Below are 115,805 nucleotides of genomic sequence, written 5' to 3' on the forward strand. Positions count from 1 at the left end.
ACATTTGAACCGGGAGTGAAATCATTTTTTGTGTTGGGTCAAGGTCAATTATTGATTTAAGTTTTTCTGAGTCGGCTATGTAATCATGAAATACTCTTGTCATAAACAGACAGAAAATTAAATTTTTACAACTTTCTTTTCAGCACCAGAGGCGCCATACACACACTGGAAACAAACCGTGTTTTACCTTAAGGATTACATCACAGCCAAACGTGGTGAAGAAATCATTGGCACATTTTCGATGAAGCCAAACAAAAGAAACAAGGTTGGTGTAAACACGATTTGAGAGTCCATTTTTTTTATTTTGTTTCTATCATGTTGTCGTTTCCGCTACGTTTGAAAGGACATTAAACTGCATCCTCGATGTCAGAAGGAGAGGTAGCACCCTACCCCAGGTCTGGGCCCGTTGGCACCGGAACACGTTGGTCCCGCTGGTAGTTTTAGCTCTCACTTCTGACATTGATGCCCGTGCCAGGCAGGTTACGGCGTAGGCGGAGGATAGCTACAATGTAGCTATGCTATTTCCCAAAAGTGTGTCGGTCACTGCAGAACTGATTTTTGACACCATCATCCAGGAGGCTTGCAGAGTTCACCTTTCCCAAGTATATTCAGTCATGGCTGATACAACTGCTCTGAATACAACACAGGAAAAAAGTCCGGAGTCAATGCTCGACTGGTCAATTATTTTAATGATAAACTTGGTCATGATATTGATATTCATACCCTTGAATGCATGTTCCGCATACAGTAAACGAAATACAGTATATCTTTCCCATGTCATTTCTTTTGTGGATGGCACCAAGAAGGGTCCCGGAGCAATACCAGATGGGGCTTTGCTTAACCAGATAGCAAGACTAGACAAGCCCAGTACTGAAACCTTAACACCAACTATTATTACGCAATAACAGCTTCCAAGATTGGAAAAATACAGAAAAACTTTTTATCTTGATCACCTGATCTCTGTTCATCAGGAGAAAATAGACCGAAAATCATATTTTCTTAAATAACTTTTTTTCTGAAGCAGATAGACCTTAATATTCTCTACATCAGGTATAGGAAACCGACCCTTCTGCGCATTTTGATACTAATTTTGTCGATCTATAATGAGTGGTTTCGGAGATACGGCCAAATTTCGAGATTTTGAAGCCCAAAAATTTCAAACCTCGTGGACCACCTCGATATGACGTCATAATTGAAAAAAAAATTGGAGTGTAAATTTTTTTCCCCAAATACCACTAGATGGGACCCCAGGCATTTTGAATTTCAAAAAATGAAACACCCTAAGCTACATGCCACAATGGCTACTACTTCGACACCGCTCCAGAGCACGCGGCTGTGTCTCGGCAAAGACACTTAATGGCAAGCCAAAAAATATGGGGAGCAGCTAACTCGAAGACTATATGTCACTTCGCTGCTTCCTGTCGTCTGTTGTATCGCATCTGTGATCGCAGTGTAGCCTACTGTATGTTATAAACACACGATTATTATCAAAAAACTGATCATTACAAACTTTCTTTTCCAGCGCGATCTTGATATTACTATCGACATTAATTTTAAAGGAGAGCTTTGCGAGCTGAGTGAAAGCAACGTCTACAACATGCGCTAAGAGGTAACTTGGTTTGTATTGCACCGTTGTTTTCCTTATTAATCGCCAGTTTATGTACTCGTATTTTTGTACGGCTGATTCGATCTTTGATGCAGCTACATAAAACGTTCAAAAATTGAGGTCCTGCAAACATCCTCAGCTTTGGAATCGATTTGATGGTCAAATTTTGAAAACTTTAACAGAAGTAAAGAAACTATAAGTTAAAGCTGCGTATAAAAGTAGCCTAAGTGGTAATAGCAGTTGCCTGATCGAAAGTTTAAAGATAAAAAACTACAACTACTGCGCTGGGGCAATTGGCCGCAAGTTCATAGCAAAATCTTTATTTTTGACACGAAATAAAAACACTTGGGAGCCCGGGAACGGTGAATTTTGTCTCTTAGTAATGTCGCTTTTTACATCATAGTCCAGGTTTTCTACTCGGTTTTTGACAGGTTTGTAGATTCCATGGACGACTGCTTTAAAATTTCAAACTTTCGTTTTCAACTGCCATCATAGGTGAACATTTGTAATTGTGTAAAGTCCAAACAGATTGATTGCATTTTTTTTTATTGCAGGCGACATCACCCAACTCCTTTAAAAGTCAAGCCGCCGCTCCAACTACCTGGAGCATTCTACGATGACGTCATTGCCTGAATGTCTCGGCAGCCTTCCTACGGTTTTTGTGAGAGTGTTATGCGCAGTAACCTACACCACTGCCGTTATTCTGTTACTGTCGCGGATACCACTTTGGAGGCTGTTTAGTGTGTGTTTAACGTCGCACTAGGCTATTTCATACCTTTCTCCACCTCTCAATGTGCGTGACACGTTTTGTCAAACTTTGTTGCTGCTTCAGACAACCCCTCCCCGACTCTTATGGCATCACGTCGGCACGTGATATTTGAACAGCTCTTCTGTCCATATTTTTCGGGCAAAGTTCTTTACTCATTGCTTAAGTTTTGTTTTACACTTACGAAAGCTAGGTCAATTTTGTATTTTTTTTACAATCTTGTATGGTGTGAATAAAGTGAAGTACGGTAACCGTGTTTGTTTAAAATGAAAGTTATAGAAATCTTCAACAAAGACGACAGATGCTAGTGGAAGTTGCTCATAGCTCGAAGCTGCAGGTGTTCGTCTGACTTTCACCAGGAGCTAACGTCAGAATAATATAAACTTAAATGTGGTGAAGTACTTATAGTAGAAGCAAAACGAAATGTAAATTTGGCTAATCAGAAGAATTCAAATTAATGAAAGAGCTCTTCAAACCTAAAAGGCCGACAAACCGTCGTGCCTAGCTACAAAGTTTTTGGTTTTGGTATTTTAGAAATTTTCCACAACCAAAAGAAAAGGCCTGAAAAACATTGTTGTAGGGCGGGAGTTCCATTTATAATACTCTGGGGCTGTGTTTTATTTAAGGTGTTTTGGGGACCGAAACGGTCCCCCAAATTTCTCCAGCGGTTTTCCAAAATTTGGACTTGCAACTACAGTAGCCTAATAAATAATTTGTTTAAGCAAATATGGCTATTTTTTGGTATTTAAATGAAACACTTGCGGTCTCTTAAAACTACTTAGCGGTCACCCAAACCTTAAAAAAACCTACTCTGGGGTGTCTCGAGCTATTTTTATGTCTTGAACTGATTAACGAAGATCATTGTTGCTGATAAAATTTTCATGCACGATTGTTTTTGTTGCATCATCGAGGGCAGTTTTGTCATACCATTGGCCTAAGGTATATGATGTTTAGTTTGGGTTTTGAATCTTTATCCTCGGGCCAGTGCCGGTCTTAGGGTATTTCGGGTCCTGTGCGGAATAGCCTATGCTTTGCGAGCCCCAATGACAATGATCCAATTCACTAGCGTAGCTAGGTATTTTGAAAGGGGAGGCGGTGGTTTGACGGTCGGCGGGCGAAGCCTGACAGCGTGATTGTCGAAGGCGACACCCAGCGGCGGGGGTCTGGGGAGCCTTCCCCAAAAAAATTTGAAAAATTACTTTGAATTTGGGACATTCTGAGAGCATGTTCAAAATTTGGGTATGAATATTACTGTAAAATCAGAGTCACTATATACAGTACATGTAGCTATATAGTCACTATATACATGTATACAGTGACTGGTAAAATGGTGCTGTCCGGTGGCATTGCAAAAGGATAAGATCATGCATTCTTTGGAATTTTTCGGAAATAAAGATGTGTTGAGTCTGGATGCAACCTATTTCGTCCCCTGAAAAATTCGCACCCCGATTTTGTACCCTGAAATCGGAGTAACAAAATCAAATTTCGACCTATTTCGTCCCCTGAAAAGATCGAGAGAAATGTGAAATGTTTGCGGCAACTCCGATCAGCAACTTCGGTTCTGTTGTTTTTTTCTCGATCTTTTCAGGGGACGAAATAGGTTGCATCCGTTGAGTCTCTATGTTTTCTTGTTGAATTCACTTCTTGAATTTTTCCATTGGAAATGACAAACTGCATTTTCTGAGTAAATTGCGGGCCCTGTGCGATCGCACGGTTTGCACACCCCAAAGACCGGCACTGCTCGGACGACTGACAAAGCCTTGATAGGTTGGTTATTCCTGGTAGTTTCGCATACTTGTAAGAGGCTCTTGACACAGGGCCGGTTACCGAGATTGGCAGAGTGAAGTTTTCCGATAGTTGAAGTGTTGTTGCCAGGGAATTATTCCATTCACTAGGTTCCACTGAATGGAGAACAGTCCTGAAATGCGTTGCTCAAGCGCATACCTTGAGAGTCGTCGAACCAGAGTGATCTTGAGCCTGGCGCGTAGGCGTAACCACTGAGCTAACGGGGCGGACATGTTTTGTTGTCACAAAAGCTTAGAGTGGCACCCTTCCATTGCAGCTTTGTGATGTCACTACCCTACCACTTCACTTGCAAACACCAGTGTCGCAGTTCCAATCTGCTACCAAGCATCTAGTACCAATCACGGGTTCTTTCACGGCCCAGGTAACTTGTTCTTCCACGGGAAGCTCAGATAATATTCCTTTTGTAGTCACGACAGTCAAAGGACTAAACTTGCTAGGTCGTGATGCAATCTCGTCTTTAGGAATTTCTATCGATAAATTCCTTCTTTCTAACTACTCTACTTTACAGAGTATCCAGTCATGCGACAAGCCTAATAAGAGTCTGGAGAAAGCATGCTCCCTCTTATGTGACGAGTTCAAAGATGTTTTTGAGCCTGAACTCGGGTGCTTACGAGATTATGAATTAGACATACATTTTAAGTCTGATGCTAAACCTGTTTTTCTCAAACCTAGGCCTGTAGGGGAGACTCGGGTAAGTTGGCCCAGCAAAATGAAAATTTGAATTTGTGAGCTGATAACAAAACATATGTTAAAGCGAATGCTATTGAAGAGTAGAGAATTCATCACTCTAAAAGTGGACATATTCTTGCATCAAACAAACATTCTTAGGTATATAATTTTTCAAGTTTTCCGAAAAAAATAAAATGGACCATCTTGCCTTCATGTGCGGGTAATTTGGCCCACCATGGAAGGTAAGTTGGCCACGTGGGAAACATGTCCATCTACGGTATATTAAACAGTGGAAAAGTTCTCTTTCTCCCCAATTTGATTTTCTTTCTAATTATTTCTTGGTTTTATAGAGGCATACATACCGTACATAAATTATTCTATGTATGCATTCATGTATGGTTTATAATAAAATCTACTATTAGGCTATAATGCTGTATTTTACCTCAGTAAACTTTTTTTACATGAGTAGCCTACACCAAATAAGCTTTCGAAAATAACAAAGGTTGTATCAAACATCATGTAGTTGGAACGGCATGCCTTTATTCCTAACGATCTGGTCACCTTAACGATACTGATAGGTGGGACCTTGTTTGCAATAGGCTACAAACCCCATTTTTGCATGGGTACCAATATCGGAACATTTTTTAATGTATCTCCGAAACGAGGTACGTTTTAGACCGTCGCTTGAGAAGTGGTTGATACACATTTCCGCGATTGGTTTTCTTGATTAGGCTACTTAGCCTACTATTATTACCATATGGGTTAGGAATAATTTGTGGCATAAAAACGATGTTAGGAAGTGTATTATTGTTATTGATCGCTTAATGCTGATGTAAAGCCGCGATTTACTTACTTTGGATACTTGATGATAGGCTACTTCAATCTTGCAAAAATAAGTCATCGTATTAATTAGTCAATTATTATCATTCTATGTAATACCTCATGAAGGCAAGTTGGCCATGGTGGCCAACGTACCCACCCACGAAATGGGCCAACTTCCCTGCATGGCAACCACATTGCAAAAACTAAAATTTATGTCAAACTATCGAGCTTCTAACAACGGTTTCACAGTCAAAGTGAGCCTTAATAACCACTCTAGCGCTGCACTCACTAAATAATAACCTTTCTTATATAGTAAGAAAAAAATCACTCGACATCTAAAAAATTCTAAAATCCAAAAATTTCAAAAATCATAATTTTTCATACAAAAATCGTGCTCACATGTTTATACTGCTTGCTAGAGCCTCCCAACCTGGTGATAAGATAGTTTCAACAGCACTTTCTCAGTATGCGTACGATACGTAACAATAACTATTTTAGTTAAAAAATTATTTAGAGTGGGCCAACTTGCCTACTGGGCCAACTTACCTGAGTCTCCCCTACCTTTCGCGCTAAAGGAGGACTTAGCGCAAGCCTATGATTCCGGCATTGCACGTGGTGTATGGACACCAGTTCAGTTTTGCGATTGGGGCACACCGGTTGTTCCAGCCCGTAAGCCTTCAAACTCTTCAGAAGCGAAGGCCAAGTTACGCATATGTGGCGATTATTCAGTCACGGTGAACCCTTCCCTGGAGACCCATCGTCACCCGTTACCTTTACCAGAAGACTTAATGCAAAAGTTGGGTGGTGGGTATGGTTTCAGCAAGATAGACTTGGCTGATGCCTACAATCAGATTCGACTTGGTCCTGACAGTCGAAAACGACTCGCATTAAGCACTCACCGTGGCGTAATTTTACAAAATGTTTTACCTTTTGGCATATCTTCTGCTCCAGGTTATTTTCAGAAGATCGTGGACGACCTTACAGCCGACCTTCCAGGGGTCGCAGTCTACCTAGACGACATTCTTGTCAGTGGCACTACTGCTGAGGAGCATCTCCAGCATCTTAGACGGCTCCTCGATCGACTTCACTCAAAAGGCCTGAGGTGTAGAAAGGACAAGTGTAAGTTTGCACAACCTCAGGTAGAGTATCTCGGACACATTTTGTCCAGGCATGGCATCTCCAAAAGGTCCTAAGGTAAACGCCATACTGGAGATGTCTGCCCCCAATGACGTATCTTCTCTTCGTTCATTTTTAGGTTCCTTACAATTTTATTCGAAGTTTCTACCGTTGAACGCTTCCACAGTAGCAGAACCACTACACCATCTCACGAAAAAGGACATTCCTTGGAGATGGGGAAAACAAGAGGAAAACTCTTTTGTTCAGCTGAAGCATTATCTTTCTACTGATGAAGTTCTTACACATTTCAATGCGTCACTTCCGGTAGGTATCGCATGTGATGCTTCTAGTGTGGGCATCGGTGCTACTTTGTTTCACCGTTACCCAGATGGCACAGAACGGCCTATAGCAAACGTTTCAAAGATATTAAAGGAAAAACCTGACTTGGCGATTTTCCACGTTCTTTGTGTTTAACTTGCTACCATAAAACGATTTTCAATAAAAATTTTGCCCCATTGCGGTCTGACCACCAGTGCGCGCGTACTTTTGTCAGAGCTTTCAAAACCAGAATGGGTCTGAGCAGCAAAGCGTGCGACTGTACAGTCTACGTAACAAAAGACGAGCAATCAGCTGATCATGCAACAGTTGTTACTGCCGGCGATTTAACTGTAGGCTATGCATATATGTACATCAAAACATCAGATTTCAACGTCAAAACATCAGACAGTTTGCTCAAAACCTCAGATCTGATGTTAAAACATCAGATGTTGTAACGTAGCTTTTGTTATTGCTGTCTTTTATGACGTATTCTCGAGCTGTGTTTGCACTTTTTGGTCATTTTGAAAAAAAATGAAAATAAATGAAACATTGGACTTTTGGGCCTTGCCAGCGCCATTGAAAACAAATTTTTTTTCGGTAATTTTTTTGAAATGTATTCTTGAATGTTCAGTTTACGCATTTTAATGCTTAATTCCCGTTTGAAAATTTCATTTAGTATGCCTTTAACAGCTTCGCAGAGAAACTATAGCCAAATACAAAAAGAGGTTTTGTCGGTAATTTTTGCGCTAAAGAAATTCTATCAATATCTTTTTGGTAGATCATTCATTTTGGTCACAGATCATAAACCATTGCTTAGTCTTTTTGGCCCGACCAAATCGACACCTTCCTTGGCAGCAAATCGTTTGGCTCGTTGGGCACTCTTTTTGTCGCAATTTACATACACTATTGAGTACAGGAAGACACTGATGCTTTGAGTCGCTTACCAGCAGGAGGTGATAAAGTCTTCGATGAAGAGGAAAGTGCGGATGACATTGATATCGTCTGCGCTATCGATGCTTTGGATTTGCAGGTCCAGACCCCAAATGCTGCCTCACTACGTAAAGAATCTTCTAAAAATCCTACCATTTCCACGGTAATGCGTTTCATTCATGAAGGATGGCGGCCAAGTCTTCCCCACAAGACCCGGTTGAACCGTTTCGTAAGTACGCAGACTCTCTTTTCTATTTGTTACGGATGTCTACTTTATGGTTCCAGAGTGGTCATCCCGTCCAAACGTCGTCCTTCCGTCCTTCAATTGCTTCATGAAGGACATTTTGGCATTGAGAGAATGAAGCAGTTGGCAAGAACATCCGTTTACTGGCCAAACATTGACCGAGACATAACGGAACTTTGTCACAAGTGCAGTACCTGTGGCGAATATCAACCGCAATCTAAAACCCAGGTCCAATCATGGACGGTTCCAGAAGCACCGTGGAGTCGCTTACACATAGATCATGCGGTAGAATTCATGGGTTACCATTGGTCACTCAGTATTGATGCTTTTTCTAAATACCCATGTATTCATGCTACTACTTCCTTATCGTCAACAGCTACTATCAACCCGCTAGAAGAAGATTTTGCTCATTTCGGCTATCCCCATACTATAGTTACCGATAATGCTACTACTTTTAAATCCACAGAATTTCAAACTTTCTGTAAGGAGAGGGGTATGGTACACATCACGGGTGCCCCTTACCATCCGGAAGCCAATGGAGCGGCGGAGCGCCTCGTACGTACGTTCAAGCAAGCACTTCGCAAATCTTCCCTACCCCCGAAGCAGGCCGTCTCGGAGTTCTTACAGCAGTATTGACGCACGCCCACTCCGAGTGGCTACTCTCCAAGCCAATTACTCAACAATCGTCAGATTCTGACCAAGATCGACACGCTTCTCCCCACACCGTTTCAAGTGGTACCCCGACAAAAACCTCACAACACAGACGCCTCCGAAGGTATAAAACGACATTTCAAACCGGGAGATCCCTGTTACGCGCTATCATTCACTCCACGACGGAGCCAGGATTCTCGTTGGGTTCCAGCCGAGGTGATTAAGCGACAGGGTAGCCGAATCTTCCTGGTACGTCTGCTGCCACATGGTCCGACGTGGAGGCGCCATATGGACCAACTGCAACCTCGCTATGCATCATCGGAGGACCAGGAGCCGGGAGAAACTCTTGCACCATAAGTCGACTCCTCCGCTGTCTCCACCTCAGCTCGGACGACACACCGACTGTACCGGAATTTGGGTCACACAACCCACGAAGGTCGAGCCGTCGCCGCAGACCTCCGGCTCGTTTCCGACTTTGAGTTTTATTGTTTAATTCGGTGTCTTGTTCATATTTTTCTTTGTGTATAAAAATTATCGAGGGAGGTGTTATAGTCGTCATTTTATTTACGTTGATTTTATGTAACATGTGACCAGCCTCACTACATATTAACATTCAGCGTTTTCTGGTACAGACGCTGGAATTGATTACCACCGCACGACGCGTGTAATCAATTAGGCGTTGTGTACCACGTTCCTTAGTTGATTGTTTTGCGTTTCTTTCTTACTATATATTGCGTTGCTTTGATACACAGAATCAGTAAGTAACAAACCAGCTCAGTGGCCGAGTGGTTTCGCCTTCGGCTCTGGTGCTGGTAGATCTGAGATCGATTCCAGGTCGGGTCAAACCGAAGACTTTAAAAGCGGTACCGATTGTGTTCTATCCTGCATAGCGCAGTGAGAATGAGTCGGGTAATAATGTGATAACATCGTAAACCTGATATAAATTAAAAATGAGCCCTGTCGCTAAAAGACCTTAGCTGTTGTAGAGCGACAATAAATAAAACCATAACATTATTATTATTATTATTATTAGTAAGTAACAAGAGGTAAATGGTTTTCTCACTTGGTTGGCTACTACTATTATTATTGCTTATTTTATACCTCTGGTCTGGAAATACAACAGGGGTAACACAAAGTATTTTTCTTTTTAGTGGGGTGCCGTAAGCCTAAAAAGGTTGGGAACTAAAATTATTTTTCATTCATCACAATTAAAGTCCAACTCTAATGAGACGGTTGGTGCAGGGCCGGATTTACCAATATGCAGGCTGAAGCCTAGGGCCTCAGGGGCCTCGAAATTCGGTTTCGAAGTTTGTAATGAAAGATTTAGTGCATAAATATCTCACTACGGTACTGAGCTTCAGCTTGATTTTAATAAATGCTGAGGGCAGTTTTATGACAATGCTGCAAACCATAGCTGGTAGGTACAACGGTATGCAGCAAAAAGTCATAGAAATAAATAAATTTGCAAAATTTATTCCATGCGCAGGTCACTCCTTAATTTTGGTAGGCCGCTCAGCTGTTGATTGCTGTCTTGATGCAGTGAACTGTTTTGGCATTATCAATGAAATTTACTCCTTTTTTCAGTTTCCACAAAGAGGTGGGCAGTTCTAAAATCATTTTTACAACCTCAATCAAAAGTGCCAAAACATTTGTCAGATACTAGGAGGGATGCACATGCAAAAGCCACGGAAGCTATTTTGGAAAGTTACAGACAGTGCCATCACCAATGCTCTCAGTCATTTGCACTCCGATGTAAGTGAAAAGAAAGGTGATACCAGACTTCACGGGGGGGGGGGGGGGGGGGCGGACCGCCCCGGGCGGCACGTCTGGGGGGAGGCATTTTCAGACAGGACGTTTTGTTTTTTTGTTAATAATGCAAAAGTACACGGAAAATAAAAGCAAACAGACTGGCAAGGTTCAAAACAGTGGCAAAGGAGAGGTTTGGAGGTTACAACCCCCCCTTTGGCACGCATGTGACGTCACGATATTGAGAGTGATGCTTTGCAGTCTCTATGTCTCTAAAACAAAGTTTGCCTAATTTTAAACGAAACTCCATTAAAAGAGCGAGTTTTGTCAATACCAAACATTCAAATATCTCAGCCAGGAATTAGCAACAAGAAAACATAAAGACTTAGCTTTATTAAGTTACCGAAAAATTCCCAAGAAAACATGTCTTATCCTTTTGCTATGCCACCGGACAGCACCATTTTACAGGAATATTTATATTAGGGGATTTATACCCACATTTTTGTTGAAAATGCTCTCAGAATGCACCAAATCCAAAGTAATTACTCAGAATTTTCCGGGGGAGGCCCCCCAGACCCCCCGTCGCTGGGTGCCGTCTTTGGCGAGGACGCCGTCGGGCTTCGCCCGCCGGCTCTTAAAACCCCCCCTTTTAAAATTACTGGCTACGCTACTGGTTCAAAACATACAACAATTCCACTTTAAGTCAATTAAAAAAACTTCATTTTCACGTGCTTTTTCTTGAAGGGGCGGCAAAATCTGAATCCGCCCCGGGCGCCACTGCAGAAGAGCAATCTAATTCCTTGTCTCATGGAGACCTTTATGAAATTATGTGCAAGAAAAAAATTAACACTACCTTTCCTAATGTGGAAGCAATATTAAGACTGTTTCTAAGCTTAATGGTCACTATAACTGCTCAAGAGAGAGATCTTTCTCAAGGCTCAAAAGCATCAAAAATAAACTGTAATCGACAATGTCTCAAGAAAGGTTATCCGCACTGAGCATTCTGTGCATTGAGAGTGACAAACTTAAACAGATAAATTTTGATAAACTTTTGCATGACTTTGCTTTGACAAAAGCTAGAAAAAAAAAGAAGGTAGCCTATAGTCTTTCTCTATTTGATGGCTGTAGGCCTAACTATTTCTTATGTCCTCGTAAATAAACTTTGCAATTATTGCAACGGTTGTTTGATCAAAGAAACTAAAATTAAAAGCAAAACTGCCTTAACTAAATTTTTATTCTTTTAATTAAAAATTTGCACTCATGAATGTGGAAAATGAAAAGAACGAATATTTTAATGCACTCATATTTTTAACATTAAGCAATGACATGTGATGTTGTTTAGAGAGAAATTCTGAGCTCAAAAATAGGGAGAGGCCTCACAAATAGAATAGCCTAGGGCCAGAAGGGCCTCATGGTCTAAATCCGGCCTTGGGTTGGTGTAATGTCATCAGCCTCTTGAATGTCGGGTTCTAGTTTGGATAGAAACAATCTTAAGTAGCCTATCCCCGTCTAACTATGCCAAGACGGTTTCTTTTGTTATCCAGAAGCGTTGTCACGGCGCTGAAAGCACGCTCCACCAAGTAGCCTATGATCTGGGAAAGGCAATGATAAAAACTTTGACCCGCTTCCACACATGAGAGTATTTCTCTTTGATTTGGTTGTGTAGCCAGAACGATTGATACGAGATATTTAACTGTTGGTTTGAGTGCAAAATCGTTTTGCTATGTTATCAGTTCCTCCTCAAGAATTCCATGTTCGGAAATATCACAGAATGCGTGGATTGTCAAGACTTCAACAATCGGAAACTTCACTCTGTCAATCTCGGTGACCGGGCCTGCGTCAGTGATTCAAAGCCTCTACAAGTATGCGAAACTGCCAGGATTAAGCTCTGCAAGAAGCTTTCCCAGTCCGAGGATAAAGATTCAATCAATCAATCAATCAATCAATCAATCCAGTCAGGGATTTCTAACTGAAATACATCCTAGAATTGAACTCCTATGTCTTTGTGTAACTTCTTAAGTTCTTAAAGATGATTGCTGTAGCCTACGTCTCTACATTAACATCAGATATGCCTCTGTCACTGGTATCAAGTAGATGCAAGCTTGAGAATTGGAAAATTCCACGACAGTTTCAAACAGCAAATAAAATCGCGCGAGGCAATTTCCCTATGAAATCCATCGTACTTCGGTGTGGGGTAGTAAGCGTTGAAAAGATCGGATTTGTGTAGGCCTAATCGCAGTGCTTCAAAGTAGGCAAGTCATGCGTTACGACCTCAACAAACTTGTAAGGCACTGTGAAGCGACGTTGCCACAATATCTGCCACAGAACTCTTATAGTCACCTTCTTTTGTATTTCTTGGAAGCGAAACATGACAAAAAATGATTTGCAATCCTCTTTTTGTAACTGCCCCAATTTACTCTCAGCGCCCCCTAATTGCCCACTTAATAGCCAGCGCCCTCTTTACGGTTGAAAACGCCCCCAGGGGGGCGCTGGCGCCCACTTTGGGAACCACTAGTGACTAGTCACTAGATTGTAGCGCTTTTGGAAATTTAAAAAGCGTCTGGCAACCCTTAATAGCAACAAACTAATTAGTAATTACTAGGGCCATTTTTATATGACCTTAAAAAATCAATAATATGACTTTATTTTTTGGAAAATATGACTTTATATGACTTTATGTGAAAATCATTTATTTTTACATGCGAACAACGTCACTCACGGAACTAAAGAGTAAAACATACGCAACATAACAGTAATACACATCCATTTTTATTTTAAACCACTGTTGTAGTACAGTTTCATGTAGTGTGGAATGTTAGAGTCTTTGAAGTTACGATTTGGACGTAAAAATGACTTTAGTAAGGTAAATGAGCGCTCCACAGACGCTGATGTGGGTTGACACTTCTGCAGTTTTGCATAAAGCGCTGGTGAAATGTCTTGTCTTTGTAGCTCCATAATTTGTTTCACATCGTTTTTGTCCAATCGCTTCTTAATGTAATTTTTGAGCTCAAGCGGATCTTTTCCGAAATCAAGGGCATTTAGATCAGCATTGGCCTCTTTGATGGTGTACGTACAACTTTCCATTTTGAGTATTAAGTTGACCTCAATGTGTGACCTCATAAAATATAGGTCTGTGACTATAAGTGTTATGTAGGCTAATCCTACAGTTTGCCTTCGTTCAATCAGAAATTGCCTTACTTTCTTAGTGCTTAATTGCTTCACCGCTTAAATTGGTATTTTTTATTTAAAGTATACAACGGTATGACTTTATATCTCAAAAATATGACTATATAACTTAAAAAGCTGATTTATGACCTAACCAGGAAAATATGACTTTATATGACTTCATAACTTTCTTAATATACCTCATAGGGATGCGGTTTTTGCATTAAAATTGATTTCACGACTTACTGATGCATAGAAAAAAATATGACTTTAATGACTTTAAATGGCCCTAGTAATTACCCTTAATCAGTGCTCTCACTTTTAGGGATTTAGTTCCACTAGGGATTTTGATAATCTAGGGATTTTTTGGGGATTTTTCGCAACTTCTTGCAAATCGTATTGTATAAGTTGCTAACCAGTAAATTCTGTTTTGTTTCATTTTATGTGATAGCCTATGAAGTTGATTTTTGAAATTACGTCATCGTCACTTGTTTCCTTGTGGCAAGTGGTCAGTGGCCTGTTTGTTTCCTTTTTCGCCACTACACCAGATACGGTAAGGTTTGCTTTTAGACTAGTGGCCCAGGGTTGACCAGCAGCACCACTATACCAGGCGTTTATTAAGTTGCCTTATCGCCAGTAAACCTTAATGCCACAAAGTGCACCAATGTTGTGAGGCAAGGAACTGGTTTATTTTTCGCTAAGAAACTGATATGTACGTTAATAAAGACAAAATTCAGCATCCTACCGGATGAAACTACCGATGTTTCATCCGTAAAACAACTGGGCATCGTTGTTGTCTTTTGTGATGTCGAAGGTATGTTGGTTTTGAATCTTTATCCTCGGACTGACAAAGCCTTGATTGGTTATTCCTGGTAGTTTCGCATACCGGTAGGCCTACTTGTAGAGGCTCTTGACGCAGGGTCGGTTATCGAGATTGGCAGAGTGAAGTTTTCCTATTGTTGAAGTGTTGTTGCCAGGGAATTATTCCATTCACTTGGTGCCGCTGAATGGAAAGCAGTCCCGAAATGCATTGCTCAAGCGCACACCCCGAGAGTCGAACAAGCACCAGGTGATCTTGAGCCCTGCGCATAACCACTGAGCTAACGGGGCGGACAATGTGTGTGTATGTGTGTTAAAACCCAGTTCTTTGACCTTGTAGAAGTTAATAACAGCACAGCAAAAGGCATATATAGTGCAGTCAAGCAGTCACTGAATGACAAAGGCATACCAATATGCAACATTGTCGGATACTCATCTGACACTACTAAGTAATTTGTTTGTTTGTCATATCCAGGCTTACACCTGGTGATTGAAGATTTAGATTAAGTGGACGGGAAGGCAAGGAAGCCAATCTTCGTGTCCACCTTTTCAGGCATGCCTTCAAGTGTCTTGCGAAAGACACAGCCGCATGCTCTTGAGCGGTGTCGAACCGGCGCTCTTTCGAAGGTTGTTCCAGGGTTCTCACCACTCGGCTATGCAGCCGACTAAGTTATGTTTGGCATCAACAGTGTAGTTGCTTTGTTAGAGAAAGACTATCCTGATGTTGTGACAGTGAAGTGTAGCTATCATATGATACATTTGTGTGCATCATATGCATGCCGAATTGAAAATAGTGTTGAAACGATTGAATAAAAGGAAATGCGGTGGGCTACATTTCATTTGAAATCCAATATAACGTGCTAATTATGTTTAGGGATTTTTCATGCCATCTAGGGATTTTTTGACATAGCTTTAGGGATTTTCTGGTTTTCATTTGTGAGAGCCCTGCCCTTAATGGCAACCCGTCTGCCAACCCTTAAACTTTTGTAACTAAACTTTGGCCAGGCCAGTGTTTTGCAACCCTTTTCGGCTCACATGCCTTATGAAAAGTATTGACAATATAAAATGCCGTATTTTCATACTACAGATAAAAAACTAACTATTCCTGCAAGCATGGTTTTTGTTGCATAACTGCATGCTTACATATGCATAAATTAGCAAAATCATATGCAGTGCATAGTTTCAAAGGTTATGGTTACCTTTCACTATAACAGTGCTTATGCACAAAACACTGTTGAAAATACTATAGAAATGCTGCATGAAATTGGTTACATTTATGTCGCTGTAAATATAGTGGCTTGCAGTATGTGTCATATGTGGGTTGCTTAAGACGTCTGACTTTTGGCACAGCATCTCTGGAGCACTCTGAATTAGACAGGCATGTACAGACTGTGACAGACATACTGTAACATCCTTATTATAGTTTTTGTAGTTGCCAGTTTAATTAAGATCTCCTTTGTGCATATTTACAAAAACATGCATTTGATTTAATAATGTATTATCATCAGCTTTAGTTTTGTTTCTTCTTTGCACTTGCTAAGCTAAGCATATAAAATATGGCAATGTTAGACAATTTAAACATCAGGAAATCTTTAGCTGCTGTCGTTCGTGGTTTAGCACTGTAAGTTGTTCACACTTGTTTAATTGTAATATTGTGCCTGTAAATAATAACTTGTGATAAATTTGGTTGTTTTGCAGTATAGCCTATAATCCCGGATGCAACCTAGTTCGTACCCTGAACAGTTCGTACCCTGAAAAGATCGAGAAAAATAATTAAAAAAAGCCGAAGTCGCTGATTGCAGTTTTCGCACATAAACAAAAACTCTTAGGATCATTACCGGAAATTTTAAAATGTTTGCGGAAACTGCGATCAGCAACTTCGGCAAACTCTTAGGATCATTAATTACTGGAAATTTTAAAATGTTTGCGGAAACTGCGGAAAAACGGTTCTATATTTTTCTCTCGATCTTTTCAGTTTGTTTGTTTGCGGAAACTCCGATCAGCGACTTCGGCTTTTTTTAATTTTTTTCTCTTGATCGTTTCCTAACCCTAACCCCTTTTAAAATGTTTGCAGAAACTGCGATCAGCGACTTCGGCAAACTCTTAGGATCATTACCAGAAATTTTAAAATGTTTGCGGAAAAATGGAAACTGCGATTAGCAACTTCGGCTTTGTTCTATTTTTTTCGCTCGATCTTTTCAGCTTGTTTGTTTGCGGAAACTCCGATCAGCGACTTCGACTATTTTTAAATTTTTCTTTTTGATCTTTTCCTAACCCTTTAGAAATGTTTGCTGAAACTGCGATCAGCGACTTCGGCAAACTCTTAGGTTCATTACCGGAAAATTTAAAATATTTACGGAAAAACGGAAACTCCGATCAACGACTTCGGCTTTGTGCTATTTTTTCTCTCGATCTTTTCAGGGGGAAATTTTTTAAATGTTTGCGGAAACTGTGATCAGCGACTTCTGTTTTTTTTAGTTTTTGTCTTGATCTTTTCAGGGTACAAACTGAGGGTACGAACTGTTCAGGGTACGAACTAGGTTGCACCCTATAATCCCATACTGTTAGTTTTAAAAGTAAAAATAATACAGAAAACTTTTTCTAGATTTATCAAAGCTTTTCCTGATTGTGCAATTAAAGCTGTACAGTGTACAGTATCAGTGAATACTATTTAAAACCTATCGAATAGTTTGTGAATCTTGGTATAGCACAGGCTTGCTCTAAATAATTGAAATTGCACCTTAGTAAATACACCATTTATAAAGGTTTAAATTACACTATTTAATGATATTGTCATTTTAAGAAGGTTTGCATCTAAAACACTGAGGTAAGATGGTGTGTTTACAGCAGGATGAAGGGAATCATGTTGATTGATTGTACATTTGTTTCTAGTATTTTGATTGGAGTCTCAAATTAACAATCAAACATACCGTATTCGATTTCCATATCAGGCCTCGAAATTCACGGCGGACATGTCCGCCGTCACAGCATGTGACGTCCGCGGGAAGTACCATCTAGATCGGTCATATTTGTCCGCCGAGAAATAACAGTCTCTACCGATACAAATCGTCATTGCATAGCACGAGCAGTAAAACAATTGTTGCGTGAATATATTTTCCCGCACATTCTAGCACGTATCTAGAAAATGTGAATATTGTATGATGCCTTAGCCTCCATTCAAGCAGGAAAACTTTTGATTTTTATGTTGCTTCAACGATTGATGACATTGAATCAGCGTAATAAAGGTGAATTCTTCGCTACGAATCGATGGGAGTACCGGTACTTCTACACCAATCACGCACAACTTAATTCAAGTCTTACGTCAGAATGTCTGGCTTTGATCTCCGAGTAATATTGATAAGGCAAGGTTGGTTACAAAATTTGTCAAGTTTTGGTATTACAGTAAGAAAGAAAAGGCCGAGTGAAATTTCACTTTCGCTGACAGTCACATGACACGCAAAAATAAACCTAAAGAAAAAAGCCTAGTGAAACTTTGCATCAGCAGAAAATAGTAGCTTTATTATTGTAGAAGTTTTCCCACTCGTGCCCAGAGCATTGTGACGCAAGAAGCCACACGCCTCGTTCCGTGGATGTTAATCAGTTATGCGGCGTATTAAGCAGCTACATGGCGCTTTGACTCTTCCAGCGCACGTCTTCGTTGGTCTGATGAAAGCCTTTTAGAGTGATTTCGCTGAAATTTTAAAAAGCCTTCTAAACCGTAGCTATAGTTCTCAAATGGCGAAGAATTATCAAAGTGATTAAGCATGACGATCGACGCTAAAACTGGTGTGTCCGCCGTGAGACTTAATTTGTCCGCCGAGATAGCTGCTCAGACCGGACACGTTTGTTCGCCGTTAACGAAAACTCTTTAAAACCTATTTTTACATTTATGCTATTGTAGATGTGGTTTTCAATGCGCTAGAGGACGAGCTAATGATTGCAGTGCCCTTGCTTGTTCGAAGAATGGAGATAAAATGGTATTTTTGTGTCCCCCAATGGGAGTTGCATGGGAAGGTAAAACCTAGCCAAATTCAGTATATATAGTTTATTTTTATAGATTTTTCTGGATGTTTTGGCGGAAAGTGGTGTACCGTATGTTATATCTCTTCCTCTTTGCATGTTGACTCTTCACACATCTCTATCTTCTTTCCTTTTTTACTGCACCAAAGCTTGCCTATTTTTCCTTTCATTGCCGTACTTATTTCCAAAATATTGTTTCTTTTTTATTCCGACAAAGAAAAATAAATTAAAGTACAGAATTATATATGGTTTTCATGCTCTTTATTTCTTACTTTGGCTTCCATATGAGCTTCTATTACAATTTTGGTGAACCCTCGTGTTGAGATGGTGCCCGATCCTTTGTACAACACCATTAAAACTTCCTCACTGTACTGTGTAACTTGTTTTCAAATTTCTTTCATCAAGCTTGCCCTCTGTTACTGTTGCCTCATCCCAAGCATTGTAATAGTGTAAAATTTACACTGTAAATGTTGATTGTGTTGCACATTTTAATTTTTGTGGATGGTTGTTTTTATTGAATGCTGTAAGAGTTCTATGCAAACATTGTAACTAACGAGTACAGTCCTTGTCTTGCAGATGTTACCCCGAGTAATTTGGTTGAGGTGGACTTTTTAACTGGAGAAGTATTGGAAGGAAGTAAAAACATAGGTCTGGTATACGACATACATTCAAAAATCTACAAGAAAAGACAAGATGTGAAGGGAATTGTGCATGTACATTCTTTATATGCATCTACTTTAAGTAAGAATGTGATACCGATTTGTATTTTAAATTGTTCCTACCAAGTTGTGATGACTTTTCTATACCTCATGGACGTTTACAACTTAAGCATTTCAGGTTGCTTGAAAGACAATAAGCTGCGTATGATCCACCAAACGAGTTTACGATTTTATAATGAAGTTTCATACACTGACTTCAAATGGTTCGACTTGGATCCACATAAAGAAGGTGAAACGATGGCAACTGAATTGGGAGGTACTGCATACAAACTTTTGTTTTTGTGTTGAAAAGCGACTGTAGGTTAATGATAAAGTTCATATACTTCGCCGACTGAACATAAAGTCGACTTTCGAAGTATTTAGTGTTACGGAAATTTATTTCGTCTTTATCAGTTCTCCACTCCGCAGCGAGTCTAGCAAACGAATTTGTAGGGACACCACAGGTTCATCGAAACAAAATTTCGAAGAAATTACTTGGGTTTTGTGTAAGATTTGAGGGGTCCACGTCTTTTTTGGATTGCACAATTGGTCACACGGCGATTTTAGCATCATGTTAACTATTTCGAGAGAAGTGTATTTTATCAACTGGTTGGTTTTGAATCTTTATCCTCGGACTGACAAAGCCTTGATAGGTTATTCCTGGTAGTTTCGCATACTTGTAGAATGTAGAGGCTCTTGACGCATGGCCGGTTACCGAGATTGGCAGAGTGAAGTTTTCCGATTGTTGAAGTGTTGTTGCCGGGGAATTATTCCATTCATTAGATGTCGCTGAATGGAGAGCAGTCCTGAAATGCGTTGCTCAAGCGCACACCCCGAGAGTCGAACCAGTGCCGAGTGATCTTGAGCCTGGCGCGTAACAAACTGAGCTAACGGGGCGGACAACAGCGTGGTGGCAGTAGCACTGGACAAGCACCGTAACTATGACTGAAGAGAAATGTTTCAGTTTGCTATCTACGTCTTTTAGTTATTGCCAGTAAGTACGTCCCACTAAATTTGCTGATTGACTAACACTCACCGTTTCATGTATCAGGCCTACGTTACTTGCGAAGAATGATGAAACCCCTTTCACTCGAAATAGTTGAGACATGACACTAAAATGGTTGTACGCCAAAAAGACGTATTCTGGGAGCTTTTCTTCTGCTTAGATCACAACATGCTTGAAACATGTTCGCTATTGCGCGGCCGATTAAGTTAATGAAATATTACTGAGCGAGCAAAGTTTTGGTCAAGTGTACCTGGATCCGTATCTGTCTCCTCTATAACATTCCAAACGGAACGTACTGTAGGCTATCTAGGCTATATCTAAATTTGACACGATAAACACGACAGTTTTTAATTTCAGATTCAAATCGGGTGCTGATGTTGGGCAATCACGGTGTTGTTTCTGTGGCGAAGTCTATTGCACTTGCCTTCGACCTAGTGTACGATTTTGAACTTGCATGCAAGATGCAGGTAAGTTGCTCGAGAATTGTCCCGCATTCTACAGAAAAAGCAGTTTACATTGCATTGAATTAAGACATGCTGGAGAATGAACTATGTAACAGATAAAGGGCCTAAGGCAGTAAGGCACTACATGATGATTTATTGTTGAGCAGGACTTCGAGCCCAATTTGACATGTAATCACGACACGTTTTGTAGATTTCCACGAAACACTTAGATTTAGGTAAAGGCAAGTTGAGGAAGAAATCAGCAAGGTGGGCTTGACAAGAGAGGATGCGTTAGACAGATCGATGTGGAGGCAGGGTGTGAAGGCGATTGCGGCACTTGGAGGTGAATCCGGCCACACTCGGTAACGGGGACACTCGGTCACCGGATTAAAACTGGACTACTACTACTCTTGCACTAAAGTATACGCTAAATTAAGGAAAATTTGTGACAAAATGTTACACACATGTGCACGAGATATAATGCTTGTTTTTATGTAGCGCTGTATTCATCGCAGAATGCGTTGCTCCTCAGCGCTTTACGGCTGCATTGACACTGTCTGCTTTGTATAGAGGCACAACTGAGTGCATTATTAATCGAATCTATTCCATTGCTCAGTGCCAAGCAGGAATTAGATTCAGTAACATTTTTAAAAAGTCTTTGGTAAGACCCGACACTCCGACAGCGAACCTATGTACCGATTCGGACGCACTAACCAACCGAGCTGGTAACAGATATAAAAGAAAGCTAACAACAGACGTAAATAGGCCTACAGTACAAGATGTCATCAGTAAAGAATCTTGAAGTTTTATCACCAATTTATTCAGATTAGTTTAGCGTCGAAATAAACAAATGCATTTTAAAAACCATATATTGATTTACCAATCGTGTTTAAACCAGGGTTGTGCAGCAGGGCGAGCCAAAATCCACAGCTCTGGTTTAAATGGTGAAACTTCCTCAAAGTCTAAAAGATTGTGTGTTACATAATACAAAATGGGCAAAGTTTGACATTTACAGTGGAGAATTACCTGCTTTATTTTATACTTCGTGTTTAGGTGATAGCCATGAGTACTGGTCAAGAGCTTAAAGAGTTGCCACCACATGATGCGATGCGAGTTAAAACAGCTTTTGATTCCGAAAATGATATTGAAGGCAAAATGCACGTGCAAGCTATAAAACGCCATTTAAAGATGGACACATGAACACTGCTCGTTGAATTGGTTTATTTATTCAGAATGTTGTTGTAAAGTTTTTTGATGCTCAGCAGGTATTTCATATGTCAATAAATTTTCCACGTCAGGTTCTCCACTTATAAGAATCTGAAATGAACAATATTGACAAAGAGCCGTAGGGAAATTCTTATTGGAATTTGGGCTTTCTCAAGCCCACAATCCAGTTTAAGTTCGCTAGCTAGTAAAATGGCGCCATATGAGATTGAGAACGTTCCTGATGTGTTTTGTTACGCGACTGTAACAAGGTGTTTCAAGAAGTTTAGACATCAAAGTATCCTTGAATACACAAAGTGACTACTTGTAGTCCTGTCAATACTTTATATATAATTAGATTTACTGCTCCGGCGGATCTATTATTTTGACTACAAGTACTGAATTTACATGATTGCAAGCAAAGTCAGCAAAAAAAAAGACATACAAAGATACTCTTACATGTGCTTATATACTTTGTATGCTTTGAATAAAATTTTTTTTGTAGGTTTTGTAAAATTGACAATCTTGTACAAAAGCCTGGAACAGTGCAATCTACAAAACATTTTTTTCAAATTTCGTTTCTTGATATTATCAGCTATGCAAATAATGTTGTGTGCGCACAATCTTTTTCGTTTTGCTGCTAAAATTAACCGTACTGCCTATTGATCTAATGCATTTTTGTTATGTATATAATTAGTTAAATAGCCTACCCAACATAGAGTACCACATTATTATATGATTATAACGATTAACGTTTCAACAAAATAAAAAGTCAATATACATGAACTGTGGTGCGTGCAGACAATAACGCTTTCCTGACCTGTAATAATTTTTCACATTCATCAACGTTGCTTTCGACATTATTGGAGGTTTCCCACGTGTGAAGTTCTCTTATTATGACGTAGCAATTTTTCGCAATTATCCTCTCTCTGCTTACCTTGTCGGCGCATAACTGTGAATAAAAATCTGCATTATTGGTATATCAGTGCGTAGCAAAGCTCGTGATAGAAGCATCGCAAAAAGAAACAAGGTATTTGCTTGAAGGTATTGGTTATGGAATAGCTTTGGCTATAATGCAGTTCCCAAATTGGCAATTATAATTTTGCAATAGAAAAGAGTGCTTGCTTACCACGTTCAACCGACGCGATTCTCAACCAACCCATATCTTATTTGCTCGTTTAAATAAAGCACTTTGAAAGTATTTTCGTTGGTTCAATGTGCACTAAAGTACAGTATGTATTCACAATCTTATGCATACAAAAACTTTGACAATGTGGTAGAATCATTGTACGTAGACTATTTGTCCTTTTCTGGCATCGGCATAAACTGAGCAAAAGTTAGACATCCATTGCAGCCTAATAGCTGTAAGATCTAAACCAGGGGTCGGCAAACTGCGGGCCAAATGCGGCCCTCGAACGATCTTACTTTTAGTGCATAAACTAAAGTTTCATCATTATCTACGCGTGAATTTATTTTATATCATAACAAAAGGCCTTTTAACATGTGTCCCGACATTACTCGGTAACTCCCATGTACGCTACAAAATCTTTTGCGAGGTTAGATGGCTAAGTCGCAGTGCTATGTTACAACGGTTTTATGATTTGCGAAACGAAATAGTGACTTTCTTGATACGGTACAAAAGAATGCAGGTTTCGGCATTGATGAACTTAGTGATCCTGATTGGTTAACAGATTTAGCCTTTCTCACTGATTTCACTTCTCATATGAACAAGCTAAACTTACAACTACATGGATAGGAGCAATTTATTAATCAGATGTATGATCATATTACTGCCTTCGTAAACAAGCTACGTCTTTGGGAAACTCAACTAATCAGTTCCAACTTTGCTCATTTTCCCAATTTGGGCCTTTCCAACCCTGATAAGTACATAGGGCATAGGCTATCACTTATCGTTTCCACTAAAACTAACTTTGAATCTCGATTTTGCGATTTCAAAATCAAAAAAACAGATTCGATTTATTTGCCATTCTATTTTCAATGGATGTCAATTCTGTGCCACATGAGATGCAAATGGAAATAATTGAACTTCAATCATCCAACATATTGAAGGCCAAATACGATTCAGTTCCAATTGCCAACATTTATAAAGAATATGTCCAGAAATCCACCTATCCTCATCTGTATGACAATGCAAAACGTGTAATGTGCATGTTTGAAAGCACATATTGCTGTGAGCAGCTTTTTTCAAAAATGAATTACGCAAAGAATAAACTTCGCACTCGCCTGTCAGATCGTCATTTGAATGACGTAGTGCAAATATCATCAACAAAGTTGCCAGTTGATTTAAACACCTTGGCCATGACACAGAAACGACATCATCCTTCACATTGATAAATGATAAGTAAATAAAAACAATGCATTGCGTTTTAATATGAGTTTGATAATAAATATGAAACGGCAACAAACACGTCTCATTGTGCAATAGACACAGGAATAGGAGTTGCAGGTGCGCCATGATTTTAAGGATAATGTGGCAATTGTTTATAAGTTGAAATTTATGCGGCCCGCACGTTACCGGAAGTTTGTAGATTTGGCCCAGTAGTACAAAAAGTTTGCCCACCCCTGATCTAAACCAAGAGTCAGTAATCCGTGGGCCGGCCAAAGAAAATTATTCGGTCTGCAGCTCCTGTACAAATTATAGTATTAGGGGAAGGCGGGGCAAAACGGACCCTCTAAGGGAGAAATCGTTTTTCTTGACTGTTGTAGCCTACAACAGTTTTTTCGTGGTCTAGTTGGCAATTAATTGGCCTGCTGATAACTTATGTTTGTGTTAAAAACTACAGCTGAAAGCAGCACCTTTACCAAAAAAATCTTTTCCCCGATTTCCTCTAAAGGCAAACACATACGAAAATTAATCATAAATAATTACGGTACCGTACTGCAAAGTATATATCGTTCAAACTTGCTCTCTACCTACAAGTCGTATGCAAAGTCCCCAAGTTCAGCGCAGTAAGACCATATTTCCAGTAAAACCCGTTTTTACGTTTGCTGCACTGGATCCAATCTTCTTTAGTGTGAGCTTGGTAGAGATCTCCACAAAGCAAGCAACACCCCTTAGTAGGAAAACTACAAACAACAGCTGCATTAGACTGCCTGAAAAACTTTACCTTCCTCCAAAATTTCTTGAGTTTTGACCCCTTTGTTAGTCTCTCAACATCAGACTTTTACTGATAAGCTTGTTGGAAGTTCCTATTGTCGAGTCTTTTACCTGGAAGTGAACTTAGCAGAAGGTTGTGTAAATATGTCTGCTATCAAAATTCTCGTTGGGCCCTTAGCCAAATCAACCGACAATGACTTTATAGTTCTGTTTTTGTCTGGTCCTTGAGAGGTCTGTTTTGCCCCAACACTATGCTTTACATAAAACACTTTTGAAAAAAACAATCGCTTACCTAAACCACTCCAACTGTTTGTGATTAATAAAGAAGTATTTCCCTACAATTGATTTAGCAAACAAGCAGCTTCATTTTCACTTCAACTTTTGCAACCAACACCACTTTCACTAACTCATTATCTTTTCTCACTCCTTTGTTGAAACTGGAATCCGTCTCGTGTTTTCATAGAAACATTTTCTTGGCGTTCGTTACGATATAGTAAAGGATTGGTGGTGCTAGCATTTTTCGTTTTTGAGAAACATTACAAGGGTTCATTTTGCACCGCCTTCCCGTATATGGCCTGCCCAGTGAGTGGTATGTTATTTTACAATCGAATGAGAGAACAAGTACTCTTTGATCACCAATCAGTTTGGTAGGCCCATGTCTGGTTTGTGGCGTTTCTGTTTTTGTACAAGGAATTCAATCTAAAGCGCCATTATGACAGAAAACGCAACCTACTAATTTTTCCAAGTTTATGGGTCAAACAAGGAAAGACAAACTTAAGCTACTCAAAAATAGCTCAAAGCAGTGAAGTTCCATGTTCTAAAGGAAAACCACTGAATCGAAAAATAATACTTTTGCTAGCTACAAGGTACCGGTAGGACAATTAATAACAAGAGACCGTTTACTGATTTGCGATAAGATGTATGATGGATGCTACTGAAATCATATTTCCAGAAAAAATTCTAAGAACTTCACCAAAAACCGTAACCCGGCGAATAGAAAATATGTCTTGATCATAGATCTACCCAAAAAGATTCTTGAAGATCTACAGTTCTTCTCAATGGCGGTAGATGAGATCATAGACAGGACAGATGCAGCTTAGCTGGCAACTTTTGTGCGTGAAGTAAACAAAGAGATTGATGTTGAAGAATTTGTTCAGCTGATTCCTATCAAGGGTACTGCTAGTGGAGCCGATATTCTGAAGGTATTACGTCAACGCCTTGAAGTCATACATCTGCGTCTGTCAAAATCTATGGCTAAAGACCTTGTAAAGTTTGGTTTTGGCCCGCAATTAGAAAAAGGTTGCCAACCCCTGATCTAAACTTACCGTACCAATAATAAGGCCTCGATCAATAGTTTTCGGATATCTTCATCTGGTTCGCGGGTTTTGTCGGACGGCAAGTATTGTAAGTCAAGTGGGAGCTTTTCTGTGTCTTCTTCATCAAACTCCTCTGGGCCAGAAAGTGGTAAAAGTAAATGTGACAAGAGATCGATGTCCTCACCCAATAGCCAATCATGATGAGCTACAAATTTTATTGTGAGAAATTGAAATTTATTTATTGTGAGAAATTGGTAGAGTTTTAAGTATGGTGTTATTGTTGTTTTACATTATTTTAGCAGCAAGTCAATTAGATCAGCTGATTTATGAAGTTTTCCATTTTCCAAACAGAAGCACAACTTAATACGTTAAGAATCGCCGCCTACAATTCACAAAGATGTTTAAAAGTTACTATATATTATTATATTAGTTACCATAATCAAAGCAGCAATTTTTTAATACAGACGCAACACCTCCCCTTCGTGTTAACGAATCTTCATACTGCAGAAAAGAAAGAATCCTTCTGAGATTGTCGTTGTGGTGATTTAAAAAGAAATTCCGACCTAAAACCAAAACAAACCTTTGATGCACACACACACCTGATGAAACTTTATCATTTGTAAAATATTGCAGAATTTCACATTTCAGCAGCTATAAAAATGTTGGTCCACGACTTTATGACGCGGTTTGAATGATTTTAACCTGAATGAGGTGTATTTGCATAATTGCCAACAAAAGGATTTCTGATTCAGTTGTGCGTCTTCATGTGTTCAGAAAAATACAACTCAAAATGTGAGGTTAAAGCATCCAAATATGGATGCATCACATCGTGCACATCACGTTCTTGTGTACGTAAAAAAAAACACAAACGCATCAGTTTTCGGGCATTTAGGCGGCACCCCTGGCAAAACCTTGCAGCACTCTAGAGCGCAGTTGTATTGCTTCAACATCAGAGAAGCAATAAAACAACTTGTGTTTCAACTTTACTTTTGCATTCATCAGATGAACACTGCAACAACTGCCAAAAAGGATAATCCTGAGGAACACCCAAACTTTTCAGTATTCCGACAGAAATGTTATAGACCAAACAACAGATTAACGATCATATTTATTTATTTATAATATAAGAGATCAATTAGTTCATGCGGAAGAACAATCATCAGAATGGCACCCCCAGACCAAGCACAGCACCCTTGTCAGGGCGAACTGCACCAGCTGTTGTAGGTCAAGGAGTGACCATTCTGCAACTAAATGTTGAAGGCATCACCAACGCTAAACTAGAGAATTAGTAGAGTTTGATGAGTAAGAGATTCTGCAGTATCATCACAAGCAATATTATATCTCTGAACAGCACAACCTCGAAGTCAGACGCAAGACATAGCCAAGAAAGACATTTGGGTTAAAGTTATGATGGCTTTGTGTCATTACAGTATAGTGACATACAGATTGCGACATTCCAATGGGAGTTATTCAACGGAATGGCCCGTTTCAGTGAGTCCGATCCCTTAACGGGGGATTTTTTTAATTTTTTTTTAAAATTATTGGGTACCGTAGCCTAATTATCATTGCCGTTTTAGGGTTTGGGGTTAGGGTTAGAGGTTAGGAACTCACCGAATCGGACTCACCGAATAGTAGCAGACCCGTTATTCAAACCTCATCATAAAGACTTGCTTCGACAAAATATATTTACTGTACAAACCTTCAGAAAGTTGTGTAAAGTTTGCAAAAAGGGGGGCTAAGTAATGTAACTTGCAATTCATTGTATTGTGCTTGACATTGCAGAAAACATTTAAAAGATCATCCAATGAAACATTTTTTGAACTAGATATTGCTTCCAAACATTTGCTGCTCCCCAACTTAGTCCTTGTCATATTGCTTAGTATCATGCATGTTGCATCGGCAAATCGTGACTTGGCATTGCAAGTAACTGAAAGAAATTCTGGAATAATATTGTACTTTTCCAAAAGAAATGTGGTGACATGTTCTTCTGTGGACAAGTTCACCAAGGACATGTAACAGTCTTGTGCTACAAGAGGATTTTCATCTTTTGTAAGGGTCAAAATTGCCTGAAAATAAGTAAAAAGCAGATACGGTAATTGCTTTTAAAAATCACCATTTGAGACAATACAAAATAACACTAGTTCAGTTGTTTTGTTAGCCATACGACTAAGAAAACAACTGAACTTCAGACATAATAATAAACATTCGCTATCTCCGCTTGCAGCAGATTGAGCATCAACATGGGTTACTTGACAGGGTTCCATGTGATTTTATGAGCCGTACTGCTTCCATGCTGGCTCAAGTCAAATTGGAAGAGGGTGATATGTCACCAGATTATTACCCTATTCATCCTCACTGCGTTATGCAAGAAAAAACACAATCGGCACCCTTTTAAAAGTCTTTGGTATGACCTGACCTGGATGTAATTTGACTTCAAACATAATGTAATTTAAACCAAATAATCTGATAGATTGGTTCAATATGAAAAATATTCACTAATCGCCAGTGATCTTGATAGTAAACATTAAAAGTGCAGCATAACCACAAAACGCATCAGAAGGTAGGGTGCTACTCGGAATGGCCCGTTTCGGTGAGTCCGATCCCTTAACGGGGGATTTTTTCAATTTTTTTTTTTAAATTATCGGGTACCGTAGCCTAATTATCATTGCCGTTTTAGGGTTAAGAGTTTGGGGTTAGGGTTAGGGGTTAGAGGATAGAAACTCACCGAATCGGACTCACCGAATAGTAGCAGACCCGGTGCCACTAGTGCCTACTGTAGTACTGTACTATAGTATTTGATCTGTACGTTCTATCTCATGATGTACATAATTGGAGCTCGTAAACAAGTCTCCGCCCTGGTCAAAAATTCCATGACATCAGAGGCGTAGCAACCGCCCTCCGAACTTGTTTGAATTTCTGTACAACGCTAGCAGCCTGAAGAAGTGTCTCAGAGAAGTCTTTATCCTCGGACTGACAAAGCCTTGATTGGTTATTCCTGGTAGTTTCGCATAGGCCTACTTGTAGAGGCTCTTGACGCAGGGCCGGTTACCGAGATTGGCAGAGTGAAGTTTTCTGATTATTGAAGTGTTGCTGACTGGAAATTATTCCATTCAGTAGGTGCCGCTGAATGGAGAGCAGTCTTAAAATGCGTTGCTCAAGCGCACACCCCGAGTGTCGAACTTGCGCCTCGTGGTCTTGAGCGGGCAAGTAACCACTGAGCTAATGGGGCGGACAATGGAACTGGACAATAACTGCAAAAAAATTAAAAGAAAAATGGGAGGCTTTGATGCCAACAAACTAATAATGGAATTGAATCATTTTATTTATGTCATGGAGAAAGAGAGAGGACTTGTCACGGCAAGCATTTTTTTAACGTACAAGAACAGCCTTCAGGAGATACGGATTTCCAATAAATTTACTTTCGCAAACAAGTCCGCTAAAATTTCTAAATATTAACGAAAATGTTAATCCGCTAACCAAGGCGTTAGCTTTGCTAATTAGTGGTTAGTGGAACTGTGCCGGTGTGCCCTCTACTGTATATACATAATATGAACCTTGCATGTTATGTAAAATAAATACCACATTCCAGTTTTTATGTTTGGAGGGGGCCACGTTCTTTGTTGCTACGGCCCTGCATGACATCATAGATTGGAATTGACCAAAAATAGGATGAAGAAAATACAGGGTGAAGTAGCTGTTTTGTGTCATGACTGCTTTACCTTAGTTTTACCATTTTTTTAACCCTATATCCAAATCTTTGCATTTGCACCAGAATTATTCTGACCGACCACACCAGTTACTGTCGCCAGTGCTGAAAGGACCATCAGCAGAATGAAACTGATCAAGAATATCCTGCGCTTAACCGTGGCAGATGACAGGCTTTCTGCTCTTGCAATTACCATCGAAACTAAGATTGCCAAATCTTTGGACTATATGACCCATTACAACTTGCGCAGAGCAAGGCTCGAAAGAAGAGCTTTGCGTAATTATGGAATATATGTCCAGTCCACACTGTCACTGTAGACCTATGTATACACAGTGGTGGGCGCAGCTAATGTAAAAGTTAGCTTTCAACAAAGAAATCAGCCAACCAAAACCCTCACCTAACTTGAAAGGGTCAGGGTTAGAAAATGGTGAAGTAAAGTAAATGTATTTGTAAACAGCTTTCGCTTGGTTAAATGCTATAAAGTGTTAATATTACTGCACAAACTTCACCCTGTGCCTATATGTCTTTGTCGATTTCAATCATTCTTTGACGTACATTCACGTTGCAGCAATTAAGACCAGGGCGGAAACTTGTACACCAGCTCCCAGAATTTAAGGTCCACCAGAAACATCAATCAGAGGAACACCAAAAAGTAAGGTATACAGATCACATACAACATTGGCATGAAAGTAAACACCTCAATAATATCTTTAAAATAAAACAACATGATGATGACAACAACATAAAGTTATGTTGGTTTCAACAAAGAGACTTGTTGCTGCTTACAATAAATACAACAAACAATAAATCTTACATACTAACCTCTAATATACCATGATAATCAGTGATCAACTTCCTTCCTTCCGGAGAACCAGTTAAATCCAAAACATTCTTCGTTGCTGTTAATTTTATTTCCAATCTAGTAGTAAGTTGCATAAACTGTACAAGTTCTTTGCACACTGTATCCATAATTTGCAGTAATATTTACAACATAAATCAATTGTGTTTGCAATAAGTCTGAAACCAGACCTGAATCTACTCTACAAGAATTGAATAGACAAGCAATTTTATTGATTGATTGAATCTTTATCCTCGGACTGGGAAAGCTTTTTACAGAGCTTAATCCTGGCAGTTTCGCACACTTGTACAGCCCTCGAAATTAGCTTCCATCTACGACAGCAAAAACATTGCCGTCGCCAAATCAACAAACCTTGGGTTGCAGCGGCAATTGCCGTATGCTTTAATCAAATGAAATTTTATGCGCTTCTTCTTCATCGTGTGTCACACGGCGGTAGCCCAGAGTATCACGCACGCTATTTTATACGCTGACAATGCTCTTGTGAACTGTAAAAAGTTTGCAACCTTATGAATACTGGCTTAATTGTTACGCAAAAGTTATTCTTTCATCGAATGCTTATTCTTGACTGGTGTCGTTGCGAATATAAAAAGTGGTACAAAATTGGATAAATGGTTCTTCGGCAGTAAAGAAAAGTAATGCTTCCGATCATATGGCATCACGCGTTCATGAACGGGCAGTTTTGCGTCTTCAAGTATTCCAGTGACGACGCGACAACCTCATCCTCCGATGATTCCGATTCTGACTAGTTCTTTTTCCAACAGACTTTGTGTTGCTCGCAGTATCCTAATTGTGCTGAAATTATGTTAGTGTATATACTGTATACGTAAATCGAGGCAATCTTCTCGCAGGGAGCTATTGATTTGTTATCGGTACCTGGTTGAGCAATTAACGTTATTTCATGATAATTTAACGTCGCTAGATGTCGAATTAATGTAAAACAAACGTAAATATCTTATTGGGCATTGTTGTTACGCGATATAACTCGCCGGAAAAATTAAATCGATTTGTGCTGACTCGAACGTTGAATCAACCCAAAATTAACTTACTTTCCCCCCCCCAATGAGTTATATTATAACGTGAATCACCGTAACAGCGTGGGTATCGCGTTGATCGCTTTATCGCTACTTTTGGTATTATTACATCACAACAAATCAAACAGTGCGGTCGTGATAGACTATTCGATTATTTTTTTCTCTTCTCGTTTTGCATGTTTTGGTACAATTTTTTCGTAATAAACGTTCACAGCAATTGCCGAGGCAATTTCAACTTTTGCCGTTTGGCCTCGTCAACGTTTTTGCGAAGTAAAAATGTGCTAATTTTGAAGACTGTGTGAGTGTTCACAGCAAGTAAAATAGTCCAAGGTGAGGTCTTGGTGCGATGTTTCTGCTGATTAAACTCACGCTGCGAGTAAATCAAACAGGAAGAAATTTTGAACAATTTTTGTCTGAATTAAATGCTCATTTTGCGACGGCATTTTTATTGCCGTAGCAGAATGGCTATTATGACGTTTGCGGCGGCATTTACCATGGCAATTGCCGTGTGCCACCGCTAATTTCGAGGACTGCTTGCAGAGGCTTGGAATCACTGACGCAGGCCTGGTCACCGAGATTGACAGAGTGAAGTTTCCGATTGTTGAAGTGTTGTTGCCGGGGAATTATTCCATCCATTAGATGCCACTGAATGGAGAGCAGTCCATGCGTTGGTCCAGCGCACACCCCGAGAGTCAAACCAGCACCGCTTGATCTTGAAGCTTCTTCATTCCTGAAGTGACGCGCTAACCAACTGAGCTATCGGGGCGGACCAACTGAGCTATTGGTGTTACTGTTAGTGTAACGCATGGCATTGTCTGTCTTCTAATCACAAATTACACATAATCACAAAGTACAGTATTTGGTAAAAGAATTTCGAAAATTGCAGGCCTAGCATAAAATTGACTGTGCTTTCAGCTTTAATTTTTGCAAATATCAACTACATACGGTAGGTTTACTCATGTTAGAAAGATGAGAAACATTTTCTTATGGTACAAAAAGGCAAGACAACCTTCACCACACAAACCAAGTTATTCTAAACCCTCTTGACTTTAAACTTTAAATGTGTTTCAAAGTTTCTACTACTGGAGTAAGTGTATCTATCACATTCATGGGCAAACAACGGTAGTTGGTTAAATCTGACCTGTTGAATCTTTTAATCTGTCTAGCCAGATGTTGATATAAATTTCAATACATTAAACCAATTCATTTTACATCCGGTATTGATTCTCGAATACTGTTGACCCTACAATAAATCCATGGGCCTATACTGTACAATCAATATGTCCTTGCAAAGTTAGTTAATTGCTTCGTCACAGGTAAGCATTATTTTTAGTTTTCAAGTGCATATGCGCAAGTTTTTGCTTCCAGGCTTATGCCTGATGGTTGAAGATTTAGATCAAGTCAAAGCACACCCTTGTTCAACCCTCAGTTCACAACTGCTGAGTGCTGACCTGACATATGACTCTGCATCATCTGCTGACTCGTCATATGACACGTACAGCAAATTATTGCATACGGTATTTTGTATTCTTTTTATGTTTGTGACAAATAAATAAACTGACTGACTGACCAGCAGCGTGATCTGGAAACTTTTTGGAACAAAGAAGCTTTAAAATCAAGCGGCGCTGGTTCGACTCTCGGGGCGAGCGCTTGAGCAACACACGTTAAGGATTGCTCTTCATTTAGGCTTTAGCGGCATCTACTGGATGTACCCCGGCAACAAGACTTCAACAATCGGAAACTTCACTCTGTCAACCTCGGTGACAATCCTCTTGCGTCCAGTGATTCAAAGCCTCTAACAAGTATGCGAAACTGCCAGGATTAAGCTCTGCAAGAAGCTTTCCCAGTCCAAGGATAAACACTCAATCAATCTATGCTCACACTCGCGGTAGACACTTTAACGTAGGACAGTTTTCCTCACGAATCAGCTGATTTCAGTCATGTGACTCACGCCATTATGATTGTTGGCGCCGAAAATGCGTTGGTATTGACTTCCCGCTAAAAACGTCAGACAACTAGTCAACTGTATCTATCTGTGTATTCTGTGAATCTAAGACATGGCAATTGGCAAGCACAATGACTCAAGCAAGAATTCTTGAAAAAGTAAGTGGGCTTGCTATTGTTAACTTAATTTGCTTGAACAAGTAAGTGGGCTTGCTGTTGTAAGTTAACTTAATTTGTAGATTTACTTGTGTCCTGGGGTAGCCTTTGTAGGTCTTTTGTCTAGTGCTTTGACTAGAGGTTTGCTTACTTTTCTTTCATTTACTCGGACCTAGTGGCACGGTGGCATACGGTAGTTTGTCATCGCGCAGTAGATCTGTTGTTTTTGTTTAATTGCTTTGCGTGGAAGCATACCACACCATTCTGTTGTACGCTCTATTGTTATAAGAGTTAAAAAGGTATTTCATTGTAAATTACAGTGTTTGACTTTTAATCTCGTATTTTGCTTCAATTAAGCTGTTGTACAAATGACTCACTATTTCCTTTGATCAAGTGTAGCCAGTGGCGAACGCATGGGGGCATTGGGCTTTGCCTCCCAGGGTCCGTTTGTGATTCTGCAAAATTCGGTTGTTACCGTACATCATTTTAATTGTTGCATTTTGCAACGTCTGCATTGCAATGTTATTTTGTGCAGTGGTTTACAAGTAAAGCGGATACTCTTGAAGCTATCAAAGAGTTTGGACGGAAAAGTGGAGGGAAATTTATGCACAAACATTTTAATGAACTTCGTAAGTAGGCTTTTTGCTCTACTTCAGTTTTGTAAGAACAACTTTCTATGATACCGGTACCTAGACTCCGGCCTTTTTCAGCAGATGTTCCTGCCCTTGAGTGTGTGCTAACTCTATTACTGGAATTGCTTACGTGATTACTGACTCACTCTTTCAGTGAACAATGGGAAAAGTCAAGAGGAGATACATTGTCTTGGTTGATTGTGTGTTGTTTGCTGTCAACTTAACTGAAGATGGATGCAACCTAGTTTGTACCCTGAAAAGATCGAGAGAAAAAATTTAAAAAAGCGGAAGTCGCTGATTGCAGTTTCCACAAACCTTTTAAATTTTTCCCCCTGAAAAAATCGAGAGAAAGATAGCACAAAGCCGAAGTCGCTGATCGCAGTTTCCGCTAACTGTAACCCTTCTACCCTAATGCTAACCTTCGCTCATCGCAGTTTCCGCGAACATGTTTCCGCTAACCCTAACCATAGACTAATCTATGCTCTAACCCTCGCTGATCGCAGTTTTCGCAAACATTTTTCCGTAGTTTCCGCTAACCCTTACCATAGAGTAATCTATGCTCTAACCCTCGCTGATCGCAGTTTCTGTAAACATTTTTCCGCAGTTTCCGCTAACCTTTACCCTAACTCTAACCATAGAGTAATGATTACTCAGTAATCTATGTTCTAACCCTAACCCTCGCTGATCGCAGTTTCCGCAAACATTTTTCCGCAGTTTCCGCTAACCTTTACCCTAACTCTAACCATCGAGTAATCTATGCTCTAACCCTCGCTGATCGCAGTTTCCGCAAACATTTTCCCGCAGTTTCTGCTTACCCTAACTCTAACCATCGAGTAATCTATGCTCTCTAACCCTCGCTGATCCCAGTTTCTGCAAATATTTTTCCGCAGTTTCCGTTAACCCTAACTCTCGAGGTTGTTTGCGGAAACTACGATCAGCGACTTCGTGCTTTGTGCTATTAAACTGCGATCAGCGACCTCGGCTTTTTTTAATTTTTTTTCTCGATCTTTTCAGGGTACGAACTAGGTTGCACCCACTGAAGATGGCCTAGCAAATGGAAGTTGATTTTTAACTGTATAGGCTAACACTAAACTGACTTGCATGAAAATGATTTATTTGTATTAGCTTTGGCAAAACGTCGAAACATTTTCTGGGATTCCACCAAAACACCATATGTCATTATCCAAAGAGCTGACTTTGTCTCATCAGCGAAAGTTGGGTCTGTAAGTAGCCTAAGTCTGTTGTTTTCTTTTGAATTTAAGTACACATGAGCACCTAATTATATATAAAATCTTCACTGTTCATGCTTTATTAAGAAAGAACATGTTTTACTTTATACAGCCTTGTATTAACATGGGAAACATTTTGATATTGTCATCATACTGTTTCTACACTGTCTGACTAGTTTTGAGATTGCTAAGCCTTCTACTTCTTTGCACCAAGAAGTTTTGGTAGTACAGAAAAGTGGGGACACTTTAGATGGCGTTGCTTTAAACAGAATGTTTGTTTGTTTGAATAGCGTCCGCCCTGTTAGCTTAGTGGTAACACGCCCAACTCAAGATCAAGCAGCGCTGGTTCGGTTCTCTTGAGCAACACATTTCAGGACTGCTATCCATTCAGCTGCACGACTAATTTTCCAGCAACAACAATCCAAAAAGTTCACTCTGCCTATGTCGGTAACTGCCCCTGCGTTAGAAGCCTCTGCAAGAATGAAAAACTACTAGAAATAACCTATCAAAGGCTTTGTCAGTCTGAGGATAAGCAATCAAAAACCAGCCAACCAAACCAAAATTGTGCAAAGGCGGCGCTTCTATTTTCTACCTTTTTTATGCAATAACTTTGGAATACAATATAAGTTTAATAAAAGTTTATTTACACTTTCTTTAATTCTTGTATGTAGCAGTTAAATTTAGAAAATGTCTTCAAAGTGTTCCCATCTTCCCCTATATTGTCATTATTGTGAAACATCAATCTAAAGTAGGCCAAATTGTACAGTATTAACTTTCTTATTCCTGTCTGCATTTCAGGAATGCACTGGAAAAATTAGCAAGTATACAACAATTCACCTATCAAAAGTGGTTAAGTTTCCTGACTTTCAAGTAAGTGCCATTGTTTGTATTTGTCGGGAATGTGAATTATTGTTTTGTTGAAAAAACATCCATACAAGACATAACGGTGAGGTTTCACTACGGATTGCTCTGCGTGAATGAAAATGAATGCAAGTTTCATACAGTTTGGTGAAATGTTGTGCTGCAGCTTTCTCTTTATTTGGCAGGTGTCAAGTGAGGTTCTTTCAGAAGATGCGAAATTGAAGATACAACCTGTTCTTCGTGCACGTTGTGCTGGCACCACTTCTTTTCAGATGACTAAGAAGATGAGTATAGAGTCAAGTTCCCTGCAGTTGACAAGGTCTTACAGTAGAAGCGTACTTACAATACGTACCAGCTCAACAATTCTTTTTTCTCTAGCCTACTATAAATGTGTTACTTACACTTATGGTTAACCTTTGCAATGACAAGTGTAACTCTAAAAGTTTCAAAGACAATTGAAATTGTATTCATAGTTACAAGATGCAAGACAAAAAGAGAACAGTGTTGGTGAAACATTTCAACACAATGAAGATGGTGAAGACATCACTCAAAATTTTGATGTAAAGGTGAGTAAATTTGTTATCGTCGAAAAGGTCCAACTTGTATTGTTCCAGATATTGTGATCATCCAATGAAGTGATTGCCACTCATGTATCCTACAACGCAGCAAACACCGGATTGCCTTTTCAGTCTTGTAAATGAAAGGTCTGCAAATAGTGGGTTGCAACCTAAACTTTGGTCACGCAACTTTCAGCTTTGGGTTGCAAACAATTTAAACTAGCAACGAATAAAACTATTGTACCTGTAAAGGTGTTTGCTATACTTTGTTGTTATTGCATTGCTATCCAAGGAGGATATACAACTAGTTTTTAGGATTGTACCAAAAGTGTTTGTAGACTCCTGTTCTATATACTATCAATACATTGTTTGCAGTGGTTTTCTTCATGGGAATGTGCGACTAAAAGTGTTGAAGAATTTAAAAAAGAAACAACAACAAAATTTATAAAGGGAAAGAAAAACAAAGCTGGTAATGTGATGCAGTAAGCTTTTGGCTTCGGCTTCAAGTTGCACAAATGTATTGCTTATATGAGATAAGTGTGCTGTATCATAATCTCTGCATATATGTCCATTGTTCATGTTATTAGGTAGTTTAAAGAGCAGACTGCAGTGGGACGAAACATCAGGAGTTCCTTTTGTCATTGCATGCACTCACTACTGGGGATGTCAGCATGGTAGAGTTGACAATAAAGCAAGAAATGAAAAGTAGAGACTCACACAACCACATGTCAGTTAGTTAAAAAAAGTGAAATTAAAGATATAGCGTACATCGATACTTTATTGCATGGGTCACCAAACTATCTTTAATCAAGAGGAGCATAAGTAGTAGGGTGGGTCACGAAACGGACTTTTTCACCAAATCGAAAAGCAGTTAAATTTTTTCTCGTATTTCTTTTGCAGATTGTTTAGTGCTTCTGTGCGATTTCCATAGAGAGTAAGCTTGGGAAAGATGGACTAGAAGAAGCGACAATGGTGTTGGTGACAACAAACCAGCTGTAATGGGTCATTTGCGCGAATTGGCTAAAGCCGCTTCTGAGCAGTCCTTCACAGATGCACGAAATGATTTCAAAACCAGCAAGTGCTGGATGAATAACCCCAAGCTTCAAAGATACATTGAAAATGCTTGGCTTCCAGAAAGGCAGGTTCGTTGAATGAGTAACTCAATGCAAGCATTCACAGCATTAATTTTGCAACGTTCACTGCTGGATACAATTGCAATGTACTGAGCTAAAAATATTTGCAGCGTTGGGTGTGGTTTTATCGAGCCAACAAGTGGAGCGTAACCTTCCACACAAACAATGGAGTGGAACGCCAAAACAGAACACTGAAGGAGTCATACATTCGAACACGGAGGGATAAATCTTTGTCAGCTCTTGTAGCGATAATTCGTAAAGAATTCCTTCCTGACAACAAGCGTCGGTGAGTGAGAATTACCATGCTGTGTTATTGTGGTACAACTGCAATTACAGTACGGTACTACCATTTATTGTAAGTCTTGAAGGGTTAGAATGCTAGATATTAAATTTCAAGAATGCCTAAACTGTCATGTCATTTTCGAATGAACGTGCACAACTGCACATACCGTCCTAAACAATAACCATAATGACATTATTAAGGCTGACCGTACTTTTGCGGGGCTACTTTTGTAGTCCGACCTATAAGCTATAAGATGTTGCTTTTGAGCACTGTTTGCTTGCTTTGCAGGTACGAACAACAAAATCTTTTCTTCGGAATTCTATCGTCAGTACAACTCCTCCATTCCAGAGTATTTGTACAATAGACCAAAAGAGGTGATCGGTAACTTACTGAGAAGAATTGCTTCATCGGATGAAATTCCATACACCTTCATTTCTCAAGTTGGAGATGCATTTCTTGTAAGAAGTGCTTCGTCGGATTTAATCTATCGCGTAACGTTTGGTGGAGAAAGTACCATCCCCAATTGTTTCTGCGATGATTTCCAGAAGCATCTTCTTCCGTGCAAGCACATGTTTGCGGTTATTCAACACGTTGCCCATGTGTCTTGCGAGACTTTTCCTACTTGGTACGCAAATTCCCTTTTCATTGTTCTCGACCCGTGCGTAGTTGACAGCTTAGCAGTTAGGCCTGGGCTTGAGCGCCCACCAGACTCTGCTGAAGTGTGTGACTCAAGTTGTTTTGCGTCTGACACTCACATGGAACAGATTCTTCAAGACGTACCCGGCCCAAGCAATATTTTAAGCAACGCAAGACTGAACACCATAAAGGAAATGCGGACTGTTGTCAATGAAATGTTCAATGTGGTGTATAATGTGGAAGAAGACGCAGACGTGACAAATGCACTTGGTCAATTGTCCACGATGAGAGATTATATTGCATCACGTTGCAATTCTGATGCAGCCTGCAGGATTAACAATTCGAAAGGATGTGAAGAAATTTCTTAAAGTTGTGCGGAAGCGCAAACCTGGCGTTGCGTTTGCACGTGATCCATTGCCTAAGCGAACAAAACCTAATGCATACGCGCATCGTCATGGGGAGAAAGCAGATATGATGAAGTCTGCGTGTGCAGTGTCTTCCTTAGATGAAATGAGGAAGCAAACCTTTTAAGTGCTTATCATTTGCATTGTCAACATTTTCCGCTGTAAGCCTTTTGGAATTTTCAATTAAGCTGTGTATAGCAGTGGAGATGCTCTGTATAGAACAGGCTTGCTTGTTCTTTCTTTCTTTCAACCCAGGCGACAATGAGCGACTGGCAACCGTGAAACCCCCCTTTTTAGGGCTAATATACGTGTTTGTTACCGCAGGGGACCTGGAGCCAAACTTATACTTATATGAACAGTGAACACAGCATGCAATGTGTCAGTGAAGGTGGATTGTGTAAATATCTACCATTATCAATCGTCATATTAAATATCCATCTACCATATATCTACTGCCATTTCAATACAGTCCTGCTATTAACTCTGCTCAAATCTCGTGAGTTAAAATCATTAGGATTAGATAGCAATAATAGTAGCTTAGGTAATATGTTTCTGGTAAGATTTTAAAAATTTTTCGACTGCTTCTAACCAACCAAATCAGTTGTTGAAAATTTAGTTGTGTGGCCGTCGACCACCACTGCATGTTGGCATAAACACGTAAAACCATTATGCGTGTCCCTCGTAAGCAGCTAAGCACAATAAAGAAAGACAAGATCTACTGATTGTGAAAATATGCTCAGACTCGCAAAACAAACAGTAGTTTTTCATAGCTTTGATGTGTTTGCCCAATCTAGGGTTTGCACGTTGTGGAGTGTAGACAACCACCAGTCTTCTGCTTTTTAAGGTTAGACTGAGCTATTCAAGATTGATTAAATCAGGGAATCACCTAGCTTGTATGCTCACATTACTTTTAAGCACTGAGAGAGTTAGATCCAGTGAAATTTCAGATAGGCTACACAACCAAGGGCGTAGTCAGCAGGGGCAATTGCTCCCCCGAAATATTTTTATACATACGACTGACCAACCGACTTTTAAGCTATTGGCCTATAGATATTGATAGACTGTCAGGTCTCGTGATGATGCAAATAAACATAACAGCAGTCCCAAGAGAACCCGAAGCCTACACCTCAGACCTAATGTGAACATTAAATAGCGTACGTAGGCTACTGTGCTGTATTTTGTGCGAAAGGTATTCATTCACAAACTGAAGTCTACCATTGCACCAACCACTAGCCTATATTTACTCTTACAAATGTGTTTTATGTAATTTAAATAAACGTTTTACCCTCTGTTGCAGCATCACTTGACAGAGTTTTGCCATTGATTTCGACCGAAAGTACTCTCAGAATGCCCAATTCTGGGATATTTTTTCAAAACTTTGTGGAAGAGCCCTCCACAAACTAAAAGGGTGTCACCTTCGGCGATAGGCTACGCCGTCGGTTCACTTACAGGTGCAATAGCTAATACTCATTTTCCCCTTTCCCAAAATTTTGTGCTGGCTGCGACCCTGCACACAACCAAATGCTGCAACTTTGTTTTTTTGAAGATTTAGTAAATTCCGAGGATTTTCGCGGGGCGTGGCAGGCCAATTCTTTAAAGCCTCTGACCTGGCTATGTTTATTGTGTTCTTTTCGCTGTGTCAATTATTTTGTACTCGTGCGTTGTTGATCAAAATAAAACAGTTTATCACCTTGTTATTTTAACCAACGAGATATAACACATATGTGTTATATCTCGTTGTTTTAACTGTGCAATAATGCCGTAAAAGCTCAGCCTGATGGTTTACACTTCAAAATTTGCTTTCGATTGTTACGCATTTTAGCACCTACAATCATAATGTGCATGAGTCACAATGACTGCGTTCACCTGGTCCACAAGGAAATTTTTCATCGGTTAAAATGTCAGCCATTTGATACATGTTAATACTCAGAAGACATTTCTTTCTTTTTTTTGCCGCTGGATACCTACTTTTTTTATGTCCCTTTTTTGTATTAACTTTAATTGCAGAAAAAATGTTGGCAACACGATTTGTGAATCAGCTGATTCGTGAGGAAAACTGTCCTACGTTAAAGTGTCTACCCACACTCGCAGCCTGGACCCTGGACCAGAGTTGCCAGATTTTGAAAAAAAAAGTAGCCAAAAAAGTAGCAAATTTGCTCCCAAAGTAGCCCAATTTATAGCAGGGGGCGCGGGAACTATGTTTTCCAACTTCTGGGGGGCTTCGCCCCCCAGACCCCCGTGAGGCGTTCTAACACTGTCACACTTTTGGATGTCTCTGTTAGGCATACTTCATAGCAGAACTGCTTAGCCTCAGTTTTGTCATGTGTTGGGTTTTTTTCACTGAAGGACAAGGTGTACAATCATCATTACACAAATTCAACAAACATACATTTTCATCAAGCCATTCATTCTTATTCCAATTATTACTACATTGATTAGTAAACTATGTAAAAACTGCATGCCAGTCAGTGGAAGAACCTGAAAAAAATGTTAATTAATAACATACAAGCCATCAAATGCTCTTGAATGTACAGCTAAAAAACACACATATGAAAAATCAGCTTAACAAACCCAGTGAAATTGCACAAATTACTCTGCTAAATAGCAACAGAGTTACCGGTACAGTAAGGCACGTTCACATCAGGCTATATCGGGTACAGATTAGATTCTCACCACTTTTTCAGCACACTACTTTTCAAGCACTTCTGCGTTCTGACTTCTACAGTAAGAGTAAACTGTAAAGACATAGAACGGAGATAACGTAACGCTAGAATGACTAGAAACTCACTCAACCATGTCCCTTGCTACGTCTTGGAAACATGAGAATGCGCTGTAAAATTTGTAAACCACAAATAAATTGCCAGTAGACTGCAAGCGAAACTTACTTTAGTAAGAAATTTCCGATGTAAAAAAGTCGCAATCTCGTTATATTGTCGCCAATCTAAATTTAAAAGTAGCCCAAAAAGTCGCAAGTCGCCAAGCTCAATTTTTTGTCGCAAATCACATATGGAAAGTAGCCCAATTTGCGATAAGTAGCCCAATCTGGCAACACAGCCCTGGACCTGGTAAGAAACTTGTTTGTCACTTGACTTCAATGCTATCAGCGTTGCCAAGCCAAAAAAGCTAAATCACTACATGTCCCTAAGCATACTTTAGCACTATGATTAGTAAGCTATTAAAAAATACCATATTTTAAACTAATTGTCTTACTTTGTTATTCATCATTATCATCAGCCATGCCTGAATAAAGCGTCGCCTACCGTGAGTCTCCACAACGATTGATTGTCCATAGTCGGCAGCCGTGGCCGAGTGGTTAGCGCGTTGGGCTCGCAGTCGAGAGCCTGCATGTTCGACTCCAGCCACCCGCACTTGCTGTTGTTTCTCTGGGCAAGAAACTTTACGATAATTGCCTCTACCTAGTGATCGATTTCGAGTAATGGGTAGTACCAAATTCACGTCATAAGTAGAGTAGACAACCGGAAACAGACATTGCAGTCGGCTGCAGCGTGGGTCAGGTGTATGTCGGAAGGCGTACACCGATGCACAGCGCTCAAGTCCGCTTTCCCGCAATGCAGGATAAAGATAAACAAACAAACAAACAAAGTTTTTATTAAGTTTACAAAATCTTGGTTTTCCATGTTGAAAGATTTTTGAAGATTTCCAAACGTGGACGTCCCCAGTGCCTCTGACCAGGAAGTCGCCCCATCATTGCCGAGTGTTCAATTCCTCGTTTGCGGTAGACATGCCCGATAAATGTTATTTGCCTTTTTATGGTAGTTGTGATGAGGACTCCAGGGGTCCACCTTGTGCAAAATGTTTTTCTCCTATAATATTTGCCAATTTAAAAATTGATGTTCTAAATTCAGGGGGCGTAGCAATTACCTTCAGAGGGGGAGAAATGAGTGTTTTTGCACATGTGAGTAAGTCCAACAACCAGTCACTGAAAGTGTCCGCCCGTGTCCGCTCCGATAGCTCAATTGGCTAGCGCGTCACTTCTGGAACGAAGAAGCTTTAAGATCAAGCGGCGCTGGTTCGACTCTCGGGGTGTGCGCTTAAGCAACGCACGTCAAGGACTGCTCTCCATTCAGCGGCATCTAATGGATGGAATAATTCCCCGGCAACAAGACTTCAAGCTTCAACAATCGGAAACTTCACTCTGTCAATCTCGGTGACCGGGCCTGCGTCAGTGATTCAAAGCCTCTACAAGTATGCGAAACTGCTAGGATTAAGCTCTGCAAGAAGCTTTCCCAGTCCGAGGATAAAGATTCAATCAATCAATCAATCAAGTGTAGCACTCACAGGTTTCAAATCCTCTCCTAGAAAAATTTGAAAAAAAACCCATAAAATTGAGCATTCTAAAAGTATTTTCAGCCTAAACTTTGTCAAATGATGCTGTAACAGACTGTGAAATTTTAAATCAAAATATTACGGGGTGTGGTGGGCTACTGCTCACCTTTCTCGTGTTCGCCGAAGGCGACACCCAGCGGCGGAGAGACTGGGGGTATCCCCTAGAAAATTTTGAAAAATTACTTTGAATTTGGTGCATTCTGAGAGCATGCTCAACAAAAATTCGGGTATGAACATTCCTGTAAAATGGTGCTGTCCGGTAACATAGCAAAAGGATAAGATCATGTTTTCTTTGGCATTTTTCGAAAATAAAGCTAAAGTCTCTGTGTTTTCTTGTTACTAATTCCTGGCTGAGATATTTGAATTAAGCTATAAAATAACAATGACATTTTAGTAGCCTACTGGAAGTAACATCACAACATGTATCTATATACAGCAGTTGCCACAAGATTGAAAATTTTGGTTTCGGTTGTCATTGAGCAAAGTTAAACATTTGGTACACGGTGTTTTGAAAAAAGCTGTGCCCCTCAATATATTAGATTTTTTTAAATTACATGTAGCCTAATGATAGTTTAATAGTGGAAGCAACATGCATTTAAATTTTCACAAGAGTGAAGTTTCCTGAATTTATAGAATATTTAGCAATTTGATACATAGCGTTTAAAAAATCCGTTTAAAAAATTTAAATGTTTAGTTTTAAAACTACAGCAGTAGCCTATATGGCATAATAGCAATGGTTTTGTATTGAAAGTAACATGTATTCTATTTAAATGCAAATGCCACAAAGCGAAATTCTGTTGTCACAGTGCAATGTTAACTATTTGGCACATGGTGAAATGTCGTGGGTGGCCTAAAAGCATGTTCAGGCCGACTGGCTTGTAAAGGTGGCCCGACGCGACAATTTCAGCACTTGTCTCACCTTAAAGTCGCAACTGTCTTCAAGGATACCGGAAGGCTAATTGCCACCCCCATTTCTAGAACTCCCCAGCCGCCACTGAGAAAGGCCACTTGCATTCCACAATGGTCAGTCAGTTAGGAATCTCCATTGCGCTTCAACACGTGTTGACGCAATTTAGTTAGTCAGCAGAATATTGAACCACGAACTTCCTATATCGCTGCCCGTGTTGCAGCTGCAGGTTATTGGAAATCACCTCAGTCCTCAACTACGTCTATTCCCATATAGGCTATCTGTTACAGTTGTAAGATTGCAACTGAAACCAACGCACTTTCCACCTGGCACTTTCCATAGTTTTCCTGGAAATCTATCTGATCTGGCTGAAAACAAACCGGATCTAACAGTTTGTTTGTATTCTGCTTACAAATTCACCTTTGTTGGTGTTTGTTTATGCAATATCGATATCGATAACAAACAAATCGAAAACATTCTCTGTTTTACAAGTAACTTAGGCCTACAGATGAAGCAGATTGTGCTGCATTATTTTAGATTAGTGTTTAAACGAGGTAGCCTCAACTTCATTCTCTGTCATTTTTTTTGCAGTAGCTTTTAATTGTTAATTTAAATGATTTTGAAAAAGCAAAACTCGTTGCAGCCCACTTTTTTTTGTTTGAAGAGCACCAGGGCCGAGTTAACCCCCCTCCCCCCCTATAACCTACTTCCCGGTCAGGGTGGAGACGAACATCGATTAGGAGTTTAGGACTCATTCAGTTTGTTTGTCGTATCCAGGCTAACACCTGGTGGTTGTAGATTTGGATTAAGTGGACGGGAAGGCAAGGAAGCCAATCTTCATGTCCACCTTCAGGCATGCCTTTAAATGTCCTGCCAAAGACACAGCCGCATGCTCTTGAGCGGTGTCGAACCGGCGCCCTTTCGATTGCCGTTCCAGGGCTCTCACCACTCGGCTATTCAGTTTAGTCTGTTTAATGATTTTTGTTATTTGAAAAGAACGAAGATAAAAACACACATGTAGAAGATCGATATTTAAAAGATCTGCTGTTGGTGCATCCAATCTTGTGCGTTTTGCAGAGATGTAATCGGGTGTTCTGATGAGGTATCGAACCGACGTCCATTTGAGCGTCGGGTAAAAGTTCTTACCACTTGCCCACGCCAGCCGACAACAGATGTCACAAACCAGCAGCAATAGTTGGTTTAGTTTTTTGCAAGCTTTTGGTATAAAGTGATCTTTCTTCATTTCTCACGCGTAATGTTCACCCATTTCATTGAATTACATGTAGCATAGCATGCAATGATAATAAAGGTCTGGAGGAAGCAGATATATCGACAAACGTTTTTCTTTTTCAGTTTTGATTGAAGATGGATTGTTTAGCTTAATTCATAGATTTATTGGGCTTGGATTGTTGTTGCAAATCTGAAGAATATATTACGATAGTTGGAAGATGTCTGATAGGAGGCTTTCAGGAACAAGTGGTGAAGAAGGAACCACAGAAATCAAGAAGTACAAGATGAGGTGGTTGTTCCTTGGAGCTCTTGCGCTGTTTGTGACGTCACAATGCTCAACAAGAGTAATTTTTGGTTTGATAAACAACATTGTTGTGGTCTACTTTGATGTCTCTCATGTCCAGGCTGACTGGCTGATCTTGGCGTATTCCATTGGAAGCATAATTTTCGTTCCAATTTTTGCATGGTTGATATATCGACAAGCAGTAAATTTTCGCCAATTGGTATTTTGCAGCATCAGCTTTTCACTCCTCAACTACAGTTTACAAGCTCTCAGTTGCGCAATTTTGTTTTATCCGCTTTCAATACTTGGAGGAATACTTGGAGGAGTTTCACTAACGATGGGGTTTACTTTCCCTGCAAAGTTAGCTGCACTCTGGTTCCCAGAGTCCCAGATTGGCATAGCAACTTCAGTTATGCTAACTGCAATATCAATCGGTACAACTTTTGGTTTGACGGTCCCCGCCAATATACTAGAAAATCCACAAAACGACCAATACATGAACGAGAGTTTGTTGAATGACTTTTTAAATAATACAAACTCAACAACTGTTTTTGAAACATATACTGATAACAACAATCTTGCCAACTCTGAATGGTTCGTGAAAGATAGAAAAGTGCTGGTTGTTCTATTTGCTAGCTTATTCTGTATCGTAGTTTTGGTTGCTATAGTGCTTTGTATTCTAATGCCTACCCAACCTAACCATCCACCATCAGCTGCAGAAGCTTTAAAGCGCAAAGCTGCTACATTTGCACCGTCACATGAAATTACTTTCAGATCATTTCTTTCTGAAACAGCACTTCTAGTTTCAGATAAACAATATATTATTTTATCAACTGCTTATGTCTCCTTGTTTGGATCTATTGTGATAGAAGAAACGTTGTTCGAACAAATGATACAATCAATGCTATTGCCCAAGCACAAATTTGAACACGCTGATCTAATAGCAAGTAGTATCATGCCTTTCAGCCCTATTGGTGGATTTTTTGGAGCTATTTTTGCAGGAAAATGTTTAGATGTTTTTAAAAAGTATCGATCTCAGTCAATTGCCGGTTCTGTTTTGGCATTTATTTCTATAATAGGAATATTGCTCTCCTGGCACTATACGTTGTTGATCATCATCAAACTGTGCATGGCTCTTTATGGGTTTTCATCAAGATTAGGTATGGTATCGTTGTTTGATGCATTAATGCAGCATACCTATCCGCGTGACCCCTTGTTCGTGACATCTTGGATTATTTTGTTCTCAGAACTTTATACGATCATTACAGTTGAAGTTGGGCGTCTACTGCTTATGGCAACTGGATCGCAAGGTGTTCTGTTGTTCCACGGTGTTTTGATTATTATTTCAATTATTTTTTCAATCATTGCAAAGCCAAAGCTACTTCGTTTGGATGCAGAAAAATCAAATGTTGAAGCAGAAGAGAAAACCGAATTCACTCAACTGATTCAAAAGTGAGTGGACGCCATACAAGCAGACAAGCACTAGAAAGATTTCCTGAAAGAGGAAGACATTGTTTGTCTATTTTAACAGAAGTGTTCCACCATTTTTCTCTGAATATATTGTTTATTGTTTGTTGTATAAGTTTAACTAAGACCAAGAAATTTAAAGGACGAGTTTATGGTATTAATTCAGTAATTTAATTTTTTACAAATAACTTTTGTTAGCGGCGATAAGCCAACAAGTACAAACTAACAAAACATATTTTGTTTACAATATAAAATATAGTCAAACTTTGCACAACAAAACCGCAACACAAAGCAGCGCTGGTTCAGCTTTCAGAGTGTGCGCTTGAACAACCTATAAGGACTGCTCTGGGAAAGTAGTGGGCTACCGTAATACGCAAGATTTTCTCAAAGGCATTCGAAAAGCTTTCCGAATCGAAAGAAAATAATTTTGTTTAAGTTTGCAGAAGCTAAGTCGCTTATTGAGATTTCGCGTTGAAAACAAACACTGTGATGTAACTCTGTCCGCTCCAATCGCTCAGTTGGTTAGCGCGTGACTTCGTGAACGAAGAAACTTCAAGATCAAGCGGCGCTGGTTCGACTATCAGGGTGTGCGCTTGAGCAACTCACGTTAAGGATTGCTCTCCATTCAGCGGCACCTAATGGATGGAATAATTCCCCGGCAACAAGAATTCAACAATCGGAACTTCACTCTGTCAATCTCGGAAACCTGCACTGAGTCAAAAGCCTCTACAAGTATGCGAAACTACCAGGAATAACCAATCAAGGCTTTCTTAACCAAGGATAAAGATTCAAAACCAACCAACCCACTTGACGTCTCATATATTGTTGTACGTAGATGCTGTAGTCGGCTTACTTAACACAATAAATTACGTGTATTGAGGAAACGTTCAGTGGCGTAGGCAGGATTTTGTTGTGGGAGGAAGGGGACATTCAATACTGGCTAATTTGACATTTTTTGATCAAGAAAAGGCTGATGCTAATTCATCTATTTTTTTTAAATAGGCTTATAAATCATTATATTGGCGTACCTGAGGTGGGTTAGATCAACGGTTCTCAACCAACGGCCATGGAAATATTTTGTGGTGGTGCTACAGACTTATTTAAACATTGCTAGATTTATTGAAAAATTTAGATTTACTTTACTTGTGAAGACATGTTTGAGACTTTATTGACTAAAGCGTATCGGTAAAGAATGCATCAAACTGTTGCTGCCTTTCAGCATTAGTCCACGTATTTATGTGAAGCAGAGTTTTCCACTTTGGTGCAGATGAAAACAAAGGCTCGAAACCGACTTAATGTGAAAGACGGTATGGGTTGTGCGCCCTCTTCTACCCCTCCAAATCAATTCTTGGTCTATAATGTTTAGGAGCAACCGAGCAAGCATCTCACTAATGCTTGGTTGAATAAATAATTTGTTTTGAAATATGTTCTGCTATTTTTGAACTTATTTTGTCGTTTTTGTTTTTTGTTTTTGCATGGGACATAGAATTTTTGTGCAACAAAAAATGGGGCCACAAAAGAAAAAATGTTAAGAACCACTGGGTTAGATAGATTGGGGACTGGATTTAGTATTTGTTTACTGCTTAGTCTGTAGCAAAATTGTTAATTGCTTTGACTGTACTTTCCAAAACATATTAAATACCGTAATCTACTTTATTAAATTACTGAAGCATTAAAAGAGTCCGAAGGCATGACTCGTGCTGTCAGGTGTAGCCAGACTGGCCTTCGGTTAAACTTGAAGCTTGGCATGGCCTGTGTACATAGGTCGGCATATTTTGAGCCTAAAGCTAGGCATATATATTTTTGAGACTTCACCAGGACTCACCTCCCCAGAAAGCCCTTGAATTTGCAATAATTGGCAGCAAAAAGTACCAAGGCCGAACTGGACGTCATCGTACCAACTTATTACAACTGCTGAGATCTGACATCAGAACAGCTGGCCTGGGATCCCTGCTCAGCAAATCACATCTCCGTCGATTGCAAAACATCGCAAAGGACAAAACAGAATGGAGATCCTATCAACCTTGTTGAAAGACTGATCGAAGCCAGCGGCTGTCAAACGATTTGGCTACACTGGCGGCGGAGACAGTTACAATAATAATATATATTTTTATAACTTATCATAGTCTTCTTCTTTTGTGAGAGACAGAATTGTTCAGATTTCAGGACCGGTGGGTCTGATCATAGTCTGAAGTCGCAAAGTAATTTATTAATAAATACATGAATAAATTATTAAACAATTATTACGTATAAATATCGAAGTTAAATATGGCTGACCATAAACAAATAAATAAGGAATTCTTATAACAAAAAGTGCAAAACTTCAGCAATAAAAGCAACCTTCTACGCAGCTGTCTGTCAACTGGAAGCGTCTTGAACGTCGAGTGTAAGTTTTTATGCTAACACTGTCTTTACTGAATTACGCGTGAGTGATCACTTTCTGTCTGGGTGCTACAGAATATCTTCTGGAAAATTTCCTTGAAAATGGCATCAATGTCACCTTCTTGTACGCATGATATGAGCCAAACTTTTCTGCTGAGCTCACCACAATGGCTTGGGGAGGGTTGGGAATGACTGGTGCATAGATTTCCACATACGGGAGTGCACAGAACACAACTGCTCTTTTGTTACGCCATCTGTAGATGTTGATAAAACGACAATAAAAAAACTACACTTAGGTAACATTTGGGATGCTATATTGCTAGAGAGGAAAGTTTGCAGCTAAAAGTAGCTGATATCAGTAGTTTGTTAGACTATCCTGACACAATTAGCTTGCATGTCACAACTCACAATCAATATGCGTAGCCTCCCGGCAGACTGCTTAATTGTTCTTAACTAGGTAAATTATTATATTGTGTAATTCTGTTGTGGTGTTTAGACGTTGACTGACCGATAGTAACCTTTGGTTACGCAATCTTTTATTGTAAAATCTGTTTCTAGAAAATTTTTTGGAAACTTCTTTGACTTGTTGACCAGAAGAATGAGTACTTGTGATGTAATATTATCCTAGTCTCTGGAAGCTTCTGGTCCAAGCAAACCTGTTATAAATAAGCGCGTGATTTGATAATCGTTCTTATAAGGGTTGTCTGAAGAGGTACTGTCTGGATTCCCTGTCTGAAGAGGTACTGACAAGACACCTCAAACCGCTTTTACTAAATGGCTAAGAAGAGCAAGAAGAATAAGAAGGCAAAACAATCTTCGTCGACCTTGAACACGCAGACTTGGAGATTCTCCACGCCGAGGACATTCGCCTCCTCAAGTTTCACGACCTTGAGTGATGGCTATGTGGCCTCGGCACCATCCGGAGGTTTTCTTGGTCTCTCCTTTGGAGACTTCGCGCAATTTGTAGCCTTGCTAGGAGTGTATGATCAGATTCGGGTGAACTCTGCTACTATTAGGCTCCGGCATCTCGTTCCTATTGTTGGTGGGACTTGCCCTCCTTCCGTTGGTTTTGCGTTTTGTCCTGATCCTGACGGTGGCATTGAAAGTACGATGGACATAGACCACGCTTAAGGTGTTGGCGTTCGTCACTATCACCTGTTCTCTTAGGGGTCAACGGTAGTAACTCATATTGTTTTTCCTCAAATTTGGTTGTTTCAAGGTTTCGCTTTCGACAGATACGCTTCCTAGTCCCTGACGACTTAGTTGGGCCGAGACCCAGTCGAGCTTAACCGCTCGTCCGAAAAGACGTTAAACTAGTGTGATACTGTTCCACTTTGATATTATTGTTTACTCAGTTTTCTCAACGTGTAGCTTTATCCGTTGGCCTTTATCTGTTGTTCGCTTAAACCGTTTCGCTATACTGTCAAATCTCCTGCCAGGTAGACAATGATGATGAAGCATTATTTTGTTTCGTCATTGTTGCCTACTAGGGTGTACCATTTTTCAAAAAGTTTTTAGAAATAATTGCGGCTATGTATTACGAGTTTCCACTTTTGTTAAAAAGTATTTTGGTAGAGTTTCAGAATTTTCCCGCCAAAACTGTGGTTCTGCCGCCATTTTGAAAAAATGGCGTCCAGATAAGATATTATGAAAGTCTACAGCCTTAAACTGGCGTAATGTGATCATATAATACGTCGATTACGGGGTTTTTGGGGTCGCAGAACTCGAATTTGGAGTTAAAAACACTCTACGGCAACAATTTTGCAAAGTGAATTTTGACATATAGATGTGACCACACTGTTTTGGACTACAGATTTACATAAAAAGAGCATCTTATTGTCATTTTAATCTTGAAATGCATGAAGGCTATGCATAAACTTTTCTAGTCGGTGTGATTATATCAATCAGTATGAGGGAAAAACTAACATGTACTTTCTCGTGTACTTTCACATCCGATGAAAATCTACTAATTTACTAATTAGTCCACAGTATAGCCTATACTTATACTTATACAAATAGCCTGTACTTATAGTTACTAACCTACCTGCTTATTAACTAATGGACGGCAACAGAGTACCCCATGGCAGACCAAAAAGTTCGAAAAGCCGAAGTGAACTCTCCCAACTGGGTAAATGCTTTACTTTTACACTACGAAGATCATCATTAGCTCAGTGACTCGAAGAGTAGCTAGTGATCGTACGCAAGTTACAAGATTCCGATCAGTAATGGCACTGAATGAGACGGCCGGTGAAGCACACCGCTCACTGGCACAAAAACCAAAAAGAAAGTTCTTCCTCATTGGGAACACTAGCGAAAGACTAGGTGTTCCAAAGCTTCCTAAAAGCTCTGACGTTCTTGCTAGGCTGTTGTTCCTCAGAGACGAAAGTCACAGAACGATCAACCAATCCATCGTGACAGCAAGGGAAGAAATTCGCCAGGTATGGAAACATCATTTTGGCGTGGGTTTGGTATTTGGTAAGAAAAACGAGAAACAATCTGGAACAGAGAAGTAATCGTGAAAGGTTAATATTGTTAAAAATGCTGATATAGACCGGCATCTGAAGAATTTGTATGAAACTTGGTATCAACTAGAACTTGATTCCAGGCGTGAGAGGAATAATAGTGATTCATTTAAAAAACGTTTGCATGATATGGAAGAAAAGCTCAAGGATTCTCTGAATATATGTAAGACTACTTCGCGATCAATTCTCATGCATTCTGGTATTATTGACTGGAGTACAGATTTGCAACATCTGAAAAATCAGCTCCAGAGAGATCAAGTAGGTTGCGCATTGGGCAGAGATGCTCTGTAGAAGAGACGGGACTGAGCTAGAGAAAAACGACAAAGTGCAGCTGGTGAAAGGAAACAGAAAGAGGATGTTGCTGACAATCTGAAAACCGTGAAGTTGGACTTAAGTACAGATGAAGAAACAGAAAGTGACAGTGACAACTGGAAAACTCCTGAATGGAAAAGAAAATGGGTATTATGTCGCCTAGCCTATACCTTTAACATCTGATCGACTTGGATGAGCTATCGGCAAAGAACAATGTTCGCTATGTGGCTCAAGCGTCCGGCATACAAGTCGAAGATATTAATATAGGTCACAACAGCTCATAGACTGGCTAATAAGACTATAGGTCCTCTCACTCCCAAATTAATTATCAGAGATGAGTTCCAGGCCCCTGATTTGGCAATAATTCACTGGGCCGGTAAGATTCTGAAAATGAGAGGAAATGTTTCATCAGAACAGTGCTGTGTATATGTATCTGGCGTTAGTTTTGATGATGAAGCTAATGCAGAAATGAAAGCTTCTGGGGGTGCATGAGATACCAGACGGCACCAGATCATCTCAGGAACAGGCCGTTATAAAATTGGTGGAAGACTGGAGAGAGAAAGGTGTCATTGATGGTAGGTATTTAATACGACTGCCGTCAATTCAGGGAAGTGGCAAGGTACTTGTAGGGTATCATTGCTGGAGGCAACAATTGGGAAAGCAATTTGGAACTTACTGATCAAGAGTGGCAACAAATACCAGTATCAAAATGGAAAAATTTCAGTGATTATAAGAAACTAAGCAAATTCGTTTTGAACTTAAGGATGGTCAACGATATTGCGGAATGCGGGATTAAGCTAATCACTGATTTTATTAACAGGTGTTCTGACGAAAGCCACCGGAAAGCTCTCTTGCTTGTCGTGCAAAGGCACAGAGAACAGTTCTCAAATTACAAAAAAAGCTACCTTAGGCAAACTCAATTGTTGAAGAAATTCGTCAAAAATTCAGTGAATTGAATGTTTGCATAACTCTGACAGGCTATTGTGTTGATGAAATACTGGGAATTGAAATCAATCAGGACTGAAGCATAAGGAATAGCATGCAGAAGAAACAGGGATGGAACGTGTTTGAGAGTGATTAACTCAATTTGTTTGTAAATGAATCGTGTTGTTATTTCAACAGTTTGACAATATTTCAGAAATGCTCATTCTGGGGTGAAGTATTCTTGGTCAGGTTGCGTCCATGTCTGCAAAATTTCACCATAAATTTCAAGTGGTAAAATTTTACTTTGCAAAATTGTTGTCGTAGAGTGTTTTTGACTTCAGATTCGTGTTCTGCGACCCCAAAAACCCCGTAATCGACATATTATATGATCACATTACGCCAGTTTAAGGCTGCAGATTTTCATAATATCTTATCTGGACGCCATTTTTTCAAAATGGCGGCAGAACCACAGTTTTGGCGGGAAAATTCTGAAACTCTAACAAAATACTTTTTAACAAAAGTGAAAACCCGTAATACATAGCCGCAATTATTTCTAAAAACTTTTTGAAAAATGGTACACCCTATTGCCTACGTGTTGTTTTCGCATTATATATACTGGTTCATTGTACTATTGTAGTGTTTATTCATTCGCTATTCAAGCTGTACTGAAGAAAGTTTAATACTCGAAATCTAGATATACAGCAATTCATGTTGTGTATAGAATGGAATTAAAAGCGGGTGTGGTGTTAGAAGTCTTGTCTCAGATTTCATAGAATTTAGACATACGACGGCGATAAGGGTTGTGTTGAGAGTTGTGCATTATGGCGATTAGAAGTTGTAATGAAAAGTATATTGAAGACGATTGTAGAGTTCTAGCCGATATTGAATAGTTTGTAAGAGGAAGTTATTGCCAATTGTAAAATAGCTGTTGCAAGTAGTAGTGTATATGTATTTTGAAACTGACGAAGACGTTTGCTGTTTAAGAAATTGATTTCTTTACGCGTTGGGTGTGGTGAACCATTCGTCAGTTCAATTTCATCTATTATCTCACAAGTAGAACTATTCGAAGATTTTTTTGACTGTTTAACGTTTGATTTCCCAATAAACTACGTCATCAATCTTTCCAAAGTCTCTTTACGTGTAAGAACTAGAAAGAATTGTGACTCTCCACATGTGGCTAACTACAAAAACTTGGAATATGCATTAGTGTTCTGCTTTCATGTAGCCTTCAATAAAAGATAAGTACGAAGAATACACTATTCTAATACATGATTAAGATTTTGCAAATCTCTCTTAATAAAATGAACTAAAAGTCAACAATATAATGTACTACGGTATATTAAAATGACCAGTTCTTTTACACAGTAGCGTTGACCAGTGGCGTAGCCAGGAAAAAAAATTGGGGGGGGGGGAGCCAAATATTTGATGAATTGAAGAGAACGACAAAGTGATTGATTTGAGCCGTCGTCACCTGATGTGCAGTGGCGTGTCCTGGTGGGTTGAGCAGTTGAGCAAGCAATAAAGGTGGTGGGGAGTTAGAGCGTGCCGAAGGCACGCGTATTCTAGGGGGGTCCGGGGGCATGCTCCCCAGGAAAATTTTTGCAAAATTACACTCAAATAATGGATTATAGCGCTTTCTGCAAACACTTATAAGGTAATATTTGTATGAGATTTATTAGCAGATAAACAGCTATTAACTTATTAAAGTTAGCTCTTACACACGAACAGGCAAAAACTGCGGCTAAAATTAGAGAACACCAAAAACTCAGCTACACAAAAACTCAATAACTACACAAAAACCCAACAGAGTAAGCCATTCTGAAACTGCTTCCACAAATTAGTTAAAAGAAACGTAAATCGCGTAAATTTTGCGTGATTTACGACTTTCAAAATTTATTGGTGTCTTTCTGTGTGTCTAAAACAAGTCCTTGAGAGTGTTAATAGCCAGATGTTTTGGAAAACGTTATAAGTTTCTACAAATTTTATTATATTTTCAACAAAGGGCTCAACTTTGGAATCTAAACTTTGAAAATTTGGGGGTGGGGGCATGGCCCCTTTCGCCCCCCCTGGCTACGCCTATGGCGTTGACAGGGGTCCAGGAGGGACTTTTGAACCTGGTACCAGAATAATTTGATGGGCCCGTACCCTTTTCAAAAGGCCCAAGAACTTAAAGATACCACCGCGCGTTATTTGGATATGGTGCATTTTTCTTAGGTTTAATATCTTGATTTGGGGCCCAAAATCTTATTAGTTCCGGCTCAAATTATCCTCTTAACGGCCTTGCCTTTACAAGTCGTATTTTTCTGTTAATGTTCACCCAGATAGATCAGTAGGTCAAGCGCTCAACTCTATACACGAGGAAACATCAAGATTGAGCAATTGGTTCGACTCTCAGGGAGCGCATTCGAGCAACGTATTTTTAGGACTGCTCTCCATTCAGCGGCACCCAGTAAATGGAGCAATTAGCAGACAACAACACGTAAACAATCGAAAATTTCACTCTGCCAAACTTGATAATCGAGCCTGCGTCTGTGATTCAAAGCCTCTACATGCATGTGAAACTGACAGGAATAACATATTGGAGGCTTTCTCAGTCCGAGGATAAAGATTCAAAATTTAACCACAATGGCTCTTTTAAGACAACTACATTTATCGCTTGCATAGTGCGTCTGTTATTTTACGGTACCTTATTTCGGTGTCCAGTGTAGTTATTCGATGACGTTTCTTTGGTTTATAATTCATTTTTCCCAAAACTCTGCTTTTAATTCCATCCATTTGAAGTCTTCTAAACGTTTTCTCCGCCTGTTAGACAATAACATTTTGAAGAGGGTGGTGGCTTAAATTACACTTACAAAGCACATATGCAATAAGTCATGTAAAAATCCTTTTCGGTTAATCAACGTAAATCTTTGTTTTAAAACCTTTTTTAACTAATCAGAGTTGACAATATATATGCAATATTTACACAGGCTTCAGCTGAGAGTTGATACTTTGCGCACAGCAGCCCTGGCCCTTGTCTACTCTTCAGCAAAGTACCATGCATCTGTTTGGTGCCGCAGTGCTCACAGTCACATCGACGCTACAATCAGCAGCGCCCTGCTCACAGTGGCTGGATGCCTGCGTCCCACACCATTGGGCAATTTCTCTATTTTCTTTGGTATCCAACTTGCTGTGCTTCGTTGTGATGAATCCACCCTGTCTTTTGGTCAACGAACGTTGGAGCCAAACCATCTTCTTCAATCCAAGGTCTCTGCTCCTTCAAACCAGCATTCTTGTCGATCGAAATCAAGACACCCATTCGTACCAGACGCTCAACTTTTGCTTAACGGAGCTAACAAACAAAAAATCTCTGCGGCTACCGGCTAATAGGGAGGACCATAAATAGAAGTTTGAATGGAAGCCAATTACCACCAAACTCTTTTCGTTCATCCCGGACACATCGACACCAGTCCCATTGGCCTGACACTCCCGATGTCGGCATGGATTCACCTCAACCATCGTACGGACATCGGATTTTTCCGCTCAACACATCAATGTGAAACAGCTATCTTCCTCTTCATGTGAAAAACCACAGACTACACGCCACATCATTAACAATTGTACAACCTTCATCCCACCCAACGGTGTGTCTTGGATGATGAAATCAAAGACTGGCCTTGTAGCAGCTTTCCAGTGAAGTACGAGAACATCTTGAACCTAGGGTAGTAAAAGGTTAGACCCGAGAGCCTCGGCCCTAGAAGCAAAAATCAAAGAAAACTTACGTTAGAAATCGGTATTGGCAAAGATATGATAGAGTGAGGCTTATCTTGTAACCATACTGTCACACTTTTTCGTCGAAACCTTGCTTGTCTGGTTGATAAGAAAGAGGCTTCCTGAAATATTATCAAAAATTACGTTACAACGAGCAACGCAGAAGCATGCTATCTGCAAATATATCAAACATTGAAATACATTACATACAATTAGTTAGGATCATTAGAAGGTTCTTATTTGATTTGAATTCTGATGATCTCAATACAAGTGAAACAGCCTGTTAAGGTTTTTAGTGAATGATGACTGTGTTTAAAGTAATTCGCTCGGCTTGGCTTTTTTGCTTGGCATTGACCACTTTTTTGTAATGCCCCTTAACTGCCACGGGCTTTTCAAAGACCTCAAACCCTAAAAAATACATAGGCTACTGTTTGCAATCACCATAATGTTCGTCTTTGTATGACAAATGCACGGATCTTACGTTTTTAGAAAGACAAAGACTTGAACTTTCTAAAACTAAAAAAAATTACTAAGTATGTATTTAAATTTTTCCTGCAATTTTCAATTACAGAGATTTTTTTTTGCAAAGTGAAGTTTATTTTTATTCCCATGACACACAAACACGACTGTCACAGCGTATGTGTGGAAAGCCTGACACTTAGCAGTTTGAAGATTTTTTTGGACCTTAGTTAGACAAAAAAGATAAAAAAATGCAAAATTTTTGTTGTTTGTCAGAAATTTTAGTCACTTAAAAATTTGAAAAAAGCTTTGAAATTGGTGTCACAGGATTCTGGTGTCACTATTGCGCATCAATTGGATGAGAAGAAAAACAAATGAATTTGTTACCCAACAAATAACGACAACTTACCTAACATTAACAACATAAACCTCAGAAAATTAAGATATTTCGGACCCATAGCAAGTCATTGGAAAATTTAGTGTTGACTGCGATGGTGCAAAGCAAGCGCATAAAAAGACGAAAAAAAATAAATATTTTGCCCATATCAAGCAAATGAAAAGCATGCCGGAAGTATTACTAAAAACAAAACACAGAACAAAATGGAGGGAGTTCATATAGGAGATCACAGCTGATCAAACATGATTAATCTGTTGAAAAAGAAGAAGGAGACCGAAAAGAGAAAATTTGATTTCAAACCTGGGCAGGTGAAACTCATCAACTTGAAAGGGAAACACTGAACTCAACTTTGTAAAAATAAATAGTTTAGATCTCTTGCAGTAGGCTACAAACCGCAATACCATGGGCAATTGTCAAAAACTAACCGGTGGCTAATGCCCAGTCAAAAATACTTTCGTCGGTCATGGACAACCCATTGAAATTTAATCACGGCAGGTACAGTCAGTAGCGTTGACAGGGGAGTCCAGAAAGTACTTTTAGACCCAGACCCGAGATAAGTTTAGGGATCCGAAATTTCCAGGAGGGGCAAGAACAAAAAATACCACATATTTTTGGAGTTTTATTGTTTTCTTTGAAAATGTTTTGTTTTGGGGGCCTGGGCTTCCTATTGGCAGCAGGCTCAAATTATTTTCTCAACAGCCCTAGGCACAGTACTGAACAAACTATTATTAGCCATTTTAGAAAAAGAGCATTTTTTCGTTTATTTCTTTAGTTTGCACAATCTAATACAGTAGTTATAAAACGATTGCATGAAAAATAAAATGAAAAAATGCTCTTTTTCAAAAACAGTTAATAGCTTGTTCACTAGCTTACTATATGATCGCAGATGAATCTAACAACTAAATCTCCGAAAGCAAATCCAAATTTTTTTTATCTATTTTTAGTTACGTGTCGAGTGTCTGATTTTCTGACCGGAACAAGTGTTTTTGAATTTTGTAACATCCAACAGTGCTAGGCTACTTGTTGTGATCGTTTAAGACTTTTAAAGCCCATGAAATGTCTTAGGTATTTCATAATATTTTTAACCGGAAAATATGGTGAATGCGACAGAGAAAGTTTGATTGAAACACATTGAATCTAAGAGCGCATACTGCATAGCGCTTTGAAGATTGTACTCAGACAAGTCAATGACGACTTGTGTTAGCAGTTTTTAAAGCGATTTAACTTAATAAATTTACCTCGATTAGATTTTTTTCCACAGTAGAAAGTTGCTCTTCGATTGAAGTTCTCGGCACCATAATTGATTTTGTCATTGACGAGGAGAGAGAGGAAAATTGTTCGCTAGCTTTTTGTCGTTCCGCTTTTGCAAGAGCAGACAAAGCTGTTTTTATTATCTTGACTTTTTCCCAACGATTTCGCACAGTTCCTTTGGCCGTGTGAAGTGTATTTGCGGAGGCAACTCTACGCACGTCATAAGGAGCTGAAGATGGAATATTTTTCACCTGAAAAAAAAATTATAAACTTAAATTTTTTATGTGTTCTAAACTACATGTATCCAGTATGGCTTTTAATTTTTGTGTTTAAAGGAAAACTTTTTTCTGTTTGTTTAACAAGTTTCACCTATGATTTCACAATGGGCAACACTGTAGCATATAAAGAGCACATCGCCTCTCGTGAAACGTGCACTGACAATGTCTCGATCGACCAATTTAAAATCATCTCTCGAGGCAGATCTGAATTTCAGACTAAGATCATGGAAGCCTTGAGAATCAAACGTAACAATCCATCTCTCAACCGGCAGTTATTCGCATGTGGCTCATAGTTCCTTTTGTGTGTGTTCTAATTGTTTTGTCCAATGCCTGTAGTCTACACCTCATGTGATCTGTTTCCTACCGTATAATTTACTCGAAATCATTCTTGTATCATTTGTTCAGTTTGTGCTTTTCAGTCAAGAGTGTCGTTATAGTTATAGCGCAAAGTCAAATTTATCTTACAACTTTTCATTTTATGTATATTGCAGATTTAATTCCTGATGAGGACACACGTACGTGTCAAAAACGTTTGAGTTATTTTGTTATATATTTTGTTTTGTGTGTAATACATTATGACTGTTAAACCCGCTAAGGTTACTTTGTTTTGCTTGTCTATGATTCAAAAAAGCAAACTCTCTACCAAAGCGTTACTGTAGCATACAACTGCTAAATTTGTTGACATCAAATAGGTTCATATCGAATGTTGCAGTTTAAAAGTTTAGATTCATTCGATATTTAAGCAAGCTGAATACTATTTTAAAAAGCATTAAGCTACATTGCATTGAAAAAATCTAAATTATTTTAAAGCTTTCTCCCAACAAACCTAGTTTCATCAGCACAGGCCGCTGGTCGTATTCTACGCAGAAACAAATATCATTTGCTTTCAGTTTCTTTATCATGTAGCAAAAACAGCCTTTTAAAATTACAACACTTACTTGCAGAGGCAAGGAAACGTCCCACTTGTCTTGTTGTCCAAATGTTCCAATGTAGCGTCCGCTATCCGTCCACATCCGTACGCTTCCATCTGTTCCTCCGGAAGCAACTAATCCGTACTGGTCAACATACGCGAGAGATGTTATTGACCGTACGTGAGCTCGAACTGATATTAAAAGCTTAGGTGGTGTCTCTCTTGGTACAATACGGGAATCTAAATATCTTTGTCCCTACACAAGAAAGAATATGATTCAAGTTAAAGTCGTCTGTGCTTGAAGAGTCCCTTGCATTTAGCAATATCTTGTAAACATCTGCTGTTTTTTCCAACTAAATAAACTCTTTGTACCTTTGCACTAATAGGCCTATAATCAATTGGTAAATCTGTAAAAAGTACCCAACTAGCAAAAAATACAAAGTAGGTTATGATAATTCACATTCTGTAGTAATGCACATGCTTAAAAGTTTAACTTTTTGAGGTCCAAATTTTTTTTTTGGATTTTGGTCAGTTGAGGTCCAATTTTTTTTTTTCAAAATTTTCAAAAGAACCCCACGGAGATGCTTGGACCTTGTTGAGCAGCAATATGTAGACATCATCCCAGGGGTGACGTTGGACCGTGTTACATAATTTTATTTTGCATCCCAGGGATCTACTTGGACCGCAATAGGTTAAAACAAACGGCGTAATATAATGCACAGGTTTTCGAGTCATGTAGAGCAGGTTATCTAGTGCAAGTAAGATCGGTGAAGCATTAAAAGATTCCTTAGTTTTTATAAAATCTTAAAATGCAAAATGGGTGGGCTACTGAATTCCAAATATAATCTTTGTCTACTTGGCTTTTAAGAATTAAATTCTTTCATTGCATATAGCCTGCATTATTTTTTGTTTTCTGCAAAAGTTGAGTTATTCCACGAAACGTTGAAGACCATCAAGCGATAATTCTTCTTTTTCTGGCTTTATTCCCATTAAGTGGGGTCGCCGATGTAGATTGCAGTTCGCCACATTACTCTGTCAATGTGGAAGACTGCAAATTATATAGTTACTGCGATACCCGACAATTAGCTATACAAAAAACTAAACAACTACACTGTCGTGACTAGTGGTGTCGTGGTTTTGTGTATTTCAGATGGATTTGAAAAATATTACATATCTTACCAAAACGCTTTCTTCAGTCTCTGTTGACGCTTTTTTCAGATCTGACTTTCCATTGCAATAGCTCGAAATGTCCCATTTTCGGATATATCCTTTGGTATCACCAGTTACTAATATTTTGTTGTCACAGTCAGTCACCATCGATGTGACAAAAGCGTCCTCATTGTCGCTGCAAGCTTTAAAACATCCCAGCATTCCTCCATTTGGACTTACAGACCAGGTGGTCAGCCAACCCCGAAACCCCGCAGCTATAAGACTGCCAACACCTTGATCGCAGTGTCTTGTCTGAAGAAACAGTACTTTGTATGTCGCTCTGTCAACGATGTTACTAAAAGGTCCTTCTTCGCTTTTTGCTGATTGTGTTGATGTAGAGCTTGATTGACTTCCATCCACAGAACTTTCTTCTAGCAGAGTTTCAGAAAAATCTGTATAACAAATTTTTATGGATCAATGGTGGGAAAACTGCGCCTATAGCGGGTCACATGTGGCAACATATTTTTGTGGCTCTTCTAACTAAATAGTGATATCTAAAATTAAGAAACTGTTGTTACCTCTTAACTTAAAAGTTCATATCAATCATAGCTCAAACGGCTTTAAGTGTCCAAAACAAAGTCAAAGTTTTTCGAAGACATAATATAAAAACCATTCTGTCATGATTTTCCCGGTGTCAGAATGAGAACAAATTATGCTTTCCTGAAGAGGCAAGTCCACAACACAAATTGAAAGAATACAAAAATAAATTGCAAGCACTGTTGAAGGATTTCCCATTCAGATATGCAGGAGCTAAAACCATGTTTTCAATGTTAATGTGGTCAGTGACATGGTTCGCCAACCGTTTGTTACAAACATGTCTGCTGTAGAAATAGAATTGATTGAAATAAAAGATGATATGACTGTAAAAAAAGGCACGACATTTCTGTATCAAGAAGGACTCCGGGTTGTGAATGTTTATTTTCTGAAATGCAGTTTGTAAAATTAAAACATCGTGCAATCGTACCAAATGAATACTTGGAAAAATTAATTGGTTTGGTTTTTGAATCTTTTTCCTCGGACTGATAAAGCCTTTGATAGGTTATTCTTAGCAGTTTCGCATACTTGTAAGAGGCTTTGAACCACTGATGCAGGGTCAATTACCGATATTGACAGAGCAAAGCTTTCAATAGTTGTTGCCGGGGAATTATTCCATCCACTGGCTGTTGCTGAATGGAGAGCGAAAAGTGACCTGACCTGAAATGCGTTGATCAAGCGCACACCCCGAGAGCCGAACCAGAGCCGCTTGATCTTGAGTTGGGCGCTTAACCACTGAGCTAACGTACTGCTTTAACAACACATCGTCCAAAGTTTCAGAGATTAGCAAATAAAACAAAAATCTATTAAGGCACCTGCAGCTAATAAGGCCCGGCCAGTAATAAGGCCCACCCACTGGATCTCCGTTGTTACAAATCTTTTAAACAAAATCGGAAGCTCTGATTGCTGCTATGGTAAATTGAGACTAACTGGTAAAGTTTCACAGCCTAAAGTTGAGAACTTTTTGAGTTACGGAAAGTTGAAGTTTGGGGGGACTGAAATTGAGTGGTTTTATTAATTTTCACATATTTTAGACTGTTCTGCAGTTAACAAACCGCTTTGACTTCCGTTTTTTTGCAGTTTATGTGAAAGATATGTGCATGCTGATGCAGTCAAACCAATAAATTTGAACTTTTTTTCTAATTAAAGCAAGACTGATAATGATGATCAGACTAGGCTAATTTTGGTAATGAGGCCCATGGGCCCCTTGGCTAACGTTGTGCACCCCTGGTTAAGAAAGTGAGGGTTAAAGACTTGAGTGACCTAAACAATTCTCTGGGCAAGAAACTTTACGATAATTGCCTCTACCCAGTGATCGATTTCGAGTAATGGGTATAGTACCAAATTTAAGTCATAAGTAGAGTAGGCTAGACAACCGGAAACAGACATTGCCGTCGGCTGCAGCGTGGGTCAGGTGTACGTCGGAAGGCGTAGGCCTACACCGATGCATAGCGCTCAAGTCCGCTTTCCCGCAATGCAGGGTAAATATATGAAAAACAAACAAACAAACACCATTAATCCAATTTGTTATTGCAATGAAAATATCATAATTTCAGAATCAAAATATTTTATCATCCCTAACATATCTAAAAACACCATGTCGCTTTTTAAAAAAATGGAGCATGGGGCGGGGGAGGGAATAGTTGTCTCTGTGTATTTAATTATTAGTTATGTGCCTGTGTTGTCGATTAGAATTAGTTTTGTGGTGTTGTTATAGTGAAAATACACCTTTTCCATCACTTTTGGTGCTAATTCAAACCAGGCCTTATTCACAACACGTGCATCTAATAAGGCCCGCTTGAGATTTTTTTTATTTTTTTAATATTTTACAACCCCTTTTACTTAGAAACTTGTTTCATAGATATGTTGTTTAGGTAGACCCAAAGTATCCTCATTCCAAGTTTCGTTCAAAATTATGCAGTATTTAGAAAAATATTGAGGTTTGAAAATTAGCGGGCCTTATTAGCTGCAGGTGCCTTATTGTGTTTTTTTTTTTGTTTTTTTATTTCTATTAAGTTATTTCATGTAAAGCTTGCATTGTTTTCTTATTTAACTGACGCTACACATTTTGCGGGGTGTTTGTTGTTTTTGGCAAGTGACTCTTTCATTGAACAAGTTTTCCCACCCCTGATATAGATTATACCTTGCTCAGAGATTAGTTACGACTGCGACAGTGATTCATGAAAGGAAGGGTTTGACTTCACATGGGGTGTATAAAATACATAAAAAACGACGTTTGTACCGACAATACAAATTCGTATTCAGACGTGAGGATGAAGCAGCTAGTGATTTAAAAACGAACAATAATTATGAGTAGCACTACAAAGTTCCGTTACAGCAAAGTCCTTTATTTTTACATTGATTCAACGTCTGCAGACATTAAGTTAACGTAAAAATGGCAGATTTTTCTGCCTGGAAACTAAAGTGACATTTTATGCAAACAACTCATTGGCGGTGGTTTAGTATTCTAGTCAATACTTCCGGTAGGTATTGGTTCGACTCCCTGTCTAGTTGTTGGTTTAAAGGCTTTACCATCGGCTCGGTGGCTTAGTGGTTAGTGCGCCCGCCTCTGAATCGGTAGGCATGGGTTCGATACCTTGTCGGGTCATACCAAAGACTTTTTAAAAATGGTACTGAATCAAATTCCTGCTTGGCACTGAGCAATGGAATGGATTTTGGTAATAATGTACTCAGTTGCGCCTCTATACGGCTGCATTGACACTGTCTGCTTTGTAAAGCGCTGAGGAGCAACGCATTCTGCGATGGATACAGCGCTATATATAAACTAACATTATTATTATTATAAAACACAACAAACACTAAAGGTTGTCTCCGCTTTTAAGTAAAACATTGATGCTTGTGATGAGTTTGAGTATGACAGAAAAACAAAAAACAAACAGTTGATAAAAAAAAGTCAGCTGTTGTAAAATGACAAAATATAAACCATGACACCATAGTTGGTTTTGTATCTGACTTTAACAGTGGTATCATTAACAAAAAAATGTACAAGTCTTATGCCTTTTTCGCCTGTTGTTGGAAGGTGACAAAATAAAAATTTATCACATTACAAAATTTAATCAATTATAGTTATTACTCTCTAAACCCTTGACAGCCTGTTTCACCCTAAAAGGAGGATCATCAGAAGGTCCTTATTCAAATTATAATCCATCACTTTCCTAACGTTTATTATTTTTCAGGGAAAACAATAATAATATTCTAAATATTTTTATTTCAACTCACCTGTAGGTATTGTTCTATCGCCTCCTTTTTTCTTCAGCCATGGCATTTCTGGAGGTAGCCAGAAATCTGTGATGATTTTAGGCCCGACAGAGGTTTTCTTATTTTGATACCGTTCATTGGAATGCTCACCGATATGAAATTTTCTTCTTATGTCTATGTCTGTTAAACATAAAAATATACCGTTAATCTAAGGCAAGCAAATAAAAACATCGTACGGATGTATAAAAATTGTATCCTAGCTAAACGACCATAACTAATTGATGTCACAGCCACTCGGGCCCGTGGTGATTTGGGGACCAGGAAATTTTTTAAAAGGCCCGCGAAGTTGACGAACACGCCACATATATTTTTGATAGAGGTGATTTTCAGTTGTGTCCAGGTTTGGGGGCCACAAAACGCAATTGATAGCAGGCCCCAATCACTCTTTCAATGTTCTTTAAAAATGGTGAAAATTTTTCTGTTGTAAAGCAATGATACACGGATAGAAAAGGCAAGTTAATAATTAGCTTCCATAATCTATGGTCAACACAAATGCAGCTTTATTTTATTACGGACATCCTCTAAAAGTTGATGCTACTATTGAGGCCTACATAGTGATAAAACAGACTTGTCCTAAATACTTTGCATAAATTTTTGCTTAGTTTAAAATTTATCACCACGCCTATCACTCTCGTTATTGCTGGCAGCATTTCTGTATAAGTATATTTTTATCTTTTTTTAAACTTAAAAAACGCGAACTTATTTGATTTTTTGTCGTATCCAGGCTTTCGCCCGGTGGTCGAAGATTTCGATTAAGTGGACGGGAAGGCAAGGAAGCCAATCTTCGTGTCCACCTTCAGGCATGTCTTTTAATGTTAGAGCTTCGGTAGAGAGTTTGTCTTGTTGAACGATAGGCATACGAAGCCGAGTAACGTGATCAAGTTTAACATCTTCAAGTTTATTACATATGGAAACACAAAACTACGCATGTGTGGCTTTATGGTAGAATGTCGGATTGTCGGCCTTTGATCAGGTAGACGTGGATTCGATACTAAAAATCTTATAAAAATGGTGCTAAACTGCTTTTTTTCTCAACACCCAGCGTATAGAAAACAGAGTTGGGAGAATTAAATGCACGACTGCGCCTCTACAGGGTTACAACTTCGCTGAAACTCTCTGTCTTGTGAAGCACTGAGAGCAACCACAAAAATTTTACGAAAATTGTTTGTCAACAACTATCAACAGGTGTTTTTGAATTAACTGCATTTTCAATAACCCCTTTTTCCAATTTTTTGTTGTTGTAAAGTTAAAAAATTTTAGAAAAACGTTTCAAAAAACGAAATGAACAACAGTCCGCCTGTGTCTAAAATTACTAATAAAATAGCTGCACATTAATGTTTTTTATGCAAGCTTGCAATCAATAGCATGCTTTTTTTTTTACTACAAAAACATTGCAAACCTTTGACGAGGTGAAGGCTGTGTTTTTTGTAAGGATAAGTTGTTTTGTGTTTACGGGATATTTCGGTTGCCTTTCGTATTGGTAGCAGGCTCTTGTGCATGTTGAACATCATCAGCATAGCGCCCGTTTCAATGGACCAAAGAAAAATATCACCATCGAATGCCGATGTTGCTAAAATAGAATCTTCTTTGTGAAAATCCAAACTTAGTATGTCATCGTTGTGTTTGGCATTAAATTTTTCAAATTCCTCATCGTCGTACGAATCCAGATACGAACATATGTCTCTGTTCCAACTTGTTGTAATAATCCGGTCCCTAAAAGAAACAAAAAAAAGTAAAAAAACATGGAACAATGACAAACTATAGCCTACTGAAGCATACTTTTTGTCGTGTTATTTGTAAAGTTTAAATGAAGCCGAGCAATCAATCTGTGCATTGCAATCTACTATAATAAATGATCGTGCTTAAAAATTTTTGGCTGAGTGCTCAACCAGTTGTTGACAGTTTATTTGTAAAAGATTAATTTACTTTACAAATGCCACGTTGACTAATTCTTTATCGTCCAATTTTTCAAAGGATTTCAACTTATCCCCGTTGTTAAAGTTCCACATGATAGCATCACCATTCTGACCCCCTGCAAAACAAGAGTACTGACTGAGTTGAGCAATGAATGAACTTTTCTGAGACAATATAAGGAGACTAAAAAGGCTATTGTATGTAAAACGACGACTTAAAGGAGAAGACGACTTTGGCGAACTTTACTGTACTGTAGGTATTAAATTAACATATCTAAAGCAGAAGACAAAGAGCGTATGATGTACTTGAAGTTGACAAAAAATTACAAAGGTTTTAAATATAATTTCATGAACTACTGTCACAATAAAGACAGTAAAATAATTTCTTTCTGCGTTGATTTAGATTTTAGAGGCAAAAGTTTATTGTAGGTAATTTTGTTACAGCTACTCGGTGGTTGTTTTCGAAGTCAAAGATCGACGTCTTTTGGGTAAAACAAATCAAAATTTTGATTGCAATGTTGGTGATTAGATCTTTCAAGCAAAAGTACTTTGACACAAAATTTCTTTTCGGCATCCAAGTAGGCTAAATGTGTTCGCTCGAAACGAAAGCAAAGAGCACACAAATTTCAAATAGAAAATCTTTTTAAATGTCTTAGGCCTACCTAAGTTATGTATCTGCCCTACGTTCTTATCATTTTTTAAAAGCTAGTATTGTTCAAAGTAAACATTCAAGTATTTTAAGACAAACACAACTTTGCTTCGAAGCAAAGTTCTTTGTTTTACTTCTTTTTTTTTTAATTAATTTTTTTAGTGAAAAATTTTGTTTTAACCGCTTTAAACTCCCTTCTAATGCCCCTATACTCCCAAATCCCTACCTGTGAGAAGTCTTCTATTAGTCGGATCAAAACTCATGCAGGTGATGGCGTTATCATCTCCGGTGAAGAACTGCATTTTTTTCGTGCCGGTGTGAATATCCCAAAGACATACGGAAGAATCCTCTCCTCCAGACACTATCTGCAGGTTAACTGCATGTTAGTCACAAAAAAACATAACATTATCGACTACCCAGGTGCTGAAATCTTCAAAGCGTTTTTATTCGAGATAAAATTTGCAGATTTCGAGCAGTTTCAATGTCGTGTTCAGCATAGTTTGAAGTTTTTCAGATCAACTTTGGAAGTTTTTGCAATTGCAAAAAATAACTTATAAAAGTGTTTTGACCTGAACTCGTTTGAATTTGCTTCTAGTTCAGACATTTATTTTGATTGTTGTGTAAGTTTGAATTTGACAAAAGAATTGGGTTTAAAGCCACAGTTTCAACCTAGACCAACTCTTCGCCGGCTTTGCAATGTTGTGTCATGTTTCTTACTACACGAGCCCTACATTGTTTCTAATATATAAATTTAGGGTGATGATGATGAGTCTTTTAAAAACTTTTGAAAGTAGACAAATTTGCAGAGATGTACGTATACGCCGCAAATTCTACACCGTAGACTTGCGGCGTAGACTTTTTGTTTGCGCTAACGCTTACGGCCACATTTGTTTGGATAGTTGTCGCTTCAGGCTCCGCCGTAAAGTTTTCGCGGTTTTTTAGCGCATAGCGTCAACGCATACTTTTTAATGTCTTTTTTTCGCTACAACACGCCAATACCTCCAGCGCTGCAGTTGAAAGTATGTTTTCAATGGGCAAAGACATACTGAAACCAAAACTCAGCAAAATGTCAGATGAACGCTTTCAGATGCTTGTGTTTCTTCGTGGAAATTCAAAATAAAACTTGTTTGTTTCGAGTGGTTTATACCGTGTAAATGCTTGGCACCTAGCAAACAATATGAGTTTACGCTGGTGTATGCGCTGACGCTGACGCCGCCAACTTTTTTTATAAGTTACGTTGACGCATACGGCGTATGGTTTTTCGAACGTTTGCGTTTACGCTGACGGCGTCAATATTTTTTGTATGCGCGTACATTACTGCAAATTTACAACTAGACCTATCACCTGTTTGAATACTGGATTGTACAGAACGCTGACGACCGGCTTCTGATGACTTCGTAAAAGTTGTTTATAAGATGCAACTGCTGGGTTGCGCGGGTGATAAACTCCAATTTTTGTTGTTCCCAGAACCAGTTCTTTGTGTCTGTTGCTAAACAAAGCTGCTGAAATTTCTGATCTTCCAAGCTCCACGTTTCGACCAGGTATGTTCTGCTTGCATGTGTAATCTCGTAAATCCCAAACTCTTATGTTTTTGTCTTTGCTGATGCTTAAAAATAAAACATTAATCATTGCTTAGAGTGGTGTGTCTTTGCTTGATAGCCCACGCTAACTCAGGTCAATTTGTCTGCAAGACTTAACCTTCCTTCTGATACGATATATGCTTTCCTTTGAAACATAGTCATTCACATTTTATTAAAAATCAAGATGAATTGTTGTGTTTTTGTGTTTTATTGCTGCTTTTTGTTTTTATTTTGATAACTTTGAGTTAAAAATTCTGTCACTTACTTTAGGCCTAACTCCAGGCAAACTCTACCTTCCAAATAATGATAAACCCATATTTGGTTACCGAGTTAAAGAAGCTGAAGATCTAAAAACCTGTAGCCTATGGTAACCGACTTAAAATCATCCCGGCTCCGGGGAGATTTTAAGAGCCCGTAATCTTTGCATAGGGGCCGAAAACTTGAAACAATCACAGCATATTAATTGGATATATTGTGGTTTTCTTAGAAATGTCTTGATGTAGTGCCAGAGAATCTCATTCGTACATTGCCCAAGTTATCCTCTTAACAGCTCTGACCACACCCACCCAGTTAATTCAACATCTTATGGAAACCCCCAGAAAAAAATTGTTTGTTTCAATCTACCTTTAAGTTAATTCTATTGATTGGCACTCACCTTATGGCTTGGTGATCCACAGAACGCATGAGAATATGAACGACCGCGTAAGCGTGACCTTTCATCACAACTATTGATTTGTTTGCAACGTACGGATTCCAAACTCGTACCACACCGTCACAACCCCCAGCCACAATAATGTTCCACTCGGGATCGTAACAATGACAGAGAATTCCTTTCCTTATGATAAAGTGAGATTTTCTGCAAAAGCCAAATCAATGTAAACCTTTAACAAGGTGACGCAGTAGCACACACAGAAGTTGTTTTTCATAATATGCCACAAGTAGTTGTCATTTTAATTGGTATGCATTCAAGTTAACCAGAAGAATGCCAAAGTACAATTATGGAATGAGATTAAAATCTCAGCTTACAAAAGCCACTTTGAGACTACCTGAGTACAAAGTTTTTCCTGGGGACAAATGTGGCCAACCACGTTCTTACTCTAATGAACATGATAGGCCACTGACGTTAACACAATGGCTTCGAACGTTGTATTCACGTTGCAAAACAACTTTGTTGCTGCGTTGGGATTTGACTAACGCAATAGCAGTGCTCCTGCGACGTTATTTTCGATTAATCTAACTGACATCTAGCTGACATTTTTTAACAGCTCAACGCGTACAAAAGTCAATAACTTGTTTAATGGAGAACAGTTTTTAGACACTTTCCTCATACGATCCGTTTTCTGCTATCAAGTCTTCTAAATTTGGTTGATACTCCAGAATCGACACATTTTATTGCGACGGAGTTGTATATTGAAAAGTCCTACTTGCTGCTCTGGGTGGTAAGCTGGGGGCACACAAGAAAATGGTCCGCTGTTTGGGGCTTGATGCCACAGATGTATGTACCTTGGCCCGTGTTGTAGCCCCACTTTACCACTAGATTTAGTTGGGCCAACACATACTCGAAGTCGATTCAAGATTTGCCTAGGGGCGTTTGCTCCCAGGGAAAGGGACTTTGATGTGGAACCTTCATTTCCACGAGTGAAGGGACATTTTCAATTTTTGTTTCTATTGCTTAAACCTAGCTTCACATTTTGTTAAAATTAGTGGCTGAACGTGTGTTGAAACCTTTTTCTTGATTTCAACCGAGTTCCATGCGTTCCTGAGTGAAGTAAACAATTATTGTGACACAAACTTACTTAACGATCTGCGGCTTTTGCTGAGAATTTACACTTCCCTTCTCGGTTATATCGGCGAAGAACACTGCTGTTTCAGGTTTGATGCAGCAAGACACCAAACTTTCTTGATCCTAAAGAACCTTGCATTAGAATGTAAAGCAACAAAACCTTCTCAGTAAAATAACATGTGAGGTTTAACAAACATTTCTTTAATTCACAATTTTGATAGAGAGGTGACTTTCTTTACCCATAGACAGATAAAACCAAGCAACCACACGGCATTTAACATCATACATGTTATTGATGATGTGTTAAATATCTGATGTTATTGTAAAATCAGTTATTTTCGTTACTTGAGAAGGGCTAACTTGACTATGGCCGAAAACGTTCGTAGTTTATAGTTTTATGTTCACTCTAATTGTATGATGTTAAATGCCGTGGGTTGCTTGGTTTTATCTGTCTATTTCTTTAATTAGGTTTAAAATACAAAACCAAAGATGATGGCAGCATAGCTTATCCTGTGATCTTAAACGACAGACTACGGCAAATGTACTTTACCTTTATCGTGACGCTACTGTACTTACCTTAGTATTTTTGTAATATCGTACAGTCCGAATCCAATCGTTGTGAACATTACGAAACCGGGATGCTCGAAGACCGTGCATTTTGCCACACAACACCCTTATCATGGATATCTTATTGTTAATACACATTGGTGCAGAAAACAAGCTCAAATTTGGATTGATGTAAAACCGAATCACTGTAAGACTGCCACTTGTATCGCCCCAAACTAAAATGGCGTTTTGTGGGTCATCGATATCGTAGCTGTAGTCCATTGTGAGGGCACAATACCTCAAGTCTGCAATAAACATGGAGGGTTATTATTATTCATTTGCATCAGACAAGAATGTCTATATTCGAATTAAAAAATAAATAAATTAAATGGCATGCAGTTTAATACAAACAGCAGTGGCGCAAAAGTAGCCAGAAGACAATTCAGCACAAACACTAGCAGATACAATAAACTGCGGTCAGCTCAGCAAAATTTGACGGATTCTTCTCTTTAAAGAATGAGAGAAATGAGTAGATCGCAAAGAACAAAAAATCAAAAAGATGGCACGTGGAGCATGTCATTGTAGTGTTCCAAAATTTTCGATTAGTACAAAGTGTCAAAGGACAGTAAAGCGTCAAGTAGAGAATTGCAAGATTTATAGCAACGTTGAAAGAAGGCATAAAGAGATTTTTGCAAGAGAGCTTTAAAAGTTGTAACATTTGCTGAAACTTGATATTCACGTGCACAAGCAAAACGAGGTCTATTGTGTAAAATTTCGAAACGAGTCGTTATAGGCAATTTTAATCCTGTTGAACGAAGATCGAAGGTAATTGTTCCATAGTTGACATGTATAAAAAGATGCGCAATAAGAGCGAAACAACATTTTTTTTACTCTATTGCTGAGTTACAAAAAAGAAACTAAGAAAATGCCACAGGGAACTGAATTTTTTTTTAATGTTAGTCACGTTCACCCGCGACTTTTTCTGAAAAGGTAAATTTACCTGCACCTGCTTTTTGGGGTAAAAACCACTATAGTTAGAGCAATATTCTGGGTTTCTTGTAAAATGAAAAAGAAACTACCTGTAAAAACCACCTGCGAGTCACATTATTCTTGGTATAAACGATTGGTCACAATTTCTGAGTTTACTGTAGTTACGTGACAGAAGTTAAAACGCTTGTTTTCGTAACCTGCGACCCTTATCAGCCTGTACCTCTACAGTCAGTATAAAATTAACTGTCCTACTTTATCAAAGATGACACCCTTGATGGAGTTAATTTATGATAAAAAAGAAGTAATTTTAACGAAATCTTAAGATGAATAAATTTGGTTGAAGACAATTCATCTACCCACCTCGTATTTGAAACCGCTTTTGTATCATGTTAGTCATCATTGTGTAGAAAGATATTTCGTAGTCAGTCGAAGCTACAGCAATTGTACTGCAATTGGGCATGCAAACCATATCAGTAACTGACAACCCGCGTTTGGGGTTTATAGCACTGCCTTTAGATCCATCCAAGGCGTAGGACTTTTGAAGATTCCAGTCAAGATACCAAACGTTCAGCATTCCATCTCTTGACAATGTCAACCACCTGCTTGCTGCGTCATCAGGGTCATTGATGCCCAGATTGTTGAATCTGGTTGTGTAAGCCTAAATATTCAGAAGATTAATTCGTTGATACAAGCATTTCACCAAACTGACTAAGCTACGACTCTTAAAGTTTATGAATTTTGAAAGTCACTTCAAACGTTTTTCGTACTTTGTCTCGGCTCCTATGCACAATCATTCCCAGATTGGATGATGGTGGAACAAAATTATTTAATCCCACCGCTATTGGTGTAGAAAGCTAGCTACAGACATGTAGCTGACTACGAACATTTTGTTATATTGCTTCACTGCACCGCACCATTTGATTTTATCCACGCTCTACTTGACTGCCTTCAGCAATGCTTATCTCGCCACCATATCAGTTGTTTTCACATTGATTCAACGTCTGATAACTAATTAAATGATATACTCACTGGGTGAAGTCTGAAATCAGGGAGAGGGTGGCATACAAATGAAATGAGATTGGCTCAGTAGCCGAGTGGTTATCGCTTTTGGCTCGTGCTGATGGATCTGATCGATTTCAGATCGGGTCAAACCGAAGACTTTCAAAACGGTACCGATTGTGTTCTTTGTTGCATAATGCAGTGAGGATGTCCGGTAATAATGTGAAGACGCTAGCAATTGTAAAGCGACAATAAATAAAGTCATTGCGTTATTATTGAAATTACCTGAAGAAGACGAATGCTACATATGGTATCACAATGCTGACAACTCGATTTGATAACCAATGGATTTGGAAAAGGACAGTCCTGTTCCAAACTGAACATATTTTTTTTCTCTTGAAATTCAAGGAGCATATATGAAAGATACTCCCCCCAGTCCAATGTTCCGTCACAATTTGTGTCGACCTATAGTAAACAAAACAAACTATAGAATCAAAAATCACTTCCATTGCAAGTTGCCAAAATAAGTTATCAGAACGGAATTAAGTCCATAGAAGCTACGTTCTCAAAAATTAAATCTTGTGAAGAATTAATTTACTTTTTTGTACCTTCCATTCATGCAAACTTAGTTAAATTTTCAATGCGACTAGCATACGCGAGTTTTGCAAAGGTATAAAGACGATATTTTTCGAAAACTTTTCACAAGTTTGAAATCTAAATTGTAATTGCGTTATGTGTAAACCATGTAGCCAAGGCCACTTTGTAAACTATTTTTCAAAAAAGCTTAAAAGATTCAGCATCGTCTTATAAAAAGCTTAATGGTTGCTGATATATATTCACCTTCATGAATAACATTTCGAGCTCTTCATCGTTCACGTCACTCCCCATCGTTTTCTTCATGGCAATCCTGAACTGTTCGAGATCAAGTCCGCTTCCTCCTTTACTGCCTAACAAAACAATTGGTTCATTGAACAACTAGACATTCTTATTGTACATAGATGACGACGTTAGGCGTACAACGTTCAACAATAAATTGTGCAATGAGAGTTGATAAAAAAAAGTATTGGTTCAAAACGTTGTCATTCGGTTTATGTCGGATTTAGACAATGCGTACGATATTATCCAAAGAATTGTTTCTTTAAATGTCTAAGTTTTAAAATTTATTATGTAATAACTAATAAGTTATTTCATCTCTTTCGATAATCTACTGCTTGGTATGGTAGTAATCATATGAATTATTGTATTTTGTCTCTATCGAGACAACATGTAAGATAGCAAACAGTCAGAAGTAGCAAAAGACTATACAATCATCGGTAGTTCAGCTTCACCCATTGTCGTGTGACATTAAACATATTGCAAAGACATAGTGCTTTAGCGGTTTCGAACAGGCGTTCTTTCGAACGTCACACAAAAGTACTCGCTACTCGATCTTTCAGCCGACGAGTGAGCAGGCAAACCGCTTAAAAAATATCAGTTTGTCTTGATACAGTTTTAAGTTTCTAGCACTAGTTGCAACGTTCATCTGATGACAGTGAAAGTAAAAGCAACAATAAAAAGTTGATTTATTGCTTCACTGACGTTTCGCGCACTATGACAATGCGCATCCTTAGAGCGAATAACATACAAAATAAAATCGCAAAACGTCAGTGAAGCAATACATCAACCTGTTTATTGTTGCTTTCACTTTCATCAGAAGGACGTTGCAACTAGTGCTAGAAACGATAATTATTCTGATGAACACCCAAGCTTTTCAGTAGGCTATTCAAATTTTTAAGTGCCAAGAGGAACTATAAGTTAGAACACTATTTTTTCGGAGTAGAATATAATGAAGGTTATTGGAGGGCCAATTTGTACCGTTCTCGGTTGCACCGCAGTTATGTCTTTACTAAGTTATGGTGTAAGTATAAAAACAATACCCTCGTTGAATATATGTTCCAGTCTCTTCAGATGACTAAAGTTCATTTGATCATCAATGCTTTGTGCACGCAAGCGCCGCCGCCCTCTCTGTAAAAGATTGGCAAATATGACGTAAGAATGAGTCAGCATATATCGTGGTCAATCTTTGAAGCATGAATCGTAATCTTCTTTGAAACAAAGGGAGAGTGAAAAAGAGAGGCCACGCAGTTTTAGAGAAAGAAGACCTTTTGTTTGTGTATAAATGGTAGCCCTTCGAAGGGTACTAACAATAGCACCACGACAATAAGATTAGGCTACATTTTATGAGCTGAGAAACACTAAACCTGTAAAACAGTCATTCAGTCAGCTAATTCTTGCATCTTTAAAATAGGCATAGGCTATAAAGGTAAAATACCGGTCAGTTTAACTTATTTAGCTGTAGCCTACTTACAAACAGACTAACAGAACTTACAATTTATTAAACCCAGTGTATAATAAATTGGGTGAGCCTAGTTGCTAAAGGAAAGGCGGCCGAGAGAAAGGAACTGGCCGCTCTATTCTCGTTAGTGCCGAAGACTTATGATGATGAGAACCCTATCTTCTCATCCCCCAAAACTCAGTAACTGAGTATGGGACCTTTACATTTACTAATAGACCTAACTGCTCAACAATTAATTATTATGTAATTAGTTGTCTCGATAAAGAGAACAAAGATTAACAGCAGCCTTATATTCTTAGTTACATACCTTATGGGGATGACGAAAAACAGCCTTTTTTGGCTTAGATTCTTCGTTTTCCAACTGGCCAGTTGCTTGGGATTTTCTATCATGCGTAGACTGCTTGGTCTCATAGTTAGCGCTGTATTGGTTAAAAGTGCTATAAGATAGTTTTTCTTGTATTAACTTGTGTCTGGTGGTTAAAGAGATAAGCTAAGTAGATACAAAAGCAAAGTGACCAATCCTAGTATCCACCACCTTCAAACAGGTCATTAATTGCCTTGCCGAGACAGAATGTCGTAATCTCGATGGGCGTTCAAACCGCGTTAGATGGAACGACGTCCTCTGGAACGACATTTTCTCCTATTTTATGCCTGCTTCAAACTCAGGGATATCTAGAGAAGGGGATATGAAGGCTCGCAGCGATTGCCTTATTCTCATATGACACTACCAGGGCGGTAGTTTGTAGCGCGTTAAACCTGTGTTTTTTTTAAATCATAGAAAGTTTTGTAGTGCAGCTGGTACAATGAGCTACAGAAGACAGCTAGCAAATGTTACGTAGAGCATATTTAAAGAATATTTGTTTACAAAGACAGTTGAAAAATTACCAGTAAGCTGTTTTTTTTTAACAAAGCCTTTGTAGTAGGCTAGATATAAAGCAAGTATATGGGTAGTTGAATTAACAAGCAACCATGAGCATGTTGTGAATATCTATTATCTAGGCTTGATGTTAATAGCGCAATGCAAGTTATCATAACAAGATTTATTAAACTACTATCGGTGCCAATTGTCATTTTACGATACACACAGATTATTTACGATAAACAAAAGCCCTTCTATTGTCAGACGTAATAAAAGCCTTCGTATCCCCTGCTTTAGATATCCCTGTCCAAACTACAGTTAAAACTGCCGGACTGAAGTTACAGTTACGAAACAAAACAATCTGGATTCAGCTCCTGAATTTTCTGGATAGCATTAAATCATCATAACTACTACGGTACCAGACTTGACAAATAAGCATGTCAACCTGTAAAAAATAAGTGGAGTAGCCTACCTGTGTGAAGAACTGTAACTTGAAGAATTGGAAGGACTCGGCGACCAATTGTCATCATCGCTGCTCGATGAACCAGTCCCAATACTGGGGAATGGTACAACTGGTTCTTTTTTTACCGATCTAGGTGGATGAGGAACTCCCACGCTGAAAGTAGGCAGACGCAGCAGTTCCATAGCGGTTTAGATTTAACCTAGAAAGCAGAATAGTTCGTCATTGACTTAAAAAAAAACAACAGAAAATAGCAAACTCTTTACTAGCCTATTCTGTATAATGCAATGTGATTATTGGAATTTTTTAGGAAAATGGAGAGTAGGCTATGTTGTTTATTGACGACGTGTTTACGTGACAACAGGAACCTGCCACTGCAAGCTCAATCTCAAACACGTCGTGTCTAGGCAACGTAAAACAATGTAGCCTAGTAGGCCTACGCAATGCTATATTGGCAATATTTTTCTCAAACACATACCGTACATCTTCTTCTGTACATTAAATTGAAAACAGTTGACACAGTGCGTTAAAATTGTTACTGTGATATGAACCCAATGATCAGTTAAGGGAGCTTTGCGTTTTATCATCCTTGAGACAGTGGCGGTTAACCCGGGTAGGTGTCGAGATCAGCAATTGGATTTTGTAAAAATCCACTTTACGCAGATCTTTAGCACGCGTTAGATGGCATTGTTAAAAGAGCTGTGGTATTCGGTTTATTCTTCCTTGCCATAATTATAAAGAATTTTATCCCCAACTTACGCATATTTAAGTAGAAAAATCCGATAAAATAAGCTAACTTCTATTTTAAAAGTTATCTAAGTTATTAAGCTTATGTACTAGTCAGGCTTAGCTAAAATGATAACTTAGTTAAATTCATGCAAGAAATTTAGGTATTTTTATAATCTCACCTTTTTTCTGTCTTTAGCTACAATGTTTTTTTCTTTTTCTGCGCACTTTACGAAATTTAACTACAACACCAATACTCCTGCGAAAAACGATACAATTCAAAAACTTTTGCCGCAATATTGTAAAAAGCATAGCTGATTCACTTCATTTAAGACCAGACAAAAAATTAACTATTCATGAAACTCTTGAAAAAAAATATGAATATGCAACTTTAAATTGCAATCATTTCGTCGCAAAATTAACAGAATATGCTAAAAATATGGAATTAATAAAAAAGCCTCATTTTATAATTATGACATCACACACGGGGTGTTTGTGATTCAATATTATGACAATTATTGCCTGACATTTAACAATTTTTTTACTGGATGAGCAGTCGTCACAGGGAAAAGTGAATGCCTGCGTTGCCCATCGTTTTTCCGCTGTGGTGGAGATTGGCCGATCTTGCTCCCAATCATGGCCCACTATCTCTAAAACTAGTGTTTAGAAAACACGTCAGGGAATTGTGCTGGATACGTAGGAGCAGCAGGCTTAGAGAGGACAGGGACCTTTTGGTTCCTGGCCTGGTTTAGGGCCCGGGATCGTTAATTGTATGTTAGGAAAATCTAATCTCTGCTAATTCTTGTAATTTTGTGTAAACGTCATCTAAAATAAAGATTTGTTTTCCCTTTGGTGTGTATTTTAAAATTATCATTTCTGTAGGGGTGACAATTGACTGGTAGACCGTATGGTCGTTTCGTTGTCTCCCTGTCGGTATGGGAACTTGTGCCACTTTTGCAGTGTATAGGCTATACAACTTGCATATTTCGACCGTGTACTGTTCGTGTTTCTGGCAAATAAACCATTGATTGATTGAATCTTTCCAGTGGGCTAGAAACTGAAGAAAACATCGTGTTTTCTTTAGAAACTCATCGCGATGTACGTAATGCGTTTGTATCATGGCTCAGGATTAATTTTTTTTAAAGTTACGGTTACAGTATGTTCCTTTCGGTGGAAAACTGTCTTTCCTTGACAAAACCAGGGGACAATAGTGAAATAGTGTCAATAGTGCCAAGCCCAAAATTATCCTTTCAACAGTCATGACTTGGAGTGATAAGGAACCGGAAGCTATTTCAATAAAATCTCTGATTTCCACCCAGGGTAGATAACACATGAACATTTAAATCTTGGTTGCAAAATCGAGGAGCAATGAATTCAAATTGCCAAAAAGAAAAGTAGACAAAAAACCTTATCGGTTGAAATTTACAACGGTTAAATTTAAATTTAACTAACGGTTAAATTTAAATCGGTTAAATTTACAACGCTACAATTTATTCTAAGTTTTAATGTTGCTGGGTCGAACAAGACACAATGTTGGAAAAGTTTAAATTTATTAACAAAAAAAAAATTCAATACTTGAATCGGGGCGCTTATATTGACAAAGATTCAAACACATCGAATCAAAACATCAAAAAGTGGTTACGACACTTTGTTGTGATAAACAAGGTTTAAAAGCAACTAAAAGGCAATGAATAGTTGGCAAATTTACAACGTAAAAAGTCACCCAAAATGAGGTAATATGCAAATTCACTCTGGTGTATCATAAGGCACGGGCCTTCAAAAGAAATCGCATATACAAGCCATGCATAATCAAGAACAAGCGTTTGTTGAAATTGATCTCAAAAATAATATTAATACACACAAACCGAATGAAACAAAAAGCAATCGGAAGCACTGCATTGAGTGAGGAAAACATATGAAACGAAATACAGAATTAGACGGATTTTTAAAGGACGGAAAATGATTTAAAGCATACTGTGGCACATGATTCTTTCAAAACTAAAAAGTTTAGTTATTTTATCATTTCAACGTCTTCAGATGTGATATTGACATCTTTACCATCAATACTTTGATTCACGATTCAGTTTAAAACACCCTCTGATGCAGTGAGATGCCACGTGGCTAAGAAGAGTCAGTAACCGGGGATGGAGGAGGGTTGTACAGAGGTGTGGAATAACTTCGCTCGGTCATTGAAGGAGAGGAGCGACGGGAAGCAGAGAGAAGAGCAGTCGCCTCATCACCTTCTTTCGAAAGAGCGTTAATCCGGTTGGTAATCTCCTCCACTTCGGGAGCGTCCTCCACCTCTGTAGTGCAGCATTCGGACATGTACTGGCTCCGGGGAGTAGGAGGAGGAGCATACGGATCAGAGTCCGAGTTCATGCCTGAAAACTGACGATTATAATGTCGTCGTCTTCCAGTGCGATGGCGGCCGCACGAACGCGACTCCGCGCATGAGTCGCCGCAGCGTCGCGATGATGTAGAGCCGCTCGACGACGTCATCCGATGCTCGCCAAACTGGTGGCAGCAATGGCGGCAGCAGGAGGGATGGCGATAATACGGAGGAGGAGGTTCGTATGGAACACTTCCAGAATATCCTGGGTGATAGCTCCTCCCTTCAATGTCCTCACAAGTGTCCGTGGTGCAAGGAGTAGGAGGTGGGGGTCCGTGACCAGCAGGAGGCTTCATGTGTGTCCTGAAGATCCAACAAATGATTTTATCCTCTTAATTTTTGGAAGCAAGAGGAACGTTTATTGAGAGTTAGACACAATACTATCATTTTACATTTACATCATCATCCACGAATGATGTCACGTTGCCATAGGTTACAAAATGACAACTTAAGCTGTACCTGTGCTTGTGGCCACTCTTGCATCTATGGTAAGAACTAGAGCGCAGAGATGGACTGTCCGATGAGCAGAAGTAGTCTCCCCCACAGGTGTCGTTTGGAGTTTCATAGGAATTCTGGAATATTATAGCGACTTTGAATGACTTTTATGAGTAGAAGATTTATTGCTAATGCTAATTCTGTAACAAAAAACTGCGGAAATTTAAATGTAGCCTAATACAAAAGAAAAATAGACAAGAATTAACGGCCTTGAAGCCGTACTATCATTATTTTATAATTATTACCACTATTTCATGACAAGACTGTTTAATCATATACAAACATCGCGACCGAGGCCTAAAGATTTTAGTGGATGAGGTAAGTAGATTACCAGTGGGATGCGTTTAACACTTGAATTGTTCGAAGCTCCAGGGATGCCAGGTCTTTCTACAATCTGTCCATTCCAGCAGGCCGGCCATCCGTTTCCGTTCGTTGCTGCTTGGGAACCGGCACGATTGGAACTGTTAGGGGGCACTATGGACAAATTAAAGTAGGATGGCTTCTTACGGCCTCCAGTGACGGTGGTACAGACCGGGGCTGAATCGTTGTGAGGTTGAAATTCTACATTCAGATTGAGCTGCCCGTTGGAGTGGGTAAACATCACCACACCTGGAGGATATCGGCTGCCGCTGTGAGTCTGGCGAGAAATGAAAAGTTGTTAGTTTCGTAATCAATAAGTTAGTTTTTCGCATCTTGCCTAACGTACATATCACACCACGTGATCTGTTTGACGCCGTTTGCAGTGACCTTTGAGATTCTCGAGTTTGTTGTTGAGCTAGTCAGAAGCATTGTGCAGTTTTTGTTTTTTTCCTGTTGATAAATTCAATATTTAACCATTGTATTTTGTTTAGATGTAAAAGTACTGTTATTCCTGAAGAGAACATCTTGTGTTGTCGAAAACGTTCGTAATTTGTTTCTATGTAGTTTTCTTTATTGACTTGTGCAAATATCATTGTAATAAACTTAAATACGTTAAATTTAATTACGTTGCTGAGCTTTGTGTGCTTATGGTTCTTAATTAACAACTTAGACAACTCTTAAATTCAGCATGAACATTCTTGCCTGCAACAACCAACCACTAAAAGGGCGACATGCGCTAGATCTCCAACAAGTTTGGCATATCAATAAACTAAATGTGCTTTGACGGTCAAATCGGTATTTACAGGGCGAAAAAGTACAAGGTTTAACTCTCTTAAGATTTGTTTTATCGACATACCAATCTTTTGGTAAAAATCATCATTCTTGAGAAATGTCTAGCAACCGTCAAGGTTTTTCTACGTTTCCAGTTGATTGCAGTGTTGGTATACTGGTTGGTTGGTTTATTCTACCTAGCCTTCCTTTTTTGTCTTGGTCACAGAAAATTAAAATAACATGATCTCAGCAAAATCCGTCATTTTTACATCTGCAGACGTTGAATCAATGCAAAAATAAAGTATTTTGCTGTCTGGGGTGTTTCTGAATCCGCAACTTCTAAGCAATCACGTCACTCAACAAAACCATGAGAGACTCACCACGCAATAGCGGAACAACACAACGAGTCCCACTAGAACAGTGCACCCGCATACGATGCCAATCACGATTACCGCCGTGTTGTCAGTCTCCTGTTCTACGTGGGCTCCGTCTAAACAGGAACAGATCCTCATTGTTATCGCTGTTTCAATCACAAGTACAACAAAAGCCAAACACGTGCAGTCATGTTCTCACTTAAGTGAAACTGATAGGTTCACAGAATCAAACTGTATGAAGAGTAATTATGGTGTTTTTCTATTTAAAAGGCAAAGTTAAGAAACAATGAAAAGCATAGATAGATGAGACAACAACTTAATTGGATTGAATAGCAATATTCAGAAAAACAACACTCAAAAGCAACACAATGCATAGTAGTGTTAAACCTGGTAACAAACCTGCACTGCAATGTTATGACCCGACAGGCCCAGCTTGAAAACATTTTGTATCATCACATGAGTGCAATTAAACGACATTAATTTAACTGACAGTTATGAAAACAAACGGGAGCAGCCGTAATGAGCATCAACAGTTCAGTTTATCGTCCTGCCGATGTGCCGACAGCGATTTGTCAGATAAACCCGACAAAAGCAAGGTTAAATTAAATTAGTTCTTCTTGTTAAATTAAATATGTTTAACTGACTACAGGAAAACAGCAACACAAACTCACGGCAGTCATCTTCGTCGTTCCCATTCAGGCAATCACTCTGTCCATCACAGACCAAGTCACGTTCTACGCACTCAGGATGGACGTCCAGCAAACTCTTCAACACGTCCGCATTCTGCATGGAGGTGGTGAGAGGGCCGCATGCAAACTTTCCTTCACATTTTTGCTGAAATGAAGACGCAAAAGTTCATGGTAAGTTCAAGTTAACGGAACTTTGCATTTCACGAAAGAAGTCTGGGAAAAAGTTAAGTGAGCGATAAAAAACTTACGAAGAAATTATAACTCCATATGACAGACGCCAAACTAAACATGCGGCAATTTATATAACACGTTCCAGTTGTATGACATGTGACTATGGACAAGAATCGATCCGCATGTTTCAAAGATAGAAATCGATGGAGCTCTGATTGCTCTGTTAACTCACAGACATTATATAAGATCTGGTCGAAAATTTCTTGAAAAGTTTTTCGTTTCTTGAAAAAACAAAACAAGGCGGTTTACAGGCGGCATGACGAAACTGAAACATTTTAAATCTAGAAATTTTCTTCAACCAGAACGAGAGTCAATTGAACACTTCTCACCGTACCGCAGTGCCGACGACCGAGAGCATGCTGTGGCACAAAACCGTAACAAAATTCCCAAAACGTCAATCGCAATCAGGTTGCGTTCGGGCAGACCTCTTTTGTGCTACAAAACTGACTTATAATTTGACGTCAGGTAAGATAGATCGACAAAGTTAATCAAGTCTATGTGTTTGTACCTCTGCAGTGTCGCAGTCTAGCTCGTCGGTTTTGTCGGTGCAATCGGCTGTGCCATCGCAACGCCATTCCAAAGGCACGCACTGTTGTTCACGCCGACAAGTGAAGTGATCAGCATCACAAGTAGACGGTTCGCCTGTTTCAAGGAAGACTCGGTCAGTAATTCGTTTTTTTTACAACAGAGAAAACTTTATGTGGTTGGCTTCGGTTTGGTTGAAATTACATCATTGCTACACGACACGGTCGCAGTCAGCAAACTAGTCATTTTTCATTGATTCGACGTCTGTAGATGGATGGTTAGAAACTGGAAAGTTTCCAAATCAGTAGAAGGATAAGAGAAACAAGACCAACATTTCAAAAGCACACTTGGCCATGGGATGAGGCGAATGAGCTTGAATGAAACAAGTAAGTTACGCAGCACTTACCACATTGAAAGTTACCGACGAGAGCTAAGTGATCGGGGCAGGAACAGCTTGTGCTGCCGTTGTCCATAGCAAGGCAAATGTGTGAGCACCCACCGTTGTCGATCGAGCAGGGGTGTTTGGCTGAAGACACAAACGAATCGTTTGGCTTGACAAGAAAAATTTACTCATCAGATCAATTAAAAACAAAGCATGCCTATGAAGTTATAACTTTCCCATTTTTCAAGTCCATTTGCTATACTGTTCCTTTCAAAGTATTCTCAAGAAAAATAATATCTGATATCAGAAGTACATTAAAATCAAATAATAAATTCAATCACATACAGTATTATTCATCAAATATAGTTATTACTTTCTAAAACCTCTACAGGCTGTTTCACCTCAAAAGGGGGGTCATCAAAAGGTCCTTATTCAAATAAAATTTATTATTGATATTATTGATTTATTATTGATGTATTCAAACAAATTCTATTTCAAGTAGATTCTATTTGAATAAGGACCTTCTGGTGATTCCCCTTTTAGGGTGAAACAGGCTGTAGAGGTTTTAGAAAGTAATAACTCTATTTGATGTAATTTGCCCTGCTTGGCTTTTTGCTTGGCATTGAGCACTTTTTGTAATATTAATAGTATTTATTGTTTGCAGTATTATATGGATATAAAAATATTTCATGCACTATTTCATTCATCTTACACAAAAAAATTCTTTAAACAGTACAATGGAGAGATCACTAAAAAGAAATGTGGATGAAAGTCTAACAAGACCAAAGTTTCTCAATCGTAGGTAAATAACGTTTCTTGGGGAATTTTTATCCGCTATCAGTGCAAATTAACTGAAGTTATGCAGACGCCCTGCATGAAAATGCATCAGTCAGGATCTCAAAATAGTTGATGGGAGAAGATACATTTTTATAAGCGATACAAGCGGTAAAACGAGTGTAAAAAAGTTAAATACCCCTGGCCCAGAACATGCATGGCACGTGAAAAATAAGAACAAGCAGTCGCGACATCTTCGATGTTCACTTCACAATGTAGATATTAACGACCTATTTTAGCCTGATGCTGCGAGTTCCCCGTGATAATACCGAATTGCACTAGCTTTCGGAACATAGTTCCCTAGTCATGTGCTATGACTAAGGAACTGTGATGTCTTCAATGTTATTTAATTCAGCAGTGGACGCAACTGGGTGATGCTACTCACCTAATGCGCTCGCATCCATCGCTCTGACGCTGACAACGTCACGAAGGTTTTTCATTCTGCTTTGTATCTTCCGACGATTCGATCCATCAAACTTGTTAGCGCACTCGATCAGACCGCTGTCCGTATGTGCGTCCAACCAGTAGATTTCCTCACCGAACACAGCCAGTCCAACTGGCTTCTTTAAACCGGTGTCAACCAGACTTGTCCGGAAGCTTCCATCCAAATTAGCCCACTCTATTTTTGTCTGATCAGCCCAATATAGTCTGAGGAAACGAGAAAAAAATCAACTTGAAACCTCGTAAAGTTTAAACTTAACCTTTGAATTACTTTCAGGTTAAACTGAGACAGCTCTTGCCTTCACTTTTTTAGATTTGGCAATAACAAACCCGTAAAGCAAATACAAGAAAGTTGACTACTTCAAAGCACGGGCTAGTATACACAACACGTAGAAAGCATACCTTTGCGTGTCATCATCTACAGCGAGTGCCGAGACATTGTGTAAGTCATGCTTGAATAAGATAACGCCATCCGATCCGTCAAGACCTGCTCCTATGATCTTAAAGCGGCAAGAATACGTGTTGCGACATGCACTGGAGAAGTAGAGTCGCCTGCAACAAACAAGTAGCAAAGAATGCTTTCAATCAGTTGGATACTATGAATCTTCTTTCGTTCGTATGGGGAGTGCTTTGGTGTGGAGGAGTGGGTGGAGTTTCATCGGGCCCAGATGTCCGGGCATTCCTCAAGCAGCCAGTTGATGGTAAAGTCGTTCAGGATTGACAGACCTAATGCCTTTGGTGAAGTCGGGCAGCCGAAAAGTATGTGACAAGGAATAATTAAAGCAGACGCTGCTATATCACACGCCAAATGAAATGGGTTAAAAATTAGTCAAAAACTGATTTTTTGCATTTTTCAGAACAATGGCATACGGTAAGAGACATACCGTGAAGAACGATCTAATAAAAAAGAGTTAAAAACTTAAAGACGCCCCAAAGACACAGAGAAATGAAGAAGTCGATGCAGACAACTGGCTGACCTTGTAGTTTCGGGATGAAGACCAGGCTTCTTTGAACCAAATTGGAGAGAGAGAGGAAAAGGAGGAAAATAGGGAGAGAGATATAAAGACACGGTTGCATCAAACAAACACCTTATGTGTAAAATGACATAAAATTGACAGAGTTTACAAAATAGATATAGCAACCACCTAGCCAGAAAATCAGTCCTTTTTAACATTGGTTCGATGTCTAAAGACGTTGAACGTCTGAATCAATACAAAAAAAGCCTGACTTGCTGACTCGGTAAGATAAACTCACCCTCTTAGTGAGTCGATCGCAATCTTTCTGGGCAGAATCTCAACAGTCCTCCTCCCGGCTACTTGCATGTGGCTGGACAGCACTGTGCCCACCGGACGACCATCGAGTCGCATCACTTTGATCTGGAATATCGTTGAGAGTTGTTACATTAGCATCGCTTCTTCAGACCTTTAGCTTATGCAGAAATGGCAATCTCCTTCCAAAACATTAATCAAAACAAATTTATTATTTTCGAATAAAATGCAGTTGGCCAGTGCCCGAACATCTATTTAGCTACGCGGCAAGGCAATCTGGTTCAACATTGCGGCTACATCCATTGCAGTGGTTCCAGCAAGGACTACATTCTGCGTTGGAGAATTATTCTTGCGTTGAAACAAGAGTCACTTGCAAAAACCGGTGATAAAATTAATTCGGACATGGGGGCCAAGCATTTCATAAAAAATATTACTTTTGATTAATTTAAAACTATCTTTTTATAGCCAGACAAATTAAATCTGAACCAAAGTGGCAAAAAAATATTGAGTGCGGCAATGTAAAACACAAATGTTGTTCACTTTATAACATCTGGCAACGTTGCATAGATGCAAAAAGGGCAACTTATGTCAGCTGAAATTTTACATAACAATGTCCGGCTAACTATTTCCAACCGCAAGTTAACGAGGTTGGTTTTTAGCATCACACACAGCTTCCATGGAACAAGGGAGCAATGCGTATGCTTTGAGAAAACGGATACTTACAGAGTTGGAGATGCTGTCCGTCCAATACAGAAGCCTGCTGTATGCGTCGACTGCAAAGTCGAATGGTTGATGACGTGTACCATTGTTACGTAGAAGCAAGCGTACCTGTGGATATCAAGTGAACAGTCATTTAATCACGCGTCAGAAAATCACGTACGATCACACTAAGTCAGGAAAATGATTCTTATCTCTTGCAATGACTGCAAATCTCAACATGAGATTCCATATGTAATTATGTATGTGAATAAAAACTGTCAGATGAACAGTTCAAATACGACAAAAGTGTGAGGGTGATTAAATGTCGACAAACAAGAGCACAATCCAAAGCACTTGACAACAAAGATTACTATAGTGACTACTATACACTACATACGTAGAAATACTGCCAATTGAATTCTATGCTTTCTGGAACAAGCAATTAGAACTTTTCATTTAAATATATGAACCTCGTGTTTTGAGAGACTCATCATATATGAAAGTTAATGACATTGATCAGCTGTTCTGAATGAAATGAACAAAATTCACGTCGCCAAAATGAACTCATGTCTGTTTCCATTTCAGCATTGAAATCCTGCTGTTAAACTGGATTCACTGCTTTTTAATTCCGAAATTCATATTGCTTCACGGAGAAAAAAGCGGAATCTATTATAACAAAAGCCAAACGAAAATAACTTATATTTGCACCTCAGAACCATTGAGTCTAGAACTTCTCAATTCTCCCAGTTTACAGTCCAACCAATACACCATTCCAGCTAACGGGTCATAATCAATGGAACAAGCATCCTGCAAAGTATTGTTGGATAATATATCCACTTTTACATTGATTCAACATCTACTGAGATTGCATTGTCTCTGGGACATTGAATCAATGGACAAAGGAAGTGATTTTCTGGTTAAGGCAGGTATGAAGAAATATTTTATGCTTTCAAATAACCAATTCTCAGACAAAAAAGGGAAAAGAACTTTTAGGTGACTATCATCTTTCAAAATCACCTGTATTCCCCTGACAGGGATGACGGCATCCGGGCTAGGGCGTGCACGATTTCTTCTGGATATGGAACCATCAGGAACAACAGCCACATCGCTCCCAGGACGCAGGAAAACGATTCTTGTGATGTAATGAGTTTGACTTAATAGAAGAAAATCCAAAGGTGCTAAAGAAAATGAGCAAAAATATGAAAGAAGTGTGAAGAAAGCTACACAAGTACACAACACACATACGCCAAGTCAATTAATTCGCTCCAGTAACGCCAAAAAGCTGGGGAAAGCTCTCAAGTTAAACAAATTTTAGCGTAATGCTATCAAATAGTGCAATAACAACGAAGACAAAAAACCTTAAGAAGTCATCCAGTAGAAAACAACCGCAGTGATTAAAACTGTGCTAAAAGATGTTGCTGTGTGTATCACTCTTGTATCTGCTGTATGTATCGTTTTTGAAGTCGCGGTAGGCATACTGTAAGTCACCTGAACAAGTGATGTTGTCTTTGTTTAAGTAATAATGGGAGGGACAGGAACAGGTGTGCCTTCCTTCTGGCAAGCTCAAGCATAGGTGCTGACATCCGCCGCTACCATGAGAACATGACGTCACGCCGCTTTGACGTGACGCGTGATAGACCATGATGTCGTCAATGTCACTCAGTCCAGATTTGGTGACGTGGCTAAAAATTTTCAAATAGTCAATAATTCACACAACAGTGAGTAACAAAGTAACAGCGAGTATTATAATTAAGTAATAGTGAGTATTGAAGGCATAGAAGTTTTGATACGCAATGACATTGGGTAGAGTTCAGCAACTTAACAATTGACAAGTTTTTCGAATGTGCTGCCTAGTGCGATCAACACCCTGAAGAAAAAATAAAGGCTTGAGTTTGTGAGTGGAATCAGTTTTAGTAAGAAAGTGCATAGTACTATGGGGTCAAAATGCAAGCAAACTCCACAACAAACAATTCAAGATAAAATAGCTTTCTTTATGTTTAGCGCAGTGAGATTTAGCGACTTGGCTTACTACTTTCAAAACGTGGATTTAAAAAGTAGATCTTTGCTCATTTCTTCACATTGAAAGATGCTCATTTTATCTGGTGCTTAAACGTACTTGTCTCCAGTGATCTTATTGGTTCGGACGATTGAGTTACGTTTTGAATCCGACCAATAGACGTAGTCGTCGTACAACGTCAAGCTGGATATAGTTTGCGTGGCGCCTCCCTTCACTACGTCAATGAGTTGATCGCCTGGAAACGAAGAAACACAAGTGAAAGTTTATCAACAATTCCACTGAGCAAAACAATGATGCTCCTACCCAGACAGCAAAATCTATCTAGGTAGCTTGAAAAATCCGTTTCATTGAACGTCTGGAGACGTTGAATCAATGTTAAAAAGATTTTGTTAGCGGGGCTGCATATTGTAACCTCTTGTGCTGCATTTTTACAAATTTAAGGTTTAAAAATGTTAAATACGTTTTCTAAGCAAACAACACTTGTACATTCTCAAAATTTATATCTTCCTGGAGTGTAAATGCTCCTACAAAATATCTATCAGTATTTACCCTTGAAATAAACTCTGTTTAATAACAATAAATAAAAAAACAAGACATACCGTGCATATCGGACGACACTATGGTGTTGATATCGAAATCCACCCAGTACAACCTCTGTTCTTGATAGTCGATGGTTAAAGAATTGACCCTCCCTGTCTTTCCCTTGTTTATTTGCATCACGTTTGAACCGTCCATGTCTGCTCTCCTTATGCGCGGCACTCTACCCCACTCCGACCAGTAGATAAAGCTGAAAGAATCAGGTTTAAAAACTTTGGAGAATTAGTTTTACAATACCACACACACATAATGGACAACTAATTAATTGAGTTCATCTTGCAGATGAGTTGGCAGCAGTCATGTTATTCCATCTATTCATAGAGTTGAAAAACATTATAGAAACATTTGCACTTGTTGTTTTGTAATTATTGGTTTACTAACACTTGTTGTTTGCAATTGTTTGAATAATATTGTTCAACTCTACAAGCTTTTTATTGTCACTTCAATAAGGGTTGTTTGAGTGCTGCGGTACATGTATGTGACTAGAAAGGTTAGAAAGCCATGAAATATCAAGCCAAAGATTGACTTGGTTTTTACCCGTTTGCAGGGTCCAATGCCAAACACCGTGGACTTTCTATGTCCTCCCATACAACCGATCTCCTGCTTGGCCTGTCCATGTGGGAAACTTCAATACGGTTCCTGGAGGAGTCGGCCCAGTAGACGTTCCTTCCGATCCAATCCACAGCAAGACCTTCCAAGATCTCAATCCCAACATCAACAAACTTTTCCTCCATGGATCCGTTCATGAATGACCGTGAGATCGTCTGCAGAAGAGGGGAAACTTGTAATAAATCAACAAAAAGTAACATTTTTCTGAATTATGTTGCTCAGCAGTCGAGTGCAGCAAGAATTGACAGCGATAGACACGTGTTTCGCCCATGAGGCTGGGCTCACCAGTAACTGATGCCAGAAAGAACGTTCCGTTCCTTTCTACATAATTTTCCTGAATTGATGTATTCGTGTAGTTATAGCAGTGTTCGTCATGTGAGACCCTGACCCTATGCCCTGATACTCACATTACCCGAATACACTACACTAAATGCATTCTCACCATGTGATACTTTTATTAGCACCAAAAATATCAAATCCTGGTAGTGAAAAGGCGATATGACTTGTTTTTTAATCCTGGCAGGTTCATTAATCATATTAGATCATTCCGACTGAGCTCCGTGCCTTGTGATCACACCTCATGAATTGTTACAGTTCATTCATGAGAGGTTATGACGACAGGTGTGATTGCGCAACAATCGGTTGGCTTTTAACTTGGTTTTATCAAGGCAAAGTCTCAAATATGATTAGTTTGCCAATTGCCACAGATGTGCGTTCTCGGCAGCCGAGTTCAGCAAAAATAGACAGTGATAAACACCGATATTTCGGCATGTTCATTCTTATTTTTCTGGAGTTTGGTTCGTCAAAACCCAAAAACATTGAATGTAAAAGCGGTCCATGAACAAAAATCTCCCAAGTAAAGACGGTCTGCACATCGTCGGTGGTTATTTATGAGTAAGAATAGGTGGAATCACACAAAGCACATTGCTGGGTTAGTGGCTCGTGACCGCGAGAAGCTTGTATTATTGGTAGCTTACCCTGTCTTTGGTGTTTGTCCAGTAAATACGATCGTCTGCTGCTGAAAAGTCTAAAAAGCTCGCGTCAACTTGACGAGAAAAAGGGATTAGGGAATCCCCTCGTGACGTATCAAGGGATATGCGACGAATGCCGCCAGTTTTGGTGAAGGAGAAAAGAAGAAAAGCTTCGGGGACAATGCAGTTCTTCATGGTGGGTGAAAGTTCCAATCCAGAGGGGCAGTGACACGTCTCGCCCTAAAGATTGCGGAAATTTAGAACCGGTACAAGCAATTGTAAATTTAACGCGGCACACAAATGCACTAGAGCAAGTTCAAATTATAACAAAGTGCAATTGTCAGCAACTGTCGCCTGCGTAGTAGAGTGTCCTAAGAACAACGTTTGTCGGTTCGACGCCAATTAAAAGCAAACTGTTTGTCTTGAAATTGATGACACGTTTAAAGGCGGACACTGGACACGAAGCAGAAATCCAAACTCAATTAAAACAAGAAATGAAGAAGAAATTAACGCAATACGGCGAAGAGGTACACAAAGTAGGAAACAGGACATCATGTCACTGTCGACCTGTCGCAAGGACATCTCACCACAGGGTACAGAGTAATATTAAAACTTTTAACTGCAATGCCGACTGGTTAAGATGTTTTCAATGTTATACTACTGATGAAAACTATTTGAGCCGCCTCTGAATCTAAGCGCACAAATGATGAGAAATAAAAAGTTTACAAGGTACGGTTTACAATCGAGTAAATATGATATGTCATCAAACGTGACACTAACATTGGTGTTAGTTGCTCAAGCTAGTTTTATTGGTCAAACCTTTTCCTCATAACTCTTCTGCACAAAAAAAATTGTGTGATTTAAGTTTCAGTCGACGGTTATATTTGACTTTTAACTACCGCAATGTAAACCGACATTTTATCGCATACCTCTAGCTAGGCTTTCATAATAAGCTATTCTGGTGAAAAAAATATGGAAAAACAAACGTGAGTAATTCGCATCAAGTCATCTAGTGGTGAGATGTACTTGTACCCTGTGGTGAAATTTTCTTGCGACAAGTCGGCCGTGGTCAGTTGTACTGCGACAGGTCGGCCGCGACAGGATGTAAATACATTTTCATTGTAGCTGATATGGTTAACATGTGAATGTATGCTTTACAGTTAGCCCCGGATCGAAGCTAGCCAATAAAATAGGTATCGCAGGTTATCACCAGCCGGAGAAGTTCGAGAAGCTAAAAAGCGTGAGGCCATATCTTTGGCAGGACACTTGGTGGACACGAAGATTGGGTTCCTTGCCTTCTCTTCAAATAATTTAAATCCTCAATCACTGGGCATGAATCTGGGAGTTATTGCTGCTTGCATTCCCTCCACATTATGCAGGTCACGTAACAAGAAAAGCATCCACAAAATAAAAAAAATGTCCTAATCTTAAAAAGTTTAATATCAAACATCATCAGCACAAAGTAACCAACCTCCGGTGTGTACAGACACAGATGCGAACACCCTCCGTTGTTCACGGCGCATGGGTTCGTACCAGGAAGGATATCCATGGATGTTGCTTTCACTCCAAAGATGTCCGGTAGCTGATCGATGAGGATGCGCCTGGAGTGACGATCTCCTATCTTCATCCTCTCTATCCTGCGCCTTTGCCAGTCCGTCCAATACAAGTAATTACCCAAGAAGCTGAAAAATTTACGTCTTATTTACAAAAACTGATGTTTTAGTCCAGAATTTCAAAAATTTGTAGTTTCAAATCAAAAATTTGTAGTTTCAAACAAAAGCTTTTGAACGCAGAGAAGAATTTTACGAAGAGTGCCAATGTGAACTAGGTTATAAAAGCGTAACATTCGAACGCACCTTAAACCGAAGATATGTGGAATTTCGTCAGAAAGGACTGTTTTTCTTCCGGTTCCGTTCAGAAAAATCATCTGGATGCTATCGTCTTTGGCATCGGCCCAGAACAACAAAGAACTATCGCGATCCAAGGCTAAACCTAGATATTAGATGCGGGGTTACCTGGCTAGAAAAACTGGTATATATATTTTTTATTTGTAGATGTTAAATTAACTTTAAAAAGGCCAATTTTCCCAGCTACGCGCTTCATGCTGAAAACTCGGCTTGTCGTTTGTCGCTCACCATCAAAAAAATTTAAGATTTCACAAGAAACTTAAACCAATGAGTTCCAAGCACAGCAGCATGGACGATTTTAAAAACTAAATAGCAAGTGGACTTCAAAATAGTTGACTTTGGTGAAGTTCAACATTAGCAGTTTCCAGGTGGCATGACTTTTGTGTCACTAGTTACATTTAGTCTTTACGTAGATCTTTGTAACGCTATTTGTATTTTATTGGAAGTTTCAACACATGGATTTTGGCCAAAATGTTACAGAAAAGGGCAATTCACACCATTATGAAAAGTTATTACAGACTTCTATTTCATGGCAGTCTGACAAAATTCTCAATTTTATAGGACACCAACTATGTATTTTTCGACACATTGATGAAATGAAAGGGAGTAGAGCTGGAGGCTTAAACATAAAACAATTGCATTGTGCTGATTTAACGTCTGCAAACGTTGAATCAATGCAAAATGATGGATTTTGCTGTCTGGGATGATACCGTTCGGTTTGTTAAATCGCAAGATCATCAAGAAATATTACGCGATCCTGTCTTCATAGGTCAAGAATTTAATATGACAATTAATGCTGAACAGGCTAAATCAATCATTCATCTCAAAATCATCGGACGCTACAGTAAACCAAACTGTCAATGATAAGAAAATAGACCAAAAAGTTTTCTTATTTTGAATATTTAATTACTGAAGAAGGTATGATCATAAAATTCTAAGGCGAATAGAATAGCAAAGGGGCATACATTTTGGAAATTGAAAAATGTTTTAATTAATCCGCGAGTAAATTTCAGCAACAGGAAATAGACACATGTTTAGTGAAACAGTATCAAATTGCTTTAAAATTTGGTATTGTGACATTATTTTGACGTTATTTCGAATTTCGACTTCATCTTTCCCCATAAAACCTGTTCAAAAGAATCCTACGCAACCGAAGTCAATGTTAGCAAAACCTCTAAAAAGACTTCGTTGACTTTAGCGAGACGTATCTCTCTTTTACGATGCAGTTCTAACATTGTTTACGCCACAGTTCATTTAGCAGGCAGTCATGCAAGCTTGTTCAATCGCCCAACAAGCTCGAAAACGATCCTTGAACATGTTCACAAAGTTACGTCTCAAAACTTACATGAAAAAGTCGAACTCAAAAGGTCAAAACCAGTCAAGACAACCACATACCATTTGGCCATTTTACGTCGGTATCCACGAATATCAATCGATCGTCACCGTCTAGATTAGCTCGCTCAATCTTCGCCTTATTCCCCCAGTCAGACCAGTACATATGACCAGCGGCAGGATCCAAAACTATAGCTCTGTAAAGTAACAACCATCATCAGCAAATACAACATAGCAGCGTAGAGACGATAGAGCACTGCTGCATATCAAGCAAGTGTCTCAGCCACAAATAAAACTTCGAGGTCAAATGTTATTAGAATTTTAAAACGTCTTCTTTGTCAGAGTTTTTCTGCTATTGGAGCCTAACAGTTGTTTCGCCGTTTACGGTATCAAAGTAACAAAAGTTTATTCGGGTTCTACAGCAAGGCTGATACTGGGGCACTATTCTTTCATTGCACTACCTCGGGACAGTTGGACTTTGACAACACATTGCTAATTGTTTGTATTGTGTTACTGCACTCCAGTTGCTTGCTCTGAAGAGTCACATAAACATTGATACCAAACAAAAGTCGCATGCAGAGAAGTTGGTGAAAGTTGAGTCATCTGATGCAGATGAGGGCAGCGCTGGTTTACAGTTAACGAAGCATGACGAATTTTAAACCTTACTTAAAAAGTGTTAGTTGACCTTTTAAAGTAGTTCTTGTTCGCTTTTAATGACAACTTTTTGTGGGTAAAACGACGCCAACAAGCAAGTTAGCACGGGTGTTCGAAACAAGAATATGTTAGAAAGAAGCGAATTTCACTCTATGGAAGATACAACAAAGCACAACGGAACAGAGCAACGAGAAAAGAATTTGAGTCAAAATGGTACGAAATTGCGTAAAAAAGTTTTCAAATAAATTATTTTTGTTTGGAACCTAAACTAAGAAATTTGCGCAAGACAATAGACTGAATCTTACGGCGCTTTCTGCGTTCAGAGATTCTAATGCGTTTCGTTCTCGTTTCAATCTTACAACCAAACGAAATTCTCTAATTTATGTATATTTCAAAAGGAATCGTCTCCACGGCAAACAAACATTACATCAGCAGTACAGTACACTGCAATCCAATAAATCTTACGCTGGTTTCTGCGCACTGAAATTCTATCTCGTTCTCGTGCCGATCTTACAGCAAACCTAATTCCATACGTTTCAAAAGGAATCGTAACTAACAACGGGTAAGGGACAGTACATCGAAACGAAATTGGCCATTCTTTTGAACAATTTTGTTCAAACATTCGCGCAGCGGGCCAGTGACGTTTCGAACAAAACCAACAATAACCGTCAGTTTGCTGATGCGACATAAAATCTCAGACCTTGGCTCTTCAATTTCCGTTTCGATTAGGACTTTCTTTGAAGTTCCATTCAGTCTGGAGACCGAAATGTAGTCGCGACCGGTATCGGTCCAGTAGAGGTTCCTGGCTATCCAGTCGATGGCCATCCCGTCCGACTGTTCCACACTGTTTTTAATGATTGCTTCAGAACCTGCGTAAGCAAAGTCAACCAACGCTGAAAAAACGTATAGGACATTGCTGCGTAGCTGGTGAGCTAGCAACGTATATTCACAATTTCACATAGAGTCATACTAGGCTACGGTGACTTTTCTTGGTTCTTGAAATGACAAAAGAGGTCTACTCTAGCCACCAAAACTATTTTTTACATTGCTCAAACGTCTGCAAACGGTGAATCAATTTTAAGTAGAACCACTTTTGATAACTAGGATGGGAATTTTCTGAACTCCATTCGCATTAAGGTAATAATCTTCTAGATAAATATAGTGCTGGTGATAATTTAAAATTTTCTGGGTAAATTCCAATAACTAGTATTTAATTATCAACAATTAAATGGCGGACTATCAAGTGCTAGCTAAGCCGTTCAGAGAAGATTTCTCTGACATGCTAATAAAAAAGGGAACGTAAAAAGTAATTGCAACAATTTGAAGTTGAACGCAGTTATTACAAACAGTCAAACAGTAACTCGCGTATAGCGAAAACGGGTCAGTTTTCGATTTAAGCAGGTAGGGCCATGCGGCCTGATCGGCTCTCAGTGCTCGCTTTCCGAGACAAATAAACTCACAAAAAAGGAAGAACGATCCATTTGCAGATAAAAGCAAAGTTGCTATTTTTCATCATTTCAACGACTTGAACTACAATTAAGCCACGCAGCTGGTTGAAGATAAACATGATTCAATGTTTGAAATATCTAAAGAATAAAAAATCAACTTTAACATAGACAATACGCAATGTGTACCTGAACCATTCAAATGAGCTCTGAGGATCGCCTTCTGTCCATCATCAGTCCAATAAACGTATTTCTCCACAGGGTCAAACTCAACAGCGACCGCATGTCTCACATTGTCCACGGGAATCAACACATCGCTGTAGTCGTTGGTGTCAAGGGAAATCACACGCAAGTCCGCACGCCTTGCCAGCAATAGAATCTCATTGGGACCTGCGTCAGAAAGCTGTTTATTCAAATGCTTCCAAGATAGCAAACGTTGCTCTTTAAACATCGTTGCAACGTTGGAAAATGTTAAAATATTGTTTTAAAAGGCAACGTTTGCTGCCTGGGCTTTGTCGTACTCGGAAAGCTGCGCAGTTTAAGAATTGTTATTTTGACATCACAAAATCGGTCTTTGGTGAACATGCTGCAATGTATGTACCCAGACAGCAAGAAACGTCTGCAGACGTTGAATTAATGTAAAAATGACGGATTTCGTTGTCTGGGTAGTTGAATAAACACACATCAATTCAACCTCCACAGATTTGGATTGAACGTTCACAAAGACGGATTTTGTCAGCTGGAAACCTTTGCAAAGTGCGTCCGAATGGTATTGATTCAACGACGGCAAACATTGAATCAATGTGAAAGAACATACTTTACAAACTGAATTGAATCAAAATAAGGCTTAACCAACGCCAAACAGAAAATTGAAAGCACATTGTGGATGTGCGGTTAATTTCTTTTCTTATTAACAACTTGCACTATTTGCGAATGTGTAATGACACTTGCAGTATCTTGGATATTATTCGATATAATATGATAGAATTTACACAGTAGAAACTGTACACCACTAGTCAACATATTGCACAAGCATACATTAACATAGATTCCTACCAACCTGATAGGTTTCCTTGCTTACTTAGGACTTAAATAACTTACCATTCTGGCAGGTTTGTTTATTAGGCAATATTTGCACACCAGTTGGACAGGCACAGCGGTAGTGGGGAGGATCGGGAGACAACAGACACAAATGAGAACAGCCTCCGTTGTTTCGGTCACAAGGATTTGAACCTGAAAGTAACAAAATCACGTGAAATGATGTTAAGCATTAAAAAACAAAAACGGGACTCATGTTGCCAACCTCCTCGTACTGAGTCCTGGTAATTCAAATTTATGAAGCGAATGGCAACAATCAGAAACCGCAACTCACAGGGCACCCGGGGTGGTAAAAAGGATAAACCCTCGCCCCGGTGTCCAACGAGAGAAATTCATTCTCAAACGCAAGAAGAAGCATGAAAGACCATGTAACTGAATTTAGAATTATAAATGGGGCATGTGCTAGAGAAGGGCACTTTCTCAGGTGAATGGTAAGAGAAACCGTTGACGATCAAAAAGAATATGGAAAAAGCAAGGTGAAGGGTGGGACAATTAGGGTTGCACACATCCTGAAGGAAGAAGATGCGACAGAGAATGAGATCGAGGAAAAGAGTACAGACAATCTCTGCAAAGAAAAAATGCGCTACTCTCAATAGAGGGGACAAAACAGAATTTGGATCAAGATGATAAAAGATAAGAGGCACAGCCACCAACGTTCGGTTTGGTAAACACTTGAATATGTTGGGTTGGGCGTAACTCCAATGATAAGGTGCCTATGTACCATCACAAAAAAACAATGAAAACCTTGCGAAGTGAAACTCTTTAATTAAGCAGGCTAGTATGTTTATTGGCTCAATTATTGTGTCAAGCACGGTGATGATCACACACTATAATTAAAAATAATCAAATAATGTTTTATTGTTTATCAGATGTGATAACGCGGTAACAAGACAACCAATCTGTCAATCAACGTGTACTTTATAACAGTGAGAAATGCACGGAATAGATGACAAGCATTCTTGAAATCAACTATTGAGTGTTGGCAGTTAATAAAAAAACGCTGCAAAACAGTTCAGTTCAGGGGTCGGGAACGTATGTATGACTCTTTTGATGACGGCATCTCGCTCGCAGATAAATCTAACCTTCCAAAGTTCAAAGCGCGAAAGTTTCATCACAACTTTTCATCATAATTTAGAGGTGAACTTATCTCAAAATGCATGACTAGCGGTGCCCATGTAGTAAATTTAATTTTTATATGTAATGTAAATTTAATTTTAAATTTAAATGTATGTAAATTTAATTTTTTTAAATTTCCTCACAGAACTCTCGTGGTTTTTCTCGTCTTCAGCAAAGATGCGGCTCCATTTTCACAACTCACCAACTGCCACTACATGTTATTGTTAGTTACATTGAGTGTTAAAGCATTGTATGGCTCGTAGGGAAATACATTTCCAAATATGCAGCTTTCATGACTCTCTTACTTAAAATGGTTCCCAACAACCTGCAATTTGGTTGATGATTCTGATGCATCATGCCAAGAATCATAGGACGTTGATTCAGTTTCTTTTGCAAACATATGAAGTTAAACAAAATAAAAACTTTTGGACAGGGCATTGCTGGCACATGATGAGAAAGTGACTTCCTTGAGCGAGGACACAAAACGCCGAAGTGATGTGTCTTGTCAGGATAATCTTACCAGTTATCTAGATTCTAAATAGCAAAATGTTCTGCATATTGGTAGCGAACAGATAAGAGGACTAAGTAGCAGACAGTACTGTTTCTGTGTGGTCTGTGTGTTTAGCAAAAGCATATTTCTACTTTGCAACAATGGCGCAACGGAAACAAACTCATCTGAAACAATTTATCGACAAGTCAGGAGAAACAATCATTCATACAACATACAATTGAATACTAATAGGAGCAAATGGTCTAATAATCTGAGGCCGTCGATGCCTGGTTCAGGCAAGGCAATTGAAGAAGATATAACCCGTATTGTATTGTGTTGTGTTGAAAACAGACGCAAAGATTACAAAATAGATCTTTCAGTGTTATCTACACAGCCTATTAAATCTTAAGTTTGTAATTGCAATTTAAATCAATCAAGAGCTGATAATTTCCTGAATTGGCAGCTTAATTCCGGAGATTTGCTGATTGCAACCAAGCACTCAATGCGGTTTCTGAAATCGAGAAAAATGTTGTCGGTAACCGATGTGATGCATCTAGCTCTTAATCGATGGTGGCAAAAAATTGTACGTTAGAAGTCTCGAAACATAAATCACAATATCACATTGATACGCTATCCTGTGTTCTGAGCTTTTCTACATTAATTGAGCAGCGGTTGAAAATAATGTTAGCTGAGGTTCAATGGATATCAACTTGAAAGTGAATAGACTCAACCAAAGCCCTTTGATGTGGTTTTGCGCCAAAGATTGAGCGACACTCGCGAGGCTATTAAATCATCTTCAGCCGCTGCGCTTGCACAAACACTTTCGGTTGTTTGATCTTAAATTGATCTCAATTTACGTTGAAACACGACTTTATCATAAACAAGATCAAACCAAGTTTTCGAATTATCAGCACTCAAACTGACACCAGAAAACACTGACTATTGGGAATCACACCAAACACATTTGTAATCATTAGTTTCAACAAACAACACAGATCAAGGGTAGTCGAGTTTTAGCTTTGATGTACCCACTAAGACTAAACCCTTCATGAACAAAAATTATACAACAAAAATGTATTTTTTCATCTGAAGATTTATCCACCAACTCCAACTATCAAACCACGTCCCAAAAAAGCTCACAGAAAGTTTTCTCAAAAAAAAAAGTCACATTTTTGAACACATGACTTTGCATTTAAATAACTCCAAACGTAAGGTAAATAACCGTGAAGGTAACCCGCAAGGTAACAGTGGTTCCCATACTTTAATTCAAGCATCGAAAGGGGTGAAAATGAAAACATTAAGACGTTGTCAAATCGGAATCGCATGATTTCACTACGAGGGCCTTATCCGTTGCATCATCCGACCGCCACAGATAAAATTATCTGATATAAAATCGCGTATCTTGTGGTTAGTTAGAGCTACGTTAAAATCTACAAAAAAGAGACGCAGAAACAATGCCAACATCGCCGAGTTGGTTTAATTTTTTAAGGTATTTCTGTGGCATTTGGGTATCCTTGATATGATGCGCGTAGTTTGGTAAAAGTTGTGAAACCAAAGTCATCAAGGCTGAAGAAAACAGCAGATACTCAGATCATTGAATCTGCACGAGGGTACTACAATTTCAAACGCTTATGTTAAGCTGGAAATTCGGTAGAAAATCAGCTCAACGACACCCTTTCAACCTGTTATGGTATGTATGCACTTACAGTTGGGAACCCATGAGGCATGCAGCGATATTATCGAAGATGAAATCGAGTTATAATATCTGCAGCAAGAGGCACTTGATTAAATTAGAGCAACATTATCTAATCAATACAGCCTGTTGGAGATGACAAACATAACAGAAAGATAATTCAATATCAGTGAAGAACCTTTCCCAAGAAAAAATGATTGTTTTCTGTGAACTCAACTTAAAATAGACATCTAACTAACGTAAAAACGTTCAACTGTGTGAATGCTGTGATGAAATAAAAAAACCACCATTCCTATCTAAGTGATTGTCATCAAACACATGTAGAAGAATATTATTTCTTTTACTGATTTAACGTCTGCACACGTTGAATCGACGAAAAAAAAGGCGGATTTCGCTGGCTGAAGGAAACGCAATTACTCGACTGTGAACTAGCGCTTAAAATACAATGTCAGCCAATCAAAACTGACAGGCTCAGAAATGAAAAACAGAGAATTTCGACAATCGACACTTTAAACCCTGCTTAACGTCAAGTCAATAGAGAATCCGCGTAAAGCAGATACAAAAGCATCTAATTTAGTGAAAAAAATTGAATGCAGTAATATCAACGACAACACTGAATAGCTGAATACTCTTTTTGCCTAAAATTACACATCTGAATGGCTAAAACAAAGTTAGACGTGGTCTGGGTGGTAGGAAGTAACATGAATGTGCACTTCACAAATTGAATGGCGACGCCTTAATTGTCGCCGATGTAAAAGAATGGAAGTTTTGAAAATCGGGATTCAGTCGGTCTGAAGTGAAGACTTTGAACATTTGTTTTCACAGCATAATTAACAATGGTCATCGGCTAAAACACACAAAAAGAATTTGGTGAACAAAAAAATAAGCCGCACAAGACAAACTGTATAATAAACAGTAAACTCATACAACATGACAACCCAATTAAAAAGTAAAAAATCCCCAGCAAGCAAGCATTCTATTAATGAAGTTGTGGTGATTGCTTAGCCTACCAAACATGCATTTCAGCTTTACTCTGTACCTCATCAGCAAAAGGTAAGAAAGGAATAGAGTCATGTACTTAATTTTTTTGATGCCATTCGTGAAAATCGACCAAAACTTCACATGGCAGTTTTTCCAACTGCAATTCTTGTAAACACATCATAATTATATTGGTTCAAATTCCACTTAAAATGTAGTAGTCCAGTTTTAATCCGGTGACGAATAAAATATATCACAATTTCAAATGAAGTCAACCACTGGCAATCATAACATAGCTGTGCCAAGCAACCACAGGCCTGCAGTAAACTAAAATGCTTAAGTGCCAGTTTGAAATTATTTTGCCACTGAAATATTTGAAAAATTACCAGATTAGCTCAGCTGCACTAAACTTAGATCACTATTCACAATACTATAATATCCAAGAGTGTAAAAAGGTTTGTGCGCTACAAATAAGGCAGTTTGATGATGATGATAGGTCACAAAAACCAATTCTGGATAACAACCCAATTAACCAATTGAATTCAAGAAAAAACACGACAGTTTTTGGCCAAACGGGTGACCATCAAACGCATGCTAAAAACCGTGATTAGCCTACTTAACACAATTATGTAATCCGATAAAAAGGTTTCCAGCAAACGTCTTTTCAAAAGACGCCATTACAGAAGATTAATTACAAGTGGGCTACCAAGCTAGCAAAAGTTTTCGTTTTTTGACGTTTGAACGATGTAAACAAAAGACCTGGATCGGAATAATTGTAATATACGGTATAGAGAATCTTGAAAAGTAAAACCAAAGATAAAGAATGTAAAAGGTGGTGAAATATCTCACTTTTTTTCACCTTGACCATATCAAAATGGTTAGACGATTTTTGATTACTCGATAGGCAAACGGCCATTGTCAAGTGCCTTGACATCTAGCAAGTGATGTTCCCACTTCCCAGAGTTTACTTGTTACATTACCACTTCCTATCATACACCTGCTCAGTGGCCGACAGGCCGAGTGGTTATCGCGTTCGGCTCGTGCTAATAGATCTGAGATCGATTTCAGGTCGGGCCAAACCAAAGACTTTAAAAACGGCACCGATTGTGTTCTTTCTTGCATAACACATTGAGAATAAGTCGGGTAATAATGTCATGCCATTGTAAAACCGATACACAATTTTAAAAAAGCCCTGTCGCCAAAATATCCTAGCAGTTGTAAAGTGACAATAAATAAATCATAACATTATTATTATTCTTCTCAGACAATGTTTGGTGTTTTCATGCACCTATGGTTAACATTTTTGTCAGGTGAAATCTGAATAATCCTGTTTCACACGAAAGATCACCTGAGTAAATCAGCATAAAACAGCACAATGATTTGTGAGGTTGGAATAACAACCCCTAGTTCAGGTTTACCCAAACAGCAAATCAGTCATTTTTACATTAATTCAACGTCTGCAGGTATTTGCACAGAAAACAATGAGTTTAAATTCAATATTAAGCTTGCTTGTGTCAATAAAATTTTGTAACACTGTTAGACCATTCATAGCTGCTGTATTGTGTACACCAGCCAAACTTTGTTCAGTGCGCTTTTAGAAAGAACGCTTTGTTCAACTTTAGTTAGGCAAAAAAGTAAAGACAACTACAGTATCTTCAATCTGAATAAGAAATGTGAGCGGAACACACACAATAAGCTTGATGCTACATTGGTACAGTAAATGACAAGGATTGATCGAAAATGGCTTTAGATTGAGTCAAACTCCCAAAAGGGTAAAAGGATTATGTACGTTAAACGCTCAGTTCTGAATTAGTCATCGGTGAATCGGTTCACTGCTTGCCGCGTTGAATACAAGCCATAAAAACTTGGGGAAACTAAATATCTTCTGTCAACATCGCCAAACGTAGAAGCAAAATAAGCTCGTTTGGCGATCTAGGGAGGCACTTTGGCCAAATGAATATTCACTTGCACCAGCTATGCAGTGCCATTACGCCAACCATTAAACGGGTATCAGTCCCACGTTATCTCAGATAGCAAATCACCACTTTTACACTGATTCGATGTCTACATACGTTGAATAAGCGTAAAGGAAAACTGATTTGCTGGGTAGATCGCTGAGAAAGTGAGATGGTCGTAAAGATTAAAACAGACTGATAGTTGACAATCCATCAACTTCTATAGCTTGATGCGTAGCCGCTGGGCTAAGTTTCTAGTGAAGACACAACCCAACCAGCTTGAGCATCATAAAAATATATGCTATTACACATGAAACAAACAAGTGTAAATATGCGTAATATATTCTTATAATGCTCAATCTTGTGTTATCGTGCCTTGCTGCCTGTGCTACAAAAAAGAGAGCTCTCTCCCGAAATTATATTCAAAGAAAATTTTTTGAAAAAAAAAACAACTTTGCTAGCCGGTCCATCATTAGTGTTGATTGCATTAATACATAAACGATTTCGCAACTTTTACGAAGTTGAATTCGGATACGCAGGCTACACACCACAGCTGCACAGAAGTAATGATAAGACATCATGCAGATCACACCTGGTTTTTGCCGTTGTTGACTGTAAACTAGAAGATCCATAGGAGAAATATCATGCTCTTTGACAGCAACCGGTAATCCAGTCCCATTTTTTAACATTGAATGTATAGATTCAGTGGCCCAATCTGTCCAATACAGCCATTCTCCCTCCAATGTGATGGCGGAGGGATGCTGTAGAGCCCCAGATAGTTTTAGCTGCTCTTCAGATTCGCCTCTTTTTTGATTCCGAGGAGACATAGGATGATTGGTGGAGGGGGGCATGGTGGAAAGTGGAGAGACTAGATTATTGGGGGGCGAAAAGCCGTTTCGAATTTTGTCACCGTTAATAACTTCTTCCCTGCGCACAAGAAAAGTAAAAATGACAAAAAACAACAAAGCATGACATATCAGAGATAGATATTTGCATAAAACATTGAAAAGAGAGTAGTACACACAAGTTCATTTTTAAAATGAAAACAAGTCACATTCCTTTTACAAGTCACATTCCTTGTACAGATTATTGTCTGCTCTGCACATATATCAATATGATACCTTTGTGTGCCGTCTAAGTTCATTCGATGAATGAAGTGATAGTTGGCTTCTACCCAGTACACCTTGCTTTCCACATAGTCGATAGTGATGCCATTCGGCCAGTAAATATTATCTCTGACTAAAACCTCTCGCCTTGTTCCGTCCATGCCAGCTCGTTCTATTTTAGGGACTTCTCCCCAGTCTGTCCAGTACAAGTATCTGGTAATCAAGCACAAGTTCACAGTGGGGTTTACTTGACAAAGGTTACTTCACATCACATTACAATGTCAGGACTACCAACTACTGCAGTGAGACGTTTGCAAAAAAAGAAATTGATTAATGATCACATTACAAACACTTGTGCTAGTACCTGTATCCGAAACATAGACCCGAAATAAACAAAAAACACATCTCTAACAGTAAAATAATTATCAAAAACTTCAACTTTACTACGTGAGGTACTTGAGAAATTTTACTTATTTTCACCCAAAATTTGCAGTTTTGTTTCAATCAGCTTTCACTATGAGGATCATATGTGAAAGATTCTGCTGCATCTGCATGATTGTTGACATGAAAAAATGCTAATTTAAAAAAAATTAATTCATTGTGCTTCAACTTGCAACACATACAACTACAAGTCAAAAACAATACCACTACTGATGCAGTGTTGTGTCAGGATTGGTTTTCAGCTAGTTGTCACCAAAGGTGTTAAAAAGAGTAATGAACATTAAAAAAATCTACATCCTTTGGTTATGAGTTTGGTTTCATTGAATGTAAATTTTTAGTGGAGAATTTGGTTTCATTCAAATCAAGTAAGTTAGTTTCGAAGACTCTTAGTTGCAACATATTTGAAACAACATCGTTTGAAGTGATGCCTACAATTAAAACGAGTATGACAAAGACAAACTTACGCATGATAAGGATCCAAAGCAATAGCTCTTGGTTGATCCAAATGACCCCAAATCAGAACTTTCCGTGATGTGCCGTTTAATTCACTCACTTCAATACGATTGGTCATTGCATCTGTCCAATAAACCTTCTTGCCAATCCAGTCGCAAGCTAACCCGTCAGGCTGTTCTATGCCAGAAGCTATTACATCAACCTTTGTATGTCCCGGATCTGACATGTTAACGTATTGAATCTTACCCTGAAAGTTTGAAAAAATCTGTTAAAAGAAAGTAAAAACAAACTTAAATGTTAAAACGCCTTCAGTTCACAAATTAACACAACTTCAAGTGAAATAAGTTGAAAATAATGGTTGAAAAAGATGTTGAAAATGCACATTTAATATCAAAAACATTACAACAAGTGAATGAGACAGCAAGCAAGTCTATTTCCAAGAATGGCATGATTCAGTGACTGATTTGAACACTAATTACCTTTCCATAATCCATTGCATCCATCCAAAAAATTAAATGCTCGTCATATATGTAATCACATGCAACTGCTTGGATTAATCGACTTGTCACCATCTGAGAATTATTGGGATTTTTTACTGGAATTAATCGTATATCGGCATGGTTTACAAGTAACAATAATGGATCATCTTCTGCAATAAAAACATTTATAGTGAACATAAATTGCCAACCAGTTGAATCCCAGCATCTAATACAGTAACCTCCAGTGGCGGCTCGTTATAAGGGACTGCGGGACTGCAGCCCCCTCAACATTTTTGTGCATATGTGAATTATATTACATATAGATAGTTTTGCCATGTTTTTTTCATTTATTTCGCTTGAAAAATTAAAAAAACTCTTAATATTAATTATTTTTTGTAATAAAAAAAAAATTTGTGTTACAAGAATTAATTGGCAACTCTGGGTCTGCAAATTCTGCAGGTCCGGTGTTGCTTGTTCTTTTTTTTATGACGTAGGTTTTTCAGAAAAAAGTTTTTTAGCATCACTGAACAAGCGCTGTAGGGACTGCAAATAGAACAGACCCTGGTTAGGGGTTCCAACTTTGGTTCTCGTAAATCTTTAGGGTAAGCGTGTGGAAGCTATCGGTGATTAGGTGAAGGGATCGTAGGTTACTTTACTTGATCTGTGTTTTGAGAAGTCACTGATACAGACTAGTTTTGATGTGAAGTAAAGCCAATTACTGTAATTATTGGTGCTCTTTCACAATTCGTCCTTTTGGGATGATAACGTCATTGAACGTCACACAGGTTGGAATGGACTACTATAAAGGAGGAAGTACGGGGTGGAAATGCACTGAAAAACACCTGAAGGAAATTGTCTCCCATTTATTCATTTGTTGTTCAATTTCAACAAATTTGCTATCGTTGGAAAGCACAAGCATAGATCTAACCAACTAAGTTAATACCAAGTCCCAAAATAGTACTAGCTCCATCTGGTGACCACCTAAACTTGACCAAATTCAAGCCATTATTAAAAGTTTACTTTAAATGATAAAAACATTAAAGGACAGCCAATTAAAAGAACATGTTACTGTGTTACTAACCCTAACTCAGTGCATTTATAACTCAGTCCGGTACAGATTTTTATTATTTATATTAAGTTAACCTACTGGTTGATGCAGCCCCCCCATGTTTTGAGACCACGAGCCGCCACTGGTAACCTCCACTCAATACTAGATCTGCTATGCCAAGATAAAGGTAATGTATACAATTAATTCAGCAAAGTTTATATAAAATTCTTGTGTTACATGAAAAACAAAAATGCCATGGTTTATTTTGCAGGATATGTTGTATGACCTATAGCAGGTTGACAGCATGACAGTTGGAATTTTCACAGGCCTTTTTATGCAAAAATTACTTATTGATTTATTGAGCATAGTCTACTGTCGAATACAGTTTTACTCTTATGACTTTAGAAACGCTTGAAATAAAAATTACCATAATATTGGTTAAATTTGCTTTTGTTAGACACTCAAATTAAATTCTCTGTCATTGGAATATGGCCAATAATTAAAAAATACAGTGAATGGAGCAGTTCAAGGGGGGGGGGGGGGGGGTAGGCCCCAGTTGAATAAGTAGATAACAACAAAAACATAAAACAACATAACAAGCTTGAAGGTGAAACGATCTTCATAGCCATTATATTTTGTACAAATTTGACTAACAGTCTCTCTATGTGTCTACACTGTTTAGTGCCAGTGGTCCATAAAACTTTTCAACCTTAAAAGTCTTAAGCCAAACTAGCATAAATTTGAACACCACTTGTCTATAAACTTGAATTAATTACAATTATAATAATTAATAATATTAGAGTAGTAATTACAGTGTATCAGAAATTATAATGCTATGAAAATAACCAGTCATACAATTTATTAGCACATATAGGTTGGCTATAGAAAGTTCACCACACCAATACTTTATGTTTCTTTCAGAAAGTAGCTGCTGTTATCACAAAATCATACACAATAGTTGTTTATTCAGAATCATGGCCTTTCGTGGCAACTTTAGTCACTGCAATTGCTTTAGTCAAAGCTACATCAGACAAAATCCTTAAGCAGCAAAATATACATTCTGAAAACTTAAAATAGCTTTTGAAAACCTTTTAATCCTTGGATATACGAATCATGGATACTGGATTGCGATTATTTTTGTAGCACTGGTTATTGAAGCCTATCACATTAACAGCCTTAAATCTTCAATTGAAAGTGAGTTGTAAGTGCCCAAGTAAACATTTTGGAATTTTTAAACAACAGACACATTGCAAAACTGGCAATTGTATTTTAAATAAATTTATATTAAGTCAAAATAAAAACATGATAAATGGAAATTCAAAATAAGAAAGAAATCAAGCCATACCTGAGATGACCCAGAAAGGACAAATCAACAAAAAAATTCCAACAAACAAAATTGTAAATTTCATGCTGTATAAATGTAGAATGTAAAACAATAATTCACAATAGGTCCAACCAATAGCTTCATTTTGTAGCTGTCATTCTTTGTTTCTGTTTGCTCAGTATATCACATAATGCAATTAAAACGTTAGTTACTTTTTCAAAGCTATTACTGTAGAAAAATAAATTTTATTTCCGCTGATTAGTAAGCAGAAATTTTTAAATGAATTTAGTCTAAATTGAAAATGTAATAAAAATGATTAGACTACGGTAAGAGAATACGCTATGAAATTTTTAGTCATACGTTTTAAGTTGCCATAAGTTAAGAGTCTCAAACACGCAGCCCGCATTGCATTTTTGAACTTTTAAATTATTAATAATTAAAATTCACTCTTAGCCTATTCACTTTATAAGATAATATTCTGTCTGAAAGTGCTAAAAAAACCTGAAAATGACCATCTAACTTCACATAATTCTTAAGCGCTAGCCTATTGTCATGTCATTTTAATGTGTGCAAGATTTCGTATTTTTACATCATAATGACATTGCCTATTCACTTCTTGTGATGTTATCGCAATAGCAACCTTGGTAGTTGGTAGCCTATTTGCGGCAGTCAGATTTTCAAGGATTCTGTTTTCTCCCCGTTTTTTGAGAGTTTGTTGCAAGATTTTTGCTCTCCTCCAGATCCAAGTTGTTTTGCACGAATTTTGTTAACAGAGTTTTTTATCTTCTTGTTCTTACCGTATTATTATTTCTTTTTGTAATCTTACTTTCTTGGTGCATTCTTACTCTGCTATTTTGATTATTGAATGGTGATGAACTGCTTTACCAGCATCGACAATGCATGGGTACAAAAGAATTGACAGGACGAGAAGAGCACAATAAACATAGCCAGGCCAGAGACTTCAAAAAACCGACCTGCCACACTCACTCGGCGGGCAGTGGTGTGATTTCTGGGTGTCGATGTACCTGAGGAAAGGCCCTCCAGCTTTGATTGCTGGGGTCAAGCTGTGGTGTTGAGGAGCTTGTAGAAGGAGAGTGTGGATCAAAATTCTTGGACTGTAGCACCCATCTGCAAAATTTAGAATGGCAGAACGAGCCAGGCTTAATTTTCTGCAATGCAAAAAAGTATTGCGGCTCTCGAGTTAATTCAAAAGTATTCATTTGGCTCTCAAAGTAATTTGAGTGTGTGACCCTTGCCATGGGCTAATCTGAGAGGACACAACCTTTTCCCCATGCTGTGGTGGGAAGGGAAGCTTAAACCTACAAGACCAGAATTTTTATGCTGATTAATCAAGAAAAAGTTGATAAAATTTCTTCCATTCTTTTATGATGACTGGGTAGGCTACCATAAGTACCATAAAGTGTTATAAATAATAAGCAGTCCACAATGTTTCAACATCAACTAGCTATGACTTTATAAAAGAACTCAAACAGGTAAAACTAACAGTAAAGTGACATATGCAGACCACAGGGGTTTAAAGTTTTTTTTATTTAAATGTTTAATAACCCTTGAAGACAGAAGAACTGCTGCTGGCATAACTACGCTTCGATGACACAAAGGTAACGAAATGAATCTCAAGGAATTTCTTTTATTTTGTGGGTTCAAATTGCAAAATTGAGTCTCAAGGAATTGTTTTGTTTGTGAGTTTGAATTGCAGAATTTAGAACACCAATTTTTAAATTGGCGTTTTTACAATGAATAGATTTTGAATTTGGAAATAAAATAATGTATATATATGTACAAAATTTGTTCGTGTGGACTGTGGAGGTAAGCTACTGTATATAAAGCACTTTCAGATTAAAAGAAAAGGCAAGAAATTACATATAATTTAAAATTTGCAAATTTTAACAATATGTTTTCGATTGCAGAACAACAAGGGTGAGCTCAAGATTTCGTCACAGAGGTGAACTGCGGAGATAAGGAATAGTTGTTACTTCACAGCAACTTGAAACTGACACTATTTCTTAAAAGTCATTGTTGATGAAATCACCGATTTGACGTTATAATGTAACGTTTTGCTAAAACAAATAAAATTGAAAGTCATCAATTGCTATTGAATAGAATCACTAGTGAAAGCTGCGGTGGAACATTGGGTGGAAACGATTTATCAATTATTTTTGTTCACAACACGTGAGCTTTTTAACTCGTTAAGTGCGTAATTAATTTTTCGAAACTCTCCTTACTGTGCGTATTTAATTTGATCACTTGCAGTATTTTTCGTCGCATTATTGCTCGCTAAGATATTGGGGAACCCCCATGACGTAGCACAATGCGCTTTTGTTCAATTTCCTTTTGTGTATATTGGTTTATTTTTTCATTGACTATTGCGGAGAAGTCTCCGGCTGGACTATTGTTTTCTGATGTAATCGCATTTCTCTCAAGTGATTATACCTTTCACCATTGTGAAATTATTCAACTAGTTGTTTATTATGAAGAAAAAAATACATCAGTTCACAGAACAGAAAAATTTCTAAGCATTTATGGAACACTAAACAAAGCACACGTAAGTTTAGTTTGGAAATATTCAAACTGTATCATTTTCCGACGCTTGTTCTAACATTAGCAGCAACACAAATCCTATTGTTTTGTTGACTATATATTATAAAACATGTTTTCGAACACAACAAAATATTTCTGGAACTGCTTGCAACATTACATGAAAATGACCACACTGACTGAACGCGCATGATGTGGTACGAATTTTATACACCGGAAAGAAGCCATTTTAGAAGAAAACGTTTAGGATGAAATATTTTTATTCTTGCAATTGTGATTATATTGTAGGTGAGTGCAGAAGCCACCTAATATTGTAATACACTGTAGAGTGATTTAGGGATTAATGATTTCTGTCAAGCTGCAGTCGTTATTGTAGTGTAAACAATGCATCTATGTTTCTTCACACGTCATAATTGCGCCTTCCAGATAAAGGGAATACAGGAAGCGAAATTAAAAGTGCCATGAATAGCTGCGATCACGAAAACGACAATTGTCTTCTTACTCACAGCAAGAGCGACTGTCTCGGACGACAATTGTCGTCATACGCACTTTATGTCATCATACGCCTAACAGGTTAAGGAAGGCAAATAATAGGCAATAGGAGAAAACATTTTGCACAAGGTTGAAAACATCAAATATTCATCACGGGTCCATTCCATACAGCCTACACAAAAACACAACAGTGAAATAGCATTTGCTTTTCAATTATTTTCAACAATTATAATAAGTGTTCCATTAGGAATTGGGCTGGGGTATTTTATTTAACATGTCCTTGCCAACTAGTCTTGCCTGACTTAAACGACTAGGCCTATCCTTTTCAATTTTCGCCCATAGCCAATTTACTTATTGAAAATACGAAACAAACTTGACCCATAAAACAAACAATTTTTCCGCTGCAGTCGAGAAACCATCAAAAACTGTAGGCTGCTATTCCTAATTTCCAACTGGGCTAGGCTAATTATATCTTCATTCTCCACTTCTCCAATTTCCATACTGAGAAGTGAGAATCTCAAGACTCAGATGTCAGAACACAGAACTCTCCTCTACAACTCCAGCAGCCTATCTAGTGTTGCCAGAGGCAGATGGAAAAATTTCCCCCTACCATCGTGAAAACTCTTCAAACATATCCTCTTGTTACTTTTCCATCAGAAATTAACTTTCCTAAGCAAAAAATCTGCATTTCTTTTCGAAGCGGACTTTCCGCCCATTTTATAGCCATCTCATAGTCATTGAAGTAGTGTGCCTGCCTCTACACACTAATGTGTATGAATGTGTACTTAGATTTACTGTTATGAGGTGGTGGCTGACTAGATGACTGCTTACGGTCTATGACTGTTTACGGTCTACGGTCTTTATTACATCTACTCCACTAGTTTGTTAATATATGGCGATCTTGAAACAAAATAAATTGATTTGACTCTCAATTCAATTCAAATTAATTTTTGATTTTCGTCCAATTTCAAGAAATTGTCTCCAGTTACTTGATGGATTGATTTAATTTTTATCCTCGGACAGTGAAAACTTCTTTGAGAGCTTAATCCTGGCATTTTTGCATACTTGTAGAGGCTTTGGACCACTGACACAGACCCGGTCAGGGCAGTCATCGAGATTGACAGAGTGAAGTTTCCGCTTGTTGTTGAAGTGTTGTTGCCAGAAAATTATTCCATCCACTTGGTGCCACTGAATGAAAAGCACTCTTGAAATTTGTTTGTTTGTTTATCTTTATCCTGCATTGCGGGAAAGCGGACTTGAGCGCTATGCATCGGTGTACGCCTTCCGACATACACCTGACCCACGCTGCAGCCGACGGCAATGTCTGTTTCCGGTTGTCTACTCTACTTATGACTTAAATTTGGTACTAGGCTACCCATTACTTGAAATCGATCACTAGGTAGAGGCAATTATCGTAAAGTTTCTTGCCCAGAAAAACAACAGCGTTGCTCAAGAGCATACCGAGAGAACCGAACCAGCGTCACTTGATCAAACTCATTTTTCCCAATGCTACTTTGCGAATTCTCCAAATAAAACTTTGTTTCACCAGCACCGCTTCACAGCACATCGACTTTACATCTTTTCCAACAAGTTAAACCATGTTAAACCCATAGGATCTTCTTAAATAATCTGAGTTTTTTGTTCATTTCTTCAAGGTGGCTTTAGATAAGTGTAATTCGATAGGATTAAATGTTTTTTTCGAAAAAAAATTTTTTTTTTGTAAAACATGAATGATTGTACTTTCGTCAGTTTAAACTGACGCTTTAAGCAAGAAACTGGAGGCAAACTACAGTGCCCTATGCTTTCTCCTGAGATATTACAATGCCGACAGGCCGAGCGGCCTTACTTTCCAATAACTTAAAAAGCGCGGTTTTCCAGTCCACACAAACTTTAACTACCGGCCGTAGGCCTGAATAAGAAAAAAAAACTTCTGTAGGTCACGTGATCGGTGGTCTGCATCTTGTCATCACAACGTGGTCAATTTCTCAATCCATGCCAAAACGTGCTCGCGCCTTACGAAGTATTTGAACCGATTTTGCAATAGACCGTGAGTGCTATTAGATGGCTGGTGAGTTGATGTCAGTAGTTACCAATCAGCTTTCCATGCATCAATGATGAAGAAACTTACAAGCTCTATGTTATGTTACAAAAACGGGTGGATTTCACACGATCAAAACTCTTATACGTAGCGTGAAATGCAGGCTTTTGGAGATACAGTAGTAAGCTTTTCTAAGCTCTGTGTAGCAAGTAGCTAACTGCTCTAGGCTGCTGCTGAGCTGAGTCGGAATCTGCCTCGCTTTCTGACCTAGTCTTGTTCTGAAACGATCCCTGTTCTATATCTAGAAAGCTAAAACCTCAGTTGCTGAGGTAACAGACTAACAGGGATCAGTAGTCAGTAGATGTAACAGAAAA

At 38.8% G+C, this 115,805-nt stretch overlaps 8 protein-coding genes across 8 annotated transcripts in view; 5 read left to right on the forward strand and 3 right to left on the reverse strand.

The window, feature by feature from the left end:
• Window positions 1–2,617, forward strand: part of LOC145784603 (protein arginine N-methyltransferase 1-like) — a 14,679-nt gene extending 12,062 nt beyond the window's left edge. Inside the window, exons 8-10 of the mRNA XM_082596463.1 lie at window positions 144–265; window positions 1,523–1,609; window positions 2,161–2,617. Of these exons, the coding sequence (XP_082452589.1) occupies window positions 144–265; window positions 1,523–1,606 (206 nt within the window). The 3' untranslated portion in view covers window positions 1,607–1,609; window positions 2,161–2,617. The remainder of the gene's footprint in view (window positions 1–143; window positions 266–1,522; window positions 1,610–2,160) is intronic.
• A 13,547-nt stretch (window positions 2,618–16,164) lies between these two features.
• Window positions 16,165–22,025, forward strand: LOC145784301 (putative aldolase class 2 protein RP493). The gene is made up of 6 exons (XM_082596091.1): window positions 16,165–16,279; window positions 18,560–18,672; window positions 19,255–19,419; window positions 19,516–19,653; window positions 20,740–20,849; window positions 21,879–22,025. The coding sequence occupies exons 1-6, from the start codon at window positions 16,215–16,217 to the stop codon at window positions 22,023–22,025; spliced, it is 738 nt and encodes a 245-aa protein (XP_082452217.1). The 5' UTR covers window positions 16,165–16,214.
• On the reverse strand, window positions 22,006–31,204 carry LOC145784299 (co-chaperone protein HGH1 homolog). The gene is made up of 6 exons (XM_082596090.1): window positions 30,991–31,204; window positions 28,162–28,528; window positions 26,897–27,025; window positions 26,477–26,667; window positions 22,849–22,980; window positions 22,006–22,142 (listed from the first exon to the last, which is right to left on the reverse strand). The coding sequence occupies exons 1-6, from the start codon at window positions 31,135–31,137 to the stop codon at window positions 22,050–22,052; spliced, it is 1,059 nt and encodes a 352-aa protein (XP_082452216.1). The 5' UTR covers window positions 31,138–31,204; the 3' UTR covers window positions 22,006–22,049.
• A 2,885-nt stretch (window positions 31,205–34,089) lies between these two features.
• On the forward strand, window positions 34,090–38,346 carry LOC145784017 (uncharacterized). The gene is made up of 7 exons (XM_082595774.1): window positions 34,090–34,161; window positions 34,694–34,787; window positions 35,916–36,013; window positions 36,818–36,889; window positions 37,066–37,215; window positions 37,354–37,446; window positions 38,338–38,346. The coding sequence occupies exons 1-7, from the start codon at window positions 34,135–34,137 to the stop codon at window positions 38,344–38,346; spliced, it is 543 nt and encodes a 180-aa protein (XP_082451900.1). The 5' UTR covers window positions 34,090–34,134.
• LOC145784874 (uncharacterized) lies at window positions 37,147–39,280 on the forward strand. The gene is made up of 6 exons (XM_082596710.1): window positions 37,147–37,199; window positions 37,354–37,446; window positions 37,813–37,906; window positions 38,338–38,579; window positions 38,681–38,856; window positions 39,142–39,280. Exons 4-6 carry the CDS (start codon window positions 38,436–38,438, stop codon window positions 39,215–39,217), a joined length of 396 nt encoding a protein of 131 aa, XP_082452836.1. The 5' UTR covers window positions 37,147–37,199; window positions 37,354–37,446; window positions 37,813–37,906; window positions 38,338–38,435; the 3' UTR covers window positions 39,218–39,280.
• Window positions 39,281–46,595: 7,315 nt separating this feature from the next.
• On the forward strand, window positions 46,596–48,116 carry LOC145784019 (choline/ethanolamine transporter FLVCR2-like). The gene has a single exon (XM_082595775.1). The coding sequence runs from the start codon at window positions 46,596–46,598 to the stop codon at window positions 48,114–48,116; it is 1,521 nt and encodes a 506-aa protein (XP_082451901.1).
• A 2,262-nt stretch (window positions 48,117–50,378) lies between these two features.
• LOC145784487 (WD repeat-containing protein on Y chromosome-like) lies at window positions 50,379–79,435 on the reverse strand. The gene is made up of 21 exons (XM_082596314.1): window positions 79,357–79,435; window positions 78,461–78,650; window positions 77,437–77,548; window positions 76,711–76,798; window positions 75,635–75,741; window positions 75,080–75,259; window positions 74,156–74,453; window positions 72,836–73,110; window positions 72,273–72,382; window positions 71,132–71,332; window positions 70,241–70,502; window positions 69,123–69,261; window positions 68,261–68,366; window positions 67,734–68,047; window positions 66,296–66,454; window positions 62,492–62,913; window positions 61,341–61,568; window positions 60,112–60,375; window positions 58,029–58,139; window positions 56,954–57,069; window positions 50,379–50,763 (listed from the first exon to the last, which is right to left on the reverse strand). Exons 2-21 carry the CDS (start codon window positions 78,631–78,633, stop codon window positions 50,547–50,549), a joined length of 3,882 nt encoding a protein of 1,293 aa, XP_082452440.1. The 5' UTR covers window positions 78,634–78,650; window positions 79,357–79,435; the 3' UTR covers window positions 50,379–50,546.
• Window positions 79,436–80,713: 1,278 nt separating this feature from the next.
• Window positions 80,714–110,503, reverse strand: LOC145784209 (low-density lipoprotein receptor-related protein 6-like). The gene is made up of 29 exons (XM_082595985.1): window positions 110,367–110,503; window positions 107,974–108,143; window positions 107,506–107,741; window positions 106,616–106,813; window positions 106,087–106,421; window positions 99,266–99,397; window positions 98,354–98,554; window positions 97,420–97,588; window positions 96,129–96,262; window positions 94,683–94,818; window positions 94,298–94,508; window positions 92,833–93,066; window positions 91,784–92,010; window positions 91,249–91,436; window positions 90,749–90,884; window positions 90,121–90,314; window positions 89,650–89,810; window positions 89,341–89,439; window positions 88,657–88,761; window positions 87,920–88,041; window positions 87,068–87,217; window positions 86,610–86,872; window positions 85,415–85,534; window positions 84,992–85,125; window positions 84,235–84,397; window positions 83,570–83,679; window positions 82,390–82,695; window positions 82,023–82,135; window positions 80,714–81,866 (listed from the first exon to the last, which is right to left on the reverse strand). Exons 1-29 carry the CDS (start codon window positions 110,428–110,430, stop codon window positions 81,296–81,298), a joined length of 5,382 nt encoding a protein of 1,793 aa, XP_082452111.1. The 5' UTR covers window positions 110,431–110,503; the 3' UTR covers window positions 80,714–81,295.
• Window positions 110,504–115,805: the final 5,302 nt, after the last annotated feature.

This window comes from Aplidium turbinatum, chromosome 15, assembly GCF_918807975.1.
Source record: "Aplidium turbinatum chromosome 15, kaAplTurb1.1, whole genome shotgun sequence".
NCBI lineage: Eukaryota > Metazoa > Chordata > Ascidiacea > Aplousobranchia > Polyclinidae > Aplidium > Aplidium turbinatum.

Excerpts from the sequence above, each read along its gene's own strand:
- LOC145784301 (XM_082596091.1), top strand. The coding sequence starts at position 16,215 with ATGGCAATGTTAGACAATTTAAACATCAGGAAATCTTTAGCTGCTGTC. Across the intron at positions 18,673-19,254 it reads AATGGGAGTTGCATGGGAAG|ATGTTACCCCGAGTAATTTG; the intron begins GTAAAACCTAGC and ends CTTGTCTTGCAG. Across the intron at positions 19,654-20,739 it reads GATGGCAACTGAATTGGGAG|ATTCAAATCGGGTGCTGATG; the intron begins GTACTGCATACA and ends TTTTAATTTCAG.
- LOC145784299 (XM_082596090.1), bottom strand. The coding sequence starts at position 31,137 with ATGGATACAGTGTGCAAAGAACTTGTACAGTTTATGCAACTTACTACT. Across the intron at positions 28,529-30,990 it reads ATTATCATGGTATATTAGAG|GCAATTTTGACCCTTACAAA; the intron begins GTTAGTATGTAA and ends ACTTATTTTCAG. Across the intron at positions 27,026-28,161 it reads CTTTACACAACTTTCTGAAG|GTCGGAATTTCTTTTTAAAT; the intron begins GTTTGTACAGTA and ends TTTTGGTTTTAG.
- LOC145784017 (XM_082595774.1), top strand. The coding sequence starts at position 34,135 with ATGACTCAAGCAAGAATTCTTGAAAAA. Across the intron at positions 34,788-35,915 it reads CAAACATTTTAATGAACTTC|CTTTGGCAAAACGTCGAAAC; the intron begins GTAAGTAGGCTT and ends TATTTGTATTAG. Across the intron at positions 36,890-37,065 it reads TTAAGTTTCCTGACTTTCAA|GTGTCAAGTGAGGTTCTTTC; the intron begins GTAAGTGCCATT and ends TTTATTTGGCAG.
- LOC145784874 (XM_082596710.1), top strand. The coding sequence starts at position 38,436 with ATGGGTCATTTGCGCGAATTGGCTAAAGCCGCTTCTGAGCAGTCCTTC. Across the intron at positions 38,580-38,680 it reads CTTGGCTTCCAGAAAGGCAG|CGTTGGGTGTGGTTTTATCG; the intron begins GTTCGTTGAATG and ends AAATATTTGCAG. Across the intron at positions 38,857-39,141 it reads CTTCCTGACAACAAGCGTCG|GTACGAACAACAAAATCTTT; the intron begins GTGAGTGAGAAT and ends CTTGCTTTGCAG.
- LOC145784019 (XM_082595775.1), top strand. The coding sequence starts at position 46,596 with ATGTCTGATAGGAGGCTTTCAGGAACAAGTGGTGAAGAAGGAACCACA.
- LOC145784487 (XM_082596314.1), bottom strand. The coding sequence starts at position 78,633 with ATGGAACTGCTGCGTCTGCCTACTTTCAGCGTGGGAGTTCCTCATCCA. Across the intron at positions 60,376-61,340 it reads ACGTTTCCTTGCCTCTGCAA|GTGAAAAATATTCCATCTTC; the intron begins GTAAGTGTTGTA and ends TTTTTTTTTCAG. Across the intron at positions 50,764-56,953 it reads ACACTGGACACCGAAATAAG|ATGGCGTAACAAAAGAGCAG; the intron begins GTACCGTAAAAT and ends CAACATCTACAG.
- LOC145784209 (XM_082595985.1), bottom strand. The coding sequence starts at position 110,430 with ATGAAATTTACAATTTTGTTTGTTGGAATTTTTTTGTTGATTTGTCCT. Across the intron at positions 108,144-110,366 it reads TCCTTTCTGGGTCATCTCAG|AAGATGATCCATTATTGTTA; the intron begins GTATGGCTTGAT and ends TTTTTATTGCAG. Across the intron at positions 92,011-92,832 it reads GGACAAACACCAAAGACAGG|ACGATCTCACGGTCATTCAT; the intron begins GTAAGCTACCAA and ends CCTCTTCTGCAG.